Source organism: Podarcis melisellensis (genome assembly GCF_964234715.1).
Source record: "Podarcis melisellensis genome assembly, chromosome: 2".
NCBI lineage: Eukaryota > Metazoa > Chordata > Lepidosauria > Squamata > Lacertidae > Podarcis > Podarcis melisellensis.
In genome coordinates, this window is record NC_138529.1 from 55264604 (window position 1) to 55408782 (window position 144179).

The following is a 144179-nucleotide window of genomic DNA, read 5'->3' on the forward strand; positions in this document are numbered from 1 at the left end:
GGAGCGCTCGGGCGTCCCCATTCCCGTCTTTGTCTTTGAACGGGGCCTGTTTCGTGCTCAGTAAGCTAAAGCTCAGCGGATCGGAGGCGAAGTTGGCGGGAGAGCCCAGGCCGAGCGCCTCCCGCTTTCCTCCCTTTCCCTTCCCTCTCCTTCCTTGCACCAAAACATCCCCAAGCGCCGCCGCTCCACCAAAGCCAAGCAGGGATCGCCGTGTTCCCCACGTGGGCTGGGCCGGGCCGGGCCGCGCGGCCAATCGGCTGCCGGGAAGCCCGCACGAAACCCCGCCCGCCCGCCTCCCCCTCCCGCCGCGGCTGCTCCAAGTGATTAATTTTTGTCATATGACTGTCACACCGAATGGAGTCGGGTTCGCGGAACTAGCCGGCCTTCGCAGCTCGCGCGCGGGGAGGGGGGAGATCGCTGGCTGCTCCGGGCTTGGCCCCGCCGGGGCGAGAGCGGCGCGCTCCCAAAATGCCGCCCACACCCACCTTGTTGCAGAAGCTCTTCAACAAAAAGAGCGGCTTGGTCTCCCCCAGCAAGGAGCCCCGGGAAGAGTGCGTCTTCAGGTAAGGGGGCAGGCAGGCAGGGGGCGGGTGGAGCAGGGGCTGGGGCTGGCCCTGGCTTGGTTCCGGGGTCGGATCGCGGCGGGGCTGATCCGCATCCCCTCTCTGGCTTGGGGGCACTGCTTGGCTTCCTTGCTGCTCTTTGCGGAGTCGCCTCCTTCGCCTACCATCCGAGCCACGCCGCCGATTCTTCTCTTCCCCATCCCTAACTTGACAGATCAGACTCTCCTTCTCTCCCAGGCTCCCCTCTTTTCCCCCCAGGAGGAGGCGGAGGGGCGGGCGGGGAGTTTTCCTGGCACCGTCTTGCCTTGGCGGCCACACAGCCGATCTGCCTCCCAGGCGGAAATCACACGGATGTGTCTCTTCGCCATGCGCCAAAACTTCGCGCAACGTTGTTTCTACTTTTTGAGGAGCTCCCTCTCCCTCCTCTTCCTCCTACTCGTGCCTCTTTCGGCCTCGGAGGATCGTGGCCGTCACGTGCCTGCAGAGCCGAGAACCCTCCCCCCAAAAATATCACTTTCTGGAGTTGCAAAAAGAGAAACGACTCCCCTCAAAAAGGGAGCCACTTCCCCCTGCTGCTTCTCAAGCTCTTCATTTGGGTTCTGTTGGGGAAAGAAAAGAAGAAGACCGGCTCTCTCTTCCTCCTCCTTTCCCGGTGCTCCGTTCCCTCCTCCTTTCTTCAACTTCGAAGCACTAAATAGACAATTAAATTAAAAATATATAATATGCCATCTGCACACACTCGGCTGTCTTGAAAGTGGAAGCGACGACGCTTGACTGCCTGGCAAGAGCCACCTTAAAATCTTAAGGAGGGACAGAAAACGCGAAGTGTCTGGCTGCCAGTGTAGTGTAGGGTTACCAGAGAAATCTGCTTGATCTTGCCATAACAGAACCCTGCCTGGCTGGGCGAGGGTACCGAATAAACAGGCTGCAAGCCAAGGATGGTTCTGTGAAAGCCCTTTGTGCCTCTCGGAAAGTTCCCTTTGCGTCTCGTTTCCCTTAGTAATAATAATAGAAACAAAACGTACATTTCAGCTCTGTGACTGTGCAAGAGACTTGCCACTGAACTCTTTGGGCTTATGATATTCTTTCTTATCCTTTTGCCTGTTGATGGCCCAGTGCAATCCTAGAGATATGCTGCTTATATTGGGGTCACAGCAATAGTCAGAAATTGAATTACTGTTGGCACCAATATTTAAGCACTGAGAGCAGAATATTACTCAGCCAAAATTGTTTCTGAACGTCCTGTGCATATTTCTTGGACCTGGGTTCTGCTGAGTTCTGCAGGAGTGACTTCCAGGCCTTAGGATGCAAACCTATGCACCCTTACGTGGGAAAACCTCACTGAATTCAGTGGGACTTACTTGTGAGTAATGAAATAGGGAACTGGGCTGCACATGACTTTCACAGATGAGGAATAGTATGCTGTTGGTGTTGAGTCTTCTATCAGCCCAATTCCACTGCTGCTGGAAAAGAAAGTTAGTTACCAACTTTGAATTTAGTATTAGAAGGCTGATGTGAGTGGAAATCATTTGCTTAAATTACATAACAGACAATACTACAGTCTTGTAGAGGCAGCTAGATGTTGCCACAGACTTCACTTTGACGAAGATTTCACTATTCCCACAAAATTTCTATTTGACATTCGCCACTTGAATTATTTTCATTGTCTAACCATTTCGTTCAGTTAAACTATATTTCAAAACATAAAATAGATTGCCCAAAGGCTTCTTTGTGGAACCACTTACCAGCTTTGTTTAATTTTATACACAACCGTGTTACTGTTTGTTGGCACTGGGCGTTGATATCACCTGGTAATACTCTACTGTGCCACCTAGTCTTCAAGAACACCTAAATTAGCCCAAAAGGTCAATCCTAGCTGCATCTACTCAAAGGTGTTTTATAAGCAAACCTAATACTGTATCTATCTGGCTACTTCTAGTGTGAAGTTTTATTAGAATATCAGTATGCAAATGGAAATTCCTTAATGACGTGTGAATAAACATGCAGAAGTCAATGAAAATTGTTTTGACATATTAAAGTCAGTGTTTAAGAAGATACATTTTTAAGAACATATACTTTGAAATAAATATTTCCACACATAAGAAGCAAGCACAGCTTTTAACATGCTATGTATTCCTTTCATGGCTTGGCCATGTATTCTTTGGTTTCTGCTCTCCCATTTGGTTCTCACCTTTTCTACTGTATTTATAAAGTATTTTCAGGAAAGTACTTTGCAAAGCATGCAAAGCCATTTAGCTATGGTGAAATACTAGCTAAGCATCAAAAGATTTTCATGTACTTTATAGGCTATGTACTTTTCACAGTTGTAGATATTTCACAGGTGGCCCTATTAAAAGGGCGAGGTGGTCTTTTGGATGACAATATTGTCACTTATTTAGAGGCATGTGTCTATCACCATCAGAGGATGTTTGGATCTTCTATATTAGGAATCGCATGCAGGTCGTTGGAAATATACATTGGGTTGAATCCAGACTTCAACTTCTGCAAATGGAAAGACTCCTGTCCATGGAAGGCTCTTGGTCCAGTAGAAGGATCTTGCAGATGTAAAGCGGGGGAGGTGACTTTTGCTGATTTTCTCTTCCCTCATGCCATTTCCCATCCTGTTCTGGAGGGCCCTCATGTCTCCACATTTTTTCTGAGCATGCAAGGATCTGTAAAGGGAAGGGGGAATCGACAAAAGTCACCTTCCCCACTTATGCTGGAAGGAGCAAAGCTTGGATCCAAGCCATCGGTTACATCTGTTGAAGACATATCCTGCCATAAACATTGTGCACTTTATTTTAGTCTCCTCATTAAATAAGGGGTTGACATTTTTATTTGGTTACAACCGATACCAAAACATACATTAGTAAGGATGGACTTGAGGGCCTACATAAGACTTTCTATCTGCATTAAGTTATTAAAAGTTTGTTTTCTACCCATAGATACAGCACAGTTATATTGGTTAGGCAGCACGTCATGGAGTTATTTGGCTGTGGCAGCTAACATTTCGGAGACAGCATAGTCCTTGGTACCAGTTGCTGAAGAAAGGCAACAGGGCATGAGTTTCTTGTCCTCACCATTGAAATCAGAATATGGGACTAGTTCCTGTATTCTTTTCTAGCTATTTGGTGGTTATTGGTGTGGTTGCATATCCTCAGCAGTGTATTTATTTCACCCAAAGAAAGCACTGGACCTGGCACAATTCTGCGTGGGGATGTCATCTGTGGTGGGCCAAAGTGTTCTGTCAGTGTGGGACATGCTTTTGACAGCATCTTGCACCCAAATAAAGTGTTGAGACAGACATCCATGTTGTAGAAGAAGACTCCAGGAGGTGTGTGTGTATCATTTGGGGTGTCTCAAATCCATTTTGGAGGTGCACACCTCCAGTTCCTTATTTCTTGCTGAAGTCTGTGTTGTGCATTTTGAGTGTTGAGCACATTGGGGGAAATTATTGTGAAAGGGACAGTCCTCCATTCACGGAGATATATGATACTGTGTAGATACTTACAAACATTTTTAAAAAGATGTTTTGCTTGAATTGTGATTTAAAATGTGATACAAATAAACAACTGGGAACTAGGAGTAATCAACTAGAGCACTGTAAAGCATTGTAGGGAAAGCTGCAGTGTGGTGTGGGGCTTAGTACGTTGGATCTCAGGGGCAGATCTACAATCAGAATCTCGCTTAGCCATGAAACTCCTCGGATGACCTTGGGCCACTCACCATTTTTTAACTTAGCGGGTTTGTTGTGAGGATAAAATAGAGGATGGGTGAAGGAAACTATGTAAGCTGCCTTAAGCTTCTTGGAGGAAAGGCAGGATAGAAATGGAGTGAGTAAATGTTGTACAGTAAGTGGATGAGCCAACAGGGCATTTCTTACGTTTTTGCGTTTGGTGCAATGCTTAGCATCCTGTAAATCCCTCATCAATATTAGCTTGTTGTTCTATAACATATTTAAGATCAAGGATATTAAATCATTCACAAAGTAGAAGTGAGTATTCCAGCCAAGTCCTTGCTTGCTTTTCTCATTCTTCCAGAGGAAGAAGGAACAGCAAGACATAAATTGCAGTAAATATCCAGATGTTAAGGTGGCTCCTTTATTTGGAAAGATCATTTTTCTCAAGAAAAATAGCCATGCATTGCATAAACTCAAGGTGGCTTGGAGTGGCTGTTGGCATTTGGATTGGGTAGGTTATTGACAAAAGAGGACAATCAAAATTATTATTGGAGGCCTTTCCTTTAGGTAAAAAAGGATACTGGGTATCTTGTTATTCTCTCCAGTACAGATTTTTACTTCCCATCCCCTGTCATCAGAACTGTTGCTTATGAAATTTATAGAGCAATCCTATGCAAGTTTACTCAGAAGCAAAGCCATTGTTAAAGCCTCAAGGTTTTGTTTTAGCTTTGTAGCTAAACTTACAAACCCACAAAGCCTAGGTTCAGAGCTAACACCAAACCATGACTTAGCCCCAGGTAGGAAAATAAGTAATTTGCACTTCCTGAAACAATGAACAAAAACTTCCTTCAAAATCTGCACTTCTCCAAATTTTGCAGTGCAATTCTCCAACCAAATAATGTGTTCAAGAATGCATACGCTAGTGTGCGCTTCAAAATGCATATATTAGTGACAGCAACATTTAAACACGTAGTATAGTAGGGGAAACTTTGCATTAAAATGTATTTTTAGGCAAATTTGCAGCTGAAATCTTTGCTCTGAGAATCTGCAAATTTGCTGCTTTGTGCTAAGCCATAGTTTGGCTTAGTGTTGCCTGCAGATTGAGGTCAATCATGCATGGCTAGTAAGCAGGAACTCAGCTGACTTCATTGACTCGCATGTGGGTTCATTACTTGATTAAGAGTTTTTTGGTCGCTGCACAGTGTTCCCTTGAAGCAACTACCTGAGATCTTATGTCTCAATGCATTTTTCTAAAAGTGTTTAGATTGCTTCCTGGGTATGCTCACGAGCCAGTTTTATAGTTGTTCTAAGCATGTCCTTCATCAATGCTCCCTTCCCCCATTCTTCTTTACTTGACGGCGTAATTTGTTTTATTATTTGAATCCCCTCAGCTGTTTCAAGTCAGGGTTCACCCTTGGGGGCACAAAAACTCATAGTATGCCAAGTCCAAATTTGTGTTCTTGAAGGTAGGCGAAAAATGTTCTTACACTTCCTTTTAAAATGGCAAACACTGAAATGCTTTTGTAAACACCAGGTTTATAATAGAACAGAATTTTCAGATGGTCTGGTAGTATGTTCTGGTTTTTTTAACAAACGACAAAACTTGCAATCAGTTGAAGAACATGTCCCAAAGTGATGAAAAATGCTGGCTGGGTTTCCCCTTCTTTATTTAAACATCTAGAGTTGCATCCAGTGCTGCAGTTCTGCTTGTGAAACAGACTTCATGCAAGTAACATAACTTCCTTTTCTTCTCCTTCCAGTGCTCTGCCTTCCCCACTTTCAAGGGCAGGAGAGGGGCACTAGGAGCAGATTCAGGGAGTTCTTAGGTGGAGGAGAGGAAACTGAAGTCCTGTGATGTCAACAAACCATAGTGTACCCTAGACTGGAAGCTGGGGAAGGGCAAAAACTCAAAATCTTTCTGGAGTGATTTTGACAGTGAGCCTACCTATGGGCTCAGAAAGAGAGAGAAGGTGGGGGTGGATCCTCTGAACATATATTTTCCTCTTTGCTCAATAGAGTCTTCTCAGATGCAGCAGAAATCACCAGTGCCCCAGGCTATGGATTCTTGGCTGGAACTCCAATAGAGGAAAACAAAAGAAAGCATAAAATAGGGATAGGAAAACAGCAAGGGGTCTCTTAAGCTTTTTATTCCACCATCACCACCCAGCTTTCATATGTTCAACCCCACTGTAATCCTACTTCCACCCAGAAAATGGGCATTAAGGCTTCCGTTCTTTACTTACTTACCTGGGAATAAGCACAATTGAAGTCAGTAGACCTCTCATCTGAGTAGACAAGAAAGGGACTGCACTGTAGGCCTGGCAGCCTCTGAAGTGGCTTCTGTTCCTTCTTGCCCCTTTCCTATACTTTTACCTCAGTTGTGGGTGAGTGGGCTCCAGGAATATTGTGGACCTTTGTCCAGGGATGTACCTAGGGATTGGCTTGGTTGGCCCCTGCCAAAGGCGCAGGCCCAAGGGCACGAAAAAATTGCTCCTCTTCACTCTGGCTTGGAGGGTTTAGGAGCCTGACTGTCTGCACGCTTCCTGGGCCGCTCCACCACTGCACGGCCGGGCAAGGTGTGCAGGCTTCTCTGGGCGCCTTGGTGGAGGAATCTGGTCTCTGGCATGGGCTGTTGCAGTAGCCCCGCCAGTAGGGATGGGGTGGGTGGTCTCAGTTGGCCAACAGCGCTATTAGAAGTGTGAGCAGAGTGCCCAGTAGGGCTCAGAGGGAAGAAAGAAAGACAGTGGGCAAGAGTTACAGGAGGAGGGAAAAGGGAGGGAAGAAGGAAGGAGGCAGAAGGGTAAGCAGCGAGTGGAAGGAGGGAGACAACAAGGCAGACTGACAGACCAACAGAGGAGGAGGAGAGGCTGAGCAGAGCAGACCCTGATGGCCTTGGAGGAAGTCACTGGCAGAGCGTAAAAGCAAACTTTCTAGTTTCTGGTCCATGGGCGCTCCTGGCTTCAGAGCTCCTTGCCAAGGATGCAAGGGCACCTAGGTAGACCTCTGTCCCTGTCCCCAGAGAGTGGTGCAGAAGTCGTCATGAGGCAGTATGGTAACTCAGGAATACTTTGATTAACTGCGCTTCAGTGGCATTAAGCTTTAAAGGCTGATCCATTAATTAATAAAGCAGCTGAAGCATCACAATTAACTAAGGCACACACTTACTTGGGGAAAAGCTTGCTTATAAATGGGTTGTGCAACCGCTCACAAACCAGTTTGCCCAGGGGCTCACCTTATCTCTCAAAGTCGCCAAAGGCTCTTTCTTCCTCTCTAGGGAATAGGCTGCGCTCCTTTCCCTGACTTCTGCTTCCCCTCCCCCTCCTTTTCACAGACAGTATATGAGGAGAGAAGTGACTCAGTGCAGGCTCCTCATTAAGAGCTGTACCCGTCTCCCCTTTGGGGGAATTCGTAGAAGTGCATTTCCTTCAAGCGTCTCACCGCTTTGAGCAATAGCAAAATGCCTGACCTCTAATAAATGCTACAGCGATGGAAGCCAACACACAGAACCACTTCCAGCATTTCGCAAAAGGAATTAGAAGTTGTGTCCAAAGCATGGGGTTTAACGTATTTCTTCTGCCTCAAGGGAGGGGAAAAAGTGAAACTGACTCATTTCATACTTCTGACTGTGGCTGGATTCTCTGACTCTCACTATCATCACCATCCTGCTTTTTCAGCCAGGTCTCAGGGCCTGAGTTCATCACAGTGGTCATGAGTTGTTCCTTCGCCGACGTGTGACACTCTGCCATGTCGTCTGTGTTATCACTTCCTTGTCTGCCTGTGTGGTTTACTAAGATTGGACTGTGACATCTGACACATTTGGGCTGCTTGCAGTGCATTCTGCCTGCATCACACAGCTCTTTAGTTCAGTCTCCTTCCTCTTTGGGGTATAAAGCTCTTTCAGAAGAGGCTGAGCCAAAGCAGCAAATCATTTGGTTCCCCTTTTACCCTCCTAGGACATTGCGAACAGTCATAGTGGCACTTGTAAGACAAGGCATTGATGCAGCCGTTTGCCCAGCACAGACACTATTTCAGTATTTGCTTAACGGAATAAATCTACACGCCTTTGCCTAGAAATCAGGGTGCTTTTCTTCTTGCTGTGGCCAGACCTACTATTGGGCAGAGTGAGGTGGTTGCATCTGGTTACAGGTGCTGAAGGTGGGAACTTCAGTATGTGCCCAACGAGCCTGCCAGAAGCCCCCTAAAGTAGCCTGATGATCTCAGGTGTACTGAAGGAAGATGCTCCCCCATCAGTGTTGAAGTACTGCCAGTCCAGTTAATCTTTGATGGAGGAGTGGAGAGATAGAGCATTTCTTCAACTTACCGCATTTTTCGCTCTATAAGACACACCCGACCATAAGACGCACCTAGTTTTAGAAGAGGAGAACAAGACAAAAAATATTCTCTCCCCCTCTGCGCAGAAGCGGCAGGAGAAGCGGAGCCCCTTCCATTTCTCCTCCCACTTCACTGAAGGGAGGCTGCGCAGAGAGGGAAAGCTGCACAGCGCCTCTCCAGCGAAGCCAGGAGAGCAAGAGGGATCGGTGCGCACCGACCCCTCTTGCTCTCCTGGCTTCAGCGAAAGCAACGCGAAGCCTCCGGAGTGCAGCAGGAGCTCCCGCTGAGCTCCAGAGGCTTCGCGTTGCTTTCGCTGAAGCCATGGAGCCTGCATTCGCTCCATAAGATGCACACATATTTCCCCTTACTTTTTAGGAGGGGAAAAGTGTGTCTTATAGAGCAAAAAACCACGGTATTTTCTTGTTTTCTTTGGCATTTAGTATTTAGCACTTTGCAGTAGTACAGGTATAGTACTACTTGTTAGCTTTGACTTGGGGGGGCAGGGGGGAAGCCAGGTGCTCCATCAATACAAGTGTATTGCGATTTCATGGACACCCCCCCCCACAAAAGGTGCACAATAGAAGCTGAAAATGAACATGCTAACACAACTCATAGCAGGGCTATGAGGAACCTGTACATGCTGGAGTTTATTTTATGTTCTTTCTTGACTTTGGGGCAAATAATCTCAGTCTGCGGGGAGTTGAAACGCTTTTGACTGCAGTCCTTTGCACTTACTTGGGGGTTCTGAGTGGGTCTTACTTCTGAGTAAACATGCCACGGGTGGGGCTGTTAAGCTACCAGCAGTAGCTCTTCACGCACCCCTTTCCATTGTCCGTCCAAACAAGCAAGAGGCATTATCAGATCTCAAGGACACATTCCATCCAGGCAAAAGCACTCGGGTGCACTCGGGTGCAAGGCTGGGCCAGTGAGGGATCTGGCTTGGGGAGAGTTCCCAGAACTAGATAATGCTCTGAGGAAAATTATTTCCTTATGCCTCCTTTGGTTTGCTGTTATGGGAATGATTCAGTTTTTATTGTTGGAAATTATTTAGCTCTTGTAAAGTCACTCTGTTAGTGGGAGCAGCAGCATGTTCCTTCCCCTCCTGGAATAACTTGACCTGCATGACTTGGAAGCTGAACGTCCATTTCCTTACCCTTTTGTTTGGGTCCAGGTTTTGATTTTGTTTTTTAAATGCTGCTTCCGGAGAAGTTTTTAAGGGGGAGGGGGGCGGGAAAGAACTGGCAGGATGGTTTCGTAATTATGTAAGACTGTTCTCCTCTTGCTGCATTGTAGCTGAACGTGTGCAAGTAACTCAAGGAAGGAGCCACTAATTTGATCGGGATTACACTGGATTTACATGTATGATCAGTGCAAGTTAGGAAGGGTGTGCAGAGTCTTGTCAATCAAAAACAGGAAGCAACCTCAGCCGTTTTGGGTGTGTTCCCAAGATCTCTTGATATGGATTTGGTTGCTCTTAACACACACTATTCTCTCCCCCCTGTTCGGGGCAACTAAAAGACTGGCGTTGTTGAGATGTGTATCTCAAGTGTGTTTCTGAGCACTCTTTATCTTCCAAACCAGCCTTTGAAATGAATTCACTTACCTTAATACTGAATCCATTTATTGATTAAATATTGATTTCTCTGGAAATTCTAAAAAGAGATCAGTCCAGCCACAATTTTGCTGTTTTATGTCCTGTTACTCTTTTAATTTACACCTCTCCCACTGAGAGCAGTGTGATTGATGTTCAGTATGCACATTGACTCATTGTTATGAGAGCAGTACCAGCACCACTCCTCCCTGCACTGATGAGGTAGCATGAGGAGCTCTGGCCCACACATGAGGAGTCCACGTTGACTCCTTCCTCTGGAAACACCAACCTTCAGAAAACTGGATTACTTCTAGCCTGAACAGGAGTCCCCTGCTGGACTCTTCCTACATAGTTTTGGACTTATTGCATTACCCTACAGTGCTGGCAGTGTGAATAGTGGACCAGTTCTGAATATTGACTGGACTATGTCCTCAGTTTGCATGGGCATATGTATGGAGCACAAACATTCCGTTTCCACTGACACAAAAGATTCCATTCAAAAGGGGCTTCCCCTTTGCAAAGCAGATCCCCGGTTTTCAAAAAGCAAGACTAGTTCTTCTGTTTAGTGACCAGTTATTGCATGACTTTTATTTTATCAGACCCTATAAAATACCCTGCATTTCCATAGCATAGCTCTCAGTGGGGATAGATGAATCAATCCATTTAAGTTTCATTCAGTGTGACATCTTTACAATCATGAAGAAGAAGAGTTTGGATTTGATATCCCGCCTTTCACTCCCCTTCAGGAGTCTCAAAGCAGCTAACATTCTCCTTTCCCTTCCTCCCCCACAACAAACACTCTGTGAGGTGAGTGGAGCTGAGAGACTTCAAAGAAGTGTGACTGGCCCAAGGTCACCCAGCAGCTGCATGTGGAGGAGCGGAGACACGAACCCGGTTCCCCAGATTACGAGACTACCGCTCTTAACCACTACACCACACTGGCTCTCATAATCATAAATTCATTTCACACCACTACTGCATGTGCTCACGTTTTGGTTTGGTTTGGTTTTTTTAAAAAAGGACCCCAGGAAAATTCATACACATTTTGGTGATCATTTCTCCTAATATACATATTGCGTTTGTGCAGTTATGCCTGGCATGGGGCTCGGGTGGTGCTGTGGGTTAAACCACAGAGCCTAGGACTTGCCAATCAGAAGGTCAGCGGTTCGAATCCCCGTGATGGAGTGAGCTCCCGTTGCTCGGTCCCTGCTCCTGCCAACCTAGCAGTTCGAAAGCATGCCAAAGTGCAAGTAGATAAATAGGTACCGCTCCAGTGGGAAGGTAAATGGTGTTTCTGTGCGCTGCTCTGGTTTGCCAAAAAGCGGCTTAGTCATGCTGGCCACATGACCCGGAAGCTGTATGCCGGCTCCCTCGGCCAATAAAGCGAGATGAGCGCCGCAACCCCACAGTCAGTCACGACTGGACCTAATGGTCAGGGGTCCCTTTACCTTTTAATTATGCCTGGCACATGTGTTTTTACTAAGATACACCAATTTGTATGTATTCTTTGCAAGGAGAACTGCATTGCAAAGAAGTATGCATTTGAAGGAGACCTGATTTTCAGTTTGTGTATTGGTTTGGGAAGTGTAGATTTGTTTGCATGAAAGTGCAAGCAGAACGATCCCCCCCCCCCCAATCCCTAGCTTTCAGACTAAGCTAAAGAGCTGTTATGCTTCCATCCAAGATGACTGTACACATCCAGCATGATTCTCTCCCCTTCCCATCCTTTAAGAGTAGGGTTCTAATCTGACCCCCACAACATGGCTCTTTGGAAAGCTCTCCTGAGTTTTACAAATGGTTTGCTGTTAATTATGAAAGGCTGCTTTTCAACAGGCACAAATCCAAAAGCCAGTTTGATATCTGGCAGTAGTTCCTGGGCGTTCTTATCCTGGTCTACATCTTTGTATAGTTCTCAGAAGATATTCCATATATTTTAATGGTTATGTCTTTGGACCTTCAAATTAAAATGAAAAATCATTACTGTACAAGATTATTTTATTAATTGTGATTAGTATACTTTATTTCATGATTACGAATTTTGCTTTGCTACTTCAACTACCAGTAATTTCTGTATTTATTTATTTTTAAATGCTTTTTTATTGAGTTTTAAAATTATTATTCATATACATACAGTATTCCATTCATCCTTTAACATATATTGTACATATATAAACCAAACAATAACAATATTTCTTCACAAGTGACTTCCCAGCACCTCAATGCAGCTTCTTATTTCTTCCTTCTCTTTTCCAGCTGTGTTGTATTTCCTTAGTACCCCTCTCTTACACAATATATCTTATCGCTCTGTTCTTTAATTTGAGAATGGTGTTTTCCCATATAATCTCTCTGGTATGCCCCACAGAGAACCCTACGGTCTTCAAATAAAAACATCTTGAAGGTCCCAGGCCACAGAGAAGTTAGGCTGACCTCAACTAGAGCCAGGGCTTTTTCGGCTGTGGCTCCGATCTGGTGGAACACTCTGTCACAAGAGACAAGGGCCCTGCGGGACTTGACATCTTTCCGCAGGGCCTGCAAGACAAAGCTGTTCCACCAGGCCTTTGGCCAGGGCGCAGCCTGACTCCCTCCCTCGGCAATCTTCGCGGAGCTCTGGCCCAATGGTGGCTAGTGGCTTGAATTTAATTAATTTTATAATGAATGAGTGTTGTTTGTGTTGTACTTTTGTACTGTTTTATTGTTGTTAGCCGCCCTGAGCCCAGCTTCGGCTGGGGAGGGCGGGATATAAATAAAATTTATTAATTATTATTATTATTATTATTATTATTATTACTACTACTACACATTCCCACTCCTTTCTAAATTTTGGGTTTGGTTGGTTCCTAATTGCGCCTGTCATTTTTGTTAATTCCAAATACTCATACAATTTAGTTTGCCATTCTTCCTTTGTTGGTGTCCTATCCCACTTCCAGTTTCTAGCCATTAACATTCTTGCTGCTGTTGTAGTATATAGGAACACCCCTTTTTATCATTTGAAATATCAATTGTCATAATGCCCAGAAGAAAGGCTTCAGATTTCTTCTCAAATGTTTGTCTGAACCTTTTTAAAAATTTGTCATAGACAGTATTCCATTCTTAAAAATTTTGTCACAACCCCACCACATGTGGTACATCATTCCTTCTCCTTTATTTATCCTCCCCTCACCTGCTGCATGACAGGGTTTGCTCTGACCATCACTTAATGACAGCAACATGCTGGAGCTATACAGAACATAAATTGTCAAAATACATGAATTAATAGAGGAAGTAATACTATTGCATGGAAGGGATCATTTTATGGAAGGATATATGTACTTTCAGGGGACACGGGGGGCGCTGTGGGTTAAACCACAGAACCTAGGACTTGCCGTTCAGAACTTTGGCTGTTCGAATCCCCACGATGGGGTAAGCTTCCATTGCTCGGTTCCTGCTCCTGCCAACCTAGCAGTTCAGAAGCACGTCAAAGTGCAGGTAGATAAATAGGTACTACTCTGGCAGGAAGGTAAACAGCATTTCTGTGCACTGCTCTAGTTCACTAGAAGCGGCTTAGTCATGCTGGCCACATGACCCGGAAGCTGGACGCCGGCTCCCTCGGCCAATAAAGCAAGATGAGCACCACAACCCCAGAGTCGGCCACAACTGGACCTATTGGTCAGGGGTCCCTTTACCTATATGTACTTTCAAGCTCCAAATAATTTTACCTGCAGGTAGTGAATATTTTAAGCCACCCATCTCAAATTCTTTGGGCGGAATACAGCATAATACTAAGTGGGGTATGTATGCCCGGAACAAGGTCTGCACATGATCAATGAGATTTTCCTCCCTATCCTCACCCTGTGTGCCTCCTAAACCTGTTCTGGGGTTTTCTTCAGCCCTCCAAAGCAGATTTAGGGGGCATGAGGGGGGAACGCTGTGGTATGTGCAGACCTTACCATAAATTCAAATGCTGTTGCCTGTGACATTTTATTGTTAAATACTGATGATAATGCATTTCCTAAGCATCATCAGTAAGTAGTCTTGGCTCACAAGAGATCCATTTCTCAAATGAAGCTGTTATTTCTTGGGCACTGATTCCTAACAAAGAAAACAGCCTAATTCAAAATTCAGTAAGTGGGCATTCCAGGGCAGACAAATTGTCCATTGGAAAAATGCAGTGAACCCTAGGGGGTTGGCATCTTTTCATTTTTATGCTATGGTTTCCTTATCAGTTTTCATGCAGCTTTCTGTGGTTCTGCTGTAACATGTCTTGAATCAGGATACTGTATGGTGCTGCCTAGTAAGCTGTTTGCAGAGCAGGACTGCCTCCTCCCTTTCCTGAAGCCAAGGAGGCAGCTGGAGAGTTCTTAAGTTACAGTGATCAGGGAGGGTGGAGCCCTGACAATTGAGAGCTATTGTGTCAATGCAATGTGCAGTGCTGATCTGATCTGCCTCAAGGAGTAGTTGAAACAGCTTAAAAATGGCAGTTTTCAACTTGGATGGCTAAGGAGGCCCATAGCTGTCTCTACCCTCAAAGTTAGTCCACTGTATCATTCTGTTTTCAGGCTGTGGGTTCTCCCTCTACTCTGCAAAAAGGTATTGCAAACCCATGGATGCCAGGCTTCTGTTTATATATGTATATATATAGAGAGAGAGAGAGAGAATATGTAATTTGTGTTCCTCTTTCTCTAAATGTTTTAATATAAAACTTCAGCCCTTTAAAAATCTGGCATTTGAAAAACTAAGGCCTGGTTCAGATGTAATAGGAAACCATGGTTTCCTGCTATGAGAGCAGACTGTGGTGGGCTTCTGTTTCGGATTTTAAACTAACTGCAGTCCCCTGTGACAGCCAAACTTGGGGAACTGAGGTTTGAGTAAACGGTGATTGTAGAATAAGCCAGCATCTGAAAGCAGAATTTGATTCTGACTTGTTCAAACTAACCACAGTTTTCAAATCACAGTTCCTAAGTTCCAGTGTCACAGGGAACAATGTGTAGCTTATTGAAAGCGGGAAGCTTCTGGCATCCTCCTTGTGGATGTGAAAGAGTAGCAGAGAGAGTGAGAGCCTGAGGCTCCTTATATGTTATTTTCTGATGCAGCTGAACTTGACCAATGTATCTGAGTTTCTACTTACTTACCTTCAGTTTGTATTCTTTTAGAAGAGATATTGCCATTTTTATTTGTGTATTTTTAGTTGCATGAAGGATACAGTGTTGGTAGTCTATAGATGACAACAGACCATACAAATATAGACCATACAAATTCAGCTTAACAGCCATGTATGGTAGTCCTTCTGGATTATATGTAGCCTGCTTCTGCTTTAAGGTCATTTCTTTTCTGGATTGGGCCAGCAAGTAATTGAGCTTCTGTCAGCACTGTGGGCTTTTAATGATGCCTCCATGTATCTAGATGACACATTCAACTATCAACCTTCCTTTTAATGCTACCACAAACACCCATACCTTTCATTTTGCTCAATCTGCCATTGCATACATTTGATATATAGCAGACAAGGAAGGGAAGCCAAATCCCATTGAGCTGCCACCTGTTTTAGGTGATTAATGAACAAACCGAGGAAGTTCCAACAGAAGCTTAACATTGTGGCACATTGCCCACTTAGGCTGGGATTCCATTTGGCTGCCTCCCACCCCACCCCAATCCCCGCTGTGTCCCGTGATCAAGTGGACTTTCTTAAAGTCTTCTTTCAAGACAATGGCCCAACAGTCATCTTCCGAAGCCTTCATTTTTAAACCATTGTGTTGCAATTCTTATGCCTCAGGGAGATTTTTTTTTGGTTGAAAATGGGCTGCATGCATCAGGGAAGTGGAACATAAAAGATTTATTGGCCAATGTGTGTTTTGGCTTACCTGAATGCTTGTATTTTCAAACAGATCTTTTGCTCATGAATAGTTGTGATTGTTGAGGCCGGGATATTAGAAATCTGGATGAGACGTCACACAGGCTCACAATGAATTACAATAGGCTCGTGTACATTATTGAGAGAAAGGTCAATTTAAAAAGTACCTTGATCTAATGATCATGATTTTGTTTTTCATGTGTATGAGTAAACTTTTACTGTACAAAGTTGGCAGAGACAGCACTGGTTGAAAAGGGAAGGCTTGTGCACGTGGTGGAAACCCAGATGTATTGCAAGCAGCTGTGTGACATTAGAGTTTTAAGACATATATTTAAGGGATTTGAATGGGACTTCAATAAGAATGCATATATAGAGTGTAACACAGCTTTGCACACTTCCCATTTGAATCAGATGGGCTTACTACTGGAACAAGAATTGATAGCAGCTGTAGAATACATTCTGGTATCTATGCAATCATTAACCCCATTCAGAAGCTATAATTGCTGGTGTGATGAGGGATGGTGGAGACCAGCACTTTAACTCCATCCCCTCATTGATGTACGCATAGCCTCCATGAAGTGGTGGGATAACTTCTAAAGTGGATAGTCTATCATCTTGGGATGGGCTCCTTGTGCAGTCAAGAACCCCGTGTCTTTGAGGGTTCTAAATTGTACAGGGCACCCACACAAGGAATTTATATCAGAGATTCCCCACTGCAGGAATTTATATCAGGGTCCAGGTAGGAACATGCACAAGGTCATGACTCTTCAAGTACCCTAGTCCTAAGCCCTTTAGGGTAAGGTTACCAGACGTCCCTGTTTCCCGGGGACAAATCAGTCCCCTGACAAAATCCATCTGTTTAGTAGGAAGTTGAAAAGTGTCCCTGGATTCATTGAAAAAAATCTGGTAACCTTACTTTAGGGCTTTCCTTCTCATGCAGACGATAAAGTCCCATCACAAGTATAAGTTTCATGGCTCTCTTGCTGTCCCTCCCTTGCCGTTATTCTCTCCACATCTTCCCATTTGACTTTTTTTGCCTTGAAAACAACATTGCTTGAACTGAAGTATTCAGAAGACCCCCTTTTTTGCCCGTGTTTCCTCACGTAGCCCATGTTTAGGAAACCTGCCTTGGCCCTTTCTCTTCTTTGTGTTGTGTCTGGCTCCCACACACTGTGGCTTACTAGCATCTTCATTGTGAAATGCTATTTAAGCGATGTGCTGCTTCGGCCCAGTATAATGGGGGCACAGAGTAATTTTGCCATCCAAATCCTTTTGAAAGAAGGAAAAGAAAACATCCAGAGTTTCGCGAGAGGCGTGACGGTCATAGGAAGCTGCCCCTATGCCAAGTCAGATCCATTGGCCTGTCAGGCCTCAGTATTGTTGACACTGACTGGCGATCACATTCCAGGGTTTCAGACAGGAGTCACTCTCAGCCATACCTGGAGATGCAAGGGATTGAATCTGGGATCTTTTACACGCTCTACCACTGACCTTCAAACTGTTCCTGCCTCTGTGCTGTCTTGCCTTGCCCCCATTAACACTACCATATGAACAGCTCCTTGTCGTGGCTTTGTTTTGCTTTCCACAGCATAGCGGTGCCAGCAGCTTTCTTGGGGTTTCCTGTCTGCCCTCAAATGGCCAGGAAAACCCTGCTCTGCTGGTGTTTCTAAGCTGTGGTGACAGGAAAGCTAAATATCCTGCTGCTTTCCCTAGGAATACAGTGAGTCGCTTTTTCATGTGAACCCCATCACATTTCCTGAGAACTGATGCCAGCAGCTCTCAAAATTGCCTGCCCTGGTGCTCAGGAGAGGGAGGAAGAAAAGACTGCTAGGAGCTGCCATAGCCATGAGTGTCTCGTGAAGTCAATAATAGCATGTTGGCCTGAGATGACATTGCTTTGAGCAGCCTCCTGCTGTGGTCACAAAAATGGGTGTGGTGTGGTTACATTTTACATATGGAAACAGTTTTTTATTCTGCAAATGGTAATTGTTACGTAGAGGGAAGTGCAGTTCTTAAAGTGCCTTGGTGAATGTCACCCATAATGATAAAACTAGGCTGAAACTGGTTATTTGCTGAAGCATATTTTTGTAAACATTGACATGCATGAGATGTGGGTGAAATTTGATGATTTCGATATATCGGTTGCATCTGCACATTACATTTAAACTATGTGAAACCCCCCAAAGAATTCTGGGCCCTGAGGTCTGTTAAAGGTGCTGAGAATTGTTAGGAGACCACTATTCCCCTCATAGAGCTACAATTCTCAGAGTGGTTTAACAGTCAGTCCTTCTTCCCAAGGAACTCTGGGGGGAATAGCATATTTCAGGATCTGTGTGGGTCCAAACCACACACCAACACAGGCTTGGTGCTTTTGAATTTTCTAATTTGGGGCTTTCAAGAGGCTTAGTCTTCAAGTGGATAACTACCGTAAACAGCCTTTGCTACCAGTGTGACCTTGTTTTTTTAAGGGTTCTTTAAACCAGAACTCAGGAAATGACGAAAATGCCACTAAGCGTATGTCCTACTTCTCAAGTCAACATCATGATGGATAATCATAGCGTTATAGGGAAAAATATATAAATGATCTGCTGGTTCTAGATTGTTGGGATTTTGTAGGATTGAATGTTTTGACTTTGTTCTTGGCTATGTGCTCCTCCGTATGATGTCACTTGTTCTTGGCTTGTTCTGATGTCCTTAAGGTTGCATAACACTAAACTAAGTACTTTCTTTCTGTGTCTGTGCTATATTAATCTTACCCAAAATAGTTTCAGGTCACTCACGATATCTTAAATTGGAAAAGAGTCAAAGTTTCCTCTTCTGGGGAAGCTGAGTGGTTAATAGTGGAAGTTTAAGCTATTCAGTAGTTGAGTTGAAAGTGTATATAGCATTGCTACCTTAGTGTCACATATGGCTTTAAGTTACCGGAATCTAGGGAAGTTAGTTATTTAAATTTATTTTCCCACCTGCACATCTACCAGATAAGGGTAAGTCTAGACGATAACTTGTGTTTTGTTTGTTGCTTGCGAGATCAGTTACTGACATTTACACCAGTAGGGTGTTCACGTCACCCTGTCTGTACTACACGTCCCATGGGAGTTTTTGTTTTTGTTTTGTTTTGCAACAAAAACATTTTGCTCGTTTGTACATTCGGTAAGTGCAGAAGTCTTGTGGCATTCTGCTTCCTGCTTGTATTGTCATGCTTGATGGTGATTTGTGCTATTATATCTTTTATATAGCCCAGCAGTGGACAACCAGAGGGCTTAATTTTCCCCAGCCAAGCTACTGTGGGAGCTGGGCTCCCTGGCAATGATGCCGTTACAGCTCAGGAATGTCCAGTTCAGCCTTTCTCAACCTTGGGTCCCCAGATGTTCTACAACTCCCACCATCCCTGACCACTAGCCATGCTGGCTAGGAATGATGGGAGTTGTAGTTCAACAACATATAGGGACCCAAGGTTGAGAATAGCTGGAGAGACTAGTTCCATGACCTGAAAAGCCTGTCAACCTGCTTCTTGGCTGTCATTGGCCACTAGGGACATCATGTAGCCCCCTTCCCCTCTTTTTGCATCATGGGTGCAAAGAGGTACATGCCGCGATACTGTCACAGCACCCATTTTTGCTACCATTTGTTACAGGGGAAGGGATTAGATGGCCGCTCTGGTTTTTTACTAACATCTAGGTTCGCTCAGACAGGACTATTACCAGAGGAACTGTTGTGTGTCTAAACCTCTGTGCTAAAACATTCCTAAGTCCTGCATCCAGAACTTCCAAATTGTGCAGTCAGAATAACTACACATGACCCAATCAGAATGTTCAAATGCTGGGCAAATACTCCAGCCAAATGGAAATGCTTCTCTTAAGTCCTGAGAAGTTTAGTGGGAGGAGAGGCCAGCACATTCCTAAACTGCAGCGGGTCCTCTTCTTTTATCTTTCACACATCCTTTGCAATTTGTTTTGCTCCATAACTGGGAGCAAAAGGCTTCTTGGAGTTCCAACAAAACTGAGGGACATTTGTTGTGTTGAGGTCAAGGAGGCTTGTGCAGTTACCTCTTATTTTCCTTTAATTAGCAAAACCCGGCATCTTTTGCTAGTCAAATAGTACTGTATAAAACATTTTGAGCCTTAGGAAAGTGAAGGGCATAGTAAAGAAATAGTGTGGCCCTGTGCATGTTTTAGCAGAGAAGTAAGTCTCCCTGCGTTCAGTGGAGCATACTCCCAAGAAAGTGTGTGTAGGACTGCAGCCAAAGAGCCTGAAGCCCGACTGTACAGTTCAAGCAAATCAATTAATAAATGGTGAATCAAGAATAAAAGGAGAAGGAGTTTTTCCAGGATATGGCTGTTTCAGGGATTTGATTGAGACAACAACTGAAGTTGCAATCCATTCACTGAATTTCCCTCTTCTGTATTCCCTTAATACAATAAACTGGCAGAACAGGCATTGCCATTCCTTTGAGGTTAGACCTTGCATCCTTATTTGCTCAAGTCTCATTTGTGTCTCATGACTGAATGAATCAACACCTAATGAGGCAGTCACATGAGGGACAGAGTCAACCAGGACTCATAGGCTGCATGTTGTAAACCTTGGAAGCACCCTGCTTGCAACTTGCTTCATCCTTGTGCCTGAAAGCTTGGGTGGCAACCAAATGCTGTCTTTTTAATTCCTCCCTCTCTTCAGTCACCACCTCTGCCCCAAATCCACTGATTAACTTTATCAGTGCAGAGAAAAACTAAGGTCAATCTAGCAATGCCAGAAAAGTCCACATAATTGAGCATCCTTGTATATAGTTTCAGGGACTTGTAAATGGCTCCCAAGAACCTTTCCCACCATACCATTTTGCTGCCCTGTCTAGTACCTAAGAACTGATTCCAGAAAAGTAAACATGGTTCACCAGTTCCAGCAGAACTAGGGTCGTTTCAAAAACCATGCTGCTTTTTTAATATATTTTTTTTGTAAACCACCTCCAAGAGGACCTACAAAGAATAAACATGGAAAGGCAAACAATACAAGTGATAAAAAATCAAAACAAAGTCTTAGCATTTCATAAGTATTAAAACCAAATGCATTTGTGTCGCTGCCAAAAAGGCAAAGAACATTCCTCACAAAAATGTTGAGAGAGCAAGAGCAAATACTAAAGTAGCAGATCCTCCTCCCAGGCAGGGTTGGGGCAAAGCAGGTGGAGAAGCTTGCCCTTGATTATTTATTTCTCCCCTTAGCCAAATGAGTTGCCCCCAAGCATCTCCTGCTGCAAACAAGAGCCTTCAAGTTCTTGAAGCAAATCCTCATTGGTTCATAGGAGGTTGCACCAGGACAGTGTCTTGAAGTACGGGCTCTTAAAGTAAGATCAACACATGCATGCTCAGGTCAGACACATGACAATGCAACTATTTTCATGCTCACTCCAGCTCTGGTGTGCCTATGAATGCATAATGGTTGGGTCCAGTTACATATTGTATGCAATATGCCTGCAGCCACTAGCTCAATGAACCAGTGGTCATCATGCCCCATATTTCCCTCGGTGTCCTATATAATCTCTTTCCTTGGCTGTTGTTCTGCGAGTGCCATCAGCTGGGAAAGAAATACTGTGGAGGTAATGTATATTGAAGACCTCTGTAGCAGAGAATTGGTGGTGGGTTTTGCATTCCCTTCAGAATTCCATTTGCCTGCCTTTCTCCACAATGTGCAATACTGCGAGAGATTTGAAGTCGCTTCAAATATTACTATGTGACATCTGTAACCACGTGAGTGGAGATGGGTGGTTGGCTCCAGCCTCTAACCATATAATTAAACCCAGGGTTGCTGTACTTTTGCAGCTGTTTCACAATCTGATGAGATGGGCAGGCTGGGTTTAGCCATGTGGTCCAAGGAGTCAGGCATCTCCTCCAGATGGTTACAGGTACCACACTTAAGTTTTTATGTGCCTTCTGGCAGTAACCATGGCAATGAAAGCAGAAACAAGCAACAGAGTTTCTCCTTGCATTGGATCTCTTAAGTGTGGGCTTGTGGGAACTTATGCCTTGTCTCCAGTGTGGTTTAAAAGAGTCTGGAAGTCTCTAGCTTAACAGCAGAGCACAAAAGTTGCATGCCAAAGGTTCCAGCTTCAATTCATGACAACTGCAGCTAGGGTTGGGAAAGACTTATCTGAAACTCTAGAGCAGAAGTGAGGAAACTGTAACCCTCCAAATGCTTCTGGACTCTAGCTTCCACCATCCCTGATTATTGCCATCTTGTCTGGGCCTGATGGGAATTGGGAGTCCAACAACATCTGGTTCCCCATCCCTGCCCTAGAGAGCCACTGATCTAATGGAGCAGTGGGCTGACTTGATATAATGCATGTTTTATGCATTTCTGACAGTTGTGGTCCACAGGGGCTGGATTGCTGCTTTGTTTTTGCTTTCCACCCAGCCCTGAAGGCGATTCTGCAGGACTTGCAAAACTTAATTTGCAACTGTTAGTGTTCAAATAGTCTACAGTGGTACCTTGGGTTACGAGCCATCCTACTTATGAACGCTTTGGGTTACGAACTCCGCAAACCTGGAAGCAGGTGCTCCGGGTTGCGAACTTTGCAACGTACATATCCGCTTCCGGGGCCGCGGGAAGCCTATGTAGGGAATGGGCGCCTCATTCTGAAATGAATTAAGTTCGTAACCTGAGGTAGCACTGTAGAAGAAAAACACCAGCTTTTTCAGTGGAGGCTTTCAATAACTTTCATCTCAGTCTTCAGTCAGTGAATTGTGGCCTGTATTTTCTTTGACCACACACAAAGATAAACAGTTTGGGAGGCAACTGTTAAAAAAACAACCATGACCACAGCATCTGGAAAAAGAACTGGCCGTTTAATCATGGGAACAACTGCCAACTATATAAGAGAGCACTTGGTTCATACACTTGGGTGCTCAGATCCTGGCTTACTAGGCCATAGTTTAGCAACTATTTCAATAAATGGGACCACACAATGCCTCTTCACCCCTCCCTTTCACTTGCCTTCTCCCTCCTTTGGTGCTTACATCCTGATTGAATTAAACATCTGGTTTCATTGCACCTGAAAAAGGGAATTTTAGGTGGATGCCAGTTTTAGCAAGCAAGATCTTAAACTAAGTTCAAGCTGTAGTTTAAGATCTTGGTTAGTAAACAGACATTAAACCACTGTTCTCCGTCTCAGATGTAACAGCAAATGGCAGGAGGAAGGAGCCAAGATGAGGGGCAAGGAAGGACTGTCCAGTCCCATTGATTGTTTGCAATTGTTAAAATGTGGTTTGATAGACCAAGAGTGGAGTATTCAAATCAGCTTGTTATGTTTATTTGCATAAATGTATGCCTAAGGAAAGTGAGAGCTGTACGTGTATACAGTCATACCTCGGGTTGAAGTTGCTTCAGGTTAAGCCTTTTCGGGTTGCGTTACTTCCGGGTTTCGCCGCATGCGCAGACGCTCAAAATGACATCATGCATGGAAGCGGCGTTCGCTTCAGAATGCGAACGGGGCTCCGGAACAGATCCCATTCACATCCAGAGGTACCACTGTAGAAGGAAAAGTTGTGAACTGATGAGGGAAAATATGATGCTACATCATCATATATGTACCTTAAAACCAAAAGGACATTTTAACGAAACACATCCAATTAACATGGCTCAAGATTGACATACTGTACCCATCTTAGTCCTTGACTTGTGTCTGCTTCTGGTTATGAAGACAATGTGGGGTGTGTTTACTTAAATGTAAGTCTGATTAACCTTAGTAGGATACCAATACACTTTTATTAGTTGGATACTTTCAATAAACTACCAGGGGTCATCAGACTTTTTCAGCAGGGGGGCTGGTCCACTGTGCCTCAGATCTTGTGGGGGGCCGGACTATATTTTGAAAAAATATATATGAATGAATTCCTATGCCCCACAAATAACCCAGAGATGCATTTTAAATAAAAGCACACATTCTACTCAAGTAAAACCACCAGGCAGGCCCCACAAATAACCCAGAAATGCATTTTAAATAAAAGGATACATTCCACTCATGTAAAAACACGATGATTCCCTGACCGTCCGCAGGCCGGATTTAGAAGGTGATTGGGTTGGATCCAGCCCCCGGGCCTTGGATTGCCTACCCATGAACTATGTATATGGGTATAGTATATACCCATGTATATATCTTCAGCATATACTCAAATCCCACCTTCCATTAATTGTTGCTTTTAAAATTGAAGAGCACAGCATAGACTTGATTGCACATGTATAATCTATCTTGCGCCAGTCTTGATGAGAAAAGACTTTAAGATGGTGTTTTTTTCCAATTTGTATTGAATAATACTTTGAACTTAAGGGAGAAACCACGACTTTAACAATAAAGCTGAAGTTGATGATGCTTTTTGAGAGATGAATGGCCTGGCCATAAAGCTAAGCTATGGAGATGTTTTTTTTAGCTAACCATAAGTTGGCCCACAGACAATCAGACAAACCATGACTTGCATCTCCAAAGCTTGGCTTGTTTTCCAGCTGCTCTTTCCTCATGCCTTTGCAGCTTGGTAAACATGTGGGGTGGTGTTGTGATTTAGACTTATGACACTTCTAACCTAAAATGTCTCCAGGCAACTTACATCCAAGTGACTTAAACAGAGTAGGCAACTGATGTCCACAGTCATTTTTAAAATGGCAAATTTTAGTTGAGAATTGTTGTTATTATTATTAGTAGTAGTAGTAGTAGCAGTAATAACATCAATATTGCTTCTTGTTTGGTAGTGCTGGTTGAAATGTAAGAGCTAGTATCATATTTTGTGCTTCTAATAGTGTCAACTTACCAACACTCTGTAACCGTCTCTTTCCAAATCTGACTGACAAATACTTGTCTGGAGATTGATTTGCTTCTCAATTATCACCCAGTCACAAGTGCAGTCTCTTTAATCAATTATATGGGTAGAGATTACAGCCAAGGAGAGCTCACAGGCTTCCATTAAGCCAGATCACTTTCGGAGGAAAGGCAATTTTCTCTATAAGATTTGATTAGTGATCAAATCTTGTGCTGCAGGGTGTGTAAAATTATCCCTCTGCATACAGGTTGGTTTACCAGTTCTGACCACCTCTGCTGCATGGGTTGGGCTCCATGGGTGTACGTCTTTTGTGATGCTTTTACACTGAAGCAAAACTGTTAATGCACAGTGCTTTAAGGAAGAGGTCACACTCTGAGGATGAAGGAGAAAGTCCTCTGTGTGACCACAGAGTGGCACCCACAGGGAACTATCAGCTATGCGACTTTCCCAGTCCTACCTGCAGTGGTGGGGTGGTAAATTTTGTAGGGCAGGAGCTTACAGATGTGCCCCCAAGAAGAGTCCAAAAATGTAGTCAGCAATATTGATTCCTCTGCATACACATACACTCCGCAACCCATTGTAATACACAGTACCCAACTTATTAGGATCAGCATGACAGCCATCCTAAGCATTGTTTCCTGTAAGACTCCCGCCCTGTTGAAATCAGTGATGTTTACTTCTAACTGCATAGATTCAACCTGGGAAATGCACAGAAGTGACTTATCTGGGGGGAGCTGCTGCAGCAATAACCGCCTTCTAGGAGTATCATTACTGCTTAGCAGGAGGAGGTGCAAGTCAGCAGTGAGGTTGGGGCCACGCAGGTACAACAGAGGGCGCGCCACATTGGCTCTGCTGCTACACCAGCTTAATCCTTCACCCACAGCCTCTGCCCTCTTCCTTTTGGCAAGTGGCAGTGTCAGTGCTGCCTGGAGGCTATTGCTGCCACTCCGAGAACACACCTGACTTTAGCCTTTAGCTATGAATTAGATATATTGCAAGTAAGTGTTACTGCTTAAGCTGCTAGCCTAAAATAGGAACACCATCAAATAAAAGGGAAGAAAAATCTAGCCTCTGATTATTTCCCACATATTCTGACTTCCTCTGAAAGCCTTTTTATTATTTAAAGGCATTAAGGGCTGTCAAGTTACCCTGGTTTTCCAGTGGATGGCTTTGTTGTTCCTGCTCTGTAAAAGAAGATCACAAAGTTGCATTCATCAGCATTTCCTTCTCCACTATACCACTGCCTAAAAATGAAGAGATGTGTTTTTAAGCTGCTTCATAAAAGGAATCACTGTGACAGATTGGATATTTCCTGAACTGGGGCACCACCACCAATAAGGTCCTGTTTCTCCAGTATTGCATGTTTCTCATGCATTTCTTCAGGCACAAACATGGGCACATTTTCACACTCATGTGTCGGTTTCATGTCCATTCCATATGCACCCTCAAGTCCCAGGGAAATGCACAAGCGCAGATGCTTGTCCACAAAGAAGCACATCCTTACAATGATCTCAGCAGGCCAAGTTAATAAAACAAAAGGGAAGCCTCTGGATTCTCCCTCTCTGCCTTAGGTCATCAAATCAGTCTTGGAAAGAAAGTACAAGTACTCTCTTCTTTCCTTGTCACAGGTTGAATACAGTCATACCACAAGTTGCGTTTGCTTCACATTGCATTTTTTCAGGTTACGAATGCGGCAAACCTGGAAGTGTTTACTTCCGAGTTCGCTGCTTCGCGCATGCGCAGAAGTGATCTTTCGCGTCACACGCAGAAGCGGCACTCTACTTACGGACTTTTCGGGGTGCGAACGGCACCCCAGAACGGATCATGTCTGTAAGTAGAGGCACCACTGTAGATGAAATCTTTTTCCTTGGAGCAGGATGGATGGAAAGCCACTATCAGATGTTTGTCCAATTCAGTTCTGCTGCTGAAAACAAATTCTTCGGTTCACAATATACTCAAAGGCATACTCATTGTTTGTTTTTGTTTTTTAAATCTAGTTGTACCGTATGTTTTTTGCACCTGGCTGGAGTTGATAGATTTTGGGATTCTAGTAATAAAAGACAAGTCCACTCAGTGCCAACCTGGGGTTAAATAAACCACTGTTCTGATCAAGAGGTGGCATCGTTGTTGACCTCCCCACTAAACTCATTTATGCAAATTGTTGCTTATGAAAACAAGAATAGTAGTTTGTGCAAATGAGGGCCAGGTGAGCCATATCAGTGGCCTTTACTATAAGGACCTATGCCTGCATCTTCATTTGGTCCACTTTTCCCCTTGTTTCTCAACAAAATATTTATTTTATTTTTTATTTTTATTTTTTTTACCGACAGCGTGACTGTTGTCTGGTAAAACGGGTTAGGAAATGAAAACAGAAGGGCAAGCAATGAGTTAAAACAGAGTCAACTGAATCGTACACAAAACCAACTTGCAAAGAAAAGTGCGCACACTCTTTTTAAAAATGTAACAAGACAGATCAGGCTCTGATCTTGAGACAGGCAAGGCGTCCCTCTTCCCCGTCATTGTGAGATGCACAGATAGCAACCTCAGCAAGAATGACCCAAGAGGAATTTTGCACTAGTATTTTTCCTTCCCAAAAATCTTTCCGTTAAAGGCACACAACACTGTACTATTCACACTTTCATTTTAATAGCTCTGGGGAAAGATTATTCAGCTCCCTGAATAGCTTGGGGGTGCACAATAAAATAACTGTTCGACTGGGGGGAAAATGCTCTGTTGTCTTGCAGTACCAGTTGGTATTATGTAGGCTTGTTTGGTGTCTATTTATAATAGATTGCAATTGGGAACTGGATACAAAACAAACACTGGCGCTCCAGTGTGGCTTAACTTTATATCAAATTCTTTCTTGGCTAGTTTATTTTTAGATTATCTATCTTTGACTTACAGATGCATCATTAAGCGACACACCTTTAAAGAAAGCTGTATCTTCTCTAGCATCTACCAATGATAACTTGTGAGATAGGAAAATAAACTCAGTTTCAACCTTTCCCAGTACTGCTTTTTGAACTTTTGGGGATTGCAGAATAGAGCAAGGCCATTGAACTGTCAAGTTCAGGTAGAACACATAGCTTATTTTAGGTATTTGGGAGACTCTTTGGGACAATTGTATGTCCTTTGCATCTCTTCTGCTGTTGGTTACTCTGTTTACATTTTTTTGAGGTTGGTCTTCATTCCCTAAGGCTTTAGCAGAAATCCATTCACATAGTTTCCTGGTCACTTACTAGACAGCAGTTGTGTTTTGGATTTTTAAAAAAAGCTCTTTTATGTCTATGCGTGTCAAAGTGAGGTAATATGGAAACTTACTCCTGTAAATAAATATTTACATAATGCACTGGTCTCAGTAACGTCTCACCATTACATTGCTCCCTGGAGAAAAGGTCACTTTTGACATCATTAATCTTTTGAGGGCAAGATACATGCTCACAGATAACATGGGTTTCGTTTTAGCAGTTAGGGTGTCGCTGAATATAGGCTGTGCTTGTTTTCCTTCCTAACAGAATGCAGCCAAAGTTAAACACTTCTGTGTGCCACTTATTTCATTGGGAATTAAACATTTCTAACCTTTGGCAGCATTGTGCCTGTTAAGAATGAGCTTTGCTGAGTCAGGCCAGAGAACTCTGGGAGCTGTAGTTCTGTGAGGGGAACTGGGGCTCCTAACAGCTCTGAGCATCCTTTACAAACTAAAGCTCTCAGAAGTCGTTTGGGGAAGCCATAACTCTTCAAAGTGGTATCACTGATAGCACAGTCCATAGACCACTAGACTCAAGCCCCATGTCGGGCAAAAGATTCCTGCATTGCAGAGGGACGGGTTAGATGACCCTCACGGTCCCTTTCAATTCTACAATTCATAGTGCTTTAAATGTATGGTGGGAATGTGGCCTAGATTTACACGACAGGCAAAATTGTATTTGTCCAGGTCTCTTTTTTTAAAACCTGATTGTGTTGATGCTGTCTGGAGATTAGGCTCAGTGTTGCTTTTAAAATAGTAATAATAATAATAATAATAATAATAATAATAATAATAATAATAATAATAATATTATTATTATAATGGTGATGATGATGGAGGCAATTCTGGTTTGTTCTTTATGGTTGTTTATGGTTGCATTTGGATGTGGAAATTATTGTGTTTGTTTTCCAGGATATAGTCCTAGCACTTCTATCCCAGATTCTGTCATTTCTTTTGCATTGTATTACCTGTTGTGTTGTGACTTTGTAGTCAATATACTACCATATTTTGCTAAATTTTAAATGGCAGGAAAGGACTGTATGCTGGTGTACCGCCCCAATTTTGGTCGTGTGAAATTACACAGCAAATCTCCCGCCATTTTCCTGGATAACAGGGTTGAAGAAAGTGTGTGTGTGTGTGTGTGTGTAAGCAAATAACATGGAAATGAGCACTAAACTTCCACTAGCTTTCCAGAAGTGGTTTTTACGTTGTGTGAAAGATCACATAACACTTGGAAATTATCAGGTAAGGAAAAATTGGTGAAACCAAAGAAGGTTGATAGAACGGAGCCTGTATTGTATGTTGTGTTGTAATCTGCCCTATGCTCATAGGTGCCATCGGGGGGAGAGGGAAACAGGGAGCCAAAGGCTCCCCCCAAAATTTTAAGGAGCGGGCTGGGTTTCCCCAAACTTCTGTGGCAGCTGTGTTCACACACTGCAGGGCATGCTTATGTCACGTGCACAAGATGCGGAGTGTGCACACAACATGTTAGCACGCCCTGTAGCATGTGTGCTTGATGTCAGCATGCCGCACAGTGTGCTTACGTCACGCAGCCCCAACCCCCTCAATTGCGGGAGCGAGGTGGTGTGGTTGCCTGTGCTCCAGTCTGGAGGAAGGGTAGAGTATAAAAGCTCTGAAGCAAACAAATAGCGCTTTGGCATATGGCATGGTGGGGAGAGCTATTTGATATGCCCAAACCCCAGTTCTGTGTGAGAAACTAATCACATGGTTCTTTGGAGCCTGCGCCATGTGGCTTCTCTGGAGGCACTTGCTGTACTTCAGTGGAATTCACGAAAGGAGTTAGGAAATCCCTTGAAGTGGAATCTTAAGACTTCAGGACTCCATCAATGGCATAATGCAAATACACACAGAGTTCTCAGATGGAAAACTACTGGTGAAGTGAATTAAAAATGTGTTAGACTCCTGGGAAATTCCGTCCCATAATGTGTAAAAAGTTAAGGAGGGCTTCTCACAAAAAATATTGACATTTTACAGAATACCTTTTTGAGGGGGAAATGGCCATTTAACATTTTTTAAAATGTCTTTCTCTGTTTTACTGTATTTTAACCTTATTAGGTAAATATGTTTCTGAGAACAGATGTCAGATTAATTATGTCTTTAATTCCCCGCATTAGATGTTTACAAATATTTTTTGGGTGTTTTAAGGGGGCAATTTGTATTAAAGCATATGGTTGATTTTTCTTTTGACAATGTAATTATATATATGTATATTTAAAAGATAAAGATTTGTTGACAATCTCTCATTTCAAGCTTTAAAAAACCAGCAATCCTGAATTACTACTTTTACTCACGTTAGCCTTTGCATGTTGACTCTTGAAATTATACATAGTTAAGGAAATGTGAAAGAGGGTTGGGAAAGATAGGCTATACCACCTTTGGGGCTGCAATCCCATATGTACCTACTTAATTGGCAGTGAACCCCATTGAACTCAATAGGACTTACTTCTTTGTAGACAGGAGTGTGTTGGATTGTACTGCCAAGCACACAGGACCCCATGGCTTGCGCTTTTCCTTCCATCCAAGATTTTAAGTCAAAGCCTAAAAGATTTGCTTTTCATTCCTAGAACAGCCCTCCCTCTATCTTTGTGTTTTGCCCCAAGAGCAGTTATGAAACCTTGTTTACAGCAAGGAAGCTGGACACAATTTCTAAATGGGTCTATAGCTGTACATTGCTATCCAATTGTGTGTGTGTGTGTGTGGCAGTTTCTGGGGTTTCACTTGTAATATTAATGAGCCGTTAGAGAGCAAACAGTGCCTCCTTTGTTCCTATAGAAGATCCAGTCTGGGGAGGGCCGGAGGGTGAAAATTTCATGGGAGAGAAAAATAATAAATCTTTAAACTGAAATTTTCTGGCATGCTGCACTGGTCTGTGCCAGAGCTTTGAAGAAGAAGGCATAATCAGAAGCAGAGTTTCCCCACTCGTGCTAAATAATAAATCAGACACCCAAACAAGAGCCCCACATGGGTTAATGGCCTTATTTTCATGGTGAAATCTGCATGCATGTATCTAAGGCAGAGCCGGGATTGGCTGGCAAGCTCATTGCAGATCCAGGTGGCATATACTGACAGCTCCGGGTCACATGATGGCTATTAGGGCTTGCTTTTCCACTCATCTGGCTGAGCTTGTCAGCGAGGGTTGAACGCAGGCATCCTGCAGCTCCAAGGAATGTAGAAAATGAGAGGAGGGGAAAGGAGGGAGGTCGTGAGAGAGGAGGCTGCTTTGTTGTCTTTCTCCCTTCGATCAGTCTGAATTTCTGACAAGCGTGGACCACGGATGTGCGGAATTGCAGCCGCAGCTGCCAGGAGACCCTGGTCATGAGGCTCAACCCATATCGGTTTCGCCAAAGGAGGAGGATAGATTAAACTGGCATGTACAGTCTGCATTGGCTGCCAAGGGGGCACTTAGCTCGCTGATGAATTAGATTGATCTTCTGTCCTCTGCAGTAATACCCCCGAGGAAACAAAGGAGCTGGAAAAAACAGGCAGTGTTTGCTGTAGTAAAATTCTGGACTGATCAACAGAATGGAAAGGCGGGGTCCCGGTTATGAAACTATAAGGCAGCATTCATATGTGGATCCTTGGGCAAACGCGTGGATTCTGCTTCGGGGACCTGTTTCTTTTCTTCAAGGGTTTTTCCCTTCTCCTCTCTTTTTGTAATCCTGCCTTTTAAGATTAAGGCTGCCCTCCTCGTCCTCGTGTCCTGTCCCCCCCCCCCGCTGCCTCTCCTTTTCGTGCTACAGCATGGAACATCTTTTGTTTCAGTTAAATTCAGTCCTCTCGGTCTGTCACCTGACAGTCTTGTGGTTCTGGATGAATGTGGTTCATTTCTATTATTAACCTGGGTTGGCAGCTGGTCCTCCTAACAGGAGTTTATAGAGATTCCGAAAAGTGGAGCTTGCTTAAGGGAGAAAGATGCTTCCCAGGTATGAAATAAATACTATGATCTGGACATTCTTTTCAGTGGCAGACTTGCTAAATAAATATGTGTATATATTTGAAGTTGTCCTATTTTATGCTGTAGAAATAATTATGCTCTTTGGGGAGGGGATAGCTCTGTACTACACCACTATTTTAAAATGAATGTATATAATCTGTTGTTTTTCCTAAGGCATTTTGTGTTGTAGTGAAAGATTATGAAACGGTGCCTGGAACACTAGTGGTTGTAACCCTGGTGGATTAATCTTGTTTAGGTGGGACTTCCTCCGTAATAAGGATTATTTCCTAAAATAATCAACTGGTGAAAGTGGGACAGGTGCTTTTTTGATGGTATCTTTTTAAAAAACAGCTCCGCAACACACACACACCGCACCACCTGAATTTCTAAGACCTGTTCTACTCCAAGTTAAACCTGTTTAAATCCTATTAATTTGACTATGAGGCATTGAAGCACATAGTTCACTTTCCTATTTGAAATTAATGAAACTTAAAAAGTACTTAACTTTGGCTGGATAGTGCCCCCCCGGCAAGTTTTTACATTTAATATTAAAGCAGTAGAATCGTTAGAGCATCAATATATGATTTAATTATACCTATCAAGAGCTGTTATATTGCTTTGAAAAACAGGGAAGAGGAAGACCTGACTATGGAAAATTTAACCTCAGGATCCCTTAGTAGGGATGCAAAAAACCTGAATAGAGATCTGACTTTGAATCAAATTATCAAAAATAAAATAGGGACTAACAGGTGGGAGATACATATGAAAATAAACTGAAGTTAGTTTCATTTCAATCAGTCATGTAGAGAACAGCCAGAAGTTAAGGTCGAGGAGTGTCTAGAGGCAGCAAATAAAATCTGGGTTTTATTGCTGTTCTTATTGCAGAATGCATTATTTCTTTCCATGTGGTAGTGAAATAGTATACGCAAAGAAGTCCAGGCTTCTTTGACCATAACTTGTGCATCTGTCTTTACAAATTGTTGCTAAGCTAATGGGCAAGTCCAACAGATCAGATTTTACACTTGCACCTTAAAAGGCACAAGTGTAATAAGCTTGTGTAATATTAAACATTAGTTGGAAAAGATGGTACCACATTCGTAAATTTAGATTTATACATGTGGAATGCAAGAGTGGCCTGTCTCTGGGCAGAGACAGGAGTTATGTCCTTCCCCATCATCACCTCTGCCCTACATAAAATAATCAAGCATTTTACAAGCCAATCTGAACTTTGGAATAAGACAAATTCATTTCTAGCCTTTAGAAAAGTCTTCAAGAAGTGAAGCAGGATTCCTAGCAACCAGGTTATAGTTCCCCTAACTCAGTATTTCCCCCACAATTAACCAGACCTTTCTATGGGCGCTAAAGTTAGCCACTGGCTTTGCAACTTTGATCCAGGCCTAGTTCAGTCTCAGGAGAAAGGGGACACATGCCCCCTGCGACAGCTATCTCAGGTTGGGAGTCTTTGTGGTGCTGGAGAGAGTCACATCCTCCTCCCTTGGAGGCGAGAGAAGACTGTTGAAAAGCAGTCGGGTCTCGCTAAATTTGGGAGGCTTCCCAGACATCGTGAGACTCCATATAGAAATTATTGTGCTGGCTAATGTTTCCTTCCTAGGTGATTGTTACAGAGTAATGACAATAAAGTGGGAGAGGTCTTAACCAGCAGGCACTGTGACTGAAAGAGTTTCAGATGAGGATCAAATGTCACCAGCTGACTTGGTTCCAAGTCTGCTTTGGATTCTAACACTGTGTAGCAGTCGCCACAACTTTGTGTTATCTTGGCAAACATGGAACATAAAGCCACATTTGACAAGATAATAGCAATGCAGAAGTAGACTGGAACTTGAGGGGGAAGATTAGTTAGAGGGACAACTGAAGGCTTAACCTTCCTTTGTCCACTGATTCACCCAGGCAAATGGGAACTATTTTTCCCAGTTCAGAGCCCAGAATATGGGCACACGGTAGCAAACCATATAGGGGCAGGGTACTTAACCTTGGTGAGCAGATTGTGGCCTGTAGGTCCTGATTCTTGCTGCCTCAGCATTTCAATGCAACCAACTACATAGGTTTTATTTATATCTCACCTTTCTATAAACCCCATTTATATTCCGCCGTTCCTCAAATGCTATCAAGGTGGCTGGCATGCACCCCCCTATTTTATCTCCACAATAACCCTGTGAGGTGGGTTAGGCTAGTAATAATAATAATAATAATAATAATTTATTATTTATACCCCGCCCATCTGGCTGAGTTTCCCCAGCCACACTGGGCGGCTAATCAGTGTTAAAAACAGTACAGCATTACACATTAAAAACTTCCCTGAACAGGGCTGCCTTAAGATGTTTTCTGAATGTCAGGTAATTCTTTATCTCTTTGACATCTGATGGGAGGGCGTTCCACAGGCTAGGAGGCAGTGACTGGCCTATTGTCACCCAGTGATGTACATGGTGAGTGAGGATTCGAACCCTGACCTCCAAGGTCCTAGTCTGACAGCTCTAACCATTGCATCACACGCTGTAGTGGCATTGTCAATGCTGGGAGCTACATATCCATTAGCAATGCTACAATCCTGTGCACAATTTAGGTCCTTTTGAGAGAAGTTGGATTTAAAGAACATAAACATTTGTTAGTAACTACTGGCTTACTGTTAGTGATGCGGTGAGTATTGTCACTGTTTATTCCTCTCTCCTCCTTCATAGGAGGAAGTGTTCAGTCCACAGGTCTCATAATCCACTGTTGGGTTCTAACCAATAATTTAGCAATCCCTGTGATAGTCAACTCTTCCAGGTGCTATAGTGTTGTATTATTCCAGGCACAGGCAAACAGCCCTCCAGATGTTTTGCGACTACAACTCCCACCATCCCTGACCACTGGTCCTGTTAGCTAGGGATGATGGGAGTTGTAGTCCCAAAACATCTGGAGGGCCGAGTTTGCCTATGCCTGTATTATTCCCACCTCAACCTCAGTTTGCCATACTTTTGGTCACAAATTATACAAATGACCATTAACAAATGTGTAATTTCTAATCCTATACCACCCCCCATTATATTAACTTGTAAAAATCTACAGTGTTCCTAATTCCAACCCAAAGATCATCCTAACAGTAGCCTAATGCTGGCTGGTTTCCTATGCAGTGTAAATCATTGCACCTACATCAGTATAATCCAAATGATAAATACTATAAGCCGAAGTGTAATTTGATCATTAGTTAGCAAGTGGATTGGATGTTTCCCTTGTTAAACAGTACTAGGTGCTTAGATGCATTATGTCACTTATACTTTCCATCGAGGCAAACAGCTTTGGTGACTGTTGGAAAGAGTCAGAGGGGCAAGGGTACCGGACAAATGGAGCAAGACCTATTCCAGTGTGCCTTTGCCTATCAACATTCCAGAAAGGTGCTAACACGAAAGGCATGCAGAACAGATAAGATGGCATAAACTATAAATATCATTTGCGTAGATGTCATTTAAAAATAGTTTAAAGTGATTCATCACCTGGCAGTTTTCATAACTTTAGTTAAGATATGCTGTTGAGAATAGTGGTTTGATAGCTTTATTTTTTATTTTTTTATTTTTTGGAACAGCTTTCCCCAACCTCCAGATGTCATAGACTTCGGTTAGAATCATAGAGTCATAGAATTGTGGAGTTGGAAGGGACCCTGAGGGTCATCTAGTCCAACCCCCTGCAGTGCAGGAATATCAATTAAAGTAGCCATGGCAGATGGCAATCTAACCTCTGCTTAAAAACCTCCAAGGAAGGAGAGTCCATAACCTCCCAAGGGAGTCCGTTCCAGCTTGGAACAGCTCTTACTGTCAGAATGTTCTTCCTGAAGTTTAGTCGGAATCTCATTTCTTGTGACTCAGATCCACTGGTTCAGGTCCTACCCTTCAGAGCAGGAGAAAACAAGCTTGCACCATCTTCCATGTGGCAGCCCTTTAGATATTTGAAGACAGCTATCATATCTCTTCTCAGTCTCCTTTTATCCAGGCTAAACATACCCAACTCCATCAACTGTTCCTCATAAGGTTTGGTTTCCAGACCCTTGATCGTCTTGGTTGCCCTTCTCTGAACACGTTCCAGCTTATCAACATCAACATTGTGCTTAATGTGAATGTTATATTTTTCTTGAATGTTATATTTTTCTTGAAATCAGACCATTGTAAAAGATCATTTACGGTGTGATCTAATGCATGCCTGTTCAGAAGCATGGTTGTATCCAAAGGACACGACTCTAAAATGTGTAATGGGACACTTACTAAGCCTAGACAAATTTAGTCATTTATTTTTATTGAATAAATTTCTGTCCCACTCCTCCTCCCAAAGGAGTCCATGGCGGCAAACAAGTGATAAAAAAGAAAAGAAAAACTAAAACGTCTTTAAAACAGTTCCATTATAGATGCAGACTCAGAAAGACCTCAACTTAAAAGGCTTGTTGAAAGAGAAAGTCTTTGGTAGGTGGAGAAAAGACAACAGAGATGTCTGTCTAATATTCAAGGGATGTCAAAGTCAATGTCACACAGCTAAAGGCTTGATTCCTAAATTAGGCAGGATGGAACTCCTGATAAGAGACCCTCACCTTCAGAGTGCAGTGATTGGCTATGTCAGCTCCCCATTAGGGAGGGGCTGCTTTGCGGGCGGGAACCAGGTCTCCATAGCGACCCTGGAGTGGGCGGAGATAAGCTGCCCACATCAGCAGGGTCCCCGGCCCAGGAGGCCCTGTTTCCTGATGATGGTGCTCACCTTTCTGACATGGCGCGATTGGCGGTTAGGCATTGGGTAAGCCTTTTATGGGAGGGGAGGTTGTTGCCTCCATCTGCCCCTCCATGGTAAGGGTATCCCGTTAAAGGGATCCGGGGGTGTGGTTCCTGTCTGAAGCTTGGGCATGGGCTAGGGCCAAGACACAGCCCTAACGGTGACCCGGGGGTCCCTCATTTGATGTACATCAGAGGGCTCCCCCCTTCCAGTGGTTAACCCTTCAACGAGACTTCCTGCAGGCTTGCAGCAGTCAGGTTATAGTCTTGCTTCGCCCAATTGCCTAAGCCAATGCCGCTCACTTCAGTAACCAATAAAGTTGTGGCTTTATTTATCCCATTAAATCAATATCCTTGTTTTTGTGGGTTTATTCCGGGGAAGCTTGGGGTCCGGGTCCTTGCCACACAAATAAGGGGTGAGACGATCTTTCAGATATCCTGGCCTCAAGCTGCATAGGGCTTCATTTACCAAAACCAGCACCCTAAACTTAGCTCAGCAGCTAATTGGCAGCCATTCCTGATTTCTTTATGGAGCCTGTACGACCAATCAACCACATCATTTGTAATACTGAACAGTCAAAGATCAAGGTCACATCTGGTCCTCAGCTGATTGTGGAAGATGCTTAGGCATGAACAGGATGTTTCCCCACAGCTATTTAAAATGCATGGTGTACAGTGTCCTGAACACAGCTTAAGTCATTCCAAAATGCCTTACTGCCTGCAACCAAGGGAAAGAAAATCTAGGGCCTTTTGTTTTTATTTACTTCTTCTAATGTAATCCTTTATACTCATTTTCTGGTTATTATCTCTCACCTAATTACATACATTCAGCCCCTCCTCTGTTTATTGTACCTCTTGATCACTCTTACGATCTCAGCCTATGGGCAACAACAGTGTGTTGAGGTAGGGCTGGCAAAACACCAACCTATTAAGCAATTTAAAACCTAGATATTACACATTTGCAAAGTAGACAAAGTACTTCCTACACTAAGTATTTCCTACAAAGCAAACCATCCTTAAGGTACCCAGAAGCATCAGATTCTGGGCAGCCGTAGAGTGTTTTGCCGTATCTCATATCTTGCGTGTTCAAAGTAATAATAAAGTATACTTTCCTCCAGAAGTATGAAATAATGTGACCATTTGTATAGGGACTGGATACAGTGATATATTTTCTTGGGTGGATCCATAGTTTTTAGAGCCAAACAGTATAAACAGCTCATTAGGAGTCAAAATTCATTGAAGTTCACTCAGAATGTACAATTCATTTTGTTCCGCCCCCCCTGAAAAAAACAAAACAAAACACTGGTCTAGTCCAATGGCCCATTCAAGCACTTTTCTTCATCTTACCCATAAAAAAAAGACAAGCCACACAACACAGTAGTAGTAGTTAATAACCTAGCCATCATGCACAAAATGGTGCCTGATTCTCTAAAAGAGCCTTACCCAACCTGCTGCCCTGCAGGTTTCTTGCACTAGAAGTCCTATGAACAACTTTGACAGTGGAACAGACTCCCATGAGAAGTTGTGGATTCTCCTCTCTTAGTTTTTAAGCAGGGGTTGGATGGCCATCTGTCATGTGTGATCTAGTTGAAATTCCTGCATTGCAGAGGGCTGGACTATACAATTCAGAGTTTCCCAACTTGGGTCTCCAGCTGTTTTTGGACTACAGTTCCCATCATCTCTGACCACCGGTCCTGCTAGCTAGGGATGATGGAAGTTGTAGTCCAAAAACAGCTCATCTGAAGACCCATGTTTGGGGAACTCTGGACTAGATGACCCTTGTGATTGCTTCCAACTCCCCAATTCTATGATTCATGCAAAATCTTTTTCACACATCTTATATCTGCAAGAATATATGGTTGGCTCTTGGAAGGATAAATGTGAGGATTCAGTGTGCCTGTGTCTTATTGATTGTTGCACTGAACCTGTTCCCTGAGCTCGTCTTCTCCACTTTCTCTCAATCCCAGTTGCCAAGGAATATTTTTTGGAAGACATGTTATGTAACATTGATAATAGTTAGCTGGGTCAATCATGAAATGTAATTTATGAGACACACCAAAGCCTTTCAAGGATAGTTAAAATAGCATGTGCTCAGACGGAGGAGTAAACAGGTTCATTTTACCTTGATCAAATGTTGATGAATGCGGCAGGGTTTTTAATATATATATATTTAGCTCACTCTCCGCTTAGCACGTAATCTGCTCTTGGAGCTTTTTATAAGCAGACTTCCCTAAAGATCTGGAACACTTTCTGCTCTTCCTTGCCAGGCAGCTGTCAAGAGTCAGATGTCAAAATACTACTAAATGGAAACCATGTCTTAAAGAAAGGGGTGGTGGGCTTATTGCAAATTAGGTAAATGAAAAGATTTGTTTGGGGAGGGTTGGTGTAGAGTTGTTGGTTAAATAACAATTGCAAGATGTAAACAATATGGGTTTAATGCAGAAATGCCGCATCTATGCAGGTGACTTTAAGCACTGCATGAAATACCAAGCTAACTTCAAGTACGGATATATAAGAGAGTTTGGGCCACTTTGTATATATCAGGGATTATAGTTTAGGTGAGAATCTAAACATACGTTTTATTTGTTAAAAAGGTTTTCCAAGGTTATCTCAGCTTTGCTTTCATTTGTTCTCTCTGGCAATTTCAGTATTTGAGGCCGATGTTGAGGAGTTGCAGAGTTTGCACCCCCATCGTGTAGGCAGCATTGGGGCTGCCCCTGTGGCCGACACCTCTCTACCTCCCCTATAGATGAAAACCTGGCTCAGCCAAAAGGGTGTTCACAAACATCACTGATCAACTGATGGGCAGTGCCTGCCAAGCCCCTTTCAAAGCGCTGCACAAAGAAGGGGTTTCTGAAGACCCCTTCGGGCAAAAAAGGTCACCTGGTATCATTGTGACATCAGGTAGTTGACACTCAGCAACCTTGGCCTGTAAGGGGTACAGGAGAGAACCATCCGCTCCAATGCACTAAAAGGGCTCCCCACCCCTGGTTTTGCGTTTGATCTGAACCAGGGGCTGGCAAAGCTTTTGTGGCTTGGGCCGGTTCACGGTCCCACAGACGCCGCGGTGGGCTGGAGTGCTCAGGCGCACACACATGCACAAACGCTATTTCTGGCACTCCTTCTGGCACGGAGGAGGTGTGTGCAGCTTCCCATTGGCTGCCGGAGCTTCTGGCAGCCAATGGGAAGCTGGCCAGCATCGCGGAAGGCAGTCCCCGCTCTGCTCTGCACCGGTTTAGCACGGCACACGGGAGCCGACTGAAGTTTTGCTTTTTTAAAGCATCTAATATTCCAGTCCCAGGAAGAGTATTTTTATTCCTCCTTTTTATAGGTGCAGGAGATGATTTCAGTGGCCTTTGTGCTCTTATAAATGTGGTGATTAAATGATATCTCAGATGTCTATGAAACAGGAACTGATTAGCCATGGTAATCCCGTGATCATGATGAATTCTTTGTGGGATGGTATAAACTATAAAAATCCAGAGACAAGCCAAAGCCTCCTGTAGCTTTCTTCCCCATAAACATTGCATTGTTCTCATCTGGTATCTCCCTTTCCACTAATAATAGTGGCGTTATACTAGGTGCTTTTTAGTGCAAACATTGTAATCATACTCTGCATTGTGTATTGACTAGGATTAGAAGTACCTTTGATTTTTTGAAAAAGAAAACGTTGTAGCAAAGATTAATGTTCCCAGTCGAGTTACACCCATTTATTTATACCACTGTGCAAGTTGGATGAAGTGGTTTCTCTGTTGATATATATTTACACAAATTAAATTTGCATTTTATGTATATTGTTGTTACCTGTTGTTACCCCTTAATAAAGTCAGTGAAACTTTTTAAAATAAACTCTATTGTAAAAGCCACAGAGATAAGAAACTCTCTCTCACTTTTCCTCCCTATTAAAGCTGGCCTTTGCCGGAGTTTGATCCAAGTCAGATCCGACTAATTGTGTACCAGGACTGTGAAAGAAGAGGCCGAAATGTTTTATTTGACTCCAGTGCTAAGAGGAGAACTGAAGATGCATCCGTCTCGGTGAGCAATATTCACACTAGTATGACTGCCTTCTCCCCTCAACCTCCCCCCCCCCGAAATGCAATGCAAAGTTAATTCATGCAGGCTTCAATAATAAATTATTTGCATCAGTAGCCATGCTTTGAAAAGAGATATTCAAAATGCTACGTTTAAAAAGAGGTTGTGTTTGCAGTGCATTAGTGCTTCAGCTGTTCCTCCTAATTGCTTTACTGTTACAGCAGTCTCCTCTTTTTAACCTACCCCTTTGTTATATCATATTTCCTCTCATAGGATCTCTCCTTTTCCTGTAGCTTTAGGAACAGCCTAGATGGTGAAAATGCCTTCACTATTTATTCCCTTACTTGTCTTCTGGCAAGCCAGAATTTAATAAAGTTTGAAAATAATTCCAGTGAGGGTGAATCAGGTGTACTGTAGAACAACAGAGAGGAACCTGTGGTCTTTCAGGTGCTGTTGGACTACAGCTCCCATGATCCCTGACCATTGGCTGGGTGGGGCTGATGGGAGTCCTATAACATCTGGCAGGGCACAGGTACCCCAGCACTGCTGTATAGATGATTATTAGGACACTTGCATGCTTGAGGGTTATGCATCGACCCAGTTATCGCGTAATGCTTAGCAAAAGTTGTGGCTTAGCACTGAGCTGGGGGAACTTCCAAACTGTGGGCCCACTTTCCCTCACAATGCTGTTTCCCCCAAACCACACCCGCCTGCCTTACCCCTGACATCATACGTGACATCAGGCAGGAGGCGGGGAAAGGTGTGGCCTGCACACTTGGTTCATGGAGCTTGTAGAGATAAAGATCTGGTCTACCAGGCTAAAAAATGTTTTGCGCACCTGAGCCTTAACATGAACAAGCAAATATGCAGCCTCCCAAAGAGAAGATTGTGGCTTCTTTGGTCCTGCCACCACCACACTGCTGCGAGCTAAGCCACGGTTTGGCTTAGCATTGCATCTGAACCTTGATCCATTGTTTATCTTGCCCCCAGTTAAATCACAAACTGTAGCTAAGGTTTGTTTTGTGGCCTACCACTCTTGTTTTCCTGAGGAAGATGAACCATGAGCCTGGGTTTGGACATAATGCTAAGCCAAACTGGCTTAGCTCACACCAACTCAGCAGCAGCAGGACTGGAGGAAGAGTGGAGCAGGTATGGTCATATGGGAACTCATACATGTGTTCAAGCTCAGCCATGGTTTGGCTTAGTGTCAACCAGATTCTGTCTCTCCTCCAATCTTCTCCCTTATACTGGCATTTCTCCCCACCCGTTATTTGATCACCCCACCACCCCTGTCTCATCAGCTTGGGAAACATTGAATCTATTACTTGGATGTATAGATCGATCTTTTAAAGAAAGAAAAAACTTTTAAGGGAGGTACTGAAGAAGTGTGGAAATGTACTGTACTATCTCACAAGCATACCTGAAGGAGTGTCTCCACCCCCATCGTTCTGCCTGGACACTGAGGTCCAGTGCCGAGGGCCTTCTGGCAGTTCCCTCGCTGCAAGAAGCCAAGTTACAGGGAACAAGGCAGAGGGCCTTTTCGGTAGTGGCGCCCGCCCTGTGGAACGCCCTCCCACCAGATGTCAAAGAGAAAAATAACTACCAAACTTTTAGAAGACATCTGAAGGCAGCCCTGTTTAGGGAAGCTTTTAATGTTTAATAGGTTATTGTATTTTAGTGTTTTGTTGGAAGCCGCCCAGAGTGGCTGGGGAACCCACCAGATGGGCGGGGTATAAATAATAAATTACTACTACTACTACTACTACTACTACTGGGGATTCCAATGATGGCATCTCTTCACATGCAAGGCCCCGGGCCTTAAAATAAGTGTTAGCCACATACTGAGCCCTTTTACCTGTAAGTAACTGCAGAGTACATTTCTGAAGCGGAGACATTATCTCTTTGTAGACAGTGAAGTTGTTATATTTCATCTCTTAGCAAAGTGGCAAATGACTCCTTCACTTGACGGCATCCCACGGCACTTTTGCCCTTTGCAAGAAAACACTGTGTGGGACAGACGTTTTCTCACTGTGAAAAGAGCATCTGTTAGCTGCGTTTTAGAATTCAATGCCTTCTGCCTGTTGCCCCCCACATGTCTCAGCATGATTTATAGCTCCTGGCCTTCTCCAGTAGAGTGTCGGCTTTGTTGGCTTAGGAACATGGAAGGTTTGGACTTGAACAAAGCTGTCCACCATAATGGGTGGAGAATCAGCTGATTTTCAGAGCATGTATTTGTGTGGGGTTTGCCCGCCCACAGACACACACGAGAGGGCTATGTCCGCTTCCCCACGCCTGCTGGAGTGAAATTTCTCGCTTAGAGGGACACATGGCCTCAGGAGAAGAGGCCAGACAAAAGAAAGTTAGACCTGCAATATATTGCCTGTCAACACTTCTTGATAACAAACAGTTCTGCTGAAAAGAACACTACTGTGGCAGACAAAGCATGCGCTGTACCTTTTAAATGTTGGCATGTTTCAAAAGGCAGTTCCATGTGTGCAGAATGAAAATATCTCTTAAGATCACAAACATTTACATAGATGTATGGCCAAGAACGGCTTCTAATTTCATCTGGAGTGGCTACTCCTGACTTTCTGGGGCCTGCGCTGTGAATTGCTTTGACACAGAGTTATATCTCTGCCATCCTGGTCAACCTCCTCCCAAACTGGTGCCCTCAAGATTTTGCTGGACTACAACTCCAAGCATCCCTGAACATTGGCCAGTCTCCAGGTGACTACCTGCTGGTTCATAGAATCATATAATTGTAGAGTTGGAAGGGACCCTGAATATCATCTAGTCCAACCCCCAGCAATGCAGGAATATGCAGCTGTCCCTTACAAGGATCAAACCTACAGCCTTGGCAATATCAGCACTATACTCTAACCATCTGAGCTATCCAGTCTGGTTGCTGGAATTATTGTCAAGAATGCTAGACAATGTGAACCTTAGTCCGTAGCTGTCAACCTTCCCTTTATTTGCGGGAAATTCCTTTATTCCAGCACTGCTTCCCGCTGCTATCCCAGATTGTTAGATATCTCGTAGACTGTCCCCGGGATAGGTGAGGCTGCTGATCCCTTATTTTCAAGGCTGCTGATCGCTTATTTTCAAATCTGAAAGTTGACAGCTATGCCTTAGTCTGTTCCATCTACCAAGGCTCTTACAGTTTTAAGCATGAATGTTGTTTTCAGTAGTAGCAGCAGCAATGCATCACACTTTTATTCAGTGACATTAGTGAATAGAGTGCAATAATCCCTGCTCCTCCAAGTGCTTACAAACTAATTTTCAACACAGAAAAGCAGCAGAAGAGAAGGAAAAGTGGAGTCAGGCTTAAATAAGGAAGGAATATGTAATAGTTTCAGATACATTTACAGAGCTTTTATGGTAAAGGTTGGTTTTGGGAAGGAATTTGAAGGAAGAGTGGTGGCACCATTAAGGTGTTTGGGAGGCTAGACAGGATAACTAAACACTCATCAGTTATGCTTTATTATCAAGAGACCCTGAACAGGTATTTTTGTTTTTTACATTTAAGATACAACATTAGACCCTAGAGATTCATGGTTTGGGGGTTTTAACCTTGAAAGATTGAAGTCAGCCCATCCAACATCAAGGCAATGAATTATGCATGTCAGAAACATTCTTAGGCAACCTATCAATCATTAATAAACCCTTTATTTATAAACTGCTACTTTTAAAATGAACATTATGAAATTAAAACTCCTGCCTTCTGTTAGATGCATGTTTTTTTCAGGTCTGGGCAAATCTGGTTTGTATAAATATTTGTTTATCTTTGTCTCATGAAAGTGTTACTGGCTTTTGTTTTGCCTTTTTGGCTGTAATTCATAAACAGTTACCAGAAGCAGACTCAAACACACCTACGTTATCATCCTCCAAGCAAAAGAAAAAAAAGAGAGAGTTTAGCAGTCCAGACATAAGTAAAAATGAGTTTAAATTTGCCATTTATATTCCTCCTTTCTCTTTGCAAACTCTCAAGGCAGCTTACAAACACAACAGCAAAACAAAAAGCAGTTTTATGTTAATGAACATTTTGATTTCTTGTGTGTCTTTTATGCTTAATCACGGATCAGTGAAAGGTGGGGGGGTAAATTGAATAAATGAATAAAATATGTCATTAATGACTGGCCTAAGTCCATATTCAGGGCATAAGTCAGAGGTCATGCCATGGTCTAGGGCAGGGGAGGTCCAGAGGGCAGCTATTTTATGTGGCCCTCCAGCCCCCATCTTCCTCTCTACCTCTTCAGTAGGTTGGAGGAGAGGTTCCCTTCACCCTGGCACTGTGATGCAGAGGGAAATTGCTGTCTCTGCTGTTCAAGGATTGGCTGCCAAAGCCCAGGTGTGGCTTTTGTCCTCCATATTGTCCTCTCTATAGCAAGCCTAACACTGTGATGGGGATGAATGTGGTACATGTCTGCTGTGTGTGAGTGAGTGAGTGAGTGAGTGTGAGAGAGAAAGAACCGTGTGGCTGTATTTGTGTGTAGTCTGCATTTGTGACAAGGGTGTGTGCTGCATGTGTGTTAGGGGGAGGTTATATGCGCTATGTGTTTGACAATTGCGGTGTTTGTGTGCGAGAGGGAGTTATTTGCAGCAACTTGGGCCATGACTGTTGCTGGTATGCAGAGGGTTAATCAGTCTTCCGTGTGGCCCCTGTGCCAAGAACCTTAAGCTGGAGATGTTAATGGAAGAAAGATGGGCCTACAGCAAGGTGATAGGTTACAGCAAGCTTGTAGTAGAAAGTGCCAATGGGCTGACATTTGTTATTGGATAGCAACAGTGGGAATGCTTAGTGGATGCTTAGAGATATTCTAGAAGGGGGACTTGATCCAGATAGTAAGGTTAGGCATGGGAAGGAAGAAAAGGGAGGATCTAAAACAGAGGGGAAAACTACTGAGATGTAGTAGAGAAGGGTTGACTTCAAGGTGTGTGGATGAGGCAACACTTAACAGAGTTTGAACATGTTGAACACTCTGTCAACCTAAGCACTGAGTCGTAGGCCATAATTTTAAGCAGATTAATCGGATGCTTTGCGGTTATGGTTGTGAACACTGTACACCAAACACTAAATTACTGATAGGATCAGAAATGGGATGTGCTGGCTGAGTCCTTTACCTTTAGGCGACCTGCCTGAAACCAAGACTGCTCCCTTGTAAGGTTTCGGTTTCTGGAGAACAAAGAATAGCCACTGCCATTGACCTCTTTGGCTGCCGAAAGTGCACAAGGACAGGGTCTGGCCTCAGAGGAGAGCCTTGAGGTCAAATAGCGGAGCTAACCAGAGTTAGAGTTCCCAGCTGTGTAGAAATGGAATTGCCAGCAAGCCTCCTTGTGCTGCTGCTTCAATGGGCACGGCAGATGGTGCTAGCAGGACGGTGCCTGCGGGGTTTATTTATGGCACATGCGTGCTCTTCTTGGGGACAGGGATTCCAACGTTCTTTTATGCGCTGCACTTATTCTGTAATCTCTTTTACAATGTTGGAAGCACGACTTGAGCTATGCCAGGAACACAAGTCGACCAGTTCCCTTTGTTGCATAATATCTGGTGGCTTGTTACATCTTGTATTTCATTGACATTCAAATCCAGAGGAAAAAAACCTCACACAGGAGCAGGGACACCTCAGATATTTGATCTAGGTGTCCGGCAGGTTACTCTTCAGCATATGCTGGGTTCTAAAATTGCACGTCTTAAAATTTGTCTGCGTTCTGCATTTTGCAAATGATTTGCTTGCTGGCAGACTGCTGACAGTTGGCATCCAAAGGATTGTGACCATTTGACCTCTTTTTACCACGGGATCCTTAAGTTCATTGCATTCTACTGTAAAGGCCAAAGATATAATCTTCCATAGTGTTTGAATCAGGAAATGATCACTCTTAAGACATTGTGTTCAGCTGTGGCTTTGAAGAAAGCTGTGTAGGAAGCTTATAAGAGGTTCGTGCATAGACTCAATTAGCTAGCTTGAGGAAAATGTTTTGCCATCATAGGAATTCTCTCTCTCTCATATGCATATATGCTTTGCTACCAAGTGTTATTAAGAAAACTTTCAACATCAGCTGAAAGCTGCAGTGTAACTTGCCTGAGAAAGATGTTGTAACCCTGTGGACTCGGTGTGGTTTTATCACATGATGCTGTGCCTAGCCCAAGACGCTGTTGTTTATCAGAGATAAAATGCAATTCTAGTTCACGGGTTTCTAGTGAAGTCATATGATTGCCATTCACATGTTTTCAGCCATTGTCTGCCAAAAAAATTCAAGGCAGTAGCAATTCTAACTCTGCATGAGTTCAGCATTGTCTCTTTAATGATCAGCTTCTCATAATGGGAGGTTGTTCTTATGAGAAGAAATGAATTCTTGTGCTGCAGCCATAAGAGAAGAAAAGGGAGTTCTAGCTGGCTTTGCATAGGCTAGGCTAGCTGCCATAAGATCAGTACTGAGAAACCCTGTGGCTCTCTAGAGGTTTTGGACTACAACTCCCATCAGCCTCAGCTAGCATGATGAGCAGTCTTGATGATGGGAATTGTAGTCCAGCAACAACTGGAAGCGCACAACTGCCACCTCATTTGCTTTAGATATTAACTTCTTTACCTGCCAATAGTTCTCTCAATGGGAGAACTGCAGTGAAAACTGCTGGGTGGGGGCAGATGTAAGCTACTGAGTGAGGGAGCCCTTTTTCCTTAAAATATTTCTTTGCAATTGTAGTCCCCATTCTCATTAAAATGTTCTGTTCCGGTGTTTGCAAAATCTATATCACAGGGAGAATTTTAGGTGATGATATGATGAATAGCTGCACCTGTGGTTCTCTGAAAGCAGTCTGATTTAATGGAAGTTTATTTTTTTTACCCCAAACTTAAATATGCAAGAAAAGCAAAACCTTCGCAGGTTTTGCATATTTGTCCCTATTGAAGTTAATTTTGTTAATTTGGACCCAGTTTTCCAATCTGTTAAGGTAATTTTGAATCCTGATTCTACCTTGTACGGTGTTAACTACCCTTCCCAGTTTGGTGTCATCTGCAGATTTGATGAGCACCCCCTCAATTCCTTCATCCAAGTCATTTATAAAGAGGCTGAACAACAATAGGCCCAGGACAGAACTCTGGGGCACTCCACTTGTCCCTTTTTTCCAGGATGTCGAGAAACCTTTAGTGAGCTCTCTTTGGGTTCATTCAATCAACCAGCTACAGATCCACCTAGCTTTAACATTGTCTCTGAATTCTCTGAGTCTAATTCCCCATCCCTTATAGAACTCAGGTTGAAGAAAACCAAGTGAGAATCCACAGGCACACGCAGGACAGCAACTATACATACAGAGGGAGTGATTATGCATTTTGATGTCTGTGAGGTAACAAAGGATGAATTAACACAGAATTCTCCTTAGAATTTAGAGCTCACTTTTATCTTCCACATTTGAACACCGTTCTTCTTTGGCACAACTTCACTCCTATGTTTAAATATATAAACACTGATACCTGCATTGCAGGGGATTGAATTAGATGGCCTCGGGCTTCCTTTTCACGGCTACAGTTCTGTGATATGATTTATGAAGTGTTGAACATTGGATTTGTGTATTCCACATCTATCTCCAAAGCAAAAAGATAAGACTTATTGAAATTATTCCTATTTTGCAAAACGGTTGGCTTAGCTTCCAATCTCCATTCTTTCACTAATGCTAAAATGCTTGTTTTCATCTTTTTCTATGCCCGGGATGCAGGTGATCTGTACTCTCAGAACACTGTTTTGAGGATTACTAAACACAGTGTAACAAATACAATTTTTACTCCACCAGAAACTCTGCAGCGATGCTCAGGTGAAAGTCATTGGGAAATGTTGCCAGCTCAAACCTGGAGGGGACAGCTCTTCCTCTTTGGATAGTTCAATTAATTCGTCTTCTTCCTCTTCCGAAGCAAAAGAACAATGTCCAAAATTTCAGGTGAGAGGTTCCCCTTTTTAACTGTATCATGCTGGCATTGTGACTTGTATTGCATGTTTGAAAACATTGCCTTATTAGGAAATGGCTTGGGCTCCTGGTGGAGGGAGTGAGCCCGGAAGCCATTCTTTGGTGGATGTCCAACAAAACAGATGGCTGTTGTCATGTAGGACTGTAAAAGGAAACTATCAGAATATCAGCAGGATGAATGTTCCTACAAGTGGCTTATTTGAAAATCATTCATAAAGAACAATGGCCAATGAGCCACTAAGAAACCTGGGGCAAGGATATACCAAACAAACGTGATATTATAGATCAGTCCCTTCCTCTCCTTGCCCTCCAACAAAGATGAAACAATTTAACCAGGAAACAGCTGAAAATGCAGTTCCCCATTCTAACAAAGGCCCAGGAGATGGATTTACATATGTGGCCAGCCACCCCACAATAAGTTGGCCCATTTCTAATTTTTCTTCCAGAAATGTGCTGCATGGATTATGTTTTCATACAGGCTAGTGACAAAAATCCTCCACTTGCTTTCAGATGTTTGTGATTAACGCTGATGTTTTAGCTTTCTCATGAGTTGTGAAAATATTGTTCACTCAAGATTTCCATCCAAAATATTAATAATACAGGTTTTTGTGGAGTCAGAATCAGAATGTGACCAGGAATCCCTCTCAACTTAGTTTTTGCTGGTCTGCTTCAAATCCCTGCGACAGGGTGAGCTCCCGTTGCCTGTCCCAGCTTCTGCCAACCTAGCAGTTCAAAAACAGGCCAGTGCAAGTAGATAATTAGGTACCACTGCAGTGGATAGGTATATGGCATTTCCGTGTGCTCTGGTTTCCGTCATGTTGTGCCAGAAGCAGTTTAGTCATTCTGGCCACAAGACCCGGAAAGCTGCCTGTGGACAAACGCCAGCTCCCTCGGCCTGAAGCAAGATGAGTTCTGCAACCCCATAGTTGTCCTTGACTGGACTTAACCGTCCAGGGGTTCTTTACCTTTACCATCCTGAAGTGCTTCCTTTAACTGTTTTGTAAAACCTTATTCTGGTGGCCTTTTTATGCTTTTTTAATGTCTTGAAAAGCAATTTTAAAACATTCAACTGCAAATTTTTGCTTGCTGGAAATTTAAAATGCTTATGGCAGTGGCACTCATTGAACTTGAGTTACACTTTATATAAGAGGGGAGGTTTTGGCCACCAGTGTAGCCAGAGTCATCTGACTGGGTATATTTCTGTCATCTCACCTTGCACAGATCACAAGTGTTTTCTGTTAAGCCTTCCTAAAATAGAGCTGAGCCTTTACCCTTTGTACTGAAGTAATTCTCTGTTTTAGAGTGGCTGATCCCAACATAACATATTCTCGGGGACGTCTTTAATGTAATGTAATACTAGGCTGCCAAGCTTTAGTAAGCATACATTAGTTGCTGCATTTCATTGCACAGTCTCACAGATGCTCACCCACCCACCCACAAGGTCATGCAACTGATTTTTATATTGTGTTATTGCGCCTGAGAATGAAGTTTATATTTATCTCTCTCCTCATCATGGAAGAGTATTTTGCTGTGGTTTGGACAGGAAGAGACATGGGTTTCTTTGAACAACATTGCTCTTGCACAACGAGAACTGTGTACTGATGCCCAGAGTTGAGGATGCTAGCTTATTTATGTTCCATACTGGGAGGTTTCCTCACAAAATCTAGCACAGGTAGCATTATCTGACATCATACTGTGCACGCACTTTTGAACAGGCAGGTCACATGTCATTAGCATTTTAATGCTTTGTGAGAGAGGGAGGAATTAGAATCTGCTTGAAGGTAACATGAATGAAGAAATAAGGGATGCCTGGTGCAAATTTGATGATGCTTCCCAAACTGGATGCTCAGTAGCTGCTATGAGCTGCTTCCCACAAATCATATTTTCCCCCTAATCAATAGGATAACCAGTTTTATTAAGACTTTAAAGTTTGGTATTTGCTTTAGGTTGTGAGGCGACCTGGGACAGAAGTGGTGCCCTCTTCCCTCACCCCTGGTGAGGAACAGAGATTTGGCAAGGCAGTGATGAGACCGGGGAATGCTCCCCCAAATTCATCATCACTTTGCCTCACCCCATCCCAGCAAGCACTGCCACAGTGCCCCCCCCCCTGCTCATGCCTGGAGAATAAAAACTACATTGTGAAGAATTTCAGCATTGTAGAAATGTCACGTGAATGTTACATGCCAATATCCTATTATAAACAACAGACATTTTTAAATAAGATAAGACATTTGACTCAAGGAATTATTTTGTTCTCAAATTGTCATTGCCTAGAGTTGGATCTCGTTGCTGTATAGTAATCATTTGAGTTTTTACATTGTGGCTATTTCTCTTGTACCTGGTTGTGTACAAGATTTTGGTCATCTTTAACTGCTGGGGATTTTTGGGGGGGGAGGGAATTCTAGCCATAGCAGCTGAAAAGCAGGGGGGTTGAACGAAACCCCATCTTCCACATAACTTACACCAGGGGTCAGCAAAATTTTTCAGCAGGGGGCTGGTCAGCTGTCCCTCAGACCTTGTGGGGGGCAGGACTATATTTTTTGGGGGGAGGATGAACAAATTCCTATGCCCCACAAATAACCCAGAGATGCATTTTAAATAAAAGGGCACATTCTACTCATGTAAAAACACGCTGATTCCTGGACCATCCGTGGGCCGGATTGAGAAGGCGATTGGGCCGCATCTGGCCCCCGGGCCTTAGTTTGCCTACCCAAGACTTACACTAATAGTATAGGGACTACCGTAATTTTCCTCAATCCACAATGCAGTCTGCTGACAAGCTTCTGAAATACACTGCTGAGTCAGATCAGCATCATTGCTTCTGAGGCGTGATGCAGAAGCATGTGATGTGCTTCTACGCAAACCTCTGCTGCTTTGATGATATAGATGGATGGGTGAAGTACTAGGTTCCTTCCATTCAATTTGTTTCATGGGCTCATGTAGTTCTTCCATAATTACTTCATTGGACTAGCATGGGATGTGATCACAGAAAAAATGTTCACTTGCTATGGCTGTAGTCTATAAATTAAGCTTAAGATAACCAATTTCGGTTTTGGGTCTTGCAGAGGAAAACAACTGAAATCAGTTACAGATGACATAAGAACTTGGAAACTTCGTCCATGGCTTTGAAATTTAGTAAATCACCGAGACCAGGCTTTGTAAATGTCTAAAACTTCATTTAAGCCTACATGCTATGTAAATTTCACTTTTAACCTGAATCACAACATCCTGCATGTCAAAAACTCTGCTATTGGTACTTGTCAGCTTAACAGGTCTTCCCTTTCAAGTAGTCCCTGCGTGATAAATTTTTCCGTCCTCTTTATTTTTGTTATACATGAACATCTGTTTAGGTAGTTTTCTTTACTAAACTTACTAAATCATTGTTTAGTATGGGATTTTTTTTTCCCTGCCAGAAAAGACATTCCAAGCTCAGCCTTTCCCACTCAGGTTTTTTTTTTACTAACAGCTGCTGTGAGATTCTATGGCTATAGTCTTAAACATTAATATTATTGGAGACCTCACACTGATCTACATGCAAGACTGAGGTCTTTGTCAGGGTCATCTTCATTCCCAAACGCGAATAGCATGCTTTGAATTGTGGCTGATATTAGTTGCCATTTCTTCTCCCAGTTTTGTTTCATTGAATACCACACTTTTTAAAATTAGAATATATTTCAGATATGGTGGGGAAACAGCCCAGGTGCAGTCCAAGCCTTTTCTCAAACCCACCGTCCTCAGGAAAGCAACTCCCCCATCCTACCAGACTCATTGCTCACTGAAAACATTTACAGGAAACTCCCTGTTTGTGTGTGGGTTGCCTTCTGGGTCGTCGCCTGTGTCGGCAGAGCACAAGTAAGCCCATTCCGCCCCATTCCGGGGCCAAAAATGGTGCAAGCGCCAGCAGTTTCATCCAGAAAGTATACATTACCCTGTGGAATGACACCTTTAACTGGTGCCAAATAATTGTACTTGCTTTTCAATCAGGTGTTAAATGTGTGTGAAACTCCAAGTCCTAATATTTTAATGCAGAAGCTGCCAATTAAAGATTAAGGGCAGATGGAATGCAGTGAATTAAGGTGTTCAACTCATTTGTCCTATCTTTTTGCACTATTCTGCATAAATCCTTCATGGGTTTTAAAATGTAGATGCGGCTGGAGGAAAGTATAACAAAGTATAACAAAAGTAGTAATGAGGTCATTTAGTGAAGGCTCAGTTCCAATAGGCTCCACTGCAATCCAGTTGCCTTCTCTGGCACTAAAACAGAAGAGGGGGACATGTTTCAACCCCCCCATTTGCTTATATTCTGGTTCAGGATGAGTAGCAGATGAGTACACAAACTGAGATCATACCCTGGTGCCAAAAATGTAAGATCAGCAATGGTGGGTGGGTGAAAGATGCAGATACAGGAGAATTGAATCATAGCTATACAAAGATTGTTATAGGTGTCATATGCGTTTACCACAGAGTGACAAATGCCTAACCGCTCTTTAGATCTGAAGTGCAAACTGCACAAGATATTGATCACATCATTTCCCCCAGATGCAAGATTTTCCTTGCAGAAATAGTGAGCACAGTCAATCCAATCTCCAACAGGATCCTGGCCTGGGGCTTTTTTTTGGCAGGGGTTGTTGTACCCTGCTGTGCTTCCAATCTGAATTGGCTTGCAAACCTCATGGAGAAAATTCCCATTCACTGCAATGAGAATGACGTACCTTGTACTTTGGCACTGAAATTTAAAAGTATTTTGGTAGGCAACCTGCCAAAAATGTTGCATTTCATTTTTCCCCTTTATCATATTTGATTATTAAATGAAAATGATGTTTTCTTTCATTTCTACAATGCTTCAGTTTGGTGCTCAAAATGATCAAGCATGCAACATAATAATTATAGGCTTATTCTTTTTCAGGGTTCCCGGTGTTCCTCAGATGCAAATATGCTTGGGGAGATGATGTTTGGCTCTGTGGCTATGAGCTACAAAGGCTCAACCTTAAAAATCCATCAAATCCGGTAAAGTTTTACTTTCTTCAGTTCAAAGTTTAGAGCACTGGAAATAGCTATGCTAAACAGAATTGTCTCTAGTCCTGTGCACACAATCAAACAATATAGAAAGTGTGTTGAGGAAGGAGATGAGAACAAGTTTGCAGGCCTCGCCCCTGTTCTTTATGAATTGTCCTTTGTACATAGATGTTGAAGCACGAAATTGAAGTACCTTGATTTTTACAAGGTACAGGCTGCACATTCAATGTGATAGTTCAGAATTTATCTGGTTAAATTCCCTGGTGTGTGTCACCTGCTGACGTCAGCTTACAGCTGGGCGGAGACAGAAGCTTTTAGAAGCTCAGGAGGAGGAGTTTTTCCCTGTACTTTCACTTCACTTCTCTCTGTGTATCTGTGAGAGAAAGACGTGCCTTTGAATATGGCTGAAAGAAGCCCCGGTCTTTGTTGGTAAAATGTTTTAATAAAGAGCTGTAAATAGACGAACCTGTCTATGTGTGCTTACAAGAAGCAAGACTGCTTTACACCGCTGTTCAACTCTGCTAAGCCGTGACCTGAAGGGAGCAACAGTGGCGCAGCTGTGAAGAAGTGTGCCGGACCCGTTATAAACTGCTGATTGACGATCATAAAGTAATCAGGTGTCACGGCAGATCGATCGATCTTCCCAGATTCAACACCTGTACACTTTGGGGTGCACACCTGAATGCATCTTCTGATCAAGATGTGGAAGATCTTCTTGCATTGCAAAGGGAAAACAATGAAAATTCATATAGCCTTTTTTATTTTCACAACTTAAACAAAGGAGAAGATCCCCAAGTGTATGAGAATTAACAGATGAGATCACAGGAACCCCAAAAACAATGAACATGGATACATAAAAACGAACATGGATGTATAAAAGCAAACATGAATGATAGCCACTGTTGTAACTGTTGTGTGACAGTTACAATATATCTAAACCTCTCAAATGTTAGGTGAATTCTACTGGATTGCATCCTGTGTCATACTTCATCGGAAACAAAAATGGCGAATTTTTCGCAGTTGGCAGCTGGGGTGTGTCTGTTGAATTTATCTGATTTGGCTGAAAACTGACAAAACTGTTTTTGACAAATTTACATTCTGAGCTTTAATTGGGTGCCTCATTTGTCTCTGTAGTATTGCGGTCCTCCTGTAGCGTGTTATTTTAAAAGCGTTTTTCACTTCAAAAACACACTCCGGTGTTGTGTTATGTTGAGAGACGTTTTGGTATATTCCGTGAAAACACCTGGTTGCTCACTCTGTCTAACTTTGCTTCCCAGCTCTCCTCCGCAGCTCATGCTAAGCAAAGTTTTTACAGCTCGAAGTGGAAGCAGCATCTATGGAAGTTTAAACACGTGAGTACAATCAGTGTGTGATCTGTGTGGATTTTAGGTATGAGGAAGGGAGGGAGTGGGGTATGGCTCAAACTCATTTTAGTGCTGCTGAAGGAAAGATTGTCACCTAGCTCCTGTTTTCTCAGAGACCCCTGGCTCTCTGTCATAGGACATAAGAGTGGGGAGAGGGCAGGGAAATGTGTTCAGGGCACAGGTAGAGATAATAATAAAATCAAAAAGTACTGTAACAGAATACAAATAACCGTTTCTGCTTGTCCCCTCCCTTTGCAGGCTTCAAGACAGTCTTGAGTTCATTAATCAGGACAGCAATACTCTAAAGCCAGACCATAGCACAATTATGAATGGACTGCTTGGAAACATAGGTAATTAAAAGCGCTGTTACTTCCTTGGAATATTTGCACCGTAAGGCCTTTGCAGACTGATAAACACATTAATCTAGACACGTATAATAGAATATCATTGTTTTAAAGAAATGGTGTGGTCTAAGAGTGGGACAACTTTTGGCCTGAACTCAGATGTACCTCATTTTCAGGAAATCTGAAAACTGGAATATTCTGTGACTATTTGGCTTGAAGTTTATCAGTTCAAATCTATATATGGTGAAGAAAGGCATAGTAGCTGATACACAGTTTAAGCTAATATGAATTTGATGGAAATGGACACGGTAGGCTCTATTTTAGAGAACTAAGCACAGAACAGCACAGATATTATTTCCCCTTAGGGCCTCATTTATACTCAGAATTTTCTGCCTGTAGTCATAAAAATCAGGAGCAACTGGCACAGTGAGGCTATTTTACAGAGCCACCGTCCAAACATCAGCATCACTGCTGCTTGCTGGTGCAAGGCAGTGGTGAGATTGGTGCTGTGTTAGTGCACCAGTGGGAACACCAGCCCTGACCTCACTGATTCCCTGCCCAACCCCAGCAACACCTCACCCTGTTCCTGATAAAGACAACGTAATATGTGCTTGCAACAAATATACATTTTACAATGGGTGTGTCATACAGGAATGCACATTAGGAAACCAGTGGTGGTAATTATGATTGTTGCTGCCACACAATTTGTGAAATGGCCTTCAGTCTTTGGGACTGAAAAGTGAGAAGCAGGAAGAGCTAGCAAGAAGAGAAAGTTGTTGTATTTTTCACAAAAATACCGGCAGGATGCTAGAGGGTTGACTTTTTTTGCTTTTGTGATTTCCTTCTTACCATCTTGAAGACGGTTATGGAAGTAAGATGGTTTCAAGGAGATGGTACCTTGGGCTTAAAGCAGATGGACAGTGTGGTCTGGCTTCTTTAAATTCACTGCAAATCAGGCATTCGCAAACTTGACCCTCCAGATGTTTTGAGACTACAGTTCCCATCATCCCTGACCACTGGTCCTCTTAGCTAGGGATGATGGGAGTTGTAGTCCCAAAACATCTGGAGGGCTGAGTTTGCCTATGCCTCATGTAAATGCACCTTTGTATTAAATAAATACAAAGGATTGGGCAAAACATGCTCAAGTCTTGAGAGTTGTTTTAAGATTTGCTTTTGCATATCCATTACCCTTCAAAAAATGATGTTAAGGAACCCTTATGGTTAAACATGCCTGGAAATTGTATTTCGCTGATGCAGAATTTTAAGATCTATTTAAAAGAAAGGGTACCTTATCCAAACAGTACCTTGACCTGAAAAGTGTTTGTTTTTTATTTACCTGATATGTTCACCCATCCCATTAATTAGAAATTAACCAACAAAAGAGCTACTGACACATGACCCCACATGTACACCATATACAAGAACATAAGTTTCACCACCCCACCCCCCATCTCCCACCTCTCTTCTTCCCCAACCTTATACTGAATACAACACTAATGTCTCATATCAAATGATCTGTAGAAATTGAGCTGTAGAAAAGAATTTACAACTTAGGAAAAAAAGACAATGTATGTACTTTTGTAAACCAAGAAAATCTTTAATATTTTTTTAAGAGCCACTGGTTCTAAATATACATGAACTGTATTGAAAATTCTGTCTGTCTTACTCAGTTTTGCATCTCCTTAATTTCTCTATTGGAATTGCAATGTGAATTTTCTAAACTGAATGTGTGGCCTCCGAGGCTACAACTGAAAACTGGAGTAACCAGAACTGTCTATGGACTCTATAAGTAAATTTTGTTAATGATGTAAGTCTGAATGAAAATCTAAATGAGTTACTCAGCTAATAAGCACCTACATTCACATTTGGGGAAAAAATTGAATATTTGTATGCTGTATCACAGGAGGATTTTTGCACGGCATACTATTTGAATGTTATGTACGCCTTTTCCATTGCCACTTTAGAAGGACAGCAATGAAATGACCAATTAAATGAACTTTGGTGTAGGGTAGTTACTGAGAGGTTGAGTTTCAAATCAGGAAGTGGTTGGTTTGAGTCTTGACTGTCATTAATTCACTTGGTGACTGTAGGCAAGCCACCTCTTAGCCTCAGTATCCACTGCTGCAATATGGGGGTAATACTGCTGAAGTTAAAGAATGCACATGAAACATTGTGAAGCACATTTGGAAGGACTATAAAAATGTTAATTTTATTATTAGCACTACTATATTGCACAATATTACTTCTAAATTGTTAATGAATGCCTGTTTAATTGCATTCATATAAGACTGGCCTGGTTCTTCTTAGTACTGTCTTTATGACTTTTGTTGCCAATTATTTTTTAAGCATTACTTAATCAATGTGAAGAATGAGATTTATTAATCACGATTATTTTCGCTGTTGTGTTAGCTGCAATTAGGTGCCCTTATCCACGCAGGTGTTCCCTAGCAGCCTAATTAATCTTCCATAATTGCACTGTGCCAACAAACAAAACAATATGATGATCTTGTCAAAACTCTCTCCTTTCCCATAAGCTATATCATTTACATTTTCCTGTTTCGGTGCCATCTGTGTGAACAGAATTATTTCAACACCCACAGTTTATCAGATTAGTTGCTGGCTCTTTAGAATTGTGCTTTGGGCTTTCTAATGGCCCAATCACCCTGGCCAGCTAAAAGGTCAATCTACCGTGTACCCATATAACACCAGTGGGATTACTCTGTGTAGTTAAACCATGTGCTCAAATACCCTTTAAAGCAATTTCTTTAATCGATATCACTCAGCTTTTAGGACTAGATTAGCTTTTTAATAGGTGATTAGAAATCAAGAGGATAAAGCTAAAGTGATTTCTTTACACTGTGTCACACCTTTATGCGCATCTCAAATTACCTAAATCAGAAGTACGGTTATCGTGATAATGTAGCTTTGGTGTGAATTCTTCATCTTGCTATAGATATATATATTGTGGAATACTGTCCCCAGGGAGGTGCAACTGGCATCTTCATTATACAGTGGTACCTCGGGTTACATACGCTTCAGGTTACAAACTCCGCTAACCCAGAAATAGTACCTCAGGTTAAGAACTTTTCTTCAGGATGAGAACAGAAATTGTGCTCCGGCGGCGCAGCAGCAGCAGGAGACCCCATTAGTTAAAGTGGTGCTTCAGGTTAAGAACAGTTTCAGGTTAAGAACGGACCTCCAGAACGAATTAAGTACTTAACCCGAGGTACCACTGTACACCTTTAGGCGCCAGGCAAAAACCTTCTCTTCAACCAGGCCTTTGGGTGATTAACATCCTATACCTTTTAAACGTGTTTGTGGGAGGGGGGATTATTGGTTTGTGGGGTGTTTTTGTTGTTGTTTTTATTATGTATCCTGTGTTTTTAGCTTGTATTCTTATGTTGTGAACTGCCCTGACATCTACAGAACAAATTTAATAAATAATAAGCAACTAAATGAAATAATACTCATGCAGTGGTTTCAAATGATCGCCATTTTGTCATATGCTGGTGTTTTAGAGGTGATATCAAAGAAAACTTTCAGTAACTTCACAAGTGTTGTTCCTGATTCGGTAAAATTCTGATTTAAAGTGGGAATGGGAAGACTGTCACCCTGCATATTGGACAGTGGGGATGGACCCTATGGGTATCACAGAGATCCTCAGTGGGTACCACATTGGGAACCATTACTGTTAGGACAGTATCAGTACCTAGGGAATGAGTATTATAGGCTTTGATTTATAGGGAATATATATGCAAGCCACCTTCCCTGAGTCAAGGAGTATAACTATCAGTGGGGCTTGCTATGGCCAGTAACAACAACTTCAGAAGAGAAGACAGTGACATCTGTAGTGAGGGTGTGCCAAAATAAGGTCCACTCAGCAGTACTTGCTTACAGCTCACATTTTAAAGCAGAGCAGTCAAAAGAGTCAGGCATAGCAAAAAGGAGTTAATCTGTAACCAGAACATTTCTAGAAACCAAATTAAATAAAAAAGAATACTTGTGACCCATCAGTCTTTGCCAGTTCTTCATTTGTAAAGGTTACTGTGTGCTTTAGGAGCTTGTTGTGTACATGCCAACTTTTCCCAGGACACCTGGTTTTTGGTGGAACGGTTAGTCCTTGCAATTAAGCTTCCTTTTAAGACAACTGATTAGCAAAAATGGAAAGAAAAGAAGGTGGATTTTGTGGCAATGCAGCCGTTTGAAATTTAAAAAGAAAGTGTTTGTGTGCTCGGTGTTAGAACTGCAGACACAACATAGAGCACAAGCTTCCATGTGCTCCAGTGAAAATATTACAAGTTTTCTGGTTAGTATTAAGGGAAAACCTTCAAGGAATTGCAAAGACTGAAGGAAGAGAAAGCAAAGGATACTTATTCTTCTGTTTCCCTATTTGAGAAGCTGAATTGAGTTAATAAAATGCTGTGTCTGTCCTTCAGAACAAGGAATGCTTCAGTGAGAGATTGGACTCCTACTTCTTTAGAAAAGAAGGAAAGGCTGGATCTCCTCATAGCTCTGAAGTGACCACTGGGGAAAGGGCAAGCCATAGGTGTGCAGTGGCTCAGTGCAGTTATTCTGCTGGCTCCACCCCAATTATTTGGATGTCAAGATAGAACTCAGCCCTTAGGGGTAGTGTACCAAATGGGGCTGAGAGAAAATGTGCCAAAGTAGTTTGCGGCCTCTGATCCCATTATTTCTCATATACACACAGAGTTTTTATTCCCAAGATCACTTTAGATACTGCAATGAATTATGGGTTGTGAAATTGAAATAATCAGGGTGACAGAAAGTGCTACTGAATTGTCTTCAAAGACTTCAGAGATAGTTTGAAACTCTCCCACCCACCCCTGAATTGATTTATTGTGTAGTAAATTAGGACAATTGTAGAGTTGTTGAGTTGTAGAGTTGTAGAAGGGACCTCAAGGATCATCTAGTCCAACCCCCTGCAATGCAGGACTCTTTTGCCCAGCGTGGGGTTTGAACCCACAACCCTGAGATTAAGAGCCTCATGCTCTACCAAGGGAGCTATCCTAGGTGTGTTCTTTGCTGTCTGTGGGTCTGCATTTGTGTCGGCTTGAATCCTTTCCCCCCCCCCCACAGAATCTGTTCTGCTTTACTAACCTCATTCTTTCATATATATTTTACGTTTTGCCATGTAGGTTTTTCACAGCTTTGCAGCCCTAGGCGGGCATTCTCTGAACAAGGTCCGCTCCGCCTCATCCGGAGCGCCTCTTTCTTTGCAGGTTTGCTATGTGCTGTGTGGATAGTCTAGTTGGTGTGACAAAACTGAGTGGATTTCGTAGTTTGGCCTTGGAAATAAAATACCGTTTCTAAAAATCTCTCAGGCATAGTTTACGCAGTGGATATGGATCACTGCAAAGGTTATGATAACATGTTAAAATTTCAAAGAATGTAACCCTTAATCTGTATTTCTACTCAGGTAACGATTTGGATGGAGCTTATGAATTTTTCAGTAAAGTTTGAAGAAGAAAAAAACAGGGGGAGCTTGTAAATTCCAGACAAAAGGAATTTGCCATTAACTGTTTAGAGCTTGATTCAATAGGAGCTCCATTTGCAAAAACATAATTATTTCACTGTTTGTATAACACTGAAATAAAGAGTATTTCCCCCCGCTTCTATTAGCCGTGTTTTATTTCCATGCCTGGTTTAGATTTTCCCTTCTACAAATCTGGCAAATTTATGATTTCAAAAATGAGTATGATCAAGAGGCTTTTGATCTGGTGGATGAAATCCTAGCTTTGTTGGAGGCAATTTGGCTAGGATTTCATCTCTCTGTTTAGTAAGGACTGGCTGCAAATGCAGATAGCTTCATGCTTAGTTGAAGAAGCGATAGAAATCCAAATTCCATCTGTCCTAGAGCACCCACTTTACAGCTGTTTGCTATAAATTTCTTCTTTAGCATCTGCTTAGAGCTTGCACTGAGTGCTTTTGCTTCATAGCTAACTTGCCTTTTGTTATGTTATTCCACTTGCCTTGAAGTAAAGAGATGGGGCTTTGGCAAACACTTGTCTGAACACTGGTCCAATCAAGTGCATTGGCTTGATCAGCTTTGCAGCCTTTCTTGGTGATGGGTGTGTGTGCTTTGCTGTTACTTTCCGTGTCCTAAGTGAATGCAGCCAATGAGCATGATTTATTTTGATAATTAAACCGAGCACTGCAAAGCCAAAGAGAAGCGTCATGTTCTCGTGCTAACTGGTGACTTTATCTGCATAGTTCACAGCAACCCTATGGACATGCCTGGGAGAGAGCTGAATGAAGACAGAGACAGCGGAATTGCAAGATCTGGTAATGTTTTTATCAGGAATATAAGGCCATTACACAAACTTTCCCTACTGCATATTGATTTGGCCTGTAATTAAAGTGTTATTTGTTTCTGCTTCTTGACCTCTGTAATCAGAACTCCCTAAGATGTGTTTCCCTTAAAAAACCCCACACACAAGTGATTTATGCTTTACATTGACCCAGTTCCTATATTAAATCCTGAGCCAAGCCATATACAGTATTTCCCAAATATTGGGTAATACTTCTAAAATATATGTGGCTTTTTAAAATAATATTTAATATTAAGAGAATATTCAGCACTTGGATATACAAAGTGAAATTGGTTCACCAGTACTGTGAATTTTAAATAACGTAGGGCTAAGGTTGAAAGGTGGTGGAGGTGGCCCCAAGCCTGTGAGTTGTTAATGGGCATACCTAAAGTATTCTTAATGTAAGCCAGGGATTTTCATTGCCTCCTTGCCAAATCATCAATTCACGTCTAAGCCCCTAGCTCATGTTCTGTCAAAGCTTCTGCACAGAAGCAAGTTCCCATAGGCTGAATGCACTTGCTCTTTCAACAGTGCCCCAGAAATGGGTGCTGTAAAGGGGCCACCATGTCTACACCCAGGGCACTACGTGCCCCCCTCCAAACACCTCCTTGGTTTTACACAATACTGGGGATGCACTCATACAAATCTTGTTTGGTGAGGCTTCTGGGATGAAGCAGAAGGACCTGCTTCTCACAGATCTCTCTGCGAGTCTCCAAGGGCTAATGGTTTTTATCTACTGGGCCATACTGTTCATATTATTACATGATCACCCAAGTAGCGGTTTTCTTCTAGCAAAGAGTTTTTTTTAATATAATAAATAATTTCCTTCTCTTTTGTCTCAGCGTCTCTTAGCAGCCTGCTCATCACTCCATTTCCCTCCCCGGGCTCTTCGCTAAACAGAAGTTGTGCTAGTAGCTACCAACGGCGCTGGCGCCGCAGCCAGACGACAAGCTTGGAGAATGGGGTCTTCCCTAGGTGGTGAGTTAAGCATTACTGCTGGTAGTGAATGGTTTTTCCTTCTTTCAGATTTTCACATGAAATATGTGCATTTGCTTAGTTTGGAGGGAAATTCAGATTCCTACGGCGGGAATCTCCTCCTCATCTCAGTTAAATCTGCAACCAGAAGGAGCTCTTCTTGCCCACAAAAATAGTATTCTGCACGCAACCCAGTGATGGGATCAGTCATATGCTAATCGCATGATATTGGGTTATTTATTCAGATCACATGGTGAAATGCAAGTACAAGTAATCAGGAAATGAATATAGTTATCAACGAACCGCCGGAGGAATAAACCTCACCTTATACTCAGATTTACACAAAACCGTGATGGTTCCTTCTCCTTTCTTGCTCCCCAGGAAGTGGTGGTCTTGAACAAAGTAGCAGCAGGGCAAGAGGGTAGTTAAACTATTTCTCATGGAGCGCTTCTCCGCTCAAAGCTACCTCCCGAGCTGTGTCCCCCCTTCATGGTTGCGAACATGAGCTGGCAAGTAGAAAGCACTCCTCCTAAAGCAGCTTCTCCTGGGGACGGGGAGAAGCAAATGCACTTAGGTTCTAAATGTGTAGGTTCCTTCATAAAGCCACAAAAAGAATCTCTCTAATGTTGGAAGTTTTGCAGAACAGGAACATTTGCATGACATACGTTTAAGCTGCTTTTTTCTCCTTTTCATGTTATGAAACCAAAATTGTGAGCAAAGCTAGACTGCCACACGCTGTAGACTGCAGGACTTGGAGATTAAGCTAATTCATGTAGGGTGGGAGACAGATGCTCACTGTTCTGTGAAAATGGTGGTATACAGTTCGTTGTTTGTCCTTGTAATACATCTGCACAGCAAAAGAGAGGAAGCCCTGATTTTTAAAACACAGCCCATTGCTGGCAAATGCCCAGAACAACCTGTAATCTGTTTTACTTGCAGACTGGGAATACCCCCTGTCTGAAATCCTGGAGAGCTGCTGCCAGTCAGTGCAGACAGTACTGAGCTAAATGGACCAATGGGTTTGACTTGATATAAGGCAGCTTTCTATGCTCACAATGTTCCGAGATCAGCTATAGCAGACGTGGTTTAAAAATGAAACAACTGTTTTGGGGAAAGGGGGCTCACTTCCGTATGTTTAAAGAAAATAGTTTTGAGATATTTTCTGAAGTCATTAACTCTGCAACCTTTGTAAACCCCCTAAAGGTCAGTGGAAGAGAGTTTTAACTTGTCAGATGACAGCTCCAGCCCGAGCCCAGGAATTGTCAGGAAAAAGAAAATAGCGATTGGGGTGATTTTCACGCTCTCAAAGGATGAAGAAGAAAACAGCAAATTTAATGAGTTCTTTTTCTCACACTTCCCTCTTTTTGAGAGCCATATGAACAAGCTGAAGAGTGCAATAGAACAGGTAAATACCACCACCACCAACTGTGTTTTGCCCCTGTTCTAATCAGAATCTCCATTTTAATACGTCTAAGCTTCGGGTGGCGCTGTGGGTTAAACCACAGAGCCTAGGACTTGCCGATCAGAAGGTCGGCGGTTCAAATCCCCGCGACAGGGTGAGCTCCCGTCGCTCGGTCCCTGCTCCTGCCCACCTAGCAATTCGAAAGCACGTCAAAGTGCAAGTAGATAAATAGGTACCGCTCTGGTGGGAAGGTAAACGGCATTTCCGTGTGTTGCTCTGGTTCGCCAGAAGCAGCTTAGTCATGCTGACTACATGACCCGGAAGATGTACGCCGGCTCCCTCGGCCAATAAAGCGAGATGAGCATCGCAACCTCAGAGTCGGTCACGACTGGACCTAATGGTCAGGGGTCCCTTTACCTTTACCTTTAAGCTTATGTCATTTGGTTTTTCCAGATTGTTTTGCAGGTCACACTAGTTTTAAATTAGGGGTGCTGGACCAAACTGAACGAGGCATGGGCCAAAGTGCACACACATAGATTCAGTAACACTGGTTCTGCGGAAGAGGCATAGCTCAGTGGTAGAGAACATCCTTTTGGCCATAGTATGTGGCGGAGCTGCCCTTTCAACATGGGCTTCTGTGTGGCTTTACTGGATTGGGGTGGGGCAGGGTGGCGATAGCAAGGTCAAGGTGGGCGCTTGAGTGGGCCCTATCTGACAGCCCCAGCCTTACCACTCACTTCCAGGAGACAATAAAAAGAGAGGTGGGATTTCCTGCTTTGCCTAAGAACTGAAACTTGCTTCAACTTGAGTTTTGCCCCTATCTCTTAGAACAAATCCTATCACCAAAATGAGTGATGTTTACTGCTGGGTGCAGGCCGATTAATTCAGGGGACTGTTTAAACACTGCTCCTGAAGTGAAGGAGTCTCTGTGCGAAACCTTGGACCTCTTTATAGCCTTCTGCAAGCAAAAGTGTGGAAAAAGAAAGACAGTGCAAACACATATGCCTCATATATCTCTACCTTGATATGAAACTTGGAAAGCAGCCAACGTTTATCATGGTACAAAAACAAAACAAAAAACCAACCCACTGTTTGCCTGTCCGGGTACACATTAGATAGAACAGAGCACATGACTTTGTTTTTCATTTTCTGTTGCCCTGCCTAAAGTTAGTTATATGTTTTACTATTGTTTTCAAGGCTATGAAAATGAGCCGTCGATCAGCTGATGCCAGCCAGAGGAGTTTGGCATATAATAGGATTATGGATGCCTTAAATGAATTCAGGTGAGTTTGTTTCAAACCTTTGTGTGTCGTTGCCAAGTATTTGAGTGCTTCTCTTGGAAACAATTTCAGGGTTTCTAAATCTGGAAAAAACTTTCCATTTAAGCCCTTCATCTCACGGCTGAGATCTGTAGATCTAGTTCACTGCAGAGCAGCAAGGGAACCAGGTGGAATCTAACTGTGAAAATGCTTTTTTAAAAAACGTTTTGAAGAAGGTATTGAATTTTGCATAGCTCACTGTTGCCATCTAGTGCCACATTTGTATATTGCACATAACAACACATTTAAAACGTTTTACTTGCAGCTGTGTAGCTGAACCCCCAGTGCCAGGTGGAGGCTAAAGCATCACGCATTGCTGTGGAAACCCACAGTTCGAATCCTTGCTCAGCTTGAAGCTCTCCTGCCACCTCATGTTTGCTTGAGCCACGTTTCTGTGGACCACCATCCTAGCAGAGATTGTCCTCTTAAAAGACCAGTACCGAAGTGCCCTTGAGAAATTTTCCCTGGCTTCCTCCTTCATGGCCAACATCCTTGCTGAACAAATTGCTGTTTGGCAAGAGCAAACTGTTCAAAAGTGGCCGCATAGTTTAAGATCTGAGTTTTGCCCCTGAAATATTGATGGTCATGAGCTTGCTGCAATGGTTGCTGTGCCTTTGGAAATCCAGGACAGATCTCTTGCTGTGCCTGGGAGCTATCAGTGTGATACTTTTTTTCAACCTTGTGCTTAGTTGGTTCTTTTATGACAAGAGAGGTTAAAGGGGTTTGCTGTTCTATTTGTTTGTGCAACTTAAAAACACTTCAAGGAAGTTAGTACACAGATATAGTCAAGTATAGAGAGGATTTGGACAGAGATTTGAAGGACAGGGGGTGCATACTTGTAGTGCATTGCATTTATTAAGACAGTTGTACCTTGGAAGTCCAACGGAATCCGTTCCGGAAGTCCGTTCGACTTCCAAAACGTTCGAAAACCGAAGCATGGCTTCTGATTGGCCGCAGGAAGCTCCTGCAGCCAGTTGGAAGCCACAGAAGCCATGTCGGACGTTTCTCTTCCAAAAATAGTTCCCAAACCGGGAACAGTTACTCCCGGGTTTGTGGCATTCAGGAGCCAAAACGTTCGGGAACTAAGCTGTTTGACTTCCAAAGTACGACTGTATTATCAGTTCTGCTGCCACCCTGGTTTGTGCAAGGAATTCAAACAGCTTGTGTGGAATTAATACAGTGGTAACTCAGGTTACATACGCTTCAGGTTACAGACTCCGCTAACCCAGAAATATTACCTTGAGTTTAGAACTTTGCTTCGGGATAAGAACAGAAATCATGCTCCGGCGGCGCAGCGGCAGCAGGAGGCCCCATTAGCTAAAGTGGTGCTTCAGGTTAAGAACAGTTTCAGGTTAAGAATGGACCTCCGGAACGAATTAAGTACTTAACCCGAGGTACCACTGTATATGAATCCCTGTGGACCCATGTCTGGGTGGAGGGTGAGATGGCTGGGTGCCTGGATTCAGAATGCGGGATTAGCACACAGTGAGCCCCAGTAGCAGAATATTAAACTGACAAATATAAGCAGCATTGGGACTATAAATTGTTAAACCTTTTTATCCCATTCATCTGCACACAGCAGCAGCTGCCCTCTTTCTACCCATCTTGTAATGAGTAAACCACATACAGAATCAAGGTCTCAGTCGTGCATTGTTCCATGCAGCAACAAGGATAATACATTTGGGTAGAAAATAAGGAATATAACTCCAAACACATGCTGTAAGCTTGGGTACAAGCTTGCAAACACTCTCCTTTGTTGGTTACATGGGAGGGGGGAGTAAAGGAAGGAAAGAAGTAGCAAGGCTTTCGCACTCTCTGAAGGTGAGGGGGTGTAACCTAATTGAATGTAACAATACAACTGTGGTCCTTTACCCCTTCATGCACTAACTAGCCCTATGCTTGCTAGTTTTACTGGACTGACTGCAACCTCCCACACAGCTGTCATTTTGGATTGGTTTGCAGTTGAGATTCGGCATGGGAAGGCTCTTTCCCTCCCTTTTATGCCTCTGGAAGGAATAGCATTCATTTGATCCCTGATTTATGTGTCCTTCTTGGTTCTGTTTCATTAATTAATTTGAGCATAGTTCCCTTTGCCCCACAGAGCAAATCCAAGTAGGGATCACTTTCCAACGTGAAAGTAGGAATATGCTTTAGGAAGAAGAAAACAATTCAGCTTTATACTGTACAACTGAGACTCTTGGCTAAGCCTTTAAACACATTGTAAATACGTGGCAATTCACATGGCATGTTGATTGCATAATTTGTTGGGAGTGTGTGTGTTTGTGTGCACTTCCAGTTTTATGCCCCGGTTTCCATGGTGCAGCAACTATTGTCCCACAGCAGCATAATTGAGTGCACAAAATCCAGGATATATTCATACAAATGAAACTACCTTTGGGTGGTATTACTTTTTAACTAAGCATGTTAATGTGTGGAAAGGCTAGTTGCCAAGGCATTTTCTATGTTGAGTCCCCCCTTTTTTTAGTGCTACGTTGGGTTTTAGTGCTGCAAATTCCACAGCAAAAAAAGTATTTGTTTATGTGAAGCAGGAGAATCACTGGTTCTCCTTCCAACCTTTTTTGTAACAAAAATGAAAGAGGCCAAAGGCTGAAATTAAATGGAGATTCAAATATCAGCTGGTTTGGCAGAATAAATTTAATAACCTAGCAGAGAGAGAGAAAATAAACCCATTTCTATGCTGTGTTAGGGATAGCATTTTAAAGGAAGAAGAATGGATACTTTTCTTGCTTATGATATTGATGACATTTTGGAGTATCGCCAGTTACTTGCAATAAGATAAAGCCAACTCAGGTCTTTAAGCTGGCTTCCCACACGTCAGTGGCTAATACCAGCTGCAGTTTCAGTGCTCTGTTTAGAGGCCAACTGACTGCTTAGAAATGTTATACACATGCGTGTTTCACTCACTTCATTGGGCCAGAAAGTGGAAAGAAAACTAAATTATTGTACAACTATTTTTAACGGTATAACAAATGGCCTATAGCCCTAATTCATATTTTAGGTTCTTATTACATATCCCCCTTCTTTATGTGCTTTATATATGGGGTTAGTTTTTGCAGTAAACAATGAATAGGGACGCATTCAAGCATCAGCAAACTAGATTGATCCTTACTGAAGAAACAGTGATTCAAAAGGTTGCCAGTGACCTACCTGCATTCTTATGTGAAAGTGCTATTTTATTTTATGTGCTTTTACACACGGGATAATCAGTTATGTTTTCCGTCCCACTCAGTCTAGAATGCTCTGGCAGCCTACCATGCAAAGTCTCTATTACAGCATTTCAGTATCATTTATTGTTTCATTTAATTTATATTTTTAATACTTCTGTCCTGTGCTTCATGGAAATTCATTCCGAGGTGGTTTATAGCAGAACAAGCAGAACATTAACATGCAACAAACTGCACTACAACAAACAAACAAGCAATAAAAAGCAGGGTCTTTTTTAAAAAAACAACACCCCAAAGAAACTGAATTTAAAATTTGCATGTGAATTTTGCCTGGCTCCTAGAAAAAAATCATGCTTCCCCTTTATGTTGCCCACCTATGCAGGTGTGCACTACCCACAAGGAGACGTTCACCTGTGTAATTCTGTAGGGAATGTTATCTTAGCAAAGCTACAGGATTTTCTCTCATCCTGCTGACTAGATATCTTGTATACCCATCCCCTTTCTTTCAAGACCACCTTGTACAAGTTACAGATGTGCTGCTTTCTCATTTTTAGAACAAGCCTGCACCGTTCATAAATGATTGTTGGAATGTAGACATTTTTGACAGCACATCCAAAGCTTGCGTATCTGATTGCTCTTTTAGCTTTGCAGTGTTCCTTCTTGACAGTATGTGATGTCTTGCTGTGCTGATTAGATTTTTAAAAGAAGCTGCCTCCGAGGTTTAAATCTTGTTTATGCAAGGGGATGTTGTAGGCCTGTGTGAGACAATCTTTGCATTTTTGTATAGCCTTGTAAGGAAGATCGTCTTAGAATTAAGATATGGGCTATTTTTAGTATACATGAATGTATTTATTTGGGCAAGGCAAATTAGTGGGTAGGGATGGTTTGGGGGGCGTTGTCCACATTTCCCTAAAAATGTGTGCTTGTGCCAAATATTATCACATACTGAAGAGAGCTAAAGAAAATACCACTCCCTGGGATACAAACTACTACGAGCCAACTACTGAGGGTATTTCAGAGCTGCTGTAAAGGAAATCTGCCCCCTCTGCTTACACCTGAAAATTAAGACCTTTCCCTGCTATTGTTTCTCACCAATGCAGAAACAAATGTAGGCTGTATTCTGAGCCACAGTTCCAGTCTCAAGGTATTTCCTGCTAGGAAGTGTTGATATTAATAAATATCTTGCTAGTCTTGTGATACACCTTGCATATTTATTAGTTATTATAAATGCACAAAGCATTTAAATTCATTATAAAACTACTATTAGTACTCAAGAGGCTACACAGGCTTCTTTGACGTTGCAGTTCCTCTGGAAAACAAGCAACTTTGCTTGCACATGAGTTTGGTTTCTCTGAAGCCCCTGAGGGCCAACTGAGTGCATTAATGTTGATTATGCTGCTGAATAACATTCGCATAACACTCCTTGTCCACAGAGCTTTAAAACACAATGCACCCTGAGTGAGTTTCACTTTAAAAAAAAATAAAATCCATTGTGCAGTGTGACTCACTGTGATTTAGCTAGGCACCTCTGCATTTTCCAGCAACTCTTTCAGAGCAGCAGTGCCAAGAGGAGGGGGGAAAGATCTGTTGTGCATATCCTGGCCCCTTGAATGCCTTTAACTCCCTTCCAAAATAAGCTATTTATTAAAGGGGGAGCAGACGCCTTAAGAGATAAGAGCGCAGAACAAATTAGTTCATTAACCAAATGGATGGATAAACCCCTTTTTATTCTCCAGTTTCAAAACAGTTTTTTACCGGCATTGGTAAAGTTCTCTGAAGTCCATGAAAACTCTCTCCTGCAACCGCTAAAAGAAGCGGGCCTGCCCAGGGAACAGGGATCCCAATTGAACAATAGCAGTGAGAAAGAAAATGCTTAGAAGTCAGTCAGTGTTAAAATGTTGGCACTGTGGCCCAGTAGGCAGAGCAGGAGTCTTCATAACCTGCTCGTCCACAAATACACTGGCCATAGTCCAGAAGTCTGTGAGCGACAGAAGCAGCTGAGTGATTTACATTTGTGACCCCCCATTTCCATGTACTCAGTTGCCACAGTTGAGAGAAACTAGTCCATGAGAGAAAAGACAGCCACTCGATAGAACCCCTTGTTTTTGATTAAAATTAACATAAAAAAGTTCCCCCCAAGGAAGGATTTGGGCCAAAACACTCTGGGCCCAGAACAGTTATAGCAAATACCTGGAGTTTCTCACTCTCCCCCCCCAAATGGAAAAACAGGCTCCACTTATGGATCTCAGTCACTGAAAGCACCAAAGGATGCTACAAAGGGTGTGGTTACCCATATCTAGTTCCTAGGGTGCATATGTGGTAGCATTTATTCTTGCACAAACCCTCCACTCACCTTAATTAGGGGCCCTTTTCCTCTCACCCGCAACAAGTAAAACAGTGCAGTGATCAGCATTGCAAAAGAGAGTGAATGGGTTAATTTGCTTTCAACTGTTTTGGAAATGAATGAGAGACTTCAATCCAATTTGCACTTGAGTAGGTTAAAGCATCACATCCCCACACCAGTGCCCAAAGTGGGAAATTCTGAATTTATATTTTGCTGCAAGGGAACCACTTTGTGAATGTGAAAGCCTGCTTTTAGCTCTATTCTCCAAATAACAATTTTGACCAATGCGGTAACCAGGGGTGGGAAGAACCCAAAGTTTTTCTCTGTGCCATGAAAATATCCGACAGGATTTTCCAGCATTGTGAATTGAATCTGCAGTATGTCACTACAGAGATTGATGGGGAAGGTATGTGGCGCTGCCTTCAAACGTTAATGGCCCTTAAAAAAACAACAACACTATGTAGTTCTGTAACTGCGAAAAGTGCCATGTGGTGTTTTCTTTAGTACTCACTTTGTCAGGGACAGACTCTCTTTCTGTACCCCTGGAAGCCCATGGGGCTGGCTACAAATCCTCAGCAAATGTTCAGACTCCCATAATGATTTCTAAGTGTAGGCCCGTTTTCACTTTACTGGAATAAAGAGCTTCCTAAGTGAGATTTCCTAGACTCCCATTAAGATGCTGATGCAGATACAGAATTGAGGAAGTTGAAAATCCTGAACAAGGATTTTGTATATGGGACTTGGTTCAGACCTTCAATAATTTCTGGCTACAACTTCTTCTTCTTCTTCTTCTTCTTCTTCTTCTTCTTCTTCTTCTTCTTCTTCTTCTTCTTCTTCTTCTTCTTCTTCTTCTCACTCGTAGCCGAGTAAGATTGTCTTCCATGAACACAGTCTTAACAGTGAGTCTGTATGTGACTGTGGAGGCCAATTCTGGATGCTCCCGTCCTTCCACAGTGGGGACATAGGTTTCAGGGCAGGAGTTGATCACGGTGAGGGTTTGCCAGGCGTGCCTTCCTCTTAGCACATTTCTCCCTTTCGTCCTGGGTTTGAGCGTCTTCAAAGCCCATTACACCTTTAGTAAAGGCTGTTCTCCAATTGGAGCACTCACAGGCCAGTGTTTCCTAGTTGTTGGTGTTTATACTACATTTTTTTTTAGATTTGCCTTGAGAGAGTCTTTAAACCTCCTTTGTTGACCACAAGCATTAGCAGTGCCTTAAAGGGGTGAAAAATGTGTGTGTGCAGTTTGTATATCGGGAGACTGCAGGGAGAAATGAAAAAGCCTTTTCCCATTTGCCGAGCTGAAAGGCAGTTAATCCTCACCCTCGTGTTCAGTGCAATTACTTACATGTCTGGCATTGAGGGTTCCCTTTGCTGCAGTCACATGCCTGCTGGCAGGCAGCCAGCGGAATCTGATCTCTCTCTGAGGAAACACTATCAGTTGCAGATGCAGCCACGGTTACCAGAATAGTAAATAACGAGTCACAAGACTCGAGCTAGCCCTTCAACGAAAACAAATAGTTTAATATCTTGGTATCGGAACAGAAACTGCTTCCTTCCTCTCACACACATGCACACAGTTCAAATTGAGTCAGCTTCCAGAGAGCTTTCTGTGGGGGTTGATGTTGCTAAACAAGAACCCAGAAGGCTCATTTTGGTTTGAACTTTAGATTTCACCTCAGGCTTTTAAGGTCGGCCGAACCTTTGTGAAGCAAAAGTTGGGTTCCACATTTAAAGCTCTCCTAAGGTGCTTTCTCAGCTGGTATCTCGTTTGTCCTTTGTCTGTTCAGTGGGTTGACCACAGAAGTACAAGGGGTGAAAGTTAATCCTACGGAAAGCTTGGTTTCTTCTGATTTTAATGGGTCTGAAGTGTGGATGCCAGCAAATAGGAAACTGCAAGCTTTTGTGACACTGAAGGCCACTTGCAGCACTGCTCTTACTTATTCAATCATTTTGGTATAGTCTCTCGTTTATGACACTTTCGATTAAAAAATGTGGGTTTTTTGCCCCTCAGCAATTACGCTGCTGAATCCCATTTAACATTATCCTAAAATATGCTCTTAGTTAGCACATCCCTTTTCCCTTACAATATGTAGCTGTCTGTGAAATATTTAGTAGTCTGTGGAACAAAGCCTGTACTCAACCTAGGGATGCTCTCACAAGAAGGTTCACAAGCAAGGGCATTAAGGCAGTAGCTCTTCTCACTTGTGTGCCCTTCACTTGAACTTCATACTACCACTGAACATGGAGACTCCATTTAGCTGTTGCACCTGATAGCCATCGATCGACTTATCCTATGAATTTGTCAAACTTCTTTCTAAAGCCATCAAAGCCAGTGCCCAAACCATAATCCAGTAAATTAATATGTATTAAAGAGGTGATTTTGTCTTCTATTGCCACGCAGTTCCATTGAGGAATGTCTGATTTACTCTGAGCCACACCTTTGGCCTATTTAGCTGAGTATTGTCTACACGGGCTGGCAGTGGCCCACCAGCATTTCAGGCAAGGTTATCCCCCGTCTCCACCTGAAGACGCCAGTGATGGAACCTAGGGCCTTCTGTCTGCAAAGCAGATGCCCTTCTACTGAGCCACAGGCCTTCCTCGCTAGTAATAGATTAAGGGAAATGCCTTCCCAGTTGTAAGGATCTTTAAAAACTGTTCTAAGCTCTAATGCACTTGTATCCAGGACTTCTGCAGTTACAATGAGACTTGTGGTGCTATTTCTAAAATAAGACTTGAGTCATCATTTCTGGCAACTACTGTGGGACCTTACTCCTTTCTCTGTAAGCAGCCTTTGGCTTGCTGTTTGAAGAATGTCCATCCTGATAGCGCTGAGCTTAGAGGAAAATGCCCTTCACTAACCTCTGAAGATAAGGGGACCCGTGCAGTATGATTAGAAGAATAGGATGTTAGGCAATTCCCTCTTGCCAAACCTAAACCACATTATAGTGATGCAGGGATAAATGACATAGAAACAGGGTGACATTTTGTAGTTTAAAAGCTGCAATAAGGATACTCATGAGATTTCCACGCTCTAATTTTTCCCACAGAATTGGGAATTTCCATGAATTTGGGGTTTGTTTTTAAAATACGCTTCAGGTGAATTTGTTGAACTAAAATATGCAGTTCTGTTTATATACTTTACAAAGAATGGGCAGAGAGTTCCCTAAACCGAAGGTATTTCTATCTAAAAAAGTATTTCTATCTCTCTCACAAAGGGAGAGAACAGTGGCAGGAAAGGGACGTGGAGACTGAGGTAAACAGGGGGAGAATACAGTGGTACATACGCTTCAGGTTACATACGCTTCAGGTTACATACGCTTCAGGTTACATATGCTTCAGGTTACAGACTCCGCTAACCCAGAAATAGTGCTTCAGGTTAAGAACTTTGCTTCAGGATGAGAACAGAAATCGTGCTCCGGCAGTGCGGCAGCAGCAGGAGGCCCCATTAGCTAAAGTGGTGCTTCAGGTTAAGAACAGTTTCAGGTTAACAACAGACCTCCGGAACGAATTAAGTACTTAACCCGAGGTACCACTGTATTCAGTTATTTCAATGAAGTGTTGTTCAGCTTCATTAAAGTAGAATTTTGGACCTCAGGTGTTGTTCTGAAGGCTTTGTGAAGAAGGTGAGTCTTTAGCAGTGAATTGGAGCTGGATGAGGAACAGGGACAGTCGGGTATGTCGAGGTAAGAGCAGAGAAATGCGGGGCAGGGCCTTTGAGAGTTTTTAAAGTAAGAATGAGAAGTTTGTGCTGGATCTAGGATCAGACAGGAAGGCAGCGTAGGGATTTAAAAGGGGGGTGTCACATGATTGTAGTGAGGGAACGGCTGTGATAACAGAATGCTGGATAAGCAAATGGAAGGCCAGAGAGGCAAAGATTGTGGTAGACAAGGCAAGAAATGACCAGGACACAAGGCAAGGGTTTTTGCCAGGCATAGGCAAACTCGGCTCTCCAGATGTTTTGAGACTACAACTCCCATGATCCCTAGCTAAAAGGACCAGTGGTCAGGGATGATGGGACTTGTAGTCCCAAAACATCTGGGGGGCCGAGTTTGCCTATACCTGGCTTTTGCCCTGGGGACAGAAAGGAAGAGGCATAGGAATGTGTAAGATTAAGCGAGACTGAATATGAGGAACAAAGGAGAAAGAGAAATCAAAAAGAAAGACAGGGGTATGTGCCTGATCGAAAGGATGGCTGCCAGTGGATAAGGACGTGAACAAGGGAAGAAAGAAGAGAAGACCAGTCTTAGACACATTGAGCTTGACCTGACAATGAAGGATACATGCAGAACACTTGGAGATATTGGAGTGGACAGAAGGGAACGTTTTGTGAGAGTGAGACAGAGACATTATGTCATTAAATTATAGGTGGTTCCGAAAGCCATGGAGTGGCTTGGGGGACATTGTATACTTTTCAGTTGCTAATCAAATAACATATTTTCCTGGCACAAATGGCTCTTGGAGCCATATATTATAACAGATGTGTCACTTTGGTAACCTATTGTTCTCTTCTTTTTACTTTAGAACAACAATTTGTAACCTCTACACCATGCCACGGATTGCGGAACCTGTTTGGCTTACCATGATGTCAGGAATGCCTGAGAAGAACCAGCTCTGCCATCGCTTTATGAAGGAATTTATTTTCTTAATGGAACAAGCCTCCAAGAACCAGTAAAGCATTTCTCATCTTTCTCCTATTGGTTTTTTTATTGTTGTAACATTAAAGGCAAAATAGTAAAAAAAAAAAAAATAGACAGTGGCAAGAGGTGATTTCCTTCCCCATGCTCCCTTGTAGTCCCAAGTAAAGAATAAAAAAAGTATTATGTATAATGAAAAGGGAGGACGTGGGTGGTGAAAAGGGCATGCGGGAATATGTGGAGACCATTCCAACCAAAGGGATAATAGACACTATTACTAATTGAATCAAAATCTCAGTAAAGGCTCCACCTGTAACAATGTTTTGTTATTATAAAAAGCTGCAAACCTCATGAAGGAAACAGAAGATGCCTAATCTCAAAATCCAGAGACATATTTTCAGTAACAGTATCTGGTGAAAATACATAAGAAATCCACAAAAATTAATTTTCTTTGACTGCTTTAATGTATTGGCATTTGAATCCTATGCATGTGCAGTCATATGTAAGTTCCATTCAGTTCAATGGCACCTGCTCCAACTAAATGTGTATAGATTGCATCCTTCATTAATTAGCATCTAAAATATTTGTTAATTAACTTAGGTGTAGTTTTTAGTATTTTAAAAAATGTTTAATAGGCAATATTAATAGCGCCATTAATGATTGGGAAATAACAATTGTCTGATGCTGAGCCCCTATCCTTGGTAGAGTAAAAGTCTGCTTTAAGTGAAGAATTACTTTCATCTCATCTTATAAAAATATTATTCAGGAAAAAATATTTTATTCCTTAAAACCTTTTAACAATTATAAGTAAAAATTATGCTGTGTTCGCAACTACAATTGGTTGCTATGGTATTCAAAAACAAAAACAGAAGTCTGAAACTTTGGCCTCCTTTTAAGACTTTGAGCCAATGAGACCTGATGGCTGACTGACAGACTGAAGATGTGCTTGAACAGAAAAGAAAATTAGAGACAAACTGCCAAACCTTATAACTTCAAAACGGCACTGAAACCAGATACTACGAAGTCACTGGCTGCCAGATGTTGAAATTGCCTTCTAAACTATTGTGCCGCGAGATGTTGCCTGGTGTGCCGTAGGAAAAATTGAAAAATTCGGAAGATTTTTTTTAAAAAAAATGTCAAATTTTCACCCACTAGGTGGGCGCCGGACTGTGTCCACCCTATTTTCCATCCGTCCTGGGTGGGGATCAGATCGGATGGGATCGGATGAGAGCGGACTGGCGGTCCGCTCTCATCCGATTCCCCATAGAGAGCAGCGGGGCTCTGACATCTCCCTCTCCGCACACAGAGCGGAGGCGGAGCTGTCATCCGCCGGCTCAGCGGGGATCAGCGGATCGATCCCCGCTGAGCAGAGAACAGTCCGCAATGTATTTGATTCCTATTCAAGAGAATTACTTTATATATAGACAATATAGGCACAGAGTTAAATTTTTTAACATTTTCTAATGGTGGTGTGCCTCGTGATTTTTTTCATGAAACAAGTGTGCCTTTGCCCAGAAAAGGTTGAAAAACACTGTTCTAAACTATCAAAAATTAAAGCATGATAAAATTAGCACAGTGCAATACTATGGCCATCTTTCAAAAGAACTACTTCAGGGGGCTAATCCAGGGTTTGGCATAATAAGGTTTTCTTGCCAAGGCACCGTGCAAGCTGTGATCTAGCTTCCGCCTTGCAGATCAAAAAACACTTGTCAGGTTTAACATTCTGGGTTACATGCAGGACATTTAAAAGATAGTAATACTGGAAGCTTTTTAAAAAGGCAACACGGCAGAGCAAAAATAAGTTTCAGACTGCGTAGCAGTTTTATTCAAGAGCCCCAGTTTAAGCACTCTAGGGAGCTTGTAAAACTCTAGTACAAGATGCAACGTAATCCTTCATTTTATGTCTGCATATTTCCACTGGAAATATGTCGCTCCTTCCCAATTGGGAAGCCAGTGTTGTTATGCATGGGAGTTGTGGGTGTGCATGAGACTCCTCACCCTCTGACCCAGCATCCCTGATTCAAACTTTACCACAACAAGAGGCGTGATTAGTGCATAATGGGGTTCCCTTTACAAAACCAGATGGAAAAGAACCGTGAGGTGGGATTTTGGATTGTGAATGGTCTTTTTTTTTTTTTCCTTACAGATTTTTACCAGCTCTTCTGACTGCAATTTTGACAAACCATCTAGCCTGGGTCCCAACCGTCATGCCAAATGGCCAGCCGCCCATCAGAATCTTTCTAGAAAAGCATTCCTCACAAAGTGTGGACATGTTGGCGAAATCTCATCCATACAATCCATTGTGGGCACAGTTGGGTATGTCTGAAATCACACTTGGATATTTATTCTAAGGACAAAAATTTTAAATGGTTGACTATACTGTAATAGAAAACCAGTGGAGTAGAAGTGTAGTTAAAGGAAAACAATGTAACAAATCACTGTGTCAACAGTTTTCTACTGAATAAAATAAAATAAATAAGAAATAAACCTGCCTTTTAAGTAATTATATTCCCCCTTCCCTCCTCAGTGGCTCCACTTGTGCCTTCTTCCTGTTTCTTCCGTGTACCCCTTATTCATACTTTGGGATGAAGCGTTTTCTTTTCCTCATAAAAGTTACTTTCTGAAAGACATTCCTTAAGGCCTTTTCAGTATTATCCTATGAGTGCTTACTCAGAAGAAAGGTGTATTATCTTCAAGCTAGCTTACTTCTAGGGAATTTTGTTTAGAATTGTAGCCTTTGTTACATACCCGCTTAGCAAAGGCTCATATGAACAGGGCTGACGTTTATTTCAATTGAATGGTTTTACATCCCACTCTTGGAGTTGGCTCTGATTTGGTGTTATTTTTAAATAGGGCAGGGCTGTAGAATATTTTTGCCGATAAAGTTTGCATAGCCATTCCAACCAAATAATTTACAAATCTTATAAATCTGCATAAGCCTATTGTCCATTTTTGGAAATTTTCAAGGATCTAGTTTTTAGCCATGACACTGTATTTTTTCATGTTTTGTGTAATTATCATACTACTTTTATATTCCGTCCTGTAGGAGACTTGTATGGAGCTATTGGGTCACCTGTCAGACTATCAAAAACAGTTGTGGTTGGCAAACGACAAGACCTTGTGCAACGTTTGCTGTACTTCCTCACTTACTTCATCCGATGCTCTGAACTGCAAGAGACTCATCTTCTGGAAAATGGAGAGGATGAAGCCATAGTGATGCCTGGCACTGTTATCACCACCACACTAGAGAAAGGGGAAGTAGAGGAAACGGAGTACGTGCTGGTCACAATGCACAAGAACAGAAGCAATTTAGCCTTTCAAGAGTCTGAAGAAACGAGGAGTTCTAACTGCAGCTGTAAATATTGCAAAGGCCCTCTTAACCCTACCCAAAATACAGAGGCTGTTTCAGGACAGGAAAGAGAAGATACCCAGAATATCTCAAAAGTGGAGGCTGAGGCTCTTTCAGATGAATGCAGGGCTGCACCTGCTGACTGCCAAGAAAGACCTGCTGATGTCAAGCAATGCAAAGAAACAATGACCTCTTGCCTGGATATAAAGTTAGAGAAAGAGGTCTTCTTAGGATCAGCCTCAGTAGAAACCTGCGTGTTGGCAGAATCCAGACTGGAACCAACAGGTGGATCATGGAGGAGTGAGGAATCATTAGATTCTGCTAATCAGGCTGTTGAAGTAATGAGATCTACAAGTGCAATGGTAGAGAAGAAGCCTCCTGACAAAATTTCGTCGGATGCAATTCCTTGCAGCACGGCTGAGGCTCAAACAAAGGTGACCTTCCTCATTGGAGATTCCATGTCACCTGATTCGGATATCGAGCTCCGAAGTCAAGCAGCAGTGGAGCAGATGGCCAGGCACAGCAACCAGTTGGATGCTGAAGAAAGAGTACCTGCTGATCAGAACTGTGAAGCAACACAAACCCTTGAGGACCAAAAAAGAGATCAGAATACGCCTGAAGCGTTTCCTGAGGTTGCCAGAGAGATCCAGAATTGGACCCCTTATGGTGCAGAAAGTGCAAGCTTCCTTGATGAATATGAGGAGAGTTCAGTAGAAAACAGGACTATTGATGATATTCCAGTAAAAGGAACAACAGACATTCTAGATCCTAGCAGTAGCTTAGAGTTTCCCCCCAAAGTGTGTACAAAGAACAAAAATCCCCCCAGCGAATTTTGTAAGTTTATGGAATCTGTTCGACAAGAGACTTGCAAAAACTGCTTTGCAGAGCAGGACCAAAGAGACAAAATCTCTACGTGTGTCCCCCATGGGGACAGAGAGAACTTTGAGAAAAAGGCTGACCCAGGTGTGGATTGGGACATTCCAAGAAACGAGAGCTCAGACAGTGCCCTTGGCGACAGTGAAAGCGAAGATGCTGCGCATGATGTGGCCAGAATAAACAGTAACTATTACGGAGCAGAGCAAGAAGAGTGGGCAGAAGAAGAGGACATACCTTTTCCTGGGTAAGTATTTCTTACCGAGATTAGGCCAAATGTATTACATTCCTATGAAACAATGGCATTAGAGTAAAAAGGCAAACAGGGCATCTTAGGGACAGAAAATACTGTGTATATATTATAGAAATAGATTGTAATCTCATTGGATGGATCCAGTCTACTTTGGTCTTGCTTTAGCCCTATTGAAGTCAATGGGAATTAAGTTACCCGTTGACTTAACTTGCACCTATGCATTTCAGTAGGAGTAAAGCATAACTTAGTCTGGATCCAGCCGTATGCTTTCATCATGCAAGTGATAGAGCATTGATTATTTCAGCTGGACTCTCCCCCAGCCGGGCATTAATTTAAGCAATGCAGCAATGTAAGAGTTGCTTATTTCACTGAGGCTGCAACTTAAAAGAGGCTCTAATTACCTTTCACACTTTGTGGAGTATACTGCTAATTTAGGAAAGTCTATTAAAAGAACAGCACTTGACTAAGGGAACAAAAACTGTTACAATTATTAGTTTCAGCGCTGGTTCATATAGTTTAGGTGTTTGTACTTTATCCTGTCCTCAAACTGAAACTTTCTTTCAACCCGTTTTCTAACATCTTCTACCCTTGGGTCAACAATGAAGACAAAACGATTCCCCCCAAAGACTGCCATCCAGCCTTGTGGTTTACGTGATTCCTGTCCCACTGAAGCAGAGGGTCTTAAGTGTACATAAACTGTGCACTAGATTGCACACTGAAATAGAGAGAAAACAGTGCTAGTTGTAGTATACATGCCCATGTTATACCTTTCTTTCAGGTCAAAATTAATTGAAGTGAACTCTGTCCAGCCCAGTATTGCCAATTTTGGAAGGTCCTTGCTAGGTGGCTACTGTTCATCTTACGTACCTGACTTTGTTTTGCAAGGAGTAGGAAATGATGAGAAACTGAGACACTGTTTGATGTCAGATTTGTCGCATGCGGTACAGGTAATTTAAACTATATCCAACAGATGAATTTATATTTGACAGTCAACAAAAGGATATATTTCTGGAGCCTGCTGGAATAGGAATGAAGTTGTAATTCTGTTAAGCTTTTCTGATTTCCACAATTCTCATTTAACAAAGATTCCTAACGGTCACAGAGATGAGAAACTTTTATGCAGTATAGAACGACAGTTTTTGAGACTTATGAGTTGGAGGGTTGCTGCCAATATCCTTTGTAGTTTGGAGTCTGTTATGGAAGTACCATGATTAACATTTTGGGAAGCCTCTTAAATTATACATAAACAAACAATAAAATATTGACAGACTGCTTGTTAATTTTGCAGCCAGTTGGGTTAAACAAAACCATTCAATATCAGATTACGATAAGGCCCCAATAAAAGGACTTTAAAAAGTAAATGGTACAAAACTAGAAAAAGCTTGTTGTCCTTAAGTCTTTTGGATATAATGTTCTTAGAAATTGGCACAAATCCATTGGGGATGCCTTTTTTCCTGTCGGCGGTCAAATTTCTGAGCCTCTAAGTTCTATGACGGTGAAGATCCCTTAGAATCAAAATCACCTTGCCTTGTAAGCCATCTTGTCATCTGATTTAGCCATGAGCTGAATGCAGTGTCCATGTAAAAGTCTGGAAGGCACAAGGGTGGGGAGCCTCTGTCCCCTCTAGATATTGCCGGACTACAGTTCCCATCATGACCTTCCAATGACTATGCTAACTGGAAGTTACAGTCCAACAATACCTGGAGGACCAAAGGTTCACCAATACTGTGAGCGACTGGAGGCAAGCAAAAGGATGGCTGCTGCCATCACTTTCTGGCTCCTAAGACCTCCAAGCTATCTGTTTCCCCACTTGATCTCATCCACAAAGGGATTTTTAAAATGTTCTTATCAAATCACTGGGGGGAAAATGATAAATGGTTAAAAAATTGTTTTAAAAAATGTCATTACCAACATATAAAATTAATAATGGACTATTAAGAAGGCAATATATATTGAACATTACAATATATGTTCAATAGAAATATCTATTTTAAATGGCTTTTTAAGAAAAACAGTTGGCTTAAACTCATCCTTCAACCATTTTTGGTGTTACAGTAGCCTTTAGATCAAAAGTACACTGGATGTAGAAACTAACGTTTTGTTTCTAGAAGTACTGTGTCATTTTACTTGAAATGAATGCTTCCCACCCCCTTTTTATACCAAAAAAGAGAGAAAACTGTTTTCCTCCTAGACTATAATTTAACTTCAAACATCAGTAATAGTCATAGGGAATATACATAGAGAATATTGTACCTTAGCTGTGAAAATTAAAAGTATCCTTGTTTGCTCACATTCTTTTTCTAATATTGGAAATTAAATCAGTTGAGGACCCCAAATCTGAATAATGCAGACATGCTTAATCTGTGTTTGTACATGTGTTTTTAAAAAGGTATCTGAAGAAGTGTGCATGCACACGAAAGCTCATACCAAGAACTAACTTAGTTGGTCTTTAAGGTGCTACTGGAAGGAATTTCTTTTGTTTTGACTATGGCAGACCAACACGGCTACCTATCTGTAACTTTAAAAAGAATACAAATGAAAAATACTTCAAAGCCATTATTACATAAGTGTTTCCTTGCACCCTCTGCTGGTCTTCTTGCAGTATCAAGTAGAAGCTAACTGAGCCATATCTAAACTGATCCTACTTGCTCAGACCAGAGAGAAATGCAGAATTAGCAGGGGGTCATTTTGCAAAGAGAAAAGGGCAAAACAGTTTTAAGATGTTTTGCGCTTTTAACTAGTTTGCCTCGTAGGCAAAGTTACAGGATTTTAAATTATATATCTCTTCAGTAACCTGTGAGACTTGGAAGTTTCCTTATACATCAGAAGAGGGCACGTGTGCACACACACACAGAAATTCAAACAATATTTTAGGCACGTCTAAGGGTTTGCTTTTCTCCATGGTTTCATGCCATATCACAAACTGCCTTAGAAGTTGCAGAAATGGCTTGCCATGTGGCATCTGGAACTGCTGTTCTAGAACCATAAGCTCCGTGGGCATGCTGGCTAGTTTCACAGTTCTTAGGATCCTGGTTCTTGGCTGCACTGAATGCAGTGAAAGTTTAATCGCTATATTTTATAGTGCTAGGATTTAGCCCAAAGCACATGTGGCAAAGTTCGTGCACAACTACTAAACTCTTCCAAGTCTTCATGCTAAGGTTACTTTTTTTTCAAGGAGTGTTCGCAAATTCCACTGATGCTCAGAAAAAATGTATTTATTTGTTCACAATGTTTATTGTGGCTTACACCTCGTATTTCTCTTTGCCTTCTAGCACCCTGTTCTGGATGAACCAATTGCAGAAGCTGTCTGCATTATCGCAGACACGGACAAATGGACAGTACAAGTGGCCAGTAGCCAGAGGCGAATCACCGATAATAAACTCGGGAAGGATGTGCTAGTTTCTAACCTTGTCTCCAACCTGCTTCATTCCACTCTTCAGCTTTACAAGCATAATTTATCTCCAAATTTTGTAAGTACCCAACCTGTGAGGCAAGATGAAATCACAAAGCCTAATCAGAATGAGGGTATTTTTTCCTGGCCCTACTCCTGTTGAAGATAGACAGATAGACAGATAGACAGATAGACAGAAAGACAGACAGACAGACAGACAGACAGACAGACAGACAGACAGATCCTGCCATTCAGGATACAAATTCTACTAAGAGGGCTTACAAGTAATATACAGCGGTACTTCAGGTTAAGTACTTAATTCATTCCGGAGGTCCGTTCTTAACCTGAAACGGTTCTTAACATGAAGCACCACTTCAGCTAATGGGGACTCCTGCTGCTGCCGCGCCGCCGGAGCACAATTTCTGTTCTCATCCTGAAGCAAAGTTCTTAACCCGAGGTACTATTTCTGGGTTAGCGGAGTCTGTAACCTGAAGCGTCTGTAACCTGAAGCGTATGTAACCCGAGGTACCACTGTACAATTATGTATTTTTAAAATAAAATAAAAATATTACAGTTGCTGAAATAGTGTGTATAAATTTCACATAGGCAAATTTTTCCACAACACGTACATTTCCCTGTTTCAGCTCATCCATGGTTATATTCAACAACATAGCCATCTGGTTACAGTAGATAATAAAGGCCCAAAGAGAACATAACCTGTTAACATCTAATCAGTCACTTCCGTAAGAAGGAAAGAAAGATGTATTTTGATCTAACTCCTCAACGGGCATAGACCTGTACTAGTTTGTTTTCATGAAATAAACTCAAAATGTGTTTACGTTGATGTACCTTGAAGGTAGCATGGTTGGATGGACTGTCATTTTGACTGAGATTAGGGACTGGTTTGTGACATTGTTTCTCTTTTCTTTTGCCTCCAGTGTGTCATGCACCTTGAAGATCGATTGCAGGAGCTGTACTTCAAGAGCAAAATGTTGTCTGAATATCTCAAAGGCCAGATGCGAGTGCATGTGAAGGAGCTGGGAGTGGTACTGGGGTATGGTCCATATAGCTTCCTTGTCCTCAGCTCTTATGTAACCTTATCCTGAACACACAGCCTATACTAGTAGACGAAGCTGTAGGGCTATTTCGTGTCAAGATTTTGCTCATTGTTAAATAGCAATGCCATTGATAAGGCTGTACTATAAGCAGCAATCTTCTCATTTTAAGCATACTCTACCCAGCTTCAGAATTCTTCAGAACTTGAAAGTTTTTAATGCACATCCTGCTTAGGAAATAAGTTAGTTTTCCAGCTGTGCGTGGAATCAGCAACCAGGGCAGGCATAGGCAAACTTGGCCCTCCAGATGTTTTGGGACTACAACTCCCATCATCCCTGACCACTGGTCCTGTTAGGTGGGGATGATGGGAGTTGTAGTCCCAAAACATCTGGAGGGCCGAGTTTGCCTATGCCTGAACTAGGGTAACAATTCCATTCTCATTTCCTTGCTCTTTGAAGAAAGCATGCATAGGATTGTGCTGTAAACCTCAAACCCATCAAAACCTAGCCTACTGCTGTCCTCCAAGAGCAATGAGAGGTGGTGCTTGAAGATTAGCAGCTGTTTGCCTAGCGAAAAGTGTACACCACCTCCTTACAGAAGAAGCAAGTCTTTTTATAGACTTTAGACAAGGAGGGTCTGTAACAGATGGCCTGTTGAGAAATTAGAGGGGAAAGTTCTAGAGGTGTTAATTCCCACCTAGTTTTAAGAATGCAATCTAAATTTCAACCCAAGGGTCTAATCTAAGATTCATTGGGTCTGCTGGAATTTTTTCATTTGCTTCAGTTAACTTTGGGTCCCAAGACAGCTGGAAACAATTAAATCTTTAGTAATACAGACCTGTCGCTAGCTAGAGGGAAAGCTGCTTGTGACAAACAACCTGGTCATGTGTGTTTAAGATATAAATTAGCATGCTCTTTAATTATATAAATGCATATGGGCTACTGCAATATATTTGGAGTGTCTTGACAGTTCAAAGGCTTTATTTCTTTTTAAACATACAACTGCTGATGTTTTAATAGTCTAAGTGCAGGTACCTTGACATGAGACAAATATTACGCCATGTTAATAAGCTGCGGAATATTGAGATTGCGAGCTTGGATTGAAAATGCCCATCTGTCTTTCTTTCAGGATTGAATCCAGTGACCTCCCTTTACTGGCAGCTGTAGCAAGCACCCACTCTCCTTACGTTGCCCAGATTCTGCTCTAAAATACCAAAGGGCAAAGACAATAACTTTATTTTTTTATAAAGTGGAAGACAAGGAAGCAAACATGAACCGTTCTTGTCCGGGCTCTTTCTTGCCCTCAGGCAAATAGGCTGAACAGCTTGCTGACTTGACTGTGTGCCTCTGCAACTGAATACACGATGTGCAAACAAATGAAGTTGTTTCCTTCCTTCCATCCATCCTTCCTTCCATCCATAAAAAAATAAGTAAAAGACCAGAGACTCGGATCACTAGCGAAGACACTAGAACTTGGAGGGCTGGCTTGGGCAATAACTTCTGAAATGCATTTAACTGCAAACTGTTAAAATCACAGGATTACTGGAGGTTAGAACTGCTCCATAACCATGTGCAGTGCTGTTACTGTTTATACAAGAGAATAGAACCAGCTGGCTACTTGGTACAAATTAGGAGAGCATTTAAAACAAATAACAACAAAGCTACAGCTATTTGTAACAGTTTTAACCATTTCCGTGCTAAAAGTTGAGGCTGCTGAAGATTTCTTTCTTTCTTTTACTGGGGGAAAAAATTCAATTTTCATGGAGGTAAGGGACTTGGATCGTAGCCTGCTAATAGCACTCACCTCAGAAATGTATCTGCAGGCATTTCCCCGTGGATATGATGTCTGGGTGTTCAAGCCAAGAAACACATCTCATTTTACCATAATTTGGGTGTGTAATTGACATTATGCTTTTGATGTTGTTCTGATGTTGTGTTGTTATCTAAGTACTCCAGAAAACAGAACATTTGGCCTAGGAAATGTTAAATGAAATTTGTCTCCCACATTTTGTTAATGTTGATTTAAAACACAAACACACAGAAGACTTTATTTACTTTGATATTGTCCTGTTTGAAGCTCAATAAATAAAAGTTACCTGCCCTCCAGGTCCTTTAATATCTAGGTGATTCAGGTGCTTAACTTCATAAAACCTAAATTTTGCAGATTTCAGTATGAAAGAGAGATAATGGATACCATAAGAGCCAAAACTGGATACAGAATAAGAGTACTCAAAAAATGTTGCCCTTAACTACTTAAGCAAATTTTGTTTTGAAGCATCAGATTTTGTTTTACACCACAGTTTAACAGTTGCATCAGCATCATTTAGTAGAAGCTACTCTGATGATGCCACCATGTTTGTTAATAATTGACTTAAATAAAAAAGAGTAGCTATGTAGTCCCTTCCCCCTCATAGTTTTATCCTTGATTAAGCAATAACATCAAATATTTCTAATGAGGGAGCCATAATTTATAAGACATGCATATAAGTAGATGAATAGATAATATTCTGAGCAGGCTCTACTACCTCACTTTGAATATTGGGACATGCGGGCTCATTTTTCCTAGCATCTAGCACCACTAACCATATGTTCGTCATTAATTATTTTAATTATTAGTGTTCTGAATTTCATATGTCATCCCACAGGGAAAATTAAAAGTATATATTTCCTCATTTACTAAAATAACACCTGCCATGCCAGACCTTTTAACTGTTTGCTCTCTGTGCAGGTGAAAATTGCAGTCCTGGAAACAATTGCATGCCCGGCTGATTTTTGGTTCCGCTTAAATCCTGCAAATAGTTTCGTAATTTAAGTCTCACGCCACCTTCGGTTGAGACTATTGCATTTGCACAAGTGCTTTTGCTTCTTCAGGCTGAAGTGTTTAGACATGGGTACATAGGTTGAAGATTGCAATTGTGCGCCCTGATCTGACAGCTGCACCATATAGAGCAGGGGTTGTCACACAGCTGAAGAAGCATCCTGTACAAATGGACCAAGAATGCCCTGCTATGCTTTCATAGGGATTTCAGACAGAAGGAGCTAGCCCATATCGAATCAAAACTTTTGGTCCACTTAGTTTAGTAATCTATATTCCGATTGGAATTGAGTCTCCCAAGGTCTCAGAGAGAGGTCTTGCTGCGCTCTGTCTCTAGATCCTTAAGTAGAAATGGCAGGGATTGAATTGGGGACTTTCCATTCAAAACCTTTGCCCTGCTGCTGAGCAATACCTCCTCCCTAATAAATTGCTTACCCCAGAACCCCAAGATTTGCACTGTTCCTAGATTTAATGGTGGCATACGATGTCTCCTGTCCTTCATCCCACACTTCCTTTCCATCCATTTCTGCGTTGTTTTACAACAGTGTGCGCAGCTGCTAGGCTACATCACTTGATGGTGGGTTTTGCTGTTTCAGAAACAGCCGTTCAAGTTGCTCCCTAGGTGAGCTGACACTCTGAAGTGTGGTGTTCCAATGTATCAATCCTACAAACCGACTTGCAAGTGCAGTTGCATGTAGGATCAGTAAGGCGGCCTGATAAAATCTTCTATTCAAGCAGTAATAAGTGTTGCCATAGATGTAGTCTCTCACATGCCTTCAAAGGCATTTGATAACCAAACGCTACCCATCTCTCCCCAGCATTGGGTTCATTTGAGATGCAAGAATAAATATTTTTTATGCTTGTCCGAATGATATTTCTGGAATGGTTACTGTGCAAAAGACATTGTAGCATGATGGCATGCTTTCCTGTGACTGATAATTGTTTATGGTACATGCAGAATCAAGGTACTACATACACCTGTTTGTTTGGATTTTTGTTTTTTGTTTTTAAAAAAGGGAACTATAACAGCACTGTAGTGTTGACCTCTTAATGTATCATGCTTTTCAGAACAATGTATATGCAAAACTAATCTCTTTGATTTTTGCAATATTCCCAATGTCCATTAATATGTCTTAATTTTAAGGCTGAGAATAAATTTTAAGTGTATTACACATACATACTAGCAAATGTCTTTCTACCGCAGCCTGCAAATGCAAGGCTGCCAAGAAAAGCGGGAAAATCCAAAGCCGGATTTTAAATCTCGCCTTTTAAAACCCGTTAGTTAAGTTAGATGTTTCAAGAGGGTTTGTTTGTTTTTTGTTTTCGGTCTCCTCTAAATTATGTAGATGGTGGTATGTGTAATATGCTGGGCAAAATGTACATACTTGTTATCTTTTGTGTTTTTGTATATATATATTTCCCAAGATGTGCACTTGTATTATAATAACCATTCCCAATTTTAGGGGAACTTTGTGCAATAAATACAATATTGTCCATTGAATTGCTAGTTTTCTTTGTCTTGTTTCCACAGGGCTGTTGGTGAGAGAGTATTTCATAAAGAAAAATGTTGCAATCCAGAAAGATGCTTCAGGTACTCCAAGGGCCTTGAGGCACTCTGTGAAACCTTTAATTTTTTTCCTTTGAAAAGGCAGATCCTCCCTCCTACCAGGGGTGGAGGAAGGGGTGTGTGGTGGGGGCGGGAAGACCCAGGTGTCACCACTGAGGGGAGTGACAAAAAGCTGGGTGGCACTCACCACGGAGCCTGCATCGCAGCTGAGCCACGCGTCTCTCCTGGGAGTGACGCAGTGGCTTGGGCACCTGCAGGCTCCACGCTGCCCCAAATGGTCTGCCCGTCGCCTCCCCCTCAGCTGTAGGGCGGCTGAGTGGGATGAGGCAGGCAGACTCCTCAGAGGCCCCACGGAGCGTCCTGCCCCGGTTTGCCCCGCCCCCACGGTGGCTGGTCCCACCCCCGGGCACCACCCCAGGCGCCCGATCGGCTTGCTCCACCGCTGCTTCTCCTACCTGTATCACAAAACTCAGTCCAACTTCTCCAAAGTGATTGCCATAAAGCAGGGAACACTGCTGTTGAAGCCCAAAGTGCGTCTACCACCTGGGTTTGGGCATGCTTGTTGTTCTTTAAATTTTGTACTGTGGTGCACATGTTGAACATGAGATACCTGCAGTGCTGTGCACATCCACCTGATTCACCCACCCTCTTCTCATGTGATGTTGTAGGTTCCCCATGCAATTTAGAACATAGATTGCACAAAGTTTAAAATCACTTGGGGATTCTGCTAACTTACAGCCAACTTCTGTCCTCCTTCTCCTACAATGACTGAAAAGCAGGGTCTCTGGCTAGCAGGGGACATGACAGTGAGGACAAGTGTGAGCCTGTTGTCCCCGCCCCCCCCCCATACAGTGGTAATTGTGTGGAAGAAGAATGAGAGGAATAGTTCTAAGGATTCGAGGCCCAGAGGTTCAGCCAGTCTTCACACCATGAACATACGTTTGCATCTTCCAATACAACGGAAGGGCGGAATAGTTATTTTTACCACCAGCTGTAACGTAGCTGTAACATGAGTCTATCTGAATGGAGACATTCCTTCTTTTTGAAAATACCAGCATTAGTAAATGCTATTTTCTTCAATGAAACTTTGGGTGTATACTTTTGCCATTCAGTTTATAGTACCCTGGCTGCGGTCTAGAAAAAGTGCAGATGTGCGCTATTTTTGCCATTCAGTTTACACTACCTGCTTCATGAGCTCAGGCACATGCGATTCGGTAAGGCTGTTGCTGTTGGTTTTTTGCATCTTTATTTTAGATCTTGTGATTGTTGAGGAAATTGTTTAGTTTGATTGTGGGGTTTTTAATGTTTTATTTATTGTTTATGACTTCTTATGTTGTAAAGGGTAGAGGGACCCCTGACCATTAGGTCCAGTCATGACCGACTCTGGGGTTGCGGCGCTCATCTCACTTTATTGACCGAGGGAGCCGGCGTACAGCTTCCGGGTCATGTGGCCAGCATGACTAAGCCACTTCTGGCGAACCAGAGTAGCGCACGGAAACACCATTTACCTACCCGCTGGGGCGGTACCTATTTATCTACTTGCACTTTGACGTGCTTTCGAACTGCTAGGTTGTCAGGAGCAGGGACCAAGCAACGGGAGCTCACCCTGTCGCCAGGATTCGAACCGTCGACCTTCTGCTTGGCAAATCCTAGGCTCTGTGGTTTAACCCACAGCACCACCCGTGTCCCTTTCTTGTGTTGTAGTTATGTGTGTTTTTTTCTTGTTGTGAGCTGCCTTGAGTGTGATTTGAACAGTGGGAAGGTGACATACAAATAAAATTATGAATGCATGTATGTATAATGCATGTATGTACTGTATAATGCATAAATTTAAGGACAGGGCAGAGGAAGGGTGTTTCAAGCATGATAAACACAGTCTAACTCAGGGGTCAGCAAACTGTTTCAGCAGGGGGCCGGTCCACCGTCCCTCAGACCATGTGGTAGGCCAGACTATATGGGGGGGAATGAACGAATTCCTATGCTCCACAAATAACCCAGAGATGCATTTTAAATAAAAGGGCACATGTTCTAACTGTTTCAGCAGTGCTGGCAGTTTTTTGTTATTTCAGATTTCTATCGAAGGCACTACTGGATACTCTCCCTGAAACTGTATTGAGGAAGCAGCTGCAAGCAGATAAAGCTGCCGACTTTTGACCAAGCATGTTTCATTTTTGAGAAACGGTTGCTCATGGGTGCGACAGGTGCATTCTGAGCGCTCAGAACTTTTCTGGAGCAAGGCAAGGCTGATAACCTAAGTATCTGAATCTGCCACGAATCAGGTTTCTCTGCTTTCTCTCCCTCCCGCCCCTTGTTTTTTTCTGTGTAACATTGCATTGCTTGTTCTTCAAGTAACACTCCCTTTTTAACTTGCTTTTTGTCCTCAGTCAGATCGTTGGCCCATCTAGCTCAGTACTATCTACACCAGGCATGGCCAAACTTGGCCCTCCAGCTGTTTTGGGACTACAACTCCCATCATCCCTAGCTAACAGGACCAGTGGTCAGGGATGATGGGAACTGTAGTCCCAAAACAGCTGGAGGGCCAAGTTTGGCCATGCCTGGTCTACACTGACTGGCAGCAGCTCTCTATAGAGTTTCAGATGGGTCACTCTAAGTCCTTCCAGGAGATGCCAGAGATTGAATGCAGGAGCATTGCATGCAATGGATTTGCTGGACCACTGGACCATGGCCCTCCATATGTTATTGGATTCAAACCATCAAGCAAAGCTGGATGCTCAGTGGTCAGGAAAGATGGGAGTTGCAGTTGCATAATATCTGGAGGACCACAGGTTCCTTCATCCTTGCACCATAGGATGCTTGATTTTATAACGGCCTTATAAAAAGGGATGGTTGCTAGGTATTCACAACCCTATATGTTTTGTTATTTGCATGGCATATTCATCTGATGAGCAGTGCCTGTGGCACAGAGTGGAGGCATCCTGGACTTGATCAAGTCATTTGCAACATGTAAAAGTGGAGCAGGATTAGAATAGCAACTGCCCCGTATTCCATCATGGAAACTATGGAAGAGAAAGTGATGTCATCATCAAGTTTCTGAATGGCCTCACATGAGCCACCTCCTGCTTGTTGCGCAGTAGCTGCTTTTAAATATATGTGTATATATTAAAATCACATTATTAAAGTATTTGGTTTATGAATGCAAAACAGCACAGGTTAATCTTGCTCTGCAGAATGGAGATTCCCCACTTCAAAGCATTTCTCTCACAGTTCACTGTCCATCATGCTTGGAAGAGAAAGCTGAAGAAGTGGAGCGACTTTGAAGAATTAGAGGCTTTAAATAATCAGTGGTTTAAAGAATTATTTTTAAAATTTCCTTGTTTTTACATGCTGATAGGTAGTAGAGAATGAAGCACAAACTGTAGCTGAGAAGATTTGAGGTGGGTAGGATGATATCTATTGCTTTAAAATTGTTTTCTTTTGAATATCTCAAATTTATATTTGAATATTTCAAAATTATGAGGGAGACCTATATATATGACATATTCTACCTTGCTTTCTTAATGGAAACAGTGTCAACACAGTCCAGGAAATTAGCCAGCTGAGCAGCTGTCTCCTGTTGGACATGTACAGTACTCCTTTCACTCTCCATATTTTCCACTATTTTTTTGTGGAAATAGCAATAGTTTCCCCAATATTCTACAACAGTTCCTTATCCCCACCCAACTGGGAAATGCTTACCCGGTGACATACTGTTGATTGCTATTGAGAAGGCTTCTACTGAAAGAGAAGTACTAACAACACACTAGTTCCTTGGACGGGAAAAGTAATCTGAAATCAATTGTGCACAGTGTTGCCCTGAAATCTTGTCCTGAACCCCTGGCCTATCCGGTGGCAAGTCAGTACTGTACCGGGTATATCAAGTCCAATGTTTAAAGTCCAGGGGTCAGTCCATGTAAGTAAAGTCCAAAGTCCAGGAAGCACAGTCCAGGGTCAGTCCAAGCAAGCCAAGTCTGAAACCCTGCAGTCAGAATACAGTCCAGAGTCAAACAGAAATCACAGTCCCATAGAGGTCCAGGAACATACAATCCAAATCCATCGACATGGGCAGTTGAGCAGACACAGTACCTCAGCTCTGCTGCCTTTTTGTACTTTGCATGCTGACTGTAGCATCTGGGCTTGATGAGGCAAGTGAGCCTCACCTGTTCTCAGCCTACTCCAGCTAAGGAATCACATGCCTCCCCTCAGAGCTAGCGAGCCCCACCTGGCCAGCTAGGGAGCTGGGCTGTGGGCCTTGCCTGCCTCAGCCTCCTGGAGTGTCCTGCCTGCTGCTCCCTACAGGTCAAAGCCTGCTGTGTTTGCGGAGACAGGGGCCCCTCTGGCCCTGGAGATGGGTCCTGCTCCTCTGGTTCCTGTGCACTGACATCCATCACCCAGTGAGTATTCAGACGCCTCTGAAAAGTACAGTGGTACCTCAGGTTACATACGCTTCAGGTTACAGACTCCACTAACCCAGAAATAGTACCTCGGGTTAAGAACTTTGCTTCAGGATGAGAACAGAAATTGTGCTCCAGCGGCACAGCGGCAGCAGAAGGTCCCATTAGCTAAAGTGGTGCTTCAGGTTAAGAACAGTTTCAGGTTAGAACGGAGCTCCGGAACGAATTAAGTACTTAACCTGAGGTACCACTGTACTGTGCATCAGGCCAGCATGAGCTTATTGAAGAGAAGGGCCGTAGCTCAGTGCCAGAGCCACCTGCTTTGTACACAAAAGGTCCCAGGTTCAAATCTCAGTATCTCCAGGTAGGTCTGGGGAAAAAATCTGAAACTCTGTAATAGAGCCACTACCATTACCAAGCAAGGTGGACCAGTTATATAAGGGAGCTTCCTTCTATGTCAATCTGTACTCCCATTAGGAGGATTCTCGGCCCTGCTCAAATGCTAAATCGGTTTTCTGAACTGGATTAACAAGTAAAACTGCTTCTTTAACTTTAGCTAAATAGAGTCGGGAGCAAATGATCACAGTAAGTTCTTCTGGACACTGAAGGGAAGTGTTTGGCTAATCGCTCCTGTGGCGCCTCTTTGGGGGTATGTGGCAAGAGTTTGTCTTGCTGGGAGGCCATTTAGCAAATGATTTTATGGCGGCAGCAGAAAGGCACATGTGTCTCTCATCAGCCCTTCCCTCAGCATCTCTGCAGGGATACAACTTTTTTTATTTTATTTCCCCCTTCCTGGCCCCAAAGCCTTCTTTCTGAATGCTGAATGAGATACCCATAGGTATCATTATTATAATTTCTACTTTTGGTCATTCAGAACACATCCAGCTCAATGTTACCTGCTGCAGATTCACATGGGTTTGCCTGGTAATCTGCAAGTCCAGGCACCATTTAACATGGGAAAGCCTGACCACTATCTGTGGCCCCTAAACTTTACACTCATTAGACAATGTGGCACAGCACACTTTCATTAATAGAAATGACTAGGCAGAACCATGGCAGAAAAACTATCAACTTGGAATTCTGTAATTGGCCATAGTCACCAAATGCACATATCATGCATCACCAGATTTGAAAGACCCATTAAACTGACATTTATATATTATGAGGCACCCTGCTTGAATTGAGTTTTCCCTTGTAAATCAGTCACTAACGCTAGTGCATTTACAATGTTTCTGAATTGTAGTTCTCCAGTCTGGAGTGCCCTTGTACATTTTTATTTTTATTTTTGCAAAGGTCTCAGCATTAAATAATGCGCAAGGTAAATTTCTGATTATGAGACAGCATGAAACTATATTAATTAAGCTTGCAGGTTGCCCTAGAATAGTGTACAGATTGTTCAAGTCTTATTTACTATCAGGTAATAAAGTTAAAGGGACCCCTGACCATTAGGTCCAGTCGTGACCAACTCTGGGGTTGCTGCGCTCATCTTGCTTTATTGGCCAAGGGAGCCGGCATACAGCTTCTGGGTCATGTGGCCAGCATGACTAAGCCACTTCTGGTGAACCAGAGCAGCGCACAGAAACGCCATTTACCTTCCCACTGGAGCGGTACCTATTTATCTACTTGCACTTTGACGTGCTTTCGAACTGCTAGGTTGGCAGGAGCAGGGACCAAGCAACGGGAGCTCACTCCGTCACAGGGATTCGAACCGCTGACCTTCTGATTGGCAAGTCCTAGGCTCTGTGGTTTAACCCACAGCACCACCCATGTCCCTTGCGCCACCCGCATCCCTTATCAGGTAATAGGTTTACCTTAAATTTAATATACACAGTTCTTAGAGCCCTGGTGCCTGTTCTCCCAAGGGAATCCACAAACAGGTGCATTTACATAGGTGGGCAGCATATTTTAGTGCATTTATTTTAGTGCATACCCCTATGTTGACACACCTGCAATTGTTTCAGAACCGTTTGCTTGCTTTTCATTAGGCTAAAGGAAGCAATGATGGCTGGTGCCATTAGTTTGGACAGCTCCATCCCTGTAGAATTAACCTTGCTCCCCTTTGCTACAGGGATTGACTTACTGCTGTTATGCAAAGGGAATGGTAATAAATGCATTTTAAAAGTCTCTCCCCCCCCCATTTTCCAACAGAAGGATAGGCAATATGCAGCTTAGGGATTTGCATAGGTATTGAATGACAAACTGTGTGCAAGGCTTGTGACAGAGAGCTGGAACTTCCTTCCGTACTGGATCTTCTTACGCTGATAGGGGTGCAGAACACGTGTGAAGTAGAACACATTAGGAAAATGTAGCTTGCCGGGAGTGTGATCAAAAGGGGAACCGATATTGTTTTGTGGGTAGGAAAGGGCTGTTGTGTAAGACCTGGATATAAGAGCATCAGAGCTCAGAACAGTCATTAAAGATCCTGACAACTAGAAATTGTATGGCTAGAGGCATTTTCCTTCATTGGTGGTAGCTCATTTGCTTTGCATAAAGAATGTCCCAGGTTCAACCCCCAGCCTCCTCAGGTAGAGCTGGGAGAGAACCCTATCTTTTTTATTATTTATTTAAACATATTTTTATTAAAGATTTATTGGTTTACAAAAGTATGTGCAATGTCTCTTTTTTCAAGTTACATTTTCTGCAGATCAGTTTCATTTGTTGAGACGTTAGTGTTACATTAGGGGAAAAAGGGGGAAGAGGTGGAGGGGGCCATGGTGAGTAGGGGTGGGGTCGGGTGGCAATGTTTCTATTTTACTTAATCTATGTGTGGGGTTTTGTGTCAGCGTCACTTGTGCAGGTTCACTTTGCTTTTCGCTTGTGTTCCTTTGGTGGTGTGAAAGGTAGGGGTTGTTCTAGGGTGTGGTTGTTTGTGATTGGTTGTGGTGAATTTTGTTTTCCTGTGTGAGTGGGGTGGATGGGTGTTTTTGAATCAGCTTAGCCATATCGATTTGTATGCTGTTGGTGAATTCTTGTTGTTGTCTTGTTGGGCTGTGTATGTGATAAAGGGGAGCCATACCGGGGTGAAGGCATCTTCTTCTATTTGTCCCTGTGTCAGTTTCAGTTTATTGGTTAATTTTCTAGTAGGGCTGTTTCCCATACTATTTGGTACCATTGGTCCATGCTTACTCCTGACAGGCCTGGGAGAGAACCCTATCTGAGATCCTGGAGAGCTGCTGCCAATCGGTATAGACCAGGGTAGGCAACCTAAGGCCTGGGGCCCGGATGTGGCCCAATCACCTTCTCAGTCCGGCCCACGGACGGTCTGGGAATCAGCGTGTTTTTACATGAGTAGAATGTGTGCTTTTATTTAAAATGCATCTCTGGGTTATTTGTGGGGCATAGGAATTCATATTTTTTTCCAAAATATAGTCCGGCCCCCCACAAGGTCTGAGGGACAGTGGACTGGCCCATGGCTGAAAAAGGTTGCTGACCCCTGGTGTAGACAGTAGATGGACCAAAGGTCTGTCTCAGAAATAAAAAAAAAGATTCCAGTGTTCCGAATGACCCAAACCATCTCTCGATGTGTGGTTCTGTGATGCCACATTTTTTGAAATCTATCAACTCTCTTAATAAGCATAAAATTTTAGGAAAGGTCAGTTAGGGTAGGATAGAAAGGGATTCTTTGCATAAATAAAAGGGTTTTGTATTTCAGTTGTTTAAAAATGCTGCCACAGCAGCAGCAAGATAACTCTCCCCTGCACTTCCACCTCCCTCCACCCCCCAGCTGCTTGATCACTTCTTTTGGGTTGGGCTGATATGCATCAAATAGTATCCCTTTCAAACAGATGACGGAAGACATTATGGCTTGTTGCCGCTTTTTAAATGTGATCTCTCATTATCTGATGGCTGCCTTGCAATCCCTAAAAAAACGTAATGCAAGAAATTCAAGATTCATAGCAAAACCCAAACTAGAATAAACAGTGGTCAGGAGCAGATCCAAGCCCCAAAGGTTCTCAAAGAAGGAAGATGAAAGATAATTCTGCTTGTATCTGAAAAAGGTTGGGCAGGATAAAGCAATACTCAAAAGATGTGTTCTATGTCTATATGATGCAGTTTCATACTTTATATTTATAAGCCTGATTATTACAAAATATGGTGGAGTGAACTGTGCTTCCTTCTTCCACATCCAGTTAAACAAAAAACCCTCTTGTGACTGTTCTTCGTACTTCCTTTAATACCCCCACTTCCCTAGAATGGTCACTTCTGTTTAATTCTCTTTGTTACAGTAACAATAAGCAGAAATTAATTGTAACCACCAGGGGTCAGAATTTGCATCTATGGTGAGCAATGGTGTTCTTAGCCAATCCAGGACTCGCTTGGTTATGCAATGTGATTTGTTTCCTCAATCTGAAGCCAGCTTTGTGCATGAGCAGACAGAATGACTGGCAAGCCTTTTGGTCTTTTTCTGAGCTCCGGAAACCATAGTAAATAAGGAACTTTAGATAACCACAGTCATATTTGTCCATTCTTCTCCTGCTCCCCGGTTTAAATTCATGTGGCCTGAGGCGGCTTGGCTGTTTGCAATGTGTTCCACGTTTCTGTTCTTTTAAAACTTTAGCTCCTCTTTCGCCCCCTAGGGCAATAGCTGAGCAAACTGCTAAGCTGTGCACTCCCATAAAAATGAAGTTTGCTACTTGAAAACATTTTAAGAACATAATACACTTAAGAGATCCAGCTGGATCAGGCCAAAGGTCCGTCTAGTCCAGCATCCTGTTCTCACAGTGGCCAACCAGAAGCCTGTGGAAAGCCTGTAAGCTGTACATCAACACAACAGCACTCTCTGATTCCCAACTGGTATTCAGAGGCAGCGCACAGATATTGTGATCAGTCTTATTTAGACTTATACCCTTATTTGCCATGAGTATGCATTACTGTCAGCACTCAAATGGCATAAAATACAATAAAACTATAATAAGAAAACTTAAAAGCATTTAGAAGCAGATAACCAGCAAATAATGGAAGTTTCCAAGCACAATTCAAAGTGTTGGTGCTGACCTTTAAAGCCCTAAAGAGCCTCGGCCCAGGAGGGTCTTTACCCCCATCATCCAGCCTGGATACTCAGGTCCAGCTCCAAGGTCCTTCTGGCAGTTTTGCCACTGTGGGAAGTGAAGTTACAGGCAACCAGGCAGAGGACCTTCTTAGTAGGCCTCTGAAGTAGAGCTTCATGGCCGAGTGAGATTTGAACCCCGGTCTCTCAGGTCCTAGTCCAACACTCCAACCACAACATCACACCAATTCCAGTGGAACTCTGCATACATACATTTAGATGTGAAGCACTGTAAAAGCTTGCTCCCATTTCTTTTTCAGTGCTGCAGTCTTCAATTTAAGCTGTTTTAGTTTAGACTAACTAGTTACCGTATTTCAGTTGGCAGGGTGGATGCAGATAAAGGTAAAGGTAAAGGGACCCCTGACCATTAGGTCCAGTTGCAGACGACTCTGGGGTTGCGGCGCTCATCTCGCTTTATTGTCCGAGGGAGCCGGCGTACAGCTTCCGGGTCATGTGGCCATCATGACTAAGCCACTTCTGGCGAACCAGAGCAGCGCACGGAAACACTGTTTACCTTCCTGCTGGAGCGGTACCTATTTATCTACTTGCACTTTGAGGTGCTTTCAATCTGCTAGGTTGGCAGGAGCAGGGACCGAGCAAAGGGAGCTCACCCCATCGCGGGGATTCGAACCGCTGACCTTCTGATCGGTAAGTCCTAGGCTCTGTGGTTTAACCCACAGACATTGGTGTTAATGTGTCCTTTTCCATGTCAGAAAATGCTTCACGCTTGGGACAGAGAACCTGGCTTGTGGGCATTGATCATTTCTCAAACCTTGTCATCTCTTAAACTGAGTTCAGCTTGCACTATGTGTGTGTCAACAATACCAGCTTAAATATGAAGAACCTGATTTCATACCGGTATATAATTTATTTACAAATAATCCGGGGTTCCAGAGCATTGTAATTCTAGCTGCAATACTGTTGGGCACAGTTCGGGATTGAGGACAAACCTATTCCTGCCAGGCCTAGGTTTTTTGTTTTTAACTGTTGTTATCATCATCACCATTATTATTTAGCAGAGGAAAGACTTGAGTGTGTCATAAGAACCCCTCATATACAAGTACTACCCATTTATTTTAATGGAGGGAGCACATCTCTGCAAGCATTATTTGCACAATGGATGGAACAGATCTGTGCTCACATTACTTTGCACATGTGGATTTTTATCTGTACTGAAGTTAAAGGGGTACCCTGGGTACATTAAAAGGCATATACCATCCCAATTCATCTGCACCATTTTTGAGTAAAGTAGGCTAGCTGAGTGATGGCCTAATATGAACATGGGTACTGTATGTTGGAGCTGAATTGTGCCTGTCATCCAATTGGGAAAGAGGGGCTGCATTCAGCTCCCCATGAACAGATGATCTCTGCTCCTCACAAACAGATGCTTGGCTATTGGCCATGGCTACATACATGAAGACTGGGATCTTGGTGCCTGCTGTTGATATGACCAATTTATGTAAAAATAGCACCAAATGTTTTGTTTGCGGAGATTGCGTTCCCTGTCACAGCAATGTATCCAGCAACGTATAAGCTAAATCTCTATTCTCTCGAAGTCACACTTGCCCATAGTGAAACAACAATATCCTTGACAGAACATGAGACCCACTGAACCTTACAAAATTAAATAGCACATCTTGAAGCAGCAGGCTTATTAACAGCAGCTGAAGCTGGAAATCTTGCACAAGGCCAATCACTTGCAGATGAGCACAGCAGAGAAATAAATGCTCCTTTTCTGCATAGATTAAACATCTGACAGATGAATTTTTCAGGGACATGTTCAGAGGGAGCATGATAATTGCAGCTGTATAGCTTATGCAGCAATAATTAATGGCTGCGCTCCCTTCATTTCAATGTTCCATTTTTCTAAAATGGTGCAAATGGTTCCAACAAAGGTCTTAATCTCTGTCGTTTCAAATGGCATCGCTCTGAAAGTTAGTATTCTATAGAAAGTCAATGGACTGGAGGCAAACTATATTTTCAACATGGAATAAAAATGTGTTAATTGCTCCTGAAATTAGAGGTTAGTGAAGAGGAAGAACGTTTTTCTCATTTGCACAAATCTGATACTGCTTTGTAGGTCCTAAATATTTAAGACTTAACTGATCTGTTGCAAAGTGGAGCTGCTTTCCAATGATTGCTCTTTCTCTGTACTGTGTGAAGCACCAGCTCAATTGGCATAACATGTTATGAAAATGTTAGTATTTATGAAGCAGGACTTTGTGTAACCTAATCCTTTTAAGATCCCCGTGTGAATTTAGGGTGAGGCAATGGGGAATAATAATTTGCAGTAGGTAACCATCCCAAAATGATCGTAATGAACATTGGACCACACGGTCTAACTACCTTTGTGGCTTCACACCATCCTATGAAGTCCACAATCTTATTTTATTCCCAGAAGTTTGCATTTTTTCTTCACATTTTTGCTGTGATGCTTAACCATGTTCTTGGCAGCAAACATTACAGTAGTACCTCGGGTTAAGTACTTAATTCGTTCCAGAGGTCCATGCTTAACCTGAAACTGTTCTTAACCTCAACCCACTTTAGCTAATGGGGCTTCCTGCTGCTGCTGCCGCGCTACCGCCAAGCGATTTCTGTTCTCATCCTGAAGCAAAGTTCTTAACCTGAAGCACTATTTCTGGGTTAGCGGAGTCTGTAACCTGAAGCATATGTAACCTGAAGCGTATGTAACCCAAGGTACCACTGTAATTTCATTGCTTTGCAAGGAGCTATGGGTGGGCTTAAGACGGCATGGGGGATTTTTTTCAGCCCAATTGTTACATTCTCTTATTGCAGCCAAATTTCCAGTGGTGGGTGTGGCCAATGCAAAGCAGATGGGCTGGACTTAACACTGGATGGGCAGCTCTCAAGGCAACTTTTCGTTTTTATTGGGGGGCGGGATAGATGTGAGCTTGTGTCACCTCTAGTCTCATCCTCGTAGGAAGCTTGAATTGTTCGCATTCCAAACTCTGAATAGCCAAAAAAAAAAAGTGCTCTAGAATGTAGTTTAATAAAAATAAAAGTTACATATCACAGCCAATCTCCAGAATTATCTTACATTTCTTTAACAGGGAAGCTTTGTTTGTACAATAAACTATGTAAGCTACTTGAGATGAAGTGTGTGTGTTGGGGGGAGAGAACTGAACGGAACAGAATCAGGAGCAACTAGTTTTGCCTAGAGCACAATTTTTTATTATTAGAATGAGTAACTTTTGAAAATATATGTAGCCTTTATATGGCTCTGGTTTGTCTGGGTGGAGCACAAAACAATGCCTTTGATAGCTTGCATCAGAATATGACTCATTCGGTCATATGATCTGCTTCCTATTTTTCTTTCTTCCTGCATGCACTTCCAGTGCTCTGCTCTATCTGTGGAAATGACTACATCGACTCCTCTCGTGATATTTTATAAATGGCATGCACATAAAGGGCTGCTTCTTTTGGTCTAGGACTCTAGGAGGACCTACACGGCAGGCTGAATTGGTTTATTAGCACTGTGCATAAAATCTGAATCCTATGTCTTTTTACATTGGAATGGGCTCAGTTGAACTCAGTAGGAGTTATGATGCATATTTCTAGGAGTAGTTCCCATTGCAGCTGAAATACCAGTTTAAGTGCTATCCTGCACCTTTTCCTCCTGCTTGCCTTTCTGTGTGTGTTTTTTGCATGCTGAAGCTCCCAATTTCAACTGCAAGCATCTCCAAGTAGGACTGGGAAAAACATTTGTCTGGAAACCTGTTACCCATATATTTAAATATGATCCTAATGCATGTCTATGCATCAGAATTGGCACTTGACTTGGGTGTCTATAAATGGTATTTTATTTAAGATATGTGTGTGTGTTTAAAGAGATTGTGTCAAAAAAATTGGTGAATATTGACATCCATAGAATGTGTGTTGACCATTGTGTAATTGCCTGTCAACAGACACCAGTATATTTACAAAACATGTGAGGAATATATGTGAGCATAAATGCTCACATTTTGGACATTTACTGTAATATTCATCCACACATAGGCGAGTGTGGTATGTGTATGCCTGTGTCCCCTTGTAAGTGTGTGGTACACAATTTGCAGGAAGTTTGTGTTGGGTATATGAGTGAAGGGCAGTCTCTGAGATCTGATTTGTTGCTTCACATCTACCACACGTTGCATTTAAAGCATTAAAGTGTACAACATTAATCCTGGGAAGTGAAGTTCTTCCCTCGCAGAGCTGTAATTCACAGTGCCTTTATCAAACTGCAACTCCCAGGATTTTTTTTTGAGAAGCAATGTGTGTTGGCAGTGTTTTAAAGCTATGGTGTGGATCTGTCCCATCATCTGGAGGATTATAACATAAGCCAGAAGAGCAGTCAGCTGTATGTGTATTTTTAGAACTGAAAATAATAAGATTTTATGTACATGCTGAAAAGTAATTTGTTTTGTCATGCTACGGCTATCATGTGATTATCCGGTACGTTTCAGCACCTCGGGACTGGAACTCGGTCTCACAAAAACAGGAATCTTTGAAAACTCCCTGGGGTTGATATTTTAATAGTCTGACTGTTTCTTTTCTGATGCTTGTGCCGGATAAAATAACTCACCAGTAAATTGCGTTATTTCTGCAACAGCTCTAGGAAATGAAATACATAGACACGGGGATTGCCATATAGAATAATGAGGCTGGGTGAAAGCAAAGGGAAGGAAAAACCTAACCAAACCTGGAAATCACTAAGGATCCTAGGAGGGGTTCAGTTCATAGCTGTCAACATTTCCCTTTTCTTGCGAGGAATCCTATTCGAAATAAGGGAAATTCCCTTAAAAAAAGGGAAACATTGACAGCTATGGTTCAGTTGGGTCCTGATGGAAGTATGAAGGGGCCCAGTATAAAAAATGACAGCTACCTGCAACTGATTGTAATCAGTGGAAGATGCAAATGTTAATAACTTTATCACCAATGTTTAACTCTCCACCCCACCAAGTTAGAATCTGCTTTTGCAAATGCTGCACATGGAATTGAAGTCCATTACTTAGCTGACTGTATTATCCAGCATGTCTATGAAGCTTAGCGACATGTTTCTGCGTCTGCAGGTAAACTGATGCCGATGCTAAATAGAGCTGTAAGAAAGTGAAACACACAAAGGTGACATGAAACACACATGACCATTACAATATAATGTGTGCAGTACCTACCAGGATGCAGCCTGTGATCCTTGTGCACAGATCAGCTTTTGTTTGATCATCGTATCTGAGGTCCTGTTTTCTTTGTAATATAAGTGGGATGCAAATAGGACTGAGAAGAGTAGAACAGGGAATTATTACCCTGCATGTTATGAAAAATGCCTGGTTCCTTCCACTCTTCAATCTAATTTCAAAACAATTTAGGCTGCATTCCCAACCCTCTTACTTAGAATTAAGCCCCTTTGAATTAAACAGGACTTACTTCTGAGTGGACATGGTTAGGATTGTGCCATTAGCCAGATTTATGTTACTAAAATAGAAGTAGGACTGATGTTTGTTCACTAATAAAAACAGTAAGAGGTGATGGCACGATTAAATGGCACGATGTATTAATTTTGTAGCATATTTATGGCCAAAACAAAGGCATTCATTCAGTTAGCAACTCTGCAAATAGGTTTTAAGAAGTAAATTGCAGAAACAGGGAGCTTGATCTGGATCCAAAAGAAGCCAAAATGCAAAAAGCAACAGGTGTGAGGCCTCCAATTTGGATTGTTACTCAGCAGAGAGCAAAAGGCTAAAGACCCTGTACGCACCATGCCAGGATTCCAGTCTGGATCAGACTCTGCATGCCTGCAATTTACTTTTTTTTTTTAAAGCCGTTCAAAAAAATGTTAATTATATCCAGCTTGGCTATTCTTGACACAGGAAGGGAGGGAAAGTAGCAGGTAAATGGTATCATGTCCAAAACGGTGTTACCTTAAGGTTACCAGATTTTTTCCCAATGAATCCGGGGACACTTTTCAACTTCCAACTAAATAGATGGATTTTGTCAGGGGACTGATTTGTAAATCCAGGGACTGTCCCCAGGAAACGGGGACGTCTGGTAACCTTATGTTACCTAGAGTTTGGCCATTATTCACACAGAGCAGGGAGGAAATGGACAATGGTATGAGGGATAACATGCTTTCTGTCTTTTGATGCCCCTTCATGGCTAAGTGGGGATTTGAATCCTGGTCTCCCAGGCCCTAGGGATGCGGGTGGTGCTGTGGGTTAAACCACAGAGCCTAGGACTTGCCAATCGGAAGGTCGGCGGTTTGAATCTCCGCGATGGGGTGAACTCCCGTTGCTCAGTCCCTGCTCCTGTCAACCTATCAGTTCGAAAGCACATCAAAGTGCAAGTAGATAAATAGGTACCGCTCCGGCGGGAAGGTAAACGGTATTTCTGTTCACTGCTCTGGTTCACCAGAAGCGGCTTAGTCATGCTGGCCACATGAGCTGGAAGTTGTATGCCGGCACCCTCGGCCAATAAAGCGAGATGAGCACCGCAACCCCAGAGTTGGCCACAACTGGACCTAATGGTCAGGGGTCCCTTTACCTTTTTAGGAGGAGGGAAAAAGCTTACTGAAACCAGATCAGCCAAACCAGAACCAGGTTAAATGGGGGAAGGGATGTAGCTTCACTTCCAAAAGGTCCCACGTTCAATCTCTGGCATCTCCATGCAAGAAAGACTGTACCAGTGTTGAAAATACTAAGCTGGGTGGACCAATGGTTTTAGACAGCTTTCTATATGTTCCTATTGGAAAAGTGAATGTTCTTCTGACTTGAACGGCCAGGCTTGTGCTGGGCTTCACAGCTTCATGTGGTGATGGATGACAGGCATTTGACCATATGCCTGCTCTCAAAATGTCAAGAGAAAGGCAGCTGGAGCTTTGCAATGCTGCAGAGGAAACACAAACCGTTAGCTTGAAAGATCAAAACAGATGCAGGATGTCTTTCATAATGAGGAATGCTTGCAAGACATAGTTAAGAATACGACATACCTTTCCATTCCATTGATTGTAGAACAATGCAAGGAGAAGGAAGGAGGCCATCTGCAAGGCAACAATGGGATGCCTGCTCATAGAATGAAATGAGGAGAGGAATATATGAGGTCCAGTGCTTACCATCACTGCAAATCCAGCCCTGGAAAGAAGGAGGCATGCATAAACAGGGCTGTGCTATCTTACAACTGAATGCCTAGAATTTGTCTTGGGTGAGCAATTTAGTATACATAGGATCACAGCATGCATTTATAGAGAGAATTTTCTAGCCCTCAGGATTGTGAAGACTAACTTGAAACCAAAGCATGCTAGTAACACTTGGCAAATTCTCAGAAGTGGGAGGAAAGGAAAGAGGGAAGGAAGTGGTTGTGGGGGTCACATAGCTCTTTGCATTTTCCCCAAATTAGGAAAAGCAATGCATACTATACAAAATAAACGAATGTGCTGATTTATAATTAATTAACACAGGCTCCAGAATCTAGCATTTCTTTATCAGGTATTTTTATTAAGCCGGGGTATTTAGAGGCCTGCATTAGAAGCCTGAGTTTTGTGACCAATCCACCCAGCCATTCCTCCTTCTGCAGAAGTGCTTCTATGGTCTCCATTATGAAATGGAGCTTCTTTGCTGAACTTTTTCTACATTCTTCGGCATTTGCCATCCTGTCACTTGCCAAGGTCGTGTAGAAGAGGGAAGCTTTGTCAGTTTTATTGACATCCGACCATCCTTTTCCCACTCTGACAGTGGTTAAAGATCAGCAGCTTTTAATGCATCTGTGATATTGAGATGGCTCTTCCTTTTTCCTTTTTTTCTTTTTGTTTCACCCAAAAAACAAACAAACAAACCCCTTAACCATTTCATTGGAGACTGAAGAGTAAAAATATGAAGGAAATGGTGGTGGAATGCAGGAAGGAAGGATGCACGCTCTTAAACTGTCACCAACCACATCATGATGGGATGGCATCCAATAATAGTTGCAGGGTATTATTGGCCAGCATCCAAAGTAACCAGGTGTGAGGTTTCACTCTCCAAACTGGAAGGTGTTTGGTGAAGCGGGGAAAGTGCAAGTTGCTAATGGTAGTAATATATGTTAATGTGGGTGGGGGAAGATTCCCAAACGATAAATTTTATGTGCTTGGAATTGCACGTGCAGTTTTGAATTTAGTTAGGTCCCAGCTTCTGGGTGTGGCTTTTTATAGCTTGAAGTGTTCCTACACAGCACCCACTTGCTCACGTGCTTGTGGTTACTTGTCCAGCTGGGGCTATGCATGTTAAAGCCTGCTTTTGCAAATACATACTGCAGACTGGATTGAGGCGTATATGTTTTCAGTGTCTCCACCTGTCCACGAACCAGTTTGCCTTGCAGATACATCATAAACTACTTTGAATTGCAAATAGCTGGGCAGAAGTTGTGAAAACAATAGACACCTTTCGCCAGAAAAAAAAATTAGTTCATTCGTTCTTTAAGTAAGTAGCTTGCAATTTGCAGCTCCCATTTACTTTAGTGTAAATGCAGCCTTTTACACGCTTAACCCTCACTGTAGTCACTGAATGGTCAAACCTTAGGAGCCAGCACTTCAGAGACAATTCAGAATGGATGACAGAGAACCTTAAACTATAGTATCTGAATTGTCCTGTATTATTGTTTCAGAGTTAGAGTTACAGAGTTTAGGTCTGATGGTGTTTTTTTACAGGCACTAGAGAATAGGAATGATCTGCTGATATTCTGAATAGCGGACACTTGGCAAAAAGAAAGGGAAAAAGTTATTTCTAGGTAAATCTGCATATAGTAACTGGGAGAAAAATACGTTGAAATTCAGTGGCACTTCCTTCTTAATTGACATGTATGGATTTCACAGGAAATTATTTATTTTCACAGGAAATGATTTATTTATTTTTTATATAAAAATGCACTGCACAGTTATAATTTTAGTCAGAGAACCAAATATTATTTGTTATGATTATGGAACTAAAATAGTTGGAACATGCGTTCCTGGGGCTCCTTCAACATTCTTAGTCTCATTGCCATCTCTGTCAAGTTCTGGTTGATATGATGGTGATCAAACGTTCTGTGGAAATCTGTGCTTACAGATTACAGTACTTCCTGACATGTCCAAATTGGCAAAATGTCTGGGAAAACCCAGATTTATGGTTGTATGGTTTCAAAAATAAAATAAAATTCAACATCTTGGGTGTGTTTCCTTAAAAAAGCTCAGGAATGCTACTTTTTGAAATATGGCAACCACAACAGTGTGACAGTATGTGCAGTGCAGTGTGCAGGCATTTCATGCAAGATTCATGCCCATATCTAGGATTTTCACCCTACATTTTCCTAGTAATGTCATGTGAAATGCTAATGGGAATTTGCTTCTATTCAGGACTGTAGCCCTCTTGCCATGTTTCAAGTTGTCCTAGTTGTTGCTCTTGTTGTGATTACTTTCTTAAATGATGAATCACTTTTCATATGGTATAGCACTATTTTGCCATTCATGACCTTTCTGTCCATTAACAGTTGGTGAACATTCCAGAGTTGTCAATGGAATGCCACATCAGACCACCCAACAAAAACAAAGGGGAAAAGAGTTGAATCAGCTGCTGTCTGTAAATAGATTTGTAACAAAAGGAATGTTTAGTAATAGAGGGATAGTTCTACGATACTCTTTCACCACCTTTTCATTCATCACTAAGAAATTTTGGCACTGCAACTTTGAAAGTGCAGCAAATTGATTTTACAAATAGTTATTCCAGTCATTGTCCAGACTTTCAGGGTTCTGTTCCAACTCTTATTTCCCCCAAAATTGCTGCCATTCATATAATTGTGCTCTAGGAAGAAGATAAGATAGGTAAGAAAATAAGGAAGATAGGTAAGAAAAAATTGCTTTTGGTTACACAACTGATAGCAGTTTCTGACTCGTACAACTGAGTTACATATCCAGCTTTCTAGATTTTAGTGTTAAATCCCACAATTAAAAGTCATAAATTTCCATCATGTCACTCTCTTCTCAACTCAGTGTCAATTTGAAAGGAAAAAAAAGTTTTATGTATCATGCATTAGCAATTAGTCATTGAAAATAGTTGTATGAAATACGATGCCATACTACAGAGCTGCTGCTAATGAGGCTGATGTTAGAAAGATGGACCACTGACAAATATATGCATCAGAAAGTATCAGTAAAAATATTTTACTGCCACTTACATTTATGTGATTGCAGAGCTCTCTCCATACACAGAGGCCATAGTTTATGCTCTACTAGCTAGGGTCAGATCAGTGTTCTACCTATATCCCAACAGCCCCCCCCCTTTAACAATGGCCCTGTCAGGGTGATTCAGAGGAAATATGCAGGAAGCAGAGGCATTAAGGAGTGATTCATTTAGCTCCTGTTATTCACTCCCACATTCCAGTATTTTGTGAATTGTAGACAGCAGCGGGAGGCTCCATTAGCTAAAGAGGTATTTCAGGTTAAGAACAGTTTGAGGTTAAGAACGGACCTCCAGAACAAATTAAGTTCTTAACCCGAGGTACCACTGTATACTTATTCAGAAATACGTTTTACAGGTTAAGTGTCCTTAATATACAGTGGTATTTTGCTTTTCAAACATAATCCATTCTGGAAGACCATTTGAATTCTGAAACGTTCAAAAACCGAAAACTCAATAGCTGACAGCTAGGCCTCAGGATCATGCACTCAGCAAATGCCGCGTGGCATGTTTGACTTCTGAGGCGTGTTTGAAAACCGAAGCATTCACTTCCAGGTTTACAGTGTTTGTCAATGAAGATATACAAAAACCGAGGTACCATTGTATTACTGAGGATGCTTACTTTTCAATCTGTAAGAAATTATTTTGATATGGTGTTCCTTAATTCCAGAATAAGCAAGTAGCACTCGTATTAATTTTTCTCAAGCAATCTTTCCCAAATGTCTTTTCTTTGCTTGGAACTACTTGTATGAGTGATATAACCTCTTAAAACTGAGGAACTGAACTAATGTTCCTCAGCCATGCTAACAACCTATTTTTTAGGAGCCTGGTCAATCTATTACCAGACTTCAAAAATACACTCCACACTGGTGAGTTGGCCAGTGTGGGCTGCTGATCATGATGCTACCATGTTCCACACATGCAGGGCTCTTTTTCAGTTGGAACTCAATTCCAGCACGTCTCAGGTGGGTGGGTGCCATTGCCATTCTAAGAGAACATAGACAGACTACAACGATAGTTTGACAACCAGATTTTGTCATTACTTTTAGCACCAATAGTTGCTCTGTAAATGCTTTCTGCTTCGCAAGAAAAATAAGCTTTCAAATATCCTTGCCTTCTCGCCTTGTTGGAGATAGGCAGGCAGGGTGGTGGCTGCGGCTGAGAGTAGTTTATGACAAACTTTCATTGTAGTCCACTGTTCATATTTCCACAACACTGTCATACTATTGTTCGAACATTTCAGAGGTTGAGGAGTAAGTTTATCACTGTTCACATCTCCACATCCCAGCAATGCCATTGTTCCTATGCTACGTTTTTGGCGTAGGGATGGTGCTGAAAAAAGGCTACTTACAAGAACCCTGCAATGTGCCCCCACATTTTGATAGTGGTTTGCAACAACTCTGCCACACAGCCACTGTTAATAGCCCCATATTGCTGCTGTTGTTGGCATCCGTCTGTTTCGGGGGTGGGGTGGGGAATGGACAAATGTGCCTTCAGTCAGTGCTTTTTTTCTGGGGGGACACAGGGGTACGCATACCCCTAAACATTTTGTGAATCTTTGTACTTTTGTCCATTTATTTATTTTCTCCAATTTGAACTATACAATGGTGCATTTCTTGAGTCAAAATGAGAGTATCCCTATTTTTTTTTATATAGAAAAAAGCACTGGTTACAGTGCCTACTGTGGCTGTAGAGACCAATTTGTCTCCAGGCACTGCCATAATCTTTAAGGGATCCCCGTATTGCAGACAGGAGGACTGAGGGAGCAAGGTAGTGGCTTACAGCAACCCTGCAGGATAGCCTTAGGCAGGCATCGCTAAACTTGGCCCTCCAGCTGTTTAGGGACTACAACTCCCATCATCCCTGACCACTGGTCCTGTTAGCTAGGGATGATGGGAGTTGTAATCCCAAAGCAGCTGGAGGGCCAAGTTTGGCCACACCTGCCTTAGGGGGTATCTCCATATTGCACTTTGAGGTGGGTGTTTTGTATTATGACGATATGCATTTTTTTAAAAAATTCAACAACAATAATGGTATTTCAAGTGCACTAAATTCAGCCAACGGTGTTGCTATGAATGAGTTATCAACGCTCCGCAGCAAGAATTATCCTGGTTAACTGTCACCGCCACCGCTCCCTCAGTCAAAAGCTGCGGTCAACCAAGTGCAGGCGCGGCTGTGCTCCGCTCGCTTCCACGCAGACATATTACGCGGCTACCACATTCTAAATGGAACCGGAAGCCAGGGTGTGTGTGTGTAACGTCCCAACTCTATGGTGTTCCTCTAGCCTTTCAGTTTCTATGATTCTCCATTCCACGAAGGAGCAATGGTTGTGGGCGGGGTCTAGCTCATGCCCCGCCTTTCCCACCAGCCCATTCTGGAGTCGAAAGTCTTCTACTCCTCCTCCTCCACCTCCTCCCTCCGCTAATTGATACTCCGTGTAAGGCGCCCGCCTTCGCGGCTTCTGAAAAACTCCCTGGCTCGGGTGCGTTTTTTGTGGCGAGTGTGAGAAGGGATGCCTTTATCCCCAATTTTTATTTCGGCGAATGGCGGTGGGTTATCTCTCATTTCGTTTCTCTAGAAGGAGAAGCAGCGGAGGAAGTTTCGAGTCGCCGGTTGAACTTGTGCGCCTCATCCCCCGCCCGCGCGAAGGACGAGCAGTCCCTGAGAGGACGAGAACAGCGAAGCCAGCCCCGTCCCTGCCAGCGAACGAGTGAGCGAGAGGCAGCGGGCGGGCCGAAGAAAGTCCGGAGACTTTGGCCGGTAACTTCTAACCCAGCAAGTATCCCGCCCGCTCCCCAGCCGAAGGAGGAGGAGGAGAACGAGGGAAAGGACGAGCGGACTCCCTCCGCCTGTGGAGGATGAAGCAGCCGCCGCCTGCGCCGCGCGCCCGTCGGGCAGCCGCGGGAGAAGCCTGGAGGAGCCCCGGGCGGGCACCGCGCCGCTGAGGGGAGGAAGGGAGCGAACGGGGACCCAGCCCGGGACCCCGCGGCCGGACGACGTGCCTGCGCGCCCCACGGAGAGCGGTTTGTGTCGCTTCAACGCCCTCAACGAACACTTTAACTCCCCCCCCCCTTTGCCCCGCTGACACGGGAGTTCCTTGCTCCGCGTGACAGAATTTCACACATACACACACACACGGATCAGTCAGGCAGCGTCTCTCCTCCCCGCCCCACATCTTTTTTTTCTTCTCTCTCTCACTTTCTCTCCCCTATTTCACTCTCCGCCCCAAATTAGCAAGTCGCAGCGAAGCTTCCGTTTGTACGAGCGGAGTCCCAGCCACAACCCCCTTTCCCCTCCTCCCATTCCTTCTCCTAAAATTTCACCATCGGATTTAACACCCCCCCCTCATCCCCGCCCTCCATATTTCTGGAATCCGTTGGCTCGCCTTCCCCGCTCCGTCCCTCCCTCTTCCCCATGGCTGGGCCACCCCCTCCCCTCCCAACACCTGGATTCGGCCATGCTTCCCCCCCTCCCACCCCACTGACCCTCTCGCCAGGTTTCCCGAGCCCTCCATGTGCTTGATCTGACCCTCTTCCCCCCCCCCCCCCGGCGACTCTCCCTTGGCGCGGATTCTGGATGAGAATTTGGCCACCCGACTTCCAAACATTTTTTCCTTCCAGAAACCACAAACACTCCCCTCTTTCTCTTTTCCAAAACATTTTCCTCCTTTGAACCTTGTGGCGTTATGAGGTCTTTTCTTGGATCCCGCTCCCAAGATCCCTGCTGGAAGAGAAGAAGCGGTGTGGCTACTGTTTTCATTCCTTGATCGTGCTGTAAAAAGTTTCTAAACCTTGGAAGGAGATGAAACTCTGTATGTTTTCTTCCCTGCTGGACCTCTCTGGGGATGCGGATTATGTATTGGAGGTGCTGAGATCTTCGTGAAACCTTTCAGTTCCTCAGATTTGCCCGTTGTCTGGAATTACTTAAAAAAAAACCACCACAACCTCTTCAGACCATTATTGTTGTAACAAGGGGGTTTGGCTGGACTTGGGGAAAAAAAAACCTTTTGTAAACTAAGACAACTGGATAACAAGAGTAATAGGATGACATCTCTTGTGGATCCCAGGATTAAACAAGCACTGCGGAAAAAGCCATCAGAAAGAACTCAAGAGGTATGTTATTCTGTAAACTTTTCACTTGGTTTCTTTATGCCTAAATGTTGGAGCTGCTTCACATAAGCATTCTTTTGCTTCCATCTAGGACTGCTCAAGGAATTTGGGATTGTATCATCACACGTGACAAAGCACACATGTTTGTTTTGCAGTGTGGGATACACTGGTAGAAATGCCTCTTGGTTGTTCTTTCATGATTGTGACATAAGTATGGGTGAAATACATGTCTATATGTACATTCCTAAGAAGTGACAAACAACATATTTCTTCCACAGGAATACAGTTCATGTAGGAAATAGTTTTGTGTGAAATCATTATACACACAAATGCAGTGACACACTTTGGGTAATTTTGCAAGAGTTGTAGAAAGGAGAGTTGAATACCCTCCTTTTCACTTTAAAGTCCTTCTGTAACCTTTCGTGATCTTTAAAGAGCTACAGTGCTTAAGACCATAATTTATTAGTCTCAGGAACACAGTAACTTAGGCTGCATGATGTTGATGTGTCTCAGTAAAAGTTGAATGATACCTATTTTTCAAACATAGTTCTTCAAGATTAAAATGGGTATCTAGACACCTAGTTTAAAATACTTTTTGTATCCCCATATAAATTGTTCACAAAGCGTGTGTGTAGAAATTTGCAAATCTAATGTGTAGTTGTACACATGTCTGCTCATAAGTGACCCATTGAGTTTAATGGGACTTATTCCTAGGGTAGTGGATATTGGGTTGCAGTGAAGTTATGCTTAAGCACTGATGTGGTAATTAAAACTCTTAACCTGTAACCAGTAATACTTGGGGTTTAATGTAAATTATGCAAGCCCATTGTTGTTAGGCTGTTGTATTTTATTCTCAGCCTGGGAATGTTTTTGTTAAAAGTTCTGAATGGAGTCTTTTGAATCATACTTGCTGTGATTATATGTGGTTGAGAGAGGGGGGCACTATGGGAAGATAACCATGCTACAGTTGGCTCTTTTTGAGACAGGGAAGCATCTGTTCTCTGTTGCTACTTCGGTTAGCAAAGAATCCTGGAACAAGAGCCTTCTAGAAAATGTGTTGAAATAGGACATAGAAAATAGTCATTGCCAGTAATCTTAATCAATCTCATGTGCATTTCTCACTATTTTGTCTTTCTATAATATTTTGACATTCAGATCTAAGAAACTAGGCTTCACGTTACTTCATTTTATGTTTCCTGAACTGGCTTTTTTGGAGACCATACTTGGAAGAATCATTGATTGTAGGGTAGACTGGTTGTTGTTTTTTTAAATTGTTCTGGTTTTTAATTTTGTCCTTATCCCTGGTTTGCCATCCTTCAGTTGTATCCACTTCCTGATAAATGCACTTTGATCCCAGTGGATATTTAACTAATTGATGGGAGATCCTTCCCAATTCAGTTGAAGGATAGTCAGGATTAAGAATAATCATCTTTAATTTCTATCCAGTATGTGTATATGAGGTTCTGAGCACGTTTCTTTACCTGTTTCTTGTTACCTTTTAAAGGGATGAGATGGAAATTGAGCTAACCATATTTGGATAGTAGCAACAGATGCAACTGGATTCTTATTAATCCAGTACTTCTCATCCTAGTGTTGTTTAGTTTCTTGCTGATTATTTGAGCATTCAGCAGTCAAGTTACAGAGATTGCCATTCAACCCCCCCTTTTTTTTAAAAAAAGAAAGTTTATAACCAAAACCGAAAACCGAAAGGCTATCTGTCTAAAATGGTGTTAACTAACTGAAGAGACCTGCTAGAAATAAAGAAGCTTGCACTGTTCCATAAAAGACAAGCAAAAGATGTTTGCAGATATTGTGGGGTGTGTGAATATGAACCTTGGGGTCACTAACTACTTTTGGGTAGTTTGTGGAACATATGCATTGTTAAATCAAAACTTAGATCACTAAAACTCTGTATTTAGGTAAGTGGTATCTTGAAGCTAGAAACAGTTCAGGTACTTAAGTGCTAAAATGTAGTGGTGGTATAAAATGATAAATCTATATATTCTTCCATTCAGGTCTGTGTTGGAATAATTAAAATAATTCCAATGCAAAGTGATAACTTCACATATGTAAACTTGTTGGTGATAATCAAAATTCAGGCTTGACTATTTTTCAGTCATTTCTTCCTCCGTGCTGATTGACCTGAAAGGAATTTCAGGCTTGGTTTTATGTAGGTTGATAACAAGAACTGTTGTATTTTCTGCTTTTAGACAAATAAAACCAATGGTGTACTGCCAGATGTAGTCAAAAGATTTAATAAATAAAAGTTCCTTCAGCATCTTCTGTTCAAGTTTCCTTATTCGGTATCTCCCTCAACTAGGCAATAAGCTACCACATACCTGTGGAAATGAAAATATGCTACATATATAGTACAGTGGTACCTCGGGTTAAGTACTTAATTTGTTCTGGAGGTCCATACTTAACCTGAAACTGTTCTTAACCTGAAGCACCACTTTAGCTAATGGGGCCTCCCGCTGCTGTGCCGCCGCCGCACAATTTCTGTTCTCATCCTGAAGCAAAGTTCTTAACCTGAAGCACTATTTTTGGGTTAGTGGAGTCTGTAACCTGAAGCGTATGTAACCCGAGGTACCACTGTAGTGACTCTTCTCTTATAGAGCTTTCCTTTTGTGAATATAGAAATACACCAGTGGGGTGAGTATCAAAATAGTGAATATCTAAATAGAAACTAACATCTGACAGAGAGAAATACTTGGTCTCTTATCTCTTCCAAAATGGTGCCATCCAGATGTTGTGGACTACAATTTGGCCCCAGCAACTAGACACAAGATGATGGGATTGTAGTTGAACAATATCTGGAGGACACAATATTGACTCATGCTGGTTTAGGGGAACAAGCCAGGATTGTAAACCATGACTTGAAGTTTGATTGCTCTATTATTGTTACACACACACACACACACACACACACACACACACGTGTGTGTGTGTGTGTAAATACAGCATGGTTTAGGTTAGGCATACCCAAACTTGGCCCTCCAGCTGTTTTGAGACTGCAGTTCCCACTGATCCTGTTAGCTAGGGATGATGGGAATTGTAGTCCCCAAACAGCTGGAGGGCCGAGTTTGGGGATGCCTGGTTTAGGGTGTTTATAGTTTCTCCAGGTTCTGTCATAATAATTAACTTTCTTAAAATAGAAGCAAAAGTTTTCTATCTCATATTGCAGCAGCAATTAAAAAAGCTACCGGTACTTTTAAAAGAAAGTGGAAGCAAAATCTTCTGAACTCCTCCCAGTTGAGTGGGAAGGGTCTGGGGAATGTGTGAGCCCAAAGCTCACTGCAACTCCTTCTAGCTTGTTTGTGTTGCATTTGGTTTAGTGTGATGTGGAAATGATTTAGTGTTGGATGAATGAGCCTCTGGCTTATGGATTATTTCCCTTTTCTTCTCTGTTATGACTGCAATGATGCAATGGGCAGCTTTTACTTCCATTTTAAACCTCTTGCAGTTACTTGTTACATCTAAACCCCAACAAGCCATAGTTGGTCTTAACCATGGCTTATTCAAACAAGCCAACTTTAAACTGTGTTCTATGATTCTGGTTGTTTCTGTAAACCATAGTTAAATATTAGCCACAGATACAGCAATAAACCACAGTTAATTGAAGACTGCAGCTACACTGAGGGAAGAGAAGGAAAACATACGTATTTAATGTTATACAAAGGCCCATAAGCTTTTATTATATGGGCTATATATGAATGGCTTAGATCCAAATGAACACATAGGCAGTTTTCTACTCCTAAGAAGGTTTGGGCTTGTGTTTCTCAAATAGAAGTCCTCATGGAAAACTTCTTTTGAAACTGATAAAAAAAGGAAATGGGAGCCTGCCATTCAAATAAAAAAAGGAAGATTATTTGGGGTGTGCTCAGTTCCTTAGTTTGAAGTTTGGTCTTTGAATCTTGGCCAGTACACAGACCTTAGTGCTATCATGCAAAACGGAAGCAAATCATTTCTTTAACAAGAAAATGCTTAGAAAAGAAGCATTCTTACATTAAGCATTCTTAGCAATAAAAATTGGATATTTAGTTAAAACTGTGACCTCTTTGATGGTATATTGTAATTCTGTGTATAGTTTGCCTGGAGTAAGAGAACTGAATGCTTCTGAGGTCAAACTAACATTAATATTTGAAAGATGGTTAGCTGGCCTTCAACTGTTACATTTAACAAGATGAGTATGGCACTGCGCTTTGACACATAACAAGCCTTTCTCCCAACTTTGAAGCTGTAAAGGTGGGTAAGGATTGTCTTGACAGCTTTGTTGTGATCTGTGTCCCTTCACCAGCTCTGAGGTTGGGGGGAAGAGTGTGTTGATTTGGCAGCTATTTGGTCACTGGCTTGGCCTAGCAGGGCTCTTCTCATGTTTCTCTTATGATTGGAGTTGTAGTCCAGCAACTTTGGGAGGACACTATGTGAGCTACCTCTGTCCTTCAGCATTATGTGGTTGATAGGTGGGAAACTGGCACATTAAAAAACAAACAAGCCAGATAAATAGGTAAATACCTTGGCCAGTTTTACCACTGTTTTAACTTCAAATAATAACAGATTGTGTAATAATAGGAATAATATCTGTGGCATTTCAGTTATCCCTTTTGTAATTATGTAGTTAGGAATTTTATTTATAATAACTGTCATAAAATCTATTGGGTAAATTAAACACATTCATGCATAGGTCTCTACCCAAATTAAAGTGATAATTATCAGTGATAGATGCATTACTATTAGAAGCACTGCTGTTGGTATATGTTAACCTTGCTTCAACCTATTAAAATAGAAACTATTATGATTGTTTAGTCTACTTTAGGGTTTAATGTGTGATACTAAAATTCATCTAGGTGTTACATATTATTATTTTTTCTTCAGGAGTAAGTTCTTGTTTTTCTGGTAGAGTTCCAATTCTTAACTGTGCAATATGCAAAACATATATGCTAACATGTTGGCTCATGTTTAAAGAGATGGAAAACTTCATGAATGTGTGTGAAATTACCACGAGAGTGATATTTATCTTTAAAATATCATTGGAGCATTTTTGGGGGGATGGGGGTAATAGTAGATAAGTTCCTAAACTAATGAAGGCCTATATGTCCCTATATTGAAGTGCTTTGAAGTGCCTACTTTGTAATCTCGACAATTTTTTGGGCTACTTATGACAATGTTTTATTGCTTGAGGCCAATTTTGTAGGAAGTCTTTAGAAATATTTTTAATCATAAAGTACATAGGCAGCATGGAAAGCAGGGCCTGAAATTACCTGCAACTTTGCTGTATTTCACTAAAATATGAAAACGGGCTTAATGGCAGGTAACATTGGGGCTATTTTTGGCTCAGTTTTATTCAAATAATACACAGTTTAATATAATGATTGATAACATATTTTTTACAATACAAATATATTAACAGTATTCAAAATGGTGTAGGAAGATTTATTTATTCTGTGAGGGCAGAGGATCAGGTTTTGATCCTCTACACACTTACCCTGGAGTAAGTCCTATTAAACTTAATATGGCTTATATCTGTGGATGTATAGACTTGTGCTGTAAGAGACATGGACAGAAATCCTAACTATGCTTATTAGGGAGTGAGTTCTGTATACCTCTGAGTAAATATGGCTAGTATTGCACTGTTTGATTCCTCTGTCTGCAGGGTACACCAAATGTAGATGTAGAGGAGAGGCTCTTTCATTAGTGTTGGCATTGATAATGCTGATCATGTAATACTAACTGTGAGGAAGAACTAGAATCTAGACCCCCTCCATACACACAATATGCATTTTACACTTTTTCATTAATTTGTATTACAGTAGAGTGCCTTCTACCCTTGTTGACAAGATAAGTGCTACTACTTGAGCATGGTGAAGTTGTAAAAGTAGTACGTAATTTGGCACTGGGACTGATTGAATGAAAATTAACAAAAAATGCATGCAGATTTACAATTAACTTTGGTGTATTATGACTAATGTTTATCAAGAAGGTGTCCAGAAAATATCCTTATTTTCCTTCGCAACAGAAAAGCATCAGTGGGTACTCACTTCTTCAATTTTGTAGTGATGAGTTCCGAGGTTTGGATTTTCTGATACAGAACTCTGGAAAAGTATTGGGATTCATTTCTCTTTATTTACAACAAATCAAATTGAAAACAAACATGGGGCTGTATTCAGCTAAACAGTTGTGCCAGCAGGAGCCAGTGCAACAAATCCTGCTAGTGCAATGAGGCTTCCTCCTGTGTGTTCCCCACACTTCCCAAATCAGATCTGAGGGGTCGGGACAGCCCTCCCCCCAAATAACACGCAGGGGGAGGAGAGGGGAGATGGAGAGGACTATCATAATAGTGCAACACTGAATTCTTCCCACTGTTTGCTGCTTTCTTCTAAAAATATGTAATTTTATTTTACTATTTCAAATAATACTGTATACAGTAGATGATAATGGGGAACATAAATGCATGTCAGCTAGGCTTTCTCTTTTGGAGCACACTGTGTTTGAAATTACTTTTCTGTTGCAAAAAAGCAGAGTTACAGCTTTTCTGATTTTTTAAAATTATTTTGTCACATCCTGTTAAAATACCTTTTTGGTGGATTATTGCATGGTTCTTTCTTTTGAAGGACTAATCCCTCTTTCTCCCATTACTGTATTTAAAATCATGGAAGACTACTAACAAAGTTGCTCTGGTTGCAACTGTTGTTTTCTGTTTATCCTATTATTATGAATTCTCCTTTAATATACAAAGTGTACCACGCACCCAGATTCCCTAGTGATGAACACTGTAAAAAAGGCTGTAATAAAATTCTTGCTGACAGCATAACAAAAGGCCTGTTGTGCTGTTGCACAGCTGAGCCAAACAGAGGAAAACATCTGCTTCTTGTTTCCAGAAATAACTGGTATTTTGAAGTAGAGGTTTTTTTTCATGGGTCCAATAACTTCCATGCTTAAATCTTTTAGGTGCACTAAGGAGTTAGTCTTAGCTAATTGTTTCCCTCCATGACCTATATTAATTAAGCAACTTTTAATAATTTACTTTTAAAATAAATCATCTGTTGTTTCCAGAAAAACCTATCTCCCCAAATAGTTTTGAGCATTTACAAATGTGTGGTTAAAAATCAACATGGAAATGTGTTCAGTTGAATTTTGGCTTCCTTTAATATAAAAGTTTTTTTCTTCTGAAATGTGAGGTAGGGATAATCGTATATTTTATCACTTGTATCCTGTTTTGTTTGTGACAAATCCTGTGTTAGGGCTTCCCGTTCTAGAGGTCATAAAAGTCAGCTGGCAAATTTGAGCCAATGAGTCAGGATGTGCTGAATTATAGGGCACATCCCTTGGAAGACTTTCCTTTGCATAACTGCATGACGGATGTTTTGGGTTCTATATGTATTTGTACACTTCAGTAGCTATCGTGAACCTATTTTCTATATGAACCTATTTTCTATATGGAATATATGCTTATAATGGAGCTTTGCTATCCTTCATCCCATAGGTCATGAAAAAGAAAGCTTTAAAATTAAAGGTGCTTTAATGATTACACTTCCCTGTGTTATGAAGGTAATAGTCTTGATGGAGCTATTTGATACCTGTCTACATAGTTAAAGCAATCTTTAGGATGCATCATTGCTCAGTAGGTCAGCCAATGACTAATGGGGAGTGAGGTGTTGACCAGTTATAGCACAGCTTAGTGACAAACATTGTCATCGTGGCCCAGGGAGAGAGGGAAAAATAGTGGAAGTGAACAGCTGGCTTCGCAATGGTGTAAACAGGAACGGTTTGGATTCTTAGATCACGGACTGCAGTTTCTTGAAGATGGACTTCTGGCAAGCGATGGGCTGCACCTCACAATGGTTGGGAGGAATGTTTTTGCCAAAAATCTCAGAAACCTCATCAGGAAGGCTTTAATCTGACTAATGTGGGGGAGGGAGACAGTGCTCCTGAAGGTAGGAGTCTATCAATTGATGAAGATGATCATCCAAATGTCATAGACCGAATGGAGCAAACAGCACGCAGACCTAGTGGTGGGAGGAAAAAATCCTTAAATAAGAGACACGGGGAATGATTAATGGACTTCAATGTCTGTACACTAATGCGCAAAGCATGGGAAATAAACAAGATGAGCTTGAGCTCTTGGTACAGCAAACTAAATATGACATAATAGGCATCACTAAAACCTGGTGGGATAAGTCCCATGATTGGAATGAAATAATGGAGTGATACAATCTATTTCAGAGAAACAGACCAGACAAGAAAGGAGGAGGAGTGGTGTTATATGTCAGGGATGTGTATACCTGTGAAGAGATCCAAGATTTAGAACCTCAAAGCCAAAGTGAGAGCATTTGGGTCAAAATTAAGGGAGAGAAGAATAACAGAGACCTCATTGTGGGAGTTTACTATAGATCCACAAGCCAAACGGAGGACATAGATGATGCCTTCCTGGAACAGATGGCCAAGCATGCAAAAGGAAGGGAGATAGTAGTAATGGGGGACTTCAATTACCCGGATATTTGTTGGATGTCAAACTCAGCCAAGAGCATAAGGTCGAACAGATTCCTCACTGGCCTTGCAGACAACTTCATTGTCCAGAAAGTGGGAGAAGCAACAAGAGGAACAGCCACTTTAGATCTGGTCCTAACCAATGTTGATGACCTGGTTAATGGGGTAGAAGTGGAAGGATCATTTGGTGAAGGTTAGGTGGTTTTTAATAAACAATATTCAACTTTTATATGTAGGGAACACAACACAGTACTACAACTGATAATTGGAGCTGGGCTCATTTTACATATACATCCTTGTACCTAAAAACTAGTCACTTTTTGCAAGAACCAGCTTGTTAGGCTGGTTAGACCCATCAGCACTTATGAAAAAGTCATGAGAGAGTTCTTATTACAGTGAAACAGCATTACCAGTTTAGAAAAAGAAATAATAGATTTTGGTGGTCTGTAGAAAATCACATATAAACTGGGATAGAATTTAGTCCTTTTATGAGGGAATCTGGATTTATTAACACTATGCCAGTTCTGTGCTAACCAGCTGCCTAAATCTAAGGTGGTACTGGGGAAGCACTTGTGAGCTGCCCTGACAAAGCTGTTTTTTCCTTGTTAAAGTGAAAGTAGTAGTAGGCTGTTGAGAGTGGAAATAGTTTAGGGCATGGGTAGGCAAACTAAGGCCCGGGGGCCGTATCTGGCCCAATCACCTTCTAAATCCAGCCCGCGGATGGTCCAGGAATCAGTGTGTTTTTACATGAGTAGAATGTGTCCTTTTATTTAAAATGCATGTCTGGGTTATTTGTGGGGCATAGGAATTCATTCATTTTTCTTCTTCAAAATGTAGTCCGGCCCCCCACAAGGTTTGAGGGACAGTGGACCGGCCCCCTGCTGAAAACGTTTGCTGAACCCTGGTTTAGGGCTTCATACTACGGAACAGACTGGATTAAGACCAGAATCTCAGCCAAAAAGTACACATGTGCCTCTCATCATAGGTTTCAGTTTAAAATTCTCTGGATGGCGTTCTGAACAAAATGCTTTCTTCCAATTAAGGTGATCAATTTAAAGCACTAAATCTGCTTAAGACATGCAAAATACTTGGAACTTCTATAGTACATAACATATAATTAGTAAACGATTTAGCTTGTTTCAGACCTTTTCGGAAATCAAGAACAAACTGTATGAAAAAACTGCCACCAGTGCCCCACTTTAAACAGTTGTTGCCAAGTGGTTCTTCTGTTTGTTCTCAGTGTTTGCATTGTAAAAATATTGTTTTTTATTGTTGTTACTATGGTTTGGTTAGATACCATAATTTTTGGTCCAAAGGTCCCAAAAAAGATTCAGACCTCTTGTAGATTGCCATGTCAACATGACAAACTACACACACGTTACAGAAGTCATGTAGAAAATGTCACATTTGGTAATGGCCCGAACTCATATTGAGAAATTGGAGGCATTATGTTATGCCAAATTGATTAAAACAGAATTGGTAATATGATGGATGGGCGAGGCCCACCTGGTTGTTCTGCATCAAGAGGTATTACTGTGATAACCAGTGAGACTGCTTACTCTGCAGTGGCACCTTGCCTATGGAACACCCCCCCCCCCCGAGATATATGAATGACATTGACCCAGAGTTTGGCATCAGTTGAAAACTCTTAGTCCAGCAGGCTTTTATTGGGACTTAATCACAGTAGTTTTTATATATATAAAAACATTACTGATGTGGTTTGACTCTATGTGGCTCTTGCCCGCATCCTGACTCCAAAAGATGGATGCAACTGCAGTAGATAAGGCCTAGTGCAATCCCAAGCTTATTGCTTAAAGGAAGCAAGTTTTCAGCATGTCTTTAGGGTTCTATTTCTTGTTATCAATTACTGGGTTTTTTAAAAGCAAAATTAAAGCAGATTTTTTATATTCCTTAATAAATTGCTTGTCTAAATCTGATTTCTAAGTGAAAAACATTTTGCAGGTTTCTCTGGATGACTTTATGTAATCAATGAATACTAAATATTTTGTACATCCAAGGGGCTTACTAGCAGCCCTTTGTAACTATGCAGAACTTGTGGTTGTACAAGAAGAGCAGTTTGCTTTCTTAGAGTAGTTATGACCAGGGTCCTGAAGTGCTGAAGTAAACTTATTTTCGTAGCCTTCAATGTGGTTACTACATTTCCAGCAAAAAAAATTTAAGAACTATTTTTAGAAGTGGGCCTCAGCAGGAAGTAAAGGAAATCAGATAGGTTCCAACCTCTGCAAATTAAGCAAAGGGGAAGTAAACACTTAAAAACATTATATTCTTTCTGATTTTCCATACAGTCCTAAAATATTTTTTGCCTCTAAATCGTGTTGAATTGTTTTGGAATGTGCATGCTCTTTTCTCTAGTTGAAATGATACATCAGCATCATTTAGATTGCTAATAGATTAGAGCCACACACCCCACCTTCTATAACCAGAAATTCCCTCTTCTTCCACCTGAGGACTGTAGTGCTGGCATCCTGTCAGTCTTGCTGATGCCAGTGTGCTACTAAACATTGGAAACAGATGTCCTTCCACTTTTAACACCTGCAAATGGTCTTGGCAAGCAGCCTCTCCCTTCAAATCCTCTTCTTCTGGTTTACCTTTAGTTGAAGGTTCTCCACAGCTGCCTGGCTTGAGTGGAAGTTACCTCCAAAATGGGTTGAATGCCCTTTTGGAATCTTGTTTCCTTTCATTGTTTGTAGCCTAAGAGTATTTTGATAAAGGTTGCTTTTGGATATAACCTGGGTATACAGCATCTTCAAATTTTATGAAGAACAGACTGGGTAAGTTATGTCTGTTTTCGAGAATCACGCTAGTTCTTCTTAACCCAAAGGTCTATAACAGGGGTCAGCAACCCGCGGCTCCGGAGCCGCATGTGGCTCTTCTACACCTTTGCCGCGGCTCCGGGGCGGATACTAGCGAGAGGAGGAGGCGCATTGTGCGCCCCGACACTCCCCACTGTGGCGGGCGCTGTACTGGCTGTGACGTCGCATGGGGGCGGTGCGTGCGTTAGTCACACACCGTCCCGACGTCACCTTCCTGCCCGCTGTCAGATCGGAGGGCAGCTGCGCGCATGTTTGCGGCTCCCAGGTTTTTTTTCTTCAGAAACGGGTCCAAGTGGCTCTTTTTGTCTTAAAGGTTGCAGACCCCTGGTCTATAATGACCAGGGGCAATCAAAGCAGGGTCTTTAAGCCATATCAACCCTCCCAAGGCTTTTATTCTTGAAAAACCTTATCCTGGGCTTCTGTTCTTAAAAAATTATGCTAGGTAAATTCCCACACAGCAGCATAGGCTGAAGGCCATGGACAAAACCTAGGGCTGGATATGCCCTATATTTTACACCTAGTATATAGTAGCAACAGCATGTAATTATACTGTACAGTATCTGTAAAACCTGCTAGTGGGAGATGCCAAAGGCTATACAGTACCGTGTTTCTGTAGGCATGTTTAGAATTAAATACTGTAAGATCTTAACAATTACTATTTTACAGTATATTTAAATGTTCAGTAGTTTGCTGAGAAGTTTTCTGTCATTAAGTTTTAGCTAAGACTCAAATCATCCTGTCAGAATAAGGGCTGCAATTAGTGAAAAGAGTGAGAATCTTCTCTCTGTGACAATTCAGATGTAGTATCAAATCATGGTGTGCAGTGTACTGTACGTGAACAAGAAGTGAGAAACATCTGATCTTTCCCTCTACCCTCCATTCCATATGATCTTGGTTGAGAAAAGACAACATTTTGTCATTTTGTCAAACCATGGTTTGCATACAACCAGAACAATTGCAAATGATAGAAGTAAATACTCAAAGGACTGCTTGGCGTTCTTCAGGAAGAAGTGGCAGTCAGTTTTTGTGGATATGCTAGCTCTGGATTTCCTGCATTGAAAGTGTCATTGCTTCCTCAGTCTTCATGCTTCTGTGAAAGGGGAGGAATTGTGGGTGAAAGAAATGAGGAAACATTTTAGCCTAAGATTCCTCACTAGTGATATGAAGAATTATCTGCATATATGTTTATGTATAATATGTTTGAATGCATTTTTATTGTATACTGCAATGTGCTTTCATATGTTAAAACTAGTCATAGAAGTTGGCACTTACATATAGCTGAGATCCAAATGTAGAGATGCTCAGCAACTTGGAGGCTTTTGATTAATATTTATGTAAGAATCCATGTGTTGAATTTGTGTATAGTGAATTAACTAATTTATTCATTTTACCTTTTTGACTTTTCCCCTTCCCCCGATCTCTTGGCTCAGGCAAAGTTCAGCATCCCTCATTAGTACATAATAAAGATGAGTTTAACAAGCTCCAATGTGGAGCCTTATTTCTTTTAAAAGGTTCAGCAGACCATATTTGATTTCAGAGTGGGATATCTCATAACCCTTACAAAGCAATATAGAAGATTTGTCACCTATGAACTTGGAGGGTAAGGTGGAAGGAGCTGTTGAAGCTTATCTTTGCAAGATAAGAATGGGATGCATTATTACTATTAATAAAGTGTCATCAATGTGCATGATAAAAGTTTGTCAATATATCTGGCAAAAAAATCAGGAATATAGGCAGGGCATGGAATATAGTGGCAAGCGTGCCTCCTGTAATAAATTGAAGCTGAATCCCAAGAAGGTGGAAGTTCAGTAGGTTGGTGCTTCTAGGGTGTGATAATTAAGCAGATGCCGTGTTGAGGATGGGGTTATACTTCCATTGAAAGAGCAGGTTCCTAAAATATATTATTGCAGAGGAAAACATCCCAGGCAATAAACTAGGAAGTACAGAATCCTCCTGTGATAAATCTCAAAAGAAATAAAGGAAAAACTCAATCTGCAGGACAGTGTAATACTATAAAGACTTCTAGTTATCTAGAACATATGAGATATCTCAAGAACTAATAGAAATGCTTGCTGCTAACTGTCCAAAATGTGGATATGATGCAACAAAGAGATAAGGATGCAGTTGAGAATTTTGCCACACAGACTGTACTAAAACATTCTGGAGGCTTGCAGATGTACACCGTAGCATGCAAAGGGAGAGCTGTGTCAGACGCCAGCAGTAGGAAAAATATGCATGAATTGCCACAAAGTAAATCAATTTTCATGAGCTTGCTGTCTAATTTGACAAAGGAGCAGAGGAAGTACAGTGAACATATGCAAGACAAAAAAAAAAATCACAATAATGATACAAGAATGTTCTCAGTCTTCAATTCATGGGAAAGAATGGGGGCCTGTGTTACATAGGGACTTAAGGAAACACCAATAAAATTCATGATTGACATTGAAGCACAACTGCATCCATGGGAGAGAATACAGGAGTTACAGCTTAGGGCACAAACTGATATGTGAAGCTACAAAAACTAGTACAGTAGAATGAAAGTGGGGGTGGGGATATCACCCTCTTTGGAGTGCAGTGTTTAGTGCTGATAACAGTGAAAAATGGCAAAATCCAGTTTTTAACGTGGTAAAGTTCCAACAGTCACTAAACCTAATAATAACCACAATGACTGTACAATCTACAGGAACTCAAAAGGGAATCTTCAGCTAACTTGAGGGCATGAGATGTACACCAGGATGCTACAGGGTCAAGCTAGTTGCAAATACAGTGCTCGTTGTGAATGTCACATACAACTGATACCAAGCCAAAAGTTAGTATGAGCTTCTGTGTATGGAGATGGTTGAAGAATCTTCAGAATGAGTTTGTTTTGTGGTTGTAGTAGACCCCGCACCCTGCAGTACAAAATAGAAATCTTGAGATCCGAACAAAAAGGATTTTTTTTGCCTTTACTTCTCAATGGGTTGGATTCAGAGCTTGCTCTTGCTGGCAGTAGCATTCCTTTAGTGAAGTTCCAGTTAGCATGCGCCATTGATAGAAAGGTGGCAGGGGAGGTGATTTTATGCCAACTTTCCTATGCCTCTGAAACACCTGGAGGAGGGTGTTATAAGAAACTGCAGTGGAGGAGGGAAGACAAAACAGGAATCTTCTGCTGGATTATAAGGGGTCCTTCTGTTCATGTAAGGCAGAGTCTGGATCCAGTCCTATGCCAGTGGTAGCTTCAAAAGAAGTTGAAAGCTGTGTTGTAGAGAATGAGCTTTGTCCCTTCCATCTTTTTGTTGCCTTCTAACACATTCCCCCCATTTCCCCCTCTGGCTCTTAATCCTTGTACTGAGAGCAGAACTAAGTATGGTTAGCCTGGATATGGTTGCCCTAATAAAGTACCTCAGAGCTACCCTCAGCAGTTGAATCACTTAATTTTCTTTTCTTTTTATTGCTTTACTTTTTTCAGTATGGCTTTGAGATTAATGGGTGGTTCATGCAATATTCCCTCCTTCGGTATCATGTGACAGCTCCTGCACTGCTGTGGAAAAAAACACAAAACGTAAAAATGGCAATTTATTATTTTGTTTTGTTTGTCATAGTTTGTATCCAGCATTTTCTGCAAGGAGCTCAGGGTGTTGTATATAGTATTATCTTAAACCCCATGAGGATTGTTAGACTGAGACTAAAAAATAGTGGTATGGTTCATACGAAGTGGGCCACAAAAGTACTATGATACGGAACTCATGGGCCGCACATTACCTTGTTGTGTGGGTGGGTGGGGGGGAAGCAAGGCCAAAATTTAATGCCCCCTTAGCCTCTGCTTCCTACCCAAAGCTGGCTAAGAAAGGGTTCTAGAGCCTCCCCCATTTCCTTTTCAAAGCTGGGAAAGTACTAACTAGGCTTTGGGAAGGAGGCAGTACTACTATAGGGTTCTGTCAGAGCCCTCATGCCTCCTTCCCATAGCACTGGGCTTTGGAAAGGCAGCTGGGAAGCATGTCAAATGCTGAGGGCTGCCAAAAAAGGCATTATGGGCTGCTTGTGGCTTTCAGGCCATGTGTTGGACCACCCTGGTTTAGACACTTACTGTATGGCTGTTTTCTTTGCCACAATTGTATGTATGACCTGAACAGAACCTAGCAGAAAAGCATTCAGTGATACTTACTCCAAAGTATGGATGCATAGGATTGCAGTCTCAGCAACACTTGCCCAAGACACAGAAAGCTTCATGGCCTGAGCGGCCATTTGAACAGATATAATTTCCTGTGATTTGACCAAACTGCGGGAGGCAATGGAAGACAGGAGTGCCTGGCGTGCTCTGGTCCATGGGGTCACGAAGAGTCGGACACGACTAAACAACTAAACAACAACAATTTCCTGTGATCCACAATGGTGGACTGATAGGACTGAATGGTGACCAGCGTGGATGGAGAGAAGGATTTATCAAAGGGGGGAAATCTGCACTGTATATTGTATGTGTTGATGCTCTTTTTTCAGTGGTTTTTATCCAACTCTCTCACAGTTCTTATTCCCAAGCATAACTGATTGACCCCATTCTAATATGTTTAATGGAGGCATTCTCTTAAAAAGTGCTCTTTAAGGGTTTCATTTTGTCAAGTGTCAATGTTGATTGAAGTTGCTTGGTCTTCCCACTAGGTGGCTCACACAAGCTACAATTCATCTTGTACTTCAAATGTATAGAATTGTCGTATTTTAGAACTAGTTTTTAAAACAATCTGAGAAATTATGGGCAACAGTCATCAGATCCTAAAGTGATGTAGAACAATACGGTGGTAATAAACAGATGCTGCTTAAATAGCACAAAATTTAAAATTTGTTTGAAGCAGTACATTAATGTCTAATAAACTTGTGTATGGAGTACGAACAGCAGTTGCTGACCATGGCTTGTTAAGGAGAAGCAAGCTATGATCCAGGTACAGATGTAATGCCAAGCAAAGCTTCGTGGCTTATTTATTGCTTCTGCTTGCAGTGATTAGAAGCAAAAAGCGACTGACTGGGCAGAGTGCCTGAGTCATCTGTTCATTCATTGGAAGCAACTAACTGACGATGACTTAGCATGATCTATAAACTAGAACAGAGGTTTGATTCAAAGCATAGCTCAGTTTCTTAGCTGCTTTGCAACATCAACTCTTGTAGCATAACTTTGCAGTACAGTTCCAGTGCATATAATTTGGTGCCCTGGAATAGGGAACACTTTTTTGGGCTGATCCTAAACATGTTTAACTGGAATAGAATTCTACTGAAACCAGTGATACTTGTTTGTATGCATATGAATTTGTTTTAGGTATAATATGCATTAACTAGGAAAGATGTTAGGAAATAACAGGTGTTAGGCGATCCCTCCCTCTTAGGCCTGGGTGGAAGTGCCTGCTGCTGAGCCACTGCCACCTGATTGGCTGAGCCTAGGCAGGTCAGTGTGTGACTGATTCTTCCTTCTCAAACTCTGGTCTTTCTTCTCTTTGTGTCCCATCCTATTCAGGCTTCCTTCTCTCAGTAGCATTGGTGGGAGGGTCTGAAGACTTTATTCCCTACCCCACCATAACCAAGTAAAGGAAACCTGTGGGTTTGTCTGTGCTCCCCTCCTCACCACTGGCACTGAGAGAAGGAAGCCCGTTCTCTTAGTGATGTCTAGGGGCATGAAGTGGGGCAAGACTTCTGGGCGGTGATGGTGCAGATGATGGTGAAGGGGAGAAAGCATTTCTGTCCTGCCCATACCTGTGGCAGCAGCAACAGGGGAAGTGTGGAGATGAAGAGGGTTATCTCAAGCTACGGGGCAGGGAGGTTGGGTGAGATCTGCCATCATGCTTTTCTCCTCTCTTCCATGCTGCACCCCTGCTTGCCACCCCCAATCTGCTGCTCAGGGCATGCACCCTGTTAGATGCAGGGCTGCAGCAGACTGCAGAAGAGGAATGTGAGGTGAGGAGGGAAGGTTGAGCAAGAGGAAAAGGGCAGAGAGCATAGGGAGAGGAGACTAGATTTTAACCACAGCATGGGCCTGGGAGCTTGCAGAGACAGATTTTTCAGTTCTTAAGATGAGAAAGCTCTATAGCAGGGGTCAGAACCTTTTTCAGCCATGGGCCGGTCTACCATCCCTCAGACCTTGGGGGACGACGACTATATTTTGAAGAAAAAAAATGAACAAATTCCTTTGCCCCACAAATAACCCAGAGATGCATTTTTAATTAAAGCACACATTGTACTCATGTCAAAACACCAGGCAGGCCCCACAAATAACCCAGAGATGCATTTTAAATAAAAGGACACATTCTACTCTTGTAAAAACACGCTGATTCCCGAACCGTCCGCGGGCTGGACTGAGAATGCAATTGGGCCGCATCCGGCCCCTGGGCCTTAGGTTGTCTACCCCTGCTCTATAAGCTGTGTTTTGGGGTGAGGGAAATAATGCAATATGGATATAGGTAATGAGAAAAAAAGTGTTGAAAGGAAGTGGGACCCACTGAGTGGTTTGAAAAGATGAGAAAAGTAGTAGATGCAGTGAAAGGAATGCAAAGCGAAAGTTAAACTGGGTCCAAACTGCACACAGGACTTGCTGAGACAGTTAAGTCAGTGCATTGTTGGCAGGAGGAAGTGGCCAGGCAGTCTGGGGTTTCTGTATCTACAAAGCAGACAGTTCCAGGATTTTTGCAAGTTGTGGCTTCTGCTGTCACTGCAGAGTTGCTTCCTGGCAACGCTAAGAGGATTGTGGTAGAATGAATTTCACTCTCAAATTTTGAATTAAGCATCCAGTACTTTGTCTGAGAAATTCTAGCATGGAAGATGTAACTAAGAAAAATGTCATTTAGAACATCAGGTCCCAAATGAAAAAAAATTTTTTTTTTTTTGCATATTTATAGATTGTGACCTTGTGGCACTGACAGTGGCACTCTTATGGGGGGGGAAATGTTTCTGTTTACTGAAGTCAAATTTTATGCCACATTTTCCACAAAAAGCATGCACAAAAAGTGACTAATCATCAATATTTTGAAAGACAAAACCAACAGATTGTCGGTCCATCAGACAGAGACAGGTTGGTAGATTATAATCAGAAATTTATACCAGGTAAATTAGAAGTTAAACAGCTAAATGAAATACTTGTTAGAATGAAAAAGCATTGAGGAGTCCACGAAAATGTAATACGGAGGGCAGGCAGATCTATCGGGACAGTGAATTCAACAAATTGGGCCAAGCCATCTCTTGCCTGCTGTTGCTAAATGTACCTCAGATTTGGGGTGTCAATAGAGCTACCCTGGTAAAACTTAAAAGACAGACACATCGTATGGCAGGAGACAGTCCTTGGATATCCTGGCCTAAATTGCTGTCTGCCTCTTGGAGCTGGCCATATAAATTTTCATAGCTTCTATGACAGGGCATGTATGCTTACAATTTTGCTAGATTTGAAGTCCCAGGTTCCCATTAAAAGTGCGACAAATTATCTTCATGCACTAGTTGCAGAGAAGACTTGCTAATTGCAGTATATTTAAAAACATAAGTGAATAAATCTTTCTATGACAGCAGTATTTCTAGGTAGGAAAAACAAGTTGACAAAGAGATTCTGAAAAGGACTAACCCGTGAGATTTAGGTGTTTAGCCATTCACCACTGGAGCTCTAAATCACATTTTGACTAATAAGCTCCCTGACAAGTTGCTAACACCAACAGAAGATAAATGGCATTTTAAGCAGTAACTTTTCCTTGGTGATCTGAGCATGACTTTGTTTTATGAGTGGTGAAGCATTCTTGTGTTTGTTACATCCTTTGTATTCCTGTCTGCCATGTAACTAAAAGTTATTAAGCCAATGTTGATGCCACTGAATACATTTTTAAATTTAAAAAAATGAATTATATCCTTTAGAAAAAAATATTATAAGGTGGTTTTCAATAATATGTAAATTAAAGAAATTTCTGATGATATACCATTATGGCTTATCAGTGGCACACCCTGCCCACATCTTAATCACCTTTTTCCATCACTTGTAAACTTATCTTTCTCTTCATTACTATAAACAGAGCCCTGTAGTGGAAGAGACCTTCAGGTACACAAAAACACTAAAAAATTTAGTCCAATATGTTTTGAACAGAAGTCTTTCTCAAAGGCACTCTTGAACAACCAGTTTCAATCTGGTGTCTGCATACTGTTGATAAAATTTTAGGTTTTTCTTCCCTCTTTATCCCTAGACTGGCACCCTGTCCATTACACTGTACTACCGGTAACTAATGTACTACTCAAAATTCTGTTGCTGAATATAACATTTTATTTTATTCTTTTCAGGAATTAAATACTATCTACTACTATCTTCATGGAATGGACATACTGTCTCATCTCAGGGAGCATCAGTTAAGGTAAGAGCAGCTGGGCTAATGCAAAAGTGATTTTGGCTATGCTGGTGAGAACATTCTTTGCATTCAGGCTTGCAATACTTGACTGTTTTGAGGTAAGATTAATCTTTCTGATATTGTAAGTAAGAAAGCATGTATGCTCTGTTTTCTGCATGGAACCCTTTGTATGATGCATTATGAAATATAGTCTGACATGTTGTTAAAGTAAAAGACTACAAATTGTAATGTGAAAATGATAATCACAATTTGTCCAGGGGTTCTAAATATTGTACTCATTCTTGGGGGATCTGGGTTTAAATCTCAGCACACCGAATTCTCTTAGCTTTAATTCCTCAATGATAAAGCAGGAATATTAATTTATTACCTCCTTGAGCACTGGTATTGCATAGAGGAGAACTGTATACAATTAATAGTCCACAATTATCCAAAATATGATAAGCATGCTTCATAATGATACTGAATTTCTTTTTCTCAGAATTATGACTTCCAGTGCACGTTACAAAAGGTACGATGGAAATCAAGTTTTGTTTTGGTAAGTGCACTTCACCATTACCTAAACTGAAAATTTAATACACCTAGGACAGTTCAACATTTATTTAATTTCCTTAACACAGCTCATAAAACACATTCTTGTGCAATAGTCCCATATTTTTGTTGTGTACTCTGTATGGTTTTGGCGTAAGTCATATGAAAACATTTCAGTACATCACATGTGCAGAGTTAGGGCATGAGATTTCAAGAGGTTGCAATTGGCTCAGTGGAGCCCTGTCTTTTCCTCTCCATTTATCTCTGATCATGGATGTGTACACAGACAAAGCCATTCAAGGAAAAAGGAGGTGTGAGGGCACCTTGCGTTTCCACTCCACTCCTTTCTGCTTCATGCTTAGATAAAAGCAAGGTGGGTAGAAAGCTGTCTAGGTCTATGCTTCCTAGTAACACATACTTGCTAATTACACATATGTTCCCTTCTGCTGCTGGTGGTGGGGGGTGGGGTGGGATGTGGTAGGGAAAAACAGGAGTGTACTGAGATTATGGAATTCTTCACACAGATGCTGTGCCTTCAGTTGACTGGACCATGTCCTATTTGATAGTCATTTAGTAAATTATAAATAGTAATACTCAATGTTTATGTAGCACTTTCAAGTTTACATATACAGTGGTACAGTTGGCCTTGGTGAAGATTTGACGTTTTCATCCCCAAAAAGTTTTTGATTTGAGTTTCCACTGAAATGAGGCTGCATTTTAATGTTGTACTTTAATCTTGCTTCTAAATTGTATTTTAATCAATTGTTTTTATACTTTTTGTTAGCCGCCCTGAGCCCGGTCTTGGCTGGGGAGGGCAGGGTATAAATAAAATTTATTATTATTATTATTATTATTACTATTATTACCTCAGGTTACAGACACTTCAGGTTACAAACTCTGCTAACCCAGAAATTGTACCTTGAATTAAGAACTTTGCTTCAGGATGAGAACAGAAATCGCGCAGCAACGGTGTGGCAGCAGCAGGAGGCCCCATTAGCTAAAGTGGTGCTTCAGGTTAAGAACAGTTTCAGGTTAATAACGGACCTCCAGAACGAATTAAGTTCTTAACCTGATATACCACTGTACTTTCAATGCATTATAATCCTTACAGCAAACCTGTAAGCTAAATCAGAAGTGTTATCCCCCATATTTCAAATTCTGAGGCCTAGAGGCTCAGAGGGAGTGGCTTGTCTAATGCTGCCTATTGATTTAATAGCAGATACAACATCTGAACCAGACACTTCTGATTCATACTTGGTTTTGTAGCCACTTTGCTGCACCACCTTTCTGCCCTTTCTTTAAGAGCTGCCCGGAAGGCCCAACTGTTACCTTAGCTGTCACCAGAAGGTTCAGAACCAAATCCTTTTTATTTGTATACTGTTTCTTTGGCTCAAGCAAGTTACGAATTCAAAGGAATTACACTACTCTCAAAATTATTTACCTTCTGTGACTTGTCCCCAAAAAGAAACTGACACCTTGGGACAGAGCTCCCATGTTTAAAGAGCTTCACCACTTGTTATATATTTGAGAGGCTCTCCTTTTCATGTTTGAAATTTGCTCTGATAGGGCAGTGAATGGCGAAATACAAGCTTTTAAAGCTTTGATTATATGTTTTAGATATATAGTGCACTTCACACTGATAGGATGTAGCTAATACTTGTTCCTTTTCTTTAGCTCAGACACTATTGCAAGATGCTGGTATATTCTTCTTTCTGGATCTGTGCTCATGAAGGACTCCATGTTTTTGCCACCTTGCAGGTATGTAAGAAGTTAGCATCTTCTTTAGTACAGGGGGGGGGGAACCCATAAAACTGGATGCCTAGTTAAATACATACTTTATAACACTAGATTTTCAAGTATGTAGTACCTAATTTTGATAAGCTATATGGTAAATCTTTCCTTCTCCTGTTCAGATATTGTTTCTGAACTAGGTTAATTGGCATAAACTCTACATTTTCCTCCAGTTTCTCTTCCTGCTTGGTCCATCCATCTTTAAATTTTCCCCAAGGATAACTGCCAAGAGTACTCATTGTTAACTCCTTTTCTGCCTTTAAAGTCAGACATGGGGAGTCTGAATGGGAGCTAGTGTTTGTTACCAGCAAGCTCTGTTCATGGCTCCCTATTTCCTTTGTGTTAAAGGTAAGCATAAATCCTTTACATAGTTTGACACGTTAGCCGCCATTCATGACTTTTTCTCTTGAGCAGTGTATATGGCACTTACTCTGCCAGAGTAGAAAATATAAAGCAGGGCTCCTAGTTTATAGCCCCGCCCCCAGTCGTATAATGTCTTAGACAAGATGAATGAATACACGTTCAAAATAATTGATTTAGGTTTCCTTGATAGCATTAATCTTTGGAAGTGATAATTGTGTTTGCTTATGAACATTGAAGTAAATGATTATTAGCTTCTGCCTATTAGGGAATATGAATTTATCTTGTCTATATAGCATGAATTGCACCACATTTTTTATCCTTTATCACAAGGCAGATAGTAGTAGAGCTGTTCTGATGCAGTAGTACCCAGACTGTGTTGAACTATCCACAAGAGTTTTTCAGGTAGCTGCTTTTTGTAGCAATTAAATTATTGCATAAAAATTCATTGAGTCAGCAAACCAGGTTGCATCATCTTAAAATTCTAAATAGAGTGAACAAAAACACAGTACAGTATAGCATGTGCCTCAAACTGGGTTATACCTCCCAGCCGCCTTTTTGCTCCCCAGCTGTTCTAGATGGGGCATTACAAAAAGAGGTGCCCCTTCAGGTAACAGTTTCCCAAGCTCTTTAAGGCTTTATATTAAACTAACACCTTGAAATTTGGCTCAGTGATGTACTGACAGATCTTTAAAAGCTAGTGCCAAATGATTGTGTGCACAAAAGCCTATCGACACTCTGGTTGCTGCATTTTGTCCCTGGTGCACTTTTTGAACAGTCTTCAAGAGCAGACCCAGGCAGAGTGAATTGCAGTAGTCTAGCCATGAGATTATTAGAGCACTGATAACCATGACTTGGCTTGGTCCAGGAATGGTGGTAGATAGCAAACCATCTGTTGCTGAAAAAAGGCTCTCCACATCATCCATGCCACTTTGGCCTTAAGTGACAGTAGAATACCACATTCTGTATACTTTGACCCACTGTCTCTCAGAAACTAGCCCTGTAGATAGGAGTGAAACGACCAAAATCACGCCCTCGACCCCTAAACCACAGGGCCTGCCCATATCATAGCTGATGAAATGAAAAGCTGCCAAGGAAGCAAGGAGAAGCAGAAGGGTTGCACATAGGTAAATGAAAGCAATTACAGTACTGTACTAAAATAAGGCCTGAAGTCCAATTGATACGGGTGAAGATAATCAGCTTCCACCAAGCACTCTTAATTGCATGGCCACCACTCTCTGAAGTTCTCTGTAATAATTGTGAGGGTCCTCTTATGGCCAGTCTTCTGGGTCCAGCATGTCCTTCAATGTAGCTGATACCACTTCCTCCCACAGTGAAGAATTAACTCTCCCTGGACTCACCCAGTCAGTCTTCTGCTAGATGCACAAACCAAGAAGGGCAAGGGGTTGAGATCACAGGTGAATGCTTTCAGGCATTTTGTCTACATTTTGGTGCCTCTGCTCACTCAAAAGAGGCCAGATAAGAACATAAGAACAGTCTGCTGGATCAGGCCAGTGGCTCATCCAGTTCAGCATCCTGTTCTCACAGTGGCCAACCCTCCAGACTGAGCAGGATTCAATGCAGCATTCAGAGCTGCGGTTGGAAAGGAAAATGAGAAAAACTCACTGTACCGTAAGTTATTTCCAGTTTTATATAGGGCTCTTTGGATCCTGGCATTTGCTTCTGTAGCAAATAATAGATATTGCTGCTCCTAGACCTAGAGTGAAACTTGCCTTACATTTAATGGGTGACTGTACTGAGGAAGGTTATTCTTTGATGAAACCCAATAAAGATACCTAACAGATGGTTCTTGGAATTGCGGTGTGAAAAGGAAGTGGGTCGGTTCATTTTCAACCAGACTGTACTTGAACATAATAGTTTTAAGGAGCTATCGTGGCAAGGGCAGCACTGTATACTTGAACAAAGGTTGTTCATTGATACCTAAAATTCTTAGTATCCTGGATTTGTTGAATTTGTTCTGTGGTGTTTGTATTGTTCTTTCTTTTGACACATCTATCTGAACATAAAATAAGTGTGTTCATACAAACCTAGCTTGTGGTGGAATAGTGTTTACTTTTAACACTTCAGTATACTGTGTGGCACGCACTGAAGAATTTATTCATAGTATGTTCATGTAAGCACATTTTCTACTTTATTATGCTAAATAGCCAACACTACTAAATGAGATGCTGCTGTTGCCATTTGTTGCCAGCATGACAGCTTTACCCATAATTGTGGGAGCATTTCAGATATATCCTATGTATTCTTTTCTGCACTAGTTCTTTTCCTGTAAAGGAGTTGCATAAGTATCTTCCCACTTTATCTGGAAGCTTTTAGTGAAGCATAATTTCCCCCCACGTGTGTAGGTGTTCACTTTCAGGCAAATGTACCTTAGAGCCTGGATTTTTGCTAAAGTGGAGGATACCCATTTTCTTGTGTTCTTTTCTTTAATAGCACTTCCCCCCATTTCATTTTGAACATTGTTTACAGACTTTCTAGTTCTGTAAATAATGTGATGCTTTTATCTCACTGATTGCCACTAAATGTGGAGAAATAAAAGTTTTTATATTTCACTCCAGGGACACTGCATGTGAAGTATGCCGCTAACCTATGGATTATGCGGTTCTGATATCCCTTTATAATTCCACTATCACTATAAAACTTTTCTCTTGGTGTTCTAGTAGAGTAGCAGGGCAGGCTATTGGGCTTCAGGCATTGGATAAACAGGCAGATCCATATTTAAAAGATAAAAAACAAATTTATTAATATTAGATTCGATATATGGCTATGTTCCAACAGTTAGTTTACATTAAATGTGTACTGTAACTTTAAGGATGTTAGGTCCATAACTAAGGCTGCAGTCCAAAACCTTGGCCAGCAATGATGGCATTTGCAGCAAACAGGCTGTGGGGTGCAGAGGAAAAAAAATTGGTCTTTGCTGTAGGCAGGGACAGAGTTCTCTGCAATATTCACTGGACAGCTTAGAAGATTTCAGACAGGTTTAGTCCAGTGTCATAGCATGGGGGGCTTGGGGAGCCATGGCCCATGGCACATATTTTTGAGGGGGTGTGATCAGGTCCCCCCACAATGGGCTCACTCATCAGAGCCTGGTCCTGGCATACAAGGGAGCTGCAGGGACAATTTCCTCATGCAACAGTCCAACGCCACCAGCTGCAGCTCCACTCCCAGGTCAAGCCTGACCCAGGGGCAGAGAGAGGCTGCGGAGCACGAGGCACCTGGCTGTGGCAGGCCCCATCCTGCTCGAGGGTGTGCCCCATGCACCCGCCTTGGGCACCGTTAGCTTACTCCCTGCCACCGGTTCAGACTCGAGGAAGGCTTGGCAATTCCCTAAGGAGGATTTGGAGCACCTTTCCTCCCCAATGCTGTCCCTAGCTATTTTAGTTATGGTCACTCGTAAGTGGTGCAACACCCTCCTCCAGTGGATCAGAGCCTACCCCCGAGTTGGGAGCTCTGTTATTTGATCCTCGGATCTGCACTTTTTTAACCAGGATAAAATAGTGCTTAGAACTGATGCATCATTCTTGCTCAAGGTAAACTTGGTTTTTTGCAAAAGGAGGTATGTGTGCACAAATGGAGGGCACTCCATATTTTTATTTGGATAGGGTTGTGTCTGTAAGGAATTTGGATGCCTGCTTTATATGATTTTGGGAGAAGATCTTTAGTGAGAAGGTGACAGCATCCACACTGTCTTAGTGGCTGAGGAGGTATGTAGTTCTTGTGTATCAGTCTCTTGAACATCTCCTTGGGCCCATTTGTGGGTAGCATTGGTTTTTATATACAAAGGTCTTGGAATGTTCTCTGGGAGCCACAGGAAAAAGGGATGTTCCAATCGGCAGGCGTGAAAAAGCCATTGCACACAGTTGCTTTTCAACTTCAATTTCTCTCTGTCTTATAATAAGTTTCCTTATTGGTCCAAAAATTCTGAGGTAGTAATTCTTTCCATGTGTGTTTGTTCTTCAAATAGAACAGAGATGCTTGATTTTTTTTTTCTTGTGAATCTCTCTTTCAGTAGTAAATTAAATATTTAGTATTTCATATTTACTATAAATAGTCACGTCTTCTTCTTCTTCTTTTTTTTACACACCCAGCCACCTCACAAATGGTAATTGTTGAAATGAGGGAGCAAGGAATTATTTGTTGGAAATGTTTGGTTTGCTTGAAGAGTGTGTTTTCATTTTTTGAGGAAAGTTATGATATCTAATGTATATCTTGTGGATTTCACATTTTCATATGGGAATGCAGGCATTAGTCTGGGAGTTAGGAAATCATATGTAGGAATGCTTCCTTGTGGCATTCACAGTCCTACTGAAAATACTGCACCCAGCAGAATCACATTCATAAGGGAAAGCTGAATGTGGGAAAATGTAGGATTAGCAGTCTGAGACCTGCCAAAGGTGCTTATCAGTTTTATTTCCCAATCCATTAATCACCTTAGTTAGAATGCTGTGTTCTGAATTTATTTGCGTATTCCAGTTTATACGGTTTGTGAAATTGGCTGGGAATCGTTTCTATTGTATATTGTTTTACTATTGGAGTAGCAGATTATAAATGAAAAATGATGTGGTTTTATTAAATTATGTAGTTCAGAAGGACTTCCTGATCGTTTTCTATTGTAGCTTGGCATTTTTTTTAAAAAAAAAACTTGAGTTTTGTAATTCTGGCATGAGGACTTGTATTCTGGGATATACAAATATAGAAGGAATAGCTGTTGCATAACAATGCATGGCAGGAACTGGAGTTTTAGTGAGAAGATGGATGTAATCTGAGTAATAAACATTTTGTGAATTCCTTCTCAGTGATTTAACTGCATGTGGTGGATTCAATTGTTCTCTGGTGCTTTTTTCTTGTTTTTTTTATCTGTTATTTAAAGCAAATTTAATGTTGTTTAATTGAAATAAATTACAGCTTTTATTATTTTGTTCCAGGCAACTGCTAAGTCAAAAGATAAAACTGTAGTTGTTAATAGAATTGCTGAGCATTACTCTGTGCTCGTAGCTTGAAGTCCACAGAACTCCCAACCTGCTGTTTGAGACCTTCTAAGTTCACAAAGATTGTGATGAAGCACAGACCAGTTTTTCCCTTTAAAAATGAGTCCTACAGACAAAGGTTTCTTTTTATATACTGTACTGGTTTGAATTGTCCGGCCATGCCATTGGATTCAGGTATCTTGTAGTATTTTAAGAGTCCAATATAATCCTTCTGTGCTGGTTGTGACAAGAAATATGCTTTTGAAAACCAATCTTGTCAAAAGAACTGGAGTGCCTCTTTTGTTTGTTAATATTATTTATACTGTATAGCAACAACAAAAAATCGATTGGCTCTCTAGTCTAAGTCAAAATAAACAAAATTAAAAACATACAAACAACAAAAACTGCCATAAGATGAAATGCATCATTAAAACAGAATAATATAAGATCAGGAATGAACAGAGAATCTAAAATTAAGAATTGATGAAACTAAAGCAGTTATGTTTCGCAATATTTTAAAGGCTGCTTCAGACTGTTCAGTCTCTGTAGAGCCTCACCACATGTTTGATGCTCCACACTCAACTTGTAGCTGCTTGACTTCATGGAGGCTCACTGAGAGTGGACTGCTTCAGCTGAGTTCCTTCCCTTGCCTCTTTTACCCTGTCATTGAGATACATTGTCATTTTTTGCCACCATTTACCACACTTTCTAAGACTACCTTCCTGTGACTTCCTTGCCATCCAGTGGTCCTGTTGACTCTCTTAGTTGATTTCCCAAACCTAGATCTACATGGAAATGTAGGATGTGATCTACTAAGTGCTGATTTTATGGAACTTCCTTATGGGCATTACTTGTAGATCTCCTATAGTTGTAACTTATGTGAAGCCTAAGCCTTTTGAAGGGGTAAATAATGGAATATGGAGGCTTTTGTCTTTTGCTTCTTGTGGGAACAGTAAAATGTTTGTGCTATAGATACTGCAGTTTTTCTTCAAGGTCATAAAAATAATAATAACTCTCAGGTATGAAACCTTTTCTGCAATCTAATAATGAAAGGCCTAAAAAAAGAGAGATTTCTTAAGATGTATGTAGCACCACAGAGACTGGGGATTAGAAACAGATTTCCTCAAGCACAAGAAAAGGAACTTTTAAGTTGGCAGGGCATGGAGGGCAGCAGGGAAAGAAAAAATGTTTAAGCTTAACAAATACATCCTGCTTAGTGTGTCAGCATGCATGCAATATTTTTTCTTCCACATACATATGTGTGAGCATTTCTCTTGAAGTAGAAGAAAGGTTAAAGCGTCAGGGGAACAGAGCACAATAATGCACTGAAGCAAGAGCATGTACTAATTGAAAAAGGTTCTATGATAATAGAAAGCTTTGCTCATGTTAGTATAGTAACTTTTTGATGCCTTAGCAGATTGCTCCCAATGATCATTTTTTTTAATTGCAAACACCAGACTGAGCTGTAATATTCAAACAAGAAGGCACTGATATTTTTTTGAAGGTTGAAGTTGTTCAGCAGAGCTGAGGATGCTATCTCTGGGTCAGTATTGTCTACACTGACTGACAGGGACCTTCAGTGGGTTCAGTTGAGGTTTTTGTCATCCATACTGCAGTTAGATGATTGTTGGAGTATTTCCAATGAAATTAATGGACTCAAGTTACTTGTTCACTGATGTCATTGGGTCAGAGTATGACTATCATTGAACATTCTATATGTACCAGCCCTCGTTGCAACACTTTTAATGCAAACCCCTCACAAGTAGATGATAAAATGTTTTAATAACCGTTAATGTCATATATATTACTATTTCTGATAATTTCAGAAAATATGCTTCTAGAATATATATCCTATTATTTGATTCATTCAATCAATCAATCAATCAATCAATCAATCAATCTGTACATCATCCAATTTGAAACATATTTCTTGTTTAGTCCAGTATGAGACAAAGCTTTAACAAGGCTGCCTTTTCAGTGGTAGCCCCTGAGCTATGGCACTCCCCCCCCCCCCCCCGCAATATTATATAGGTTTTAACAGCAAGTCAAGACTCTTTGCACTGGTTTTTGGTGAGATGGGGCATTTTTACTTATCCCACTTGTTGCTGCTTATGTGTGCTGCTGCTTTGCTATATTTTACTGTGGTTTTTAAGTATTGCATTTTATATACTGCAAAATTTTTGCAAACCTGAATTGTTCAGTAGAAGCTTGTTAATGGAAGGTTTGCAATACATGTCTCGTTAGAAGTAAGTTTCAGAGTTCAGAGTAGCTTGATCCCAAGAATTGCCAAGTGGGGGATGCTGAACTTTTTCCATTCCTGCCTGCTCCGTTCTGTAACCCTTGCCTTGGCAACAAGAGTAGTGTATGGTACAGTATAACCTGGGTGCTGCCTACTTGCCTCTGTAATGCACATCCTTGCCACCCAAGCTGGTTTTCTACTTCTATCTCCTAGCCAGACGCCAACACGAGAAGAAATCTGGAAAAACTGGGTGAAGTTATCCTTCTGCAGAGATTAATTTGTGTTTGTAAAAAGGATTAAGTACACTACTGCCCCTGCATATGAGTAATCCAGAAGGCATTGAGTTTTGCTAGTATAAAATGTAGTTCTGTGTCCTGTCACCATTTCAACTTTTGGAGATCCCCACTCTGACCCGCTTATTTCAGTATAAATCTCACTTCCTGTGCTTTATTACAAAGAGGTGCATTTAGTCATATTTATAAGTTTCGTACAGTTAACACATTTGAGGGCTCTGTGTTCTGTGATAGATTATTAAAAAGAGATTTGACAGTTCTAATTACAATGCTCCTGCCTCCTACTGATCATGATCATAATTCTTTATCACTATGACTCTTAGTATTAAAACCTATCATTTTGAAAGAACTGAGGCATTCTTAGAATAACTTCAGGAAACATCTGTTCTTGATGAATCACATCTGTATTTTCTGGCAATTTTTTAAAATAAAAAATTATTCTGGAGTTTAAACTGTTTCCCTGCATGGAGACTTGATCACACCCATTTTCATACTATCTGAGTATATATGTTGTGTGTTGGCTACACAACACTATTTTAAAGAAAAAAGGCCTGAATAAGAGATTTTAGTTGAACTTGAAATATTTAGGAACTAATAAGATTTTCTTAATAACTCACAAAGTTCTGTAATACGCATAATAATCAAACAATTATGCATTCTCACTACCCTGATAGTGAAATGTCAAATGATTAATTGGGTATTTTTAATTAAATAAATAATGAAAATTTCAAGAAAAGGAAGGGAATTACAGCAAACAAAATATTTAAATCTTCACTGTTTAACATAGGTCTTTGACGCTTACCTGGTTTCCTTGTGCTGTATTTCACACATTTTTGGAGATGTGGTTAAATGTTTGCTCTCAATTTCATCATCAATAAGGAGACCAAATCTAGTTCCATGTGATTCAAGCGATCACACAGAGCAAGCTGTTGATTGTGGTATTTTGATTATTGTAGATGAAAGCCAGTTTGACAAATCCATGCAAATAATTACTTGTGTTTTATGAGAAGAAAATAAACACTGTATCAGCAGGGATCATAAAGAGAAATGCCAGGAAACCTTCACACATTCAAATGCAGCTTTAAGTCTTTCACACCTCCCTCAGCTGGGGGATAACTAACAAAATTTCCTAAGGACACTTCTGTTTTTTCTGTCCAACTAGAGAATTTCCCCTTGCTCTAAGATGTTCTGCTGTGTTTAGTAGTGACCACAGTGTTTATCATACCATATAGGCAGTTATTCCAGTTCTTTGGCTCCTTGCATGCACTGGAGCTGTACTCCATAAACAGCTTGTTGTTGTTGTTGTCGTCACAGTCGTGTCGTGTCTTGTGTGGGTGTTAGGTTCTAGTGGTGGTGATGATGGGGAGCAGTTAGTGCATAAAGCCAAAATTGTGTCAAAAACCACTCCAAGGAACAGCTACTGTGCGAACAATCTTACTTTTTGGCACAAGAGTTTCCCAGAACAGTAAGCAAGGCAGAGAGCTAAAAAGTGTTTTCCGTTGTAGGAAAACCTGGTGTGCAAAGAACTGTTTAGCTCTCTGCCTTGCGTTTGTGTGATATCAGCTGGTTTGCCACCAAGTGCAGAAAGCTGTGACCCTACAAGTTAAATGCGCAGCAGCTGCGATCCTACTGTGTTTCCATGTACAGTGGTACCTCGGGT

General features: G+C 42.0%; 2 protein-coding genes across 9 annotated transcripts in view; both read left to right on the forward strand.

Annotated features, from left to right (window-relative positions):
• Positions 1-355: 355 nt before the first annotated feature.
• On the forward strand, positions 356-88878 carry FNIP1 (folliculin interacting protein 1). Of its 4 annotated transcripts, none has more exons than XM_081893104.1 (18): positions 357-563; positions 40649-40775; positions 48559-48702; positions 53636-53736; positions 55023-55097; positions 55368-55459; positions 60610-60693; positions 61685-61756; positions 62625-62760; positions 63961-64162; positions 65357-65442; positions 75529-75675; positions 77788-77957; positions 78688-80110; positions 80895-81063; positions 83389-83586; positions 84446-84561; positions 85692-88878. In XM_081893104.1, exons 1-18 carry the CDS (start codon positions 469-471, stop codon positions 85768-85770), a joined length of 3516 nt encoding a protein of 1171 aa, XP_081749230.1. In that variant the 5' UTR covers positions 357-468; the 3' UTR covers positions 85771-88878. The 4 variants fall into 4 exon arrangements, 3 of the variants coding, with proteins under 3 accessions (XP_081749230.1, XP_081749231.1, XP_081749232.1); XM_081893106.1 differs by lacking the exon at positions 357-563 and adding an exon at positions 31175-31981; XM_081893105.1 differs by lacking the exon at positions 60610-60693 and having other exon boundaries at positions 358-563.
• A 21786-nt stretch (positions 88879-110664) lies between these two features.
• The window catches only part of RAPGEF6 (Rap guanine nucleotide exchange factor 6), a 135427-nt gene continuing 101912 nt past the window's right edge, over positions 110665-144179 (forward strand). For 2 of the 5 annotated variants that reach the window (XM_081893004.1, XM_081893008.1), the window contains exons 1-4: positions 110665-112669; positions 132256-132326; positions 132799-132855; positions 134523-134606. In XM_081893004.1, the coding sequence (XP_081749130.1) occupies positions 112601-112669; positions 132256-132326; positions 132799-132855; positions 134523-134606 (281 nt within the window). In that variant the 5' untranslated portion in view covers positions 110665-112600. The remainder of the gene's footprint in view (positions 112670-132255; positions 132327-132798; positions 132856-134522; positions 134607-144179) is intronic. The other 3 variants (XM_081893006.1, XM_081893007.1, XM_081893005.1) reach the window with 2 other exon arrangements.

Coding starts and splice junctions, on each gene's coding strand:
- FNIP1 (XM_081893104.1), top strand. CDS start 469: ATGCCGCCCACACCCACCTTGTTGCAGAAGCTCTTCAACAAAAAGAGC. Junction 55,098..55,367: donor ATCTATGGAAGTTTAAACAC/GTGAGTACAATC, acceptor CTCCCTTTGCAG/GCTTCAAGACAGTCTTGAGT. Junction 61,757..62,624: donor CAGCGGAATTGCAAGATCTG/GTAATGTTTTTA, acceptor CTTTTGTCTCAG/CGTCTCTTAGCAGCCTGCTC.